General features: G+C 49.3%; 2 protein-coding genes across 12 annotated transcripts in view; one reads left to right on the plus strand and one right to left on the minus strand.

Moving 5' to 3' along the window:
• Positions 1-8,479, minus strand: part of DLL1 (delta like canonical Notch ligand 1) — a 9,747-nt gene extending 1,268 nt beyond the window's left edge. Inside the window, exons 1-10 of one of the 2 annotated variants that reach the window (XM_086318810.1) lie at positions 8,277-8,479; positions 7,266-7,676; positions 6,783-7,079; positions 6,057-6,117; positions 5,570-5,827; positions 3,827-3,887; positions 2,919-3,049; positions 2,658-2,827; positions 2,327-2,543; positions 451-1,246 (exon numbers count right to left, since the gene is read on the minus strand). In XM_086318810.1, coding sequence (XP_086174936.1) covers positions 451-1,246; positions 2,327-2,543; positions 2,658-2,827; positions 2,919-3,049; positions 3,827-3,887; positions 5,570-5,827; positions 6,057-6,117; positions 6,783-7,079; positions 7,266-7,319 — 2,045 coding nt within the window. In that variant the 5' untranslated portion in view covers positions 7,320-7,676; positions 8,277-8,479. Of the gene's footprint in view, positions 1-450; positions 1,247-2,326; positions 2,544-2,657; positions 2,828-2,918; positions 3,050-3,826; positions 3,888-5,569; positions 5,828-6,056; positions 6,118-6,782; positions 7,080-7,265; positions 8,208-8,276 lie in introns of those variants that run through there. The other variant, XM_086318809.1, reaches the window with a different exon arrangement.
• A 13,059-nt stretch (positions 8,480-21,538) lies between these two features.
• Positions 21,539-117,261, plus strand: FAM120B (family with sequence similarity 120 member B). 10 transcript variants are annotated; one of them, XM_086318800.1, is made up of 11 exons: positions 21,539-21,598; positions 37,202-38,419; positions 44,312-44,492; positions 58,084-58,185; positions 61,248-61,420; positions 66,899-66,991; positions 76,288-76,494; positions 77,820-77,928; positions 80,372-80,464; positions 87,063-87,114; positions 87,281-91,649. In XM_086318800.1, exons 2-10 carry the CDS (start codon positions 37,223-37,225, stop codon positions 87,101-87,103), a joined length of 2,196 nt encoding a protein of 731 aa, XP_086174926.1. In that variant the 5' UTR covers positions 21,539-21,598; positions 37,202-37,222; the 3' UTR covers positions 87,104-87,114; positions 87,281-91,649. The 10 variants fall into 10 exon arrangements, 9 of the variants coding, with proteins under 9 accessions (XP_086174926.1, XP_086174928.1, XP_086174930.1 ...); XM_086318801.1 differs by lacking the exon at positions 21,539-21,598 and adding an exon at positions 31,867-31,997; XM_086318802.1 differs by lacking the exon at positions 80,372-80,464.
• The last annotated feature ends 25,129 nt before the right edge of the window (positions 117,262-142,390 follow it).

Raw genomic sequence — 142,390 nt, forward strand, 5'->3', positions numbered from 1 at the left:
CCTGCCCATCCCTCGGGTGTCAGGGTGTCCTCCCTGGGATGGCCCCCCCTGTCCAGCCTGTCCTGCCCATCCCTCAGGTGTTGGGGTGCCCTCTTGAGCTGGCACCCCTGCCCAGCCTGTCCTGCCCATCCCTTGGGTGTCAGGGCATCCTCCCCGGGATGGCCCCCCTGCCCAGCCTGTCCTGCCCATCGCTCGGGTGTCGGGGCGCCCTCTCGAGCTGGCCCCCCTGCCCAGCATGTCCTGCCCATCCCTCAGGTGTTGGGGAGCCCTCTTGAGCTGGCCCCCCTGCCCAGCCTGTCCTGCACACCCCTCGGGTGTTGGGGAGCCTTCTTGAGCTGGCCCCCCTGCCCAGCCTGTCCTGCACACCCCTCGGGTGATAGGGCGCCCTCTCCAGCAGGGCCCCTGACGAGCTGGCCTCCCCACGTGCCCCCTCCAGGCCGAAGCACTCACCCTCTGAGTGTCGGGGTGCCCTTCTCCTCCCCTGCAGAGCCTTGGGGCTGGCCCTTGGCATCGCGCACGCTGTGGGGCCCCGCCGTGGCTGCGGCGCCCTTAAGGCCCTGCAGCAGGTTGCAGCCCACGGCAGAGTCTCGGGCCGCGAGGCCGTTTTTCTCCGCTCCGGGCTCCACGTGGAAGTCTGCCTTTTTGTTGGTGTTCTTGATCTGCGTGGCCCCGATGACGCTGACAGAGATGTCCTTCTCCCGCTGGCGGTTGGCCAGGTTGTTCATGGTTTCTGTCTCCCCCCGGCAGGGGTCTGCAGGGGGCCGGCGCTTCTGCAGCCTCAGCCGCACGCAGACCACCGTGGCGGCGCAGCCCAGCAGCAGCGTGAGGACCAGCAGCACGCCCGCCCCGACGGCCACCCAGGGGAACGGGCCGGCCTGGCCCTCCACGTACTTCTCTGTGAGGTCCACCACCACGGGGCCCGGGGGCGGCTCGGGGAGCAGGAACTGGCAGTTGGGGCCCCCGTAGCCCCGGGCGCACTCACACAGGTAGCGGAAGGCCCGCTCATGGCAGGTGGCCCCGTTGTGGCAGGGCGCGTGCTCGCACCTGCTGACGGGGGCACTGCAGTTCCTGCCCGTGTACCCGGGGGGGCAGGTGCAGGAGTACTCGTTCACGCCGTCCCGGCAGGTGCCCCCGTGGGCACATGGGGAGGAGGCACAGTCGTCCACGTTGTTGTCACAGTGCCTCCCAGAGAAGCCGGCCTGGCAGCGGCAGGCGTAAGCGTCGCCGAGGTCCACGCATTGAGCACCTGGGGCACAGACAGGGCGGCAGCTCGTCACCCGGGGACATCCTGGAGCACTTGCTGCCCCTGCCACCAGGCCGCACACCAGAGCAGAGACACAGGGCGGACCAGACAGAGGCCAACACTAAGGCAGCACGCGGCTCATGCCAGCCCACGGCAGGGGTGGGCAGGGGGCGGGGTTCTGGTCAAAACCCGCAAATTACATAAAAAATACAGGCTGACACCTCCTGACATGCACCGAGCAAAGAGCTTCGCCTGCACCACTGAATTCATCCTCACAGCAAGCCAGCAGAAGACCCAGTTCACGGACGAGGAAACCAAGGCTTAAAGGGGATGGTGCCCTTGGCGTGGTTTCAGTTAGTGAAGAGCAAGAATCGAAACAGAAAGAAAGAGAAAAGAAGAAAGGCAGGGAGAGGGCTAGGGATGGGTTTTTGTCCTCCAGAGCCAAGTCTGCTAGCCCTCCCTGTTTTTCCTCCCTAAAGATGAAGCATTCAGTGCCCTATTGGTTCAATGGCTGGAAACAAACCGGAGAGCGCTTGACCCCAGGACTGCCTGTGGAGCACACGGAGAGCAAAGCAAGGTGATTCCTCTCTTGTCCACAGTCACATCCAGTGCAGAAGTGCCCAAGATGGTCTGGACTGTCGGCCCAGCTTCCCCGCCCGTGAGTTTCCGTGGGGCATCCCGCCCACTCGTGGAGACCACGCAGCCTCACCAGCCAGCTCTGCTTGGAGACTGAGCGGAGTTGGGCTGGCCCCCAAACATGCAGTGGCTGGGCCGTTGTGAGGGCGGACCCACAGACACTGGGGTCTCGAGCACCTGAGGAGCTGCAGGACCGCAAGCGAGTCCCTGCATCTCCGCCTGAGCTGGTCCTGCAGGGAAGGGACACCCCTGCCTGCCTTTCTAGCTCCCTGGGTGTTTCCAGACTCAAGGGTAAGACTTCTGTGCAGTTTCTCATTGTTCAGACAAAAGGGCTTCTGAGACTCAAGGCAGCTCACAGTGATGAACTCAGCTTGAAACTAAAGCCACACACTTCTCATTAATGTGGACCCCGGACAAAGTCTCAGGTGGCTCAGGTGGCCCTCTTACCATTGGAACAAGGCGAGGAACTGCAGGAATCCATCTTCTTCTCACAGTTAAAGCCGGAGAAGCCCCCAGGGCAGCGGCAGGTGTACCCGCCCTCGGGGTTGTCGGAGCACCGGCCCCCGTTGAAGCAGGGGCCGTCGGCACACACCATGGCACTCAGCTCGCAGATCCTGCCGTAGAAGCCGGGTGGGCAGGTGCAGGAGTAGCTGTTCTCAAGGTCCTGAGTAACGGAGAAGACGAAGAAAGCTTTCCTAGTCGCTCCCGTGACCCACACAGTCTGCCTCAGACCAGGGCTCCCGGCCCCGGTGGGAGAGCCTGCGGCAGCTGGACTCACCGTGCAGCTCCCTCCGTTCCTGCAGGGCCCCGCGCTGCACTCGTCCACCTCCGTCTCACAGTTGGCCCCCGTGTACCCAGGCCGGCACGAGCATGTGTAGCTCCCTTGGCCCGTGTTGGTGCAGGTGGCCCCGTTCCTGCAGGGCTTATGGTGCGTGCAGTAGTTGAGGTCTGCGAGGGTGGAGACAGGAGAGGAGGAGAGATGCGGGAGACGTCCTCGCCTGTGACCGAGCCCAGGGAGGCCGCGGGGGCGGAAGCTTACCCTGGTTGCAGAAAAGGCCCCCCCAGCCCTCCTGGCAGTTGCATTGCCAGGGCTGCCGGCAGGTGCCGTGGAGACAGCCTGGGTACCGAATGCACTGGTCGCAGTACCGGCCCTGCCAGCCCACTCTGCACCTTAGGAGAGAGGAAGGTCAGTGGACGCTGCTGCTGGGTTCACACAACCCCTTTCCCAAGCACAAGACGTCACCTCCGACAGCATCAGCGCTGCTGGCCCTCGCGAGGCTTGGCGGCCCTCGGGATCTCTAAACCCCAAGGACAGCTAAATCCTCCTCAAAGGGTCTGGCTCTGGGCATGAGGGTCAACCAGGGCAGCATGTCTAGGTGATTCTAACCTACTAAACACTCTCCTTTTCTCTGCCAATTCTTTTAAAATCTCATCTGTAAGTTCCACAGCCACTGAGTAGCTTAGGTGAATGACTGCTGCTGCTGCTGCTAAGTCGCTTCAGTCGTGTCCGACTCTGTGCGACCCCATAGACAGCAGCCCACCAGGCTCCCCCGTCCCTGGGATTCTCCAGGCAAGAACACTGGAGTGGGTTGCCATTTCCTTCTCCAATGCACGAAAGTGAAAAGTGAAAGTGAAGTCGCTCAGTCGTGTCCGACTCTTCGCGACCCCATGGACTGCAGCCCACCAGGCTCCTCCGTCCATGGGATTTTCCAGGCAAGAGTGCTGGAGTGGGGTGCCATCGCCTTCTCCATAGGCGAATGACTACCTTGATCCAAAAACTGTCCAGGTATGCATTAAGTAGAAGCACCAGGAAAGCAGCTCCCCACACCGCCAACAGCTAGTCTTACCTGAGTTTTTCAAAGGATCATCTAGAGACACTTCGCTAATACACTGGGTGTAAAAGGACAACAAGAAAAGGAAAGAAAAATGCACCTTTTGCAAACTTACTTGCATTCCCCTGGCTTGTCACAAAATCCGTGCTGCTCATCGCACCCTGGCAAACAGATGGCTGCAAGAGGAAAAGCCACAGGGTCAAGCCCGCCAGAGTGCTTCCAGCATGAGGGGGCTACGAGCTGTGCCCAGCGAGCCAGCGAGCCCGCCGGCCCTGGCATCGGACTTGTTGGACTTTACTCAGCGAGAGGAGCATTCTTCTTAACACAGCAGCTCAAGGACAAAAGAGCTCGGAAGCCCCCACCCCCACAGGCCCCTTTTCTTCTAAGAGAGGGTCAGAAGTCCTTCCCCCTCCTCCTCCCCCACTTCCCAATTCTATGCACAAAGCTCCACCTCTTAATACCCAGAAAGTGTGTGTGTAGATAAGGGTGGACAGCTGGTATGCAGAGTACCAGGGCAAGACAGCTGCTCTATTGTCTGTTCTCTCCCAGCAGCTGCCCCAGTGCAACAATACCAGCCTCCCCCTCACACCCCATGCCCCCACCCCTCACACACACCCCTAGCATGTACACACACACACACACACACACACACACGCACGTGCACCCTTTCCGCCAATGGGAGCAGGCGTGCGTCCCAGCCGCCTATCCCCGGAGAGATCTAATCGATGGCACGCGCGAGCTGGGGGCAGGGAGAGACTCCAGTGTTTGAATAAGAAGAAAAAAGTTTAAGTTTATGGCTACCCCACGGCGAAGGAGAGGGCGGGTAGCCAGGAGGGAGGCAGCAGGCAAGCCTGAGGTCCCGGAGAGGGGGGAGCCTGGAGGCTGAGGCTCCGGGCTGGTTTCCTTCTCCTGGCGTGGAGACTCATTAACGAGCCGTCCCACAAGTTTTCAGGACAACAGAGCCAGCTCGGGCCAAGGCGAGCTCAAAGGAGCCAAAAGCTGAGCGGGCTGAGCAACCATGACACTGGAGGCCGGACCAAATCAGAACTGAGAAAGTGCACCTCCCAGGAAGAGGTTCTACCCTACAGGACTCTGGGCAGGAGGAAGACGCCCTGGGGTTTCTGGGGGTCTCCCCTCCCGGCTCTGGGGAGACCTGGAGTGGGGGGGCAGTGAGGCACCTGGGGTCCAGCTGAACTAGGCCCAGGAGTCCCGCAGCCCTCCCACAGCCTGCACCTGTGAGGATACAGAGCTGTGGGCAGGCAGGGCCGGAGTCACTCGTGTGAAGGCATTTCCTTCCCGGGCAGTGCTCTGTGAGCACCCCACAACAGGGCAAGTGGGCCCCTCCCCAGGCAGAGCTGGCAGACTCACGTCCTCCACAAGTGAAACTGTCACAAACAGTGGGATGTTTTTAAATACACTGGCTCTGCAGAGAGGCCGAGCACACTAACTCCGGAGAGAATGAAGCACTCTTCAATGAGACGCTGTCTCGCAAAGAGAACTCCTTTGGTAGAAGCATGCCCTGCACACAGCCTCCTCTCTGTTCCTCCCTTCCTTCCTCCCTCCCTTCCCTTTGGCTTACTTCCTGACCCCTGGCCCTGTGTCCAAAATCCTCCCTGATTAAGAAAGGCAGCTTCCCATTGCGGAAGTTACAACGTCTGAGTCGACCCCAACCCGCCTCTGGCTGACTGTGAAGTATCAGCTAATCTCTCTGGCTCCCTGGCCCAGTTTCCCCTTCCCAGAACGTCTCCCTGGGGCTAAAATCGCAGGATCCCAGCAGCCCAGAGAATATGCCCCCCTGCTCAGGAGTGCAGGCCTGGGGAGCAAGCTGAGGGCGGTGGCCTCCCTGCCCCGGACTCACGTTCTGTGCAGTACTGGCCCTTCCAGCCGGGGTTGCAGACTTTCTCCCCTCTCTCCCCGCAGGTGAAGTGTCCAAAGGCGTCATCTCGGGGGCGGCAGAAGACGGAGCAGCCTTCCCCGAAGTAGTGCTCATCACACACAAAGCGGTAGGAGTACTTGAGGTCTGTGCGGCCGCTGCTGTGCAGGTCCTGGGACCACTCCTCCCCAACCGCCAGGTGCCTCTGTGTGGCCAGGCGGCTGATAAGTCTTTCTGGGTTCTCTGCAGAAAGAGGACGCCCAGTTGGTTCTGGCCGAGAACCCCGAGGCTTGGGGAACTGGGGAGAAGGAAAGGATGCCAGGCAGGGAAGCTTAACCCTTCTCCTGGACCTCCCAGGGGAACGACAGAATGAAAGGTGTAGACACTTGTTTCCAGGAAGGTTTGAAGTCAAGTACATACTGACTAGGGAAGCAGTTCACGTAGTTTAGGAGTTTGGGGGGATTGTTTTTACCTGTTGCAAGGTCATCAGGAGAATCTGTGTGGAGAGCTTCAATGATCAGAGAGAAGGTTCCCTGGAGGAAGAACGGAAAGACAGAAGACAAACCAGAACTGTTTACAAAAGAATCAAAGGATTTCAGGCAACTCAGTGGCTGCAGATGCGTGCGCAGCGTGTCCTGGGGAGGGTCTGTGTACCTCGCTTGCCTGATTTCACTTTCCTTAAGCATATGGAACAACTTTCAAGAGTGGTTTCCTGATACGTTTTTTCAGTCTGTTAATACAGGATATCGCGTTTGAAAGAAAAAAAGAAGACCGCGGAGCAGGCGGGGCTGGAGGGGCTTGTGTGCAGTCTTCTGGGGAAGGAGCCAGGGAGAGGCGCTGGGGGCTGCCAGGCTGCGAGGGCGACTGACAACCGACCGGTCCAGGAGCTGCGGAACTGGGACTCTCCCACGTGAAGGGGTCCTTTCAGCTCCGCGGCTCGGCGCGCAGACCGGACACGGAAATGTCCCGGGTCCTCGGCCTCTCCGCCTCACTCTACCCTGGCTGTCACCCCGCGCACCACCCCCTCGCCGCTGCCACCGGCTGTAAGTCACCCGGGCGTGGAGGCTGCGCCCCAGGGCCCCGCAGAGCGTGGCGCCCACCGGCCCGGGTCCCCCCGCGCCCCCCGCCCTGCGCCCCCGCCGCGCCGGGGCCTCGCGGCCCTTCCCGCCCGCCCCGCGCCCGCAGGTGCGGCGCTCACCGGCCAGGTGAAGCCAAAGGGGAAGCGGATGGGGTTGCTGAAGGCGGGGTCCGCGCCCGCGCCGTCCGGGAGGCTGAAGGAGTCGATGCCCAGCACCGGGGTGACGGCGCTGCCGTAGGTGCAGGGCGGCTCGGGGGACACGCTGGCCTGGTAGTGCTTGAGGCACACGCGGAAGAAGGTCCTGCAGGCGCACGGCGGCGGCCCCGCGCCCCCGCGGCAGCAGTTGCGATTCCCCAGCAGCCCCTTCTTGTTGACGAACTCCTGCAGCTTCAGCTCGAACACCCCGGAGCTCCAGACCTGCGGGCGAGCCGAGGGTGTGGGGCGCCTGGCGCGGGGAGCCCGCCCGGCCGCATCCTGCCCTGGGCACTGCCCCCCGCGCGGCCAGCTCCCCGGGGTCCGCCCCCCGACGCCACAGGCCGCCGGGGCGCCCGGCTGACAGCTTACTCGACTGCGCGGCCCCGGGGGCCCCGCGTGGCACCTTACCTGGCACAGCAGGGCCGAGAGTACGGCGACGGTCAGGGCGCACCGCCCGCCCATGGTGCACCGCCCGCGGCGCTGGCTTTCCTCGCGTCCCCCCGCCTTGTCTTCCGAAGTCGTCAGGGGACGCTGGAGGAGGAAGGTGTCCCCGGGAGCTCGGGCAGGAAAGCACTGCCGCTCTGCCTCGGGCCGAGATAATCCGGACTTCTCTCCTGAAGGGTCCGGCTCCGGCTCTTTCGGAGGCCGAGGTTCCTTAGGTCCGCCTTGCGGAGGCGACAGCGACCCCGGGGATGCGCGAGAGAAAAGGGGGGGAGGGTCTCCGGAAAGCAGCTCCTGGCGCGGCAACTTTCGGTTTTCCCCTCTTTCTTCCAAAGCCCAAGTAGGTAGGGGTCGTCTGCTTCCTGGTTTTGTCTCAAGCTTGTTGGCAGGGAAAAAAAAAAAAGAAAGAAAGAAAGAGGGGAGAGAAAGCGTCCAGATATTCAGCCCGATTCCCAACGAGCTGCAGGGCTCCTCGCGAGTCCGTTTATCGAGCTGCGGTCTGGAAATCCCACGCGCGAGGCGGTAATCCTGGGCCGTGGAGCAGGAGCGGCCCGGCCGGCTCACTCGGGGGCGGCGGTCCCGGGAGCGCCCTGGACCCGAGTCTTTCCCGGGGACCCAGCCAATGCCATCCAGGTCAACGCCCGGGGTCCCGGACCGGGTCGAGGCGGAAGCTGCGCGCCGGGCTGTGAGTCCAGTGCGGCGCCGGCCGGGGTTCCGCGGGCGCGAAGGAGCTCGGGCTCTCCCGGCGCCGCCGCCTTATATCCCGCTGGCCGCCCGCATAGCTAATGAGATGCAAATGAGCAGCCCCCCAATCTGGCGAGAGCTGTCACAAAGGAGCCACTTTTCCAAACCCTCCTCTCAATGGATCGCCAAATGGTCAGTGAGCTGTAAAATGTGCAACCCTCCTCCCCGCCCCCACCCTCCCCTCCCCTGGTCCTCCCCTGCCCCCGCCCCCAGCCCCAGCCTCCCGAAACGCACTCATTTACATTCCTGCAAAACGTTCACCGCAAGAATCCCCTCTGCGCCCGAGGCGGGTGCCGCCGCCCGGGCTCCTCGGCGCTGCCCTCCGGCCGCAGGCCCGCAGAGGCCCGGGACGAGCGGGGGCGGCGCTGCGCCCCGGCCGGGCCGAGAGCCGCCCGGCGGGTGAGGCCGCGTCCGGCCTTGGGAGCCCTCCGGTCACCGCGGCGCCCGCCTCCGTCCCCTCTCCGGCCGCGGCCGGGTCCTGCGGGGGGGCGGAGGGGGGAGTGGAAGTCGGAAGCCCAGTCCCTGGCGGGCCGCCCCTCCGCCCGGGCAGTCTCTCCCTAAGGAGGAGTCTCCGGGGCGGGGGACCCGGGCGCAGGGAGGGGAGGGTGTGAGCGGTGGGCAGAGGGTGGCCAAAGGGCAGCGGCAGTTTCGGGAAGTTTGGGAAGCTCTGACACCCAGACGCCTCCCAGACAGCGACTCTGCGTCTGGAAACGCAGAGGTGAGCGCGGCGCCCTCGGGGACCCCGTTTCCTCGAGCTCCGGGTGTCCTCGCACGGGTCGGCCGCCGCTGGGGGCGGGGTCCGGGTAGCGCCGGGGATCCTGACGTCTCCAACCGCCGCCCCCCCTCCGCCCCCAACACACACACACACACACACACACACACACACACCCTTCTGGGCGCGATTCGCGGCCTCCGCCACCTTTCCTGGGTCTCCGGCCCCTCTCTCCTGGGTATTCCCCCCTCGGTCTCCCTCTGCCTGGTAAAAAGTGAGTTTGGTGTGTGTCGTTCGCGTGGCTGTCATTAAGGCAGTCTGTTATTGTGCGCGGCTGAATCAGTGGCTCTTTGTGCGCTCAGCTGTATGGTAATGCAGACCGCACCTGCTCCCCGCACAATGCAGAGAGAAAGAGCTCCCCTCCGCGCGCGCGGCGGCCTCTGCAACAATGTCCGGCACATGTTCTAAAGCCTCTCCAGCCTGGCCCCCCCAGCCCGCCACCTTCGCACAACCATCACCTTATTAGGTTTTTACACGTCCATCAGACACTAGAACTTTTGTCTTCATTTTTTTAAAAGGGAAATGAGTTTATTGGGAGGGCCGAGAACGCACGTTATCTCACAATGCGCTATCTAAGTTGCTTTCAAGCTTGCGGGCACAGTGCAGAATTAAGGTGGGGCAGGGACTCCCACTCTGGCATCCAGCCTCGCGCAGGGCTCACGTTGAGGTCTCTATCGCACCCCTATCTGCTCCTCCTTCCATCTCCCCCATCCCCAACACTCGGGGCACCGTGATCCAGGGTGAAAGGTGTGAGCGTGGAGTAAAGGTCACGTTGATGAGCAGTACAGCGCAGGGCAGTCACTGCGGCCTCGCTATAGGTGAGCTGCGGCCGGCTTATTGGTAGGGACTGCACTGTCCTGGCAAAATGTGACTTTCATTGAGGCAGATGTTGAGATCACAGTGACCACATAACGCCCAGGGAGAGGGAAAATCCTTAAAGACCAAGTAATCAGCTGAAGTCCTCCATGGTCATCCCTCCAGCTATTAGGCAACAGGCTCCCAAATACCTGTCAAGTTTCAGGACAGATTTTAGGTTTTCCACTGTTGCCAGAGAAGCAAAGAATTAATCAAAAGTAATGTAATTCAAGGCTGAGGTGAGAAAGGCAGGCTTGTACCCCGCCAGAACCACCTACAGTTTGGCTCAGAACAAATGGAGACTTCAAACCTTCTTGTGGCCCCACAACGGTGGCAACCCCAGTGTGGCTGCCCGATGGGGACTTTCTGAGGACTCACTGCATCACCACCGTGCTGGGCCAGCGCGAATCCTAATTTAATCTTGCCACCTAGTGTCAGCATCCTTTTTTCACTACATCCATGTTTCCTCTGAAAGCTAATTTCTCAGAACTCTGGTCCCTACTGCATGGAAGCTGGTGTGTATACAGTGAAGGGGAGGGGGTGTGGGGAGAGAGAGAGAGAGGAGAGGGAGAGAGGTGGGTGGGGAGAGCTGAGAGGGTTCTGGGAGCAGGAGGGGGCCAAAGAAAGGAACATGAGATCTAAGTCCTCTGTGCTTCCAGACTGAGAGTAGATTTCAGTAAGAAATGAAATATCAGGAACCTTTTAATTAGAAAATGGAAGTGAGAAACAGGCTCATTTGAATGACTGTTTAGAAAACTGGAAATAAAAAGTTCCACGCGCAAGGGCTTAAACCTTGGGGTGGGGGGAAGACTTGCCCCAAATCTTTAACAAACCCCCCTCAGTATCAAGTGTTTGTTAAATTGACATGGCACAGATTTCTCGATTACAGCGGCAAAGCGGAACTGAAAGGCATCGTAAAATCCATCAGAATCCTGCCCAAAGCGTTCATTCTTTTCCAGCTTAATTTATGCCACGCGATTCTGTATTGGGGAAATCAAGCAGAAAGCCCTTTTCTTGTCCTTTCTCTTCCTCTTGCTCTTCTTTCCTCCACTTTCTTCCTCCCGTTCTCTCTCCATCTTCTTCTCCTTCTCTGCGCCACCCCCCCCCACGTTGGTCACTCTCCCCCTCTTCCTTTCAAAGCGGAGCTAACGGGAGACTGTTTAACTTCAGTGTTTCTATAGGAGTCTGTTGTAGTTTAACTCCTGCACACCAGTAGCTGAGATGAACAAAAGAGAGACTCGAGGTCCAACTATTCACCCTTTCTTTGCTCTTTAATTTTCATTGATTGGGAAGACAAGGGGAGCCCTTAGGGATTCAGGCTGAAGGGGGATGACACGCCTTTAGACGCCATCAGCCCCCTAGCCAGCCATCTGCTCCGAACCAAATGGCGTTTTTTCACTCCCTAACTGCATGTCTGTATACTCCCGCAACTAAGCGCTCTGAACCCCCTAAATGCAGGAGGGAGCTTAAGCTTGACTATGTTAAATAGACTTGCCCCGTGTTGGCTGTAGCAGCCAGATTCCCTCCTCCCCCACACTCCATAAATCCTCACCTAGCTCATTAGGAAAAAGCAGAAAACTTTCTTTTAAATACTTTTTGATGTCTCAGCAAATTTACTGTACAAAGTGAGGCTCATTAGGGCTTAGAAGGCACCCAATATATCAGACACAGGAGTGGAGAGAGGGATTTGCCCCCTGGTGTTGGTGTTTTCTTTTTGCCAGGCAGGCATAGCTTGTAGCCTGAATGACCCCAGTGACCAGGGTAGGCTCAGTTGTATAATCAGAACCATGGCTACAACAACTGCAACTGAGATCTCTATTTGTTGGAGACCCTGATTATTTTACCCACCGCTTTACTAGGCCTCATGGGAATGAAAGCTTATGACCATCATTTTATCAAATTAAATATGCCACTGTCAGCAGTGTGTGAGCTGACACTGTGGTCACCCAATCCTGTTTCCATCCCCTTTGCCCAAAGAAAGGTTCTGTTCCTGTAGAACACGTGTGGTGGAGGTTGAGGCTGGGGGAGGAGGGTCTGGGCAGATTGCGGTGAACAATGCCCAGAATAGGCTCCAGACTCCAAGCCAGCCCCAGGTTCAGTTTTCTGTGTAAACAAGTCTGGAGACTCGAGGGGGTTTGTGTTTTCTTAGGCCAACTGAATACTGTATACCCAACAGACAAGTTCTCTTATTCCTAAGAAGAATTAGGGTCCTTGTTCAGAACAAGAAAATGAAAAACTTCCAGGCAGCAAATCTGGTGTTGACCAAACATGCCAGCTTACTTGAAAAAGAAGAAGATGATGAAGGGAACCTAAAGCAAGTTTATTAATTGGTATTAGTATCACATCTCCACCAACACGCCCTGTGCCCAGTCTCCATCAGTCACAGGTTTGGAATCGTCCAGCCCTTGGGGAACAGAGGACTGGCCTGCTTGCTGGGCGTCCAGGGAGCTCTTACAGATATCTGTGTGTAAAACCTCACTCGTGCCGGGTAGCCGTTAGGGATATTTCCATACTTCTTAAGGACTGAACCCCAGAGGCGCTAGGACATTTACAAGACACACTGACTCGAATGTAGCACGGAGTTCGCACCTGATCACTCCGTTGCGTCTGGATCACTCTACAGAAGATACACGGTAACCCGAGCCGTCCACTGGTCCACGGTGGGAAAGAGGGTCCGATCTAGTTTATACTTAGGCTTCCAGGCTTCCCTCTCGCTGAGGATAAAAATGTGCGCGGCACACCCGGGAGGCCCCGCAGCTCGGCCTCCCCTGCCCTCGCAGGAGCATTTCCCCGGAGGAGGGGCGGCCCGCAGACACCCAGGACCACGACCTGCGGTCCAGCAGGTTGGCGCGGGACAGAGGCCACGAGGACCGGAGGACAGAGCCCTGGGAAAACCCAGTGGACGTGAGGCCTCCCCTCCGCCCTCCCTTCCACCCGCGGCGAGTGTGGAAGGACGGCCTGGCCACGTGGTCCGGAGCGGGGACCCCCATGCCCAGGGGCGCAGCGCGGGCTGGGGTTGCGGAGGCATGCGCTGGTTTGCATGAGAAAGGCGGTCGCGTGGCTCAGCTGGCGGCGCGGAGGCCGCTCCTCCGACCCCGGGATCATCTGCCCGGCGGTCCGCGCTCATCTCCATGACAAAGCGCTGTTTACCTGGCGCGGCTCCGGGCGCCTTTGTCCGGATCAGATGACCGCGCAGCTGCTCCGAGCTCCCGCCCGAACGGCCCCCGACTGAACGCGCGGGGCCAGGCGCTCCGGAGGGCTGCCTGGAGGGGGAGCGGCGCCGGTGGGCGCTCCAGAGGGCGGCTTGGAGTGGGTGGCGGCGGCGGGCACCCGCCGCAGGGGCACGCGCGCGGGCTGGGAGGGCGAGGTCGACGGGCCAGCCCTGGTCGCCGGGCGCGCGGCACGGGGGCGCACGCGGTCACCTGCACCGAGGCGCGGCCCCACCTGGGAGTCGCCGGCCCGAGGCCGCGTCAGACAATGCGGGTGGGAAAGGAAGGGCGGCGAGAACGACCCGGGCCCGCCCGGGGTCTCGCTCCGGGACACACCCCGCCCGGAGGTCGCGGGCACCTGTCGCCGGTCCCGGGGCCCGTCAATCACCGGCCCGCGGGGCGGGGCGCAGGCTGGGCCGGAACCGCCCGGACTCCACCCCGCCCGCTTGTCCCCGCCGGACCCGAGCGGCTCCGCGCGGCTGCGCCGTCCTGCCCGGCCTCCCACCTCCTCTCTGCGAGCATCTGCCCGCAGAGGAACAGATGTGGGCACCTGCGGTGACAGGCCGCATATGTTCCATCCTATTCACAGGCATTCAGACGTGGCCACAATGAGCGGCCTTTGTGCGCACAGTCACTAAATATATTAATCTGCACTCCCCAGAGCACCGGGCTGTTTAATTTTTCACTAGCAATAACATCTGATCTAATCCTTAAATCGGCTCCCAAAAGCCTGCTCTCCCGCCCTCCTTTTTTTCCTCCTTCTCCCCACCCCCTCCCGAAAAACGTGTGAAGCTATTCAACCTTCCACCTGTTGCCTGCTGAACTGGGCGTGGGTTCCTGCAATGTCTGAGGTCGGTCTGGGCTGGGGGTGGCGGTGGGGGGTGGGAGCTGGCGGGAGCGACTGTGCGGGAGACGCTGCTGGGCCACATGGGCACTGCCAGGGCACGAGTATTAGAAGGAAAATAAACACAGCGTGCGAGGGTGGCTCACGAATGTTGTGCAAACAAAGACCAATGACTGTTAAACGGCCTTCAGCGTATTCATCCTTTCTGTGGAAGCAACTTAAAAATGTACAAGTTCCCGTTTACCTTTTTGTTTATTAAACTAATGGTTATTATAAACACCGGCCAGTAGGCAACATAGCCAAAAGCGAACATAAATCTCAGATGTATGACTTAGATTCCTTTTAGCAATATTGTTGTATGACTCTTTTATTTTAGCATCTCGTGTTCTGTTTTGGTTTGTTTTCGGTCACAATGATTCCCTTAGTGCCATTGTGGGTGTCACAATGCAGAGGGACATCAGGCTGTGAATGAAGACAGAGGCAGTTTAAACAAACGGAGCTCTTTCTTTCCTTTCCCGTCCATTGTGCTGTGAATGGGCCTTCTGCACTCTGCTGCTAGGAAACGGCTTTGCAAAGCCCTACTCCAGTAAATGGTCTGGAGAGAAAGGGACCCCAATAAACAGCCTAAGTATTGGAGAAAAAAGGGGGACAAATTTAGGCAAATGTTCTTTCACCTTCACATCAGCACATTTCCTAATCTCCAAATGTAAGACATACTTTCGAGCTTTTCAACAGTTTCCTTCCTTCTTGTCATTTTAATTTTTGATCCCTCCCCTCCCCCACCTCATAGGAAACGTGGAGTGGGGACAGCACTGGCTCACCATCGAGATCTGTTTTCAAAATTCTATTTTGTCGTAGGAAAATAGAATGGGGCCCAGGGCTGTTTCTCAATAATCATCACTAATGATTGTAAACTGCTCTCAAAAGGGATACATGGAGGTGTTGCCAGGTACGTAGGGGCATGGTTGGTGAGTCTCAATACTTAAGGAACAATCATAAACCATCAATTGTTCTTGCGGTAGTTGGAACTGTTCTTATTAACATAGGTAGGTTAATTGAAGCAAGAAATGTAGCTGTTTTCAGGTCAAATAACAGCTTGAGTACGTTAGGGAATGATCCACCACCACCACCACCTGCATTTCTCATGGGCTTAGACAAAGTCATAGGTCACCACTGAGCCAAAGACTGTCAAGGCACACGGGAAACCACGACTGGCTTATCTCAATCAGAGTTCACAGCTGGGGCTACTCTCAGACCCAAAGCACACGGCAATGAGAAGGCCAATTCAGTCATTTATTCATTCCCCCACTCACCGCTCAAGGGGCTGGAAGTCCAGAGTGAAATCAGACCTGCTTTCTGCCAATAGATAAACGGTACAAGGAGAGAAATGTTCCCTGGTCTTTAATTTTCAGAAAGTTTGTGTAGGATTAATGTCTTCAATGTTTGAATAGAATTCACCAGTTGAGACCACCAGGGTCTGGAATTTTTTTGTTGGAATATTTTTACTTATAAATTCAACTTAATATAGGATTTAAGAGATATAAAGTTACCCAGATTTTCTATTTCTTCTTTTGTCAGATTTGGTAATTCATTTGGTTCAAGGAATTTCTTTATCTGCTGCTGCTGCTGCTAAGTCACTTCAGTCGTGTCCGACTCTGTGCAACCCCATAGATGGCAGCCCACCAGGCTCCCCCATCCCTGGGATTCTCCAGGCAAGAATACTGGAGTGGGTTGCCATTTCCTTCTCCAATGCATGAAAGTGAAAAGTGAACGTGAAGTTGCTCAGTCATGTCCGACTCTTAGCGACCCCATGGACTGCAGCCCACTAGGCTCCTCCATCCATGGGATTTTCCAGGCAAGAGTACTAGAGTGGGGTGCCATTGCCTTCTCCATCATCTCATCTAAAGGTGTTCAAATAGCCTCCTTTTAACCTCTTCAATGTTAGTAAATCTGTGATACCATTTCTTCCATCCTTAATATGGGTAACCCAAGTCTCTTCTCTATCATGATCAATTTAGCTAAAGGTTTATCAGTTTAATTGATCTTATCAAAGATCAGTCTTCAAGAATCTTCATTCTTCACTTCCTATTGCCTAATGTCCGAAAATATTAATTTCATATATTTTTATCTAGTTTTCTAGTTGTTTAGAGTGGAAGGAACAGTTCTGTAGTAATTATTCCTTCATGGACAGAAGCTGGAACAGTTACAGTACTTTGGGCTGCAGGTAACAGAAAACTCTAATATTCTTAACTGTAAGGAAAAGACTTCATCTCACAGGGTAAGGAGGTAGAGTGGTCTGAGTTAATGTTTGGCTCAACCACATCTCAAGGCAGAGTACCCCCATCTGTCTGCCCCACCTTCCCTGTCTTGTTGGCGTCCAGCCTGGATGAGCTCTCTCTAGTGGCTGCATGAAGCCTTTAGGGATCCAAGCAGTCATAAACAGACATGAGGGTAGCGTGTAGAGGAAGGGGCGCTCTTTCAGGGCTGAAGCAATTCTATATTTCACCTCAATCACCCATGTAGAGTTGTTTTCATGGTTGTGGTCTTTTTTCTTGCCAAAAATTTTGGAAACATTTTACTCTCCCTTAACTTCTCCCTACTTTCTACCTGCAGTTTTCTTCCTTTTTCCCGTTTTCTGTTTTATGTAAATCCTTCATCCTCTGTTTTTAGATTCTCCCCAAACTGAAAAATCTGATGTGTACAATAGGGCACAGGAAAGTGTTTATAGATGATATGATGCAGAGGCAGGGAAAAGGATGAGAATAGTCACATGCAAATGTTTGTGCTCCTTTTACACTTATTTCTATGTACAATTTTTCTTTTAATGTCCCAGGAAAGAGACCTGGAAATAATCTTTGGCTTCTCTCCCCTTCACTGTAATGTATTGTAGTCATAAAATTTTTTAAGAAACTTAGAATTTAGACAGAGTTGAGTTTGAGTAATAATTGTGCAACTCAGCAGTGGCCACAGGACTGGAAAAGGTCAGTTTTCATTCCAATCCCAAAGAAAGGCAATGCCAAAGAATGCTCAAACTACCGCACAATTGCACTCATCTCACACGCTAGTAAAGTAATGCTCAAAATTCTCCAAGCAAGGCTTCAGCAATATGTGAACCGTGAACTTCCTGATGTTCAAGCTGGTTTTAGAAAAGGCAGAGGAACCAGAGATCAAACTGCCAACATCTGCTGGATCATGGAAAAAGCAAGAGAGTTCCAGAAAAACATCTATTTCTGCTTTATTGAATATGCCAAAGCCTTTGACTGTGTGGATCACAACAAACTGTGGAAAATTCTGAAAGAGATGGGAATACCAGACCACCTGACCTGCCTCTTGAGAAATGTGTATGCAGGTCAGGAAGCAACAGTTAGAACAACAGACTGGTTCCAAATAGGAAAAGGAGTACGTCCAGGCTGTATATCATCACCCTGCTTATTTAACTTATATGTAGAGTACATCATGAGAAACGCTGGACTGGAAGAAACACAAGCTGGAATCAAGATTGCCGGGAGAAATATCAATAACCTCAGATATGCAGATGACACCACCCTTATGACAGAAAGTGAAGAGGAACTAAAAAGCCTCTGGATGAAAGTGAAAGTGGAGAGTGAAAAAGTTGGCTTAAAGCTCAACATTCAGAAAATGAAGATCATGGCATCCGGTCCCATCACTTCATGGGAAATAGATGGGGAAACAGTAGAAACAGTGTCAGACTTTATTTTTGGGGGCTCCGAAATCACTGCAGATGGTGACTGCAGCCATGAAATTAAAAGAGGCTTACTCCTTGGAAGGAAAGTTATGTTCAACCTAGATAGCACATTCAAAAGCAGAGACATTACTTTGCCAACAAAGGTCCATCTAGTCAAGGCTATGGTTTTTCCTGTGGTCATGTATGGATGTGAGAGTTGGACTGTGAAGAAGGCTGAGCGCCGAAGAATTGATGCTTTTAAACTGTGGTGTTGGAGAAGACTCTTGAGAGTCCCTTGGTCTGCAAGGAGATCCAACCAGTCCATTCTGAAGGAGATCAGCCCTGGGATTTCTTTGGAAGGAATGATGCTGAAGCTGAAACTCCAGTACTTTGGCCACCTCATGCGAAGAGTTGACTCATTGGAAAAGACTCTGATGCTGGGAGGGATTGGGGGCAGGAGGAGAAGGGGACGACAGAGGATGAGATGGCTGGATGGCATCACCAACTCGATGGAGGTGAGTCTGAGTGAACTCCGGGAGTTGGTGATGGACAGGGAGGCCTGGTGTGCTGCGATTCATGGGGTTGCAAAGACTCGGACACGACTGAGCGACTGAACTGAACTGAACTATCACTGTACGTGCAACTTACTTTTTAAAATTTAATATATTTTCCTTTTATCAATGTAATATGCCTACAGATTTTAAAATTCAAATAGTACTTCTAGGTTTACAACAAAAACGTAGATATTTCCCACACCATGCGTTCCCAATTTTTTCCTTTCTGTTTACCTCATAGCTATTTTGTTTGAAACTGACTCATATTTCTTTAAAAGAAACTTTCTAATGCTGTATCTTTTCCAGTTGTGCACATTGTCTATAAACTTCCAACTCTAGAAACTCAAGGTTTAACACTTCCACAGGATTTCCTAGATACACACAGGTATGAATCCATAGACGATCACCTCTCATTTTTTGAAAAAGTTACAGCACCCTTTTCATTAGGTTACCATTACTTACCTCATTAAAATTATGGAATCATTATTCACAGCTGAAGCATATGCCATGATTACATTTTCTTCTTTGTACAATTTGTCTTTACTGGATTCAACAACTGCCTAATTTGCTTATTTACTTTTCTATGTATCTATTACATGTTGTCACCAAACTCTGTAGATCTCCTCTTAAAATACTCAAACACCCCAGGCATTCTATGGACTGACTTTTCCTGGAGATGTGTGTCTAGATTTTGTCCTGAGGTTTCCCACCTCTCTTCACTTGGATTCCCTACTGTCTGGATCCTAAATATTCCTTTTTCTTGGCCTCTTAAATTTTGGAGAGTATCCTCCAGCAGGTATCTGAGATAAAGTATTTGGTAGATAATATTTTTGAACTGTATATCTGAAAAAAATCTTTACTCCCAGACTTATAACTAATATTTTGATTTTGAGTAGAATTCCATGTTTCATTTTCTTCAGAATTTTGAAACTTAGTGCTCCACTGAATTTCAGTTTCCTGGCATTCTGTTGAGACTTTCCATGCCATCCTGGTTTCCAATCCCTAAATGTATCCTGTTTTTCCTTATGGAAACTCTTTAAGGCCCTTTATCCCTGGTGTCCTGACATTTTGTGATACTGTGCCATCCTGTGAATCTTCATAGGTTTGTTGTGCTGGGCATTGCTGGGTCTCTTCCTTATGTTTTCCTCTTTATCTCTTTTTCTTCTATTATCCAAGAGTCATCATCAAATTTATCTTCTCTTGAATCAATTTTTAACATTAAAATTGCTTTTTAAAAAAATTCTCAAGAGCTCTTATTTTCTGAATGCTCTTTGATATACCTTTTTTCTTTCACTGATATATTATCTCCAAAAGCTGCAGATAATAAACTTTTTAATATTTTTTCCTCTTCTAAGTTTGTTTTTTCCTCTTCATCCTTCCCATCTTTCTCAAATGTCTGTTGACCCTTGATCATCTGTATTAGGAGGGAGGCAGAGGTGTTTATTTGAAGTTCTGTGGGGTAGAACCAAGTGCTGCTAAGTGGTAAGGACTGACACAGGGCAACGAGAGGGAGCTTTGGTCAGCTTGCTGCCTCGGCCTCCGTAATCTGGCCCTGTGTCTGCACTGTGTGTGTTTCCTGCTCCTAAAGTCTGGGGTGCCTGCTGCTCCCTCACAACACCTGAATCCCCACCTCCATCTCTTTCCTAGCTTTGCTCTTTCTGCCTATAAGTCCTTCCTCTTCTAATCCAGCCTCAGATCCTACCCTCCCTTCCAGGTTCAACTCTCACATTGTCTCCTTGCTGCCTTCTTCATCTGCATGCTTTAAGCCCACGCTTTTGCTTGTTCCCTGATATTTGAAGTGTTCCTCTCCCCAGCTACACATGCACTCATGACTAGAAACCATTGCACATACTGTTTGTCTGACCCTATGGCACCCAACCAGTATTAGGTGCTGTTTGATTTTAGAAAAAATATCAACAAGAAATGAAAGTCTTGTAGACGGAATGGAGAGAGCCCTTCCTAAATTAATACATACCTATGGTGAATTACTTCAATTTGGTAATTTTTTTTTTTTTTTTTTGGCCATGCCACAGCATTTGGGATCTTAGTTCCCCCCTGACCAAGGATCCAACCTCTGTCCCCTGCAGTAGAAGCAGAGGAAGAACCACTGGATCACGAGGGAAGTCCCATCAATTTGTTAATGTTTTTTGACTGCTTGATCTGCAAGAGACTCAGCAGGAACAATATCTGACCATCTTACTTCCCAGATGGAAAGTAAGCTCTCTGGGGCTTGCAGCAGCCCTCCTGTGCAAAGACAGGGTTTGAGATACATCTTAAGTAACTTGATATTATTAATTGAAGTTTGCCAAGTATTTAAAAATAAATTAGATTGGTTTCAAAGTTATTCTGTCATCACACTTGGCGACCAAAATGTTCTCCTGGCTTTAAATAAAAGACTGGCGTTGTGACTAGAGAAATGGGAATGGTGTATAATCGAAAGACTGCCTATCTCCCAGCCCAGGGGAGCATGTCCTTAACATGAACCTTACTGGCCTCAAAGCAGCTGCCAAAACAAGGTCGAGATGGCAGCTTCCTTCCAATGAATATTCAGGGTTGATTTCCTTTAGGACTGACTGGTTGACTTTCATGCAGTCCAAAGGGCTCTCAAGAGTCTTTTCCAGCACCGCAATTCAAAAGCATCAGTTCTTCAACACTCAGCCTTCTTTACGGACTGATGCTGAAGCTGAAGCTCTAATACTCTGGCCACTGGCTCCGGAAGAGCCATCTCATTGGAAACGACCCTGATGCTGGAAGAGACTGCGGGCAAGAGAAAGGGGAGACAGAGGGTGAAATGGTTGGATGGGATCACTGACTCAATGGCCATGAGTTTGAGCAAACTCCCAGGACACGGTGAAGAACACGGAAGCCGGGCCTGCTGCAGTTCATGGGGTCACAAAGAGGCGGACTAAACAACAACATGGCTTCCAGAGTCCAAATTCCTTAACGTGAGACGCATCCTCGCTTCCTCCCCTGCCCTGGCGGCCGCCCTGGGCTCTCGCCCCATTCCAGACCGCAGGTCTGCCTACGAAGATCCGTAGGCTCCAGAATAGTTCGGGGGGCCGTCGCCGTCACAGTCATGTTAGCGTGGCTCCTCTCTACCTAGGGCTTGCTGTGCTCCACTGTGTCCTTGCTCAGCCCCAGCTGGGAAGCGCCGGCCTCCTCCCAATCGGACAGATGGTAAGGTGGACAGAGCGCCAAGCCTGAAAGTCCACCCGTTCAGGACCCCCCGCCGCCTGCTCCTCCAGGCCCGGGGCTCAGGTCCAGCCTCCCGTCTCGCTGCAGCTCACCCCATCATCTCAGCGCTCTCATGCCAAACTGCGCCATACTACCCCGACCTAGCGTACAACCGCTGCGCCGCCCACAGCACCAACGGGTACGCATGCGGAAGCCGAGCGAGTCGTGACCCCGACCTCGGAAGCACAGCGCGGTTTCCGAGGCAACGGGCGCTGAGCCGGAGCCGGCGCCGCCACGCGCTCTCAGGCGCCTGCGCGTGGCGCTCCCGGCGCATCCCTGCCGGCCGCGCAGGCCCCGCCCTCTCCTGGGCGGGGCGGTCTCGCGACGGGAAGCGGAAGTGCGCACCGCTGCTGAGGGCCGAGGGCGGCGTGGGCGCGTCTCCGGTGTCCTGGCGCGTCTCTAGGTAGGGCTGGGCCTGCGGGGCTATCGCCTCGGTGCTGAGGATGCACTCGCGATTCGGCGCCGTCGCGGTCCCTGAGCCGCGTCTCCCTGACCGCTCGACCCCACAGCTGTGCGCCCTGCCTGTTCCCCCTGGCGCCACCCTGGCCCGACCCCTCTCTGGAAAGAGGCGTGTGGTTTCGGGTCCCCGGTGACCCTGTCTGTTGTCTCTCGGGGAGGCGTCCTCTGACCTCTGCACGTGCGTCTCCGAACTTGAGCGCCTTCCCCCAGTCACCCATCAGTCCTGAGCTGGGGCTCCAGTACCCGGCAAGCACCATGCCCTTGGGGGAAGAATGGCGGGTGGGATGATGCGTAGGTGGCTGAGAACATGGTTTGTCCTAGACGGCCAAGGAGGGGACAGAAACCTCTGTACTGGAGGGGGGATTCTAGCTGAGTTTCGAATAAGTACAAATTGAGAGGTGCTGTGGGCAAGAGGCCATTCATTATTGCAGCAGGAACGGTGCTTACCACATGTAGGTTTGAGACAGTTGGACATATTCTGGAAAATATAGGTTGATTAGAGTTGGGGTTGGCAGGAAGCTTGAGAGAATTGTGCTCACTCAGTCCTGTCTGACTGTGATTTTATGGACTATAGCCTGCCAGGTTCCTCTGTCCATGGGATATTCCCGGCAGCCAGGCTCCTCTATCCGTGGGATTTTTTCCGCAAGAAGACTGGAGTGGGTTGCTATTTTCTCCTCCAGGGGATCAAACCCATGTCTCTTGAGTCTCCTGAATTGCAGGAGGATTGTTTATCACTAAGCCACCAGGGAAGCCCCTTTGGGAGAACTAGGAACAACGAGATGTGATCAAATAAGTGATCAGATCTTAGTATTAAAAGAGTCATCTGACAGGTGTACTGGTGGTGGTCCGGGATGACTATGTGTGATAAGATGGCATTTGCAGTCATTTAGGGAAGAGAAGTTTTAGGACTGAAAATTTGGAAATGGTAGTGGGGAGAACTTGGAAGTGAGTTTGATGTGGGGAAAAGTGAGGTGGTATTTCAAGTGACTTCCACATTTTTGACTTGAGCACTTGAGACAATTCAGAGAATGGGAGGCAGGTCTGCAGCGTCAGGCTCCTCACCTCTCACCTCCCAAATGTATTATGCTCTGTGAGTCCTCGGTGTCTAGTGTGACCCTTGTGCTTTGTGCTCTGTTGCTGTTGTTTCTGAACCATGGCCTCCCAGCATCATGTGCTGTCTGACCTGCGCATGTTTGGACCTTGCTGTTGGGAGCTACCCCCTGCCCCACCACAGCTTCACACATTCTTTGTGTATTGATTTCCCCAGCATCTGCCATCTCTCAGGTCACTGGAGTGGCTTTCTCCCAACCTGGCCATTCCTCACTCTCAGAAATCTAGCAGTGCCTTCCTTAGTATGTTGTGTTCATGTAAAGCAGTGAGACCTCCTTGGTTGTGTCACACTGCTCATTGCCACACGTACTGCTTTCTGACTACCTTACCTCCCAGTTTCTTTGTGTAACTCCTAACTACTCAGCCTTCCAGACACAGAGATATCTAATCACTTCTGGCCGATGGATTTCTCACCTGAGAAATGAGAAGACCGAAGTAGGTGATGGCTGCGGTCACCTTCAGTTGTTACTATTCTGAGGTTCTGTCTACTCCCCGAGCCTGAATCAGTGGCATTCATGGGGCAGATTTTACTGTAAAGCTAATAAAGTTCAGACTTCAGAGTCCTCACTTTCATGGGCCCCTTCCAAGGCACTAGGAAGGGCCTCAGTGGTTTTTAGTTTATAATTGTGTGTGTGTTTTAAAGAAGGGCCTCAAATTATTAAGTTTCAGCCCCCCACAGTGCTTGGATCCCTTTAGTTACCTCCTATTGTCTTGGTTTTATGTTCCTTTACTTTCCCTTCCCCACCTCCCATTCCTCCTTGTGTGTGCTTCTTACTGAGGCTTGGAGAGAAGCCACTAGTCATAGCAAACACCCTTTTCCAGCAACACAAGAGACGTGGTGATGTCCACACATGGACGATTACAAAATTGGATTATATTCTTTGCACCCAAAGATGGAGAAGCTCTATACAGTCAGCAAAAACAAGGCTGGGAGCTGACTGTGGCTCAGATCATAAGTTTCTTATTGCAAAGTTCAGGCTTAAATTGAAGAAAGTAGGGAAAACTACTAGGCCATTCAGGTATGACCTAAATCAAATCCCTTACGATTATACAGTGGAAGTAACAAGTAGATTCAAGGGATTAGACCTGATGGATAAGAATGCCTGAAGAACAATGTACGGAGTTTTGTAACATTGTACACAAGGCGGTGATCACACCATCCTCAAGAAAAAGAAATGGAAAAAGGCAAATGGTTGTCTGAGGAGGCCTTACACGTAGCTGAGAAAAGAAAAGAAGTGAAAGGCAAAGGAGAAAAGGAAAGATATATTAATCCGAATGCAGAGTTCCAAAGACTAGGGAGCACAGATAAAGTGTTCCTAAGTGATCAATGCAAAGAAATAGATGAAAACAATAGAATGGAAAAGACTAGAGATCTCTTCAAGAAACCTAGAGATATCAAGGGAGCATTTCATGCAAAGATGGTCACAATAAAGGACAGAAACGGACCAAACAAAAGCAAAAGATATTAAGAAAAGGTGGCAAGAATCCACAGAAGAACTATACAAAAAAGATCTTAATGACCCAGATAACCACAATGGTGTGATCACTCATCTAGAGCCAGACATCCTGGAGTGTGAAGTCAAGTGGGCCTTAGGAAACATCACTACAAACAAATGTAATGGAGGTGATGGAATTCCAGCTGAACTATTTCACATCCTAAAAGATGATGCTGTGAAAGGGCTGCACTCAATATGCCAGCAAATTTGGAAAACTCAGCAGTGGTCACAGGACTGAAAAAGGTCAGTTTTCATTCCAGTCCCAAAGAAGTGAATGAAAGTCACTCAATCGTGTCCAACTGTTTGTGACCCCATAGACTATACAGTCCATGGAATTCTCCAGGCCAGAATACTGGAGTGGGTAACCTTTCCCTTCTCCAGTGTATCTTCCCAACCCAGGAATTGAAACCAAGTCTCCTGCATTGCAGGTGGATTCTTTACCAGCTGAGCTTAAAGGGAAGCCCCAAAGAAAGGCAGTGTGAAAGAATATTCAGACTCCTGCACAATTGCACTCATCTCTCATGCTAGCAAAGTAATGATCAAAATTCTCCAAGCTAGGCTTCATCAGTACATGAACCAAGAACTTCCAGATGTTCAAGCTGGATTTAGAAAAGGCAGAGGAACCAGAGATCTAATCGCCAACATTTGTTGGATCATAGAAAAAGCAAGAGAATTCCAGAAAAAACATCTGCTTCATTGACTATGCTAAAACATTTGATGGTGTGGATCACAAAAAAACTGTTGAAAATTCTTAGATGGGAATACCAGACCACCTTACCTGCCTCCTAGGAAACCTGTATGCAGGTCAAGAAGCAACAGTTAGAACTGGACATGGAACAGCAGACTGGTTCCAAATTGGGCAAGGAGTATGTCAAGGCTGTAATTGTCAGCCTGCTTATTTAACTTATATGCAGAGTACATTATGGAAAATGCCAGGCTGGATGAAGCACAAGCTGGAATCAAGATTGCTGGGAGAAATACTAATAACCTCAGATATGTAGGTGACACCACCCTTATGGCAGAAAGCTAGAGGAATTAAAGAGCCTCTTGATGCAAGTGAAACAGGAGAGTGAAAAAGCTGGTTTAAAACTCAACACTCAAAAAACTAAGATCATGGCATCTGGTCCCTTCATGTCCTGGCAAATAGATAGGGAAACAATGGAAACAGTGGTAGATTTTATTTTCTTGGGCTCCCAAATCACTGCAGATGGTGACTGCAACCATGAAATTAAAAAATGCTTGCTCCTTTGAAGGAAAAGTATTACAAGCCTAGACGGTGTATTAAAAAGTGAAGACATTGCCAAAGAAATCTGTATAGTCAAAGCTATGGTTTTTCCAGAAGTCATGTATGGATATGAAAGTTGGACTGTAAAGAAAGCTGAACACCACCTTTGAAGAATTGATATTTTCAAACTGTGGTGTTTGGCAAGACTCTTGAGAGGCCTTTGGATTACATGGAGATCAAACCATTCAACCCTGAAGGAAATCAGTTCTGAATATTTATTGGAAGGACTGAAGCTGAAACTCCAGTACTTTGGCTGCTGCTGCTAAGTTGCTTCAGTTGCGTCCGACTCTGCGTGATCCCATAGATGGCAGCCCACCAGCCTCCCGTCCCTGGGATTCTCCAGGCAAGAACACCAGAGTGGGTTGCCGTTTCCTTCTCCAATGTGTGAAAGTGAAAAGTGAAAGTGAAGTCACTTAGTTGTGTCTGACTCTTCGAGACCCCATGGACTGCAGCCTACCAGGCTCTCCTATGGGACCCTCCAGGCAAGAGTACTGGAGTGGGGTGCCATTGCCTTCTCCGATACTTCGGCTACCTGATGTAAAGAGCAAACTCATTTAGAAAAGATCCTGATGCTGGGAAAGATTTAAAGCAATAAAAGGGAGAGGCAGAGGGTGAGATGAATTGATAGCATCACTGACTCAATGAACATGAATTTGAGCAAACTCCCGTAAATAGTGAAGGACAGCATGCTATAGTCCATGGGGTGGCAAAGAGTCAGACATGACTTAGCAACTGAATAATGCCAAAAAGAAAATGTGAATGAGTGGGGCTGATCACATTCCTGTTGTAACATGGCTTTAGTTTGCTCTTGCACTATCTCACATGCTAGTAAAGTAATGCTCAAAATTCTCCAAGCCAGGCTTCAGCAATACATGAACTGTGAACTTCCTGATGTTCAAGCTGGTTTTAGAAAAGGCAGAGGAACCAGAGATCAAACTGCCAACATCCGCTGGATCATGGAAAAAGCAAGAGAGTTCCAGAAAAACATCTATTTCTGCTTTATTGAATATGCCAAAGCCTTTGACTGTGTGGATCACAATAAACTGTGGAAAATTCTGAAAGAGATGGGAATACCAGACCACCTGACCTGCCTCTTGAGAAATGTGTATGCAGGTCAGGAAGCAACAGTTAGAACTGGACATGGAACAACAGACTGGTTCCAAATAGGAAAAGGAGAACGCCAAGGCTGTATATTGTCACCCTGCTTATTTAACTTATATGAAGAGTACATCATGAGAAACGCTGGACTGGAAGAAACACAAGCTGGAATCAAGATTGCCAGGAGAAATATCAATAACCTCAGATATGCAGATGACACCACCCTTATGACAGAAAGTGAAGAGGAACTAAAAAGCCTCTGGATGAAAGTGAAAGTGGAGAGTGAAAAAGTTGGCTTAAAGCTCAGCATTCAGAAGACGAAGATCATGGCATCCGGTCCCATCGCTTCACGGGAAATAGATGGGGAAACAGTGTCAGACTTTATTTTTTGGGGCTCCGAAATCACTGCAGATGGTGACTGCAGCCATGAAATTAAAAGACTCTTGCTCCTTGGAAGGAAAGTTATGACCAACCTAGATAGCATATTCAAAAGCAGAGACATTACTTTGCCAACAAAGGTCCATCTAGTCAAGGCTGTGGTTTTTTCCTGTGGTCATGTATGGATGTGAGAGTTGAACAGTGAAGAAGGCTGAGCACCGTAGAATTGATGCTTTTGAACTGTGGTGTTGGAGAAGACTCTTGAGAGTCCCTTGGACTGCAGGGTGATCCAGCCAGTCCATTCTGAAGGAGATCAGGTTCCTAGGATTTCTTTGGAAGGAATGATGCTAAAGCTGAAACTCCAATACTTTGGCCACCTCATGCGAAGAGTTGACTCATTGGAAAAGACTGATGCTGGGGGGGATTGGGGGCAGGAGGAGAAGGGGACGACAGAGGATGAGATGGCTGGATGGCATCACCGACTCGATGGACGTGACTCTGGGTGAACTCCGGGAGTTGGTGATGGACAGGGAGGCCTGGCGTGCTGCGATACATGGGGTTGTGAAGAGTCGGACATGACTGAGCAACTGAACTGAACTGAACTGACGAAGAACCGAGGTCAGAGATTGACAGCTGAGCTCAGGAGGCAGAACATTTGCAACAATATGTGTATTTGATTTGCTTCATTGCTGCTGCCTTGCCACCTCCTTCAAGAAAAGGTTGAAAGTAAGGGAAGTCCACTTCAATTCAGTTCAGTTCAGTCGCTCAGTCATGTCCGACTCTGCGACCCCATGAGTCACAGCACGCCAGGCCTCCCTGTCCATCACCAACTCCCGGAGTTCACCCAGACTCACGTCCAATGAGTCGGTGATGCCATCCAGCCATCTCATCCTCTGTCGTCCCCTTCTCCTCCTGCCCCCAATCTCTCCAAGCATCAGAGTCTTTTCCAATGAGTTAACTCTTCGCATGAGGTGGCCAAAGTATTGGAGTTTCAGCTTTAGCATCATTCCTTCCAAATAACATCCAGGGCTGATCTCCTTTAGAATGGACTGGCTGGATCTCCTTGCAGTCCAAGGGACTCTCAAGAGTCTTCTCCAACACCATAGTTCAAAAGCATCAATTCTTCGGCGCTCAGCTTTCTTTACAGTCCAACTCTCACATCCGTACATGACCACAGGAAAAACCATAGCCTTGACTAGATGGACCTTTGTTGGCAAAGTAATGTCTCTGCTTTTGAATATGCTATCTAGGTTGGTCATAACTTTCCTTCCAAGGAGTAAACCTCTTTTAATTTCATGGCTGCAGTCACCATCTGCAGTGAAGTCCACTTAATGAAGATCATAAAAGGAGCTCTTACCTCCACTGAAATTAGGATCACACACTGGGAATTCACTCAGAGAAATTAATTTCATCTTAATTAGTTTGAAAGTGAGGCATCCTTATACTATCAGTTACTTTTATAGAGGAACAAGTGGGAATAACTTTTACATTTTCATTTGTTTTTATAAGTAAATTTCTATTTCTTTGTAAGGTGTTCTGTTGGAAAAGTTTTCAGAGAATTAAAACATGTTACTTAAGGTTTAAATTATGTGGATCAGATCAGATCAGATCAGTCAGTCGTGTCCGACTCTTTGAGACCCCATGAATCACAGCACGCCAGGCCTCCCTGTCCATCACCAACTCCTGGAGTTCACTCAGACTCATGTCCATCGAGTCGGTGATGCCATCCAGCCATCTCATCCTCTGTCGTCCCCTTCTCCTCCTGCCCCCAATCCCTCCCAGCATCAGAGTCTTTTCCAATGAGTCAACTCTTCGCATGAGGTGGCCAAAGTACTGGAGCTTCAGCTTTAGCATCATTCCTTCCAAAGAAATCCCAGGGCTGATCTCCTTGCAGTCCAAGGGACTCTCAAGAGTCTCCTCCAGCACCACAGTTCAAAAGCATCAATTCTTCGGCGCTCAGCCTTCTTCACTGTTCAACTCTCACATCCATACATGACCACAGGAAAAACCATAACCTTGACTAGATGAACCTTTGTTGGCAAAGTGATGTCTCTGCTTTTGAATATGCTATCTAGGTTGGTCATAACTTTCCTTCCAAGGAGTAAGCGTCTTTTAATTTCATGGCTGCAGTCACCATCTACTAAAGGATTTTATAGTACTAGTTTAAAATCCGCCAAACTGAGAGGTAAACCGTCGTCTTACTTGAGCAAATGAAGTCAGTGGTGTACAAAGAGTGATTTCTTTTCAGTCAGCCAGTAAGTCAGGGCCATTACTAGCTGAAAAGCCCAGTCCTCCACACCCTTTTCCTTATAAACAAGTTTTAGCCAAGGAGTCCGTTGATGTCAGCTCTTATTGTGGAATACCTGCTCTTAAACACACACCTGCCCAGCTGCACGCCCACGTGCACACTGGGCTCTGGAAGGTACACAGCAGTGATGGATGCTCTCCATGTCAGTACTTTAGCTCGGATAATTAGCCCAGTACAGATTCATGTAAGTTACTTTAAGTCATGAGTGGTAAAGTGGTTGGCCGTCAGGACAAGGGGATACTAGCTTGAACAGCAGAGTTTTCTGGATAATTTAATTTTGGATTTTTTCTCATTAGGGAGAAAAATCTCACATTTAGAATGGAAGTCTGTCTAAAATAAAGGATTTGTCTGCTTTCTTAAAAAAATTTTTTTTTGCCACACTATGTTCTGAAGGAGATCAGTCCTGGGATTTCTTTGGAAGGAATGATGCTAAAGCTGAAACTCCAGTACTTTGGCCACCTCATGCGAAGAGTTGACTCATTGGAAAAGACTCTGATGCTGGGAGGGATTGGGGGCAGGAGGAGAAGGGGACGACAGAGGATGAGATGGCTGGATGGCATCACCGACTCGTTGGACGTGAGTCTGAGTGAACTCCGGGAGTTGGTGATGGACAGGGAGGCCTGGCGTGCTGCGATTCATGGAGTCGCAAAGAGTTGGACACGACTGAGCGACTGATCTGATCTGATCTGATGTAGCTTATGAGATTTTAGTTCCCGAAACAGTGACTGAACCTGGGTCCCCTGCATTGGAATTGCAGTCTTCACCACTGAGCCATCATTCCCTGCTTTCTTAATAGAAGGTGCTAACTGTGATAGGAATTTTCCCTAATCCCTGTGATATGACCTCAAGTAAACATTGTAAACACACCGTGTTAATGATGAGAATAGTGTTCGGGCTTGTTAAGGCGCATGCGCCGGTTTTCCCTGCTGTGTATGTGGCGTTTTTCTGTCCCCTGGGTTTCCTGGGTCCACTGTCAGAGGTTCTGACCCTTGTCAGCATGGGCACGCCTGTCTCGTGCCCTTTCCATTACTGTGGACTTTGAGCTAATTGTTAGAATTATGCAGAAGAGTGATTCACAGATGATAATTCAGAGCCCGAGAAGTCTCTTATGAATAAATTACTTCAGTTTTACTTATGAATTTTGAAACTTACATTGGAGTCTTATTCTGAATTCTGGATCAATGAGGCATAAGTTTTTATAGGTGGCAGGCATTTCCCTTTTCTGCGTTTATTGACCTGTAAGGCGCTTTGTAAAGCTGCAGTCAGGTAGCCTCTTGGTGTCCCTACAGTCCCACTGGTCCGTTAGGCCCCCTGGGGCTGGGAGCACCTCCAGAAAGGAGCGCTGTAGCTATGCGCACCCCAGGGCTGGCTCTGCCAGTGGTGGTCTTCCCTGCGGGCCCAGCCGCCACCAGATCTCTGAAGTGTGCTGTTCGGGGTGGGCAGCCCCTCGTGAGAGGAGCTGGCTGTGCTGTTACTGTCTATGACCTCAGCAGGTTACTCAGTGCACACTGCTGACTGCCCCTGGCCGCCAGCTCTTCCTGCCTTCTTTGCTGGCATGCAGGCCTCGCTGTGGAGCCTGAACAAAACCACACAGTGCACCAGTGGGGCTGGAGGGGGCGTCCACTGTGGGCACCGGTTCAGTGTACGGCCTGGTGCGTTCGGACATGTCTGCACACACCCAGGTCTGCTTCTTTCCTGACAGACCCTGAGCCTTTGCTCCTTTCAAGGTGCACGTCTTACAAGTCTGTCTTGTTCGTTGCTGTGTCCGCAGCTGCGGGACCTCATGCCTTCGGTGTACTGGGGGGAAGGGGCTACAGAGGCTCTCTTTAGCCTCTTTGTCTTGCAATACGACACAGGGCTTTGCATCCCTCCAGAGCTGGAGTTCTTCCCGGCAAGAGAGGGCTTTGGATGTCTCGCCTGCCTCCATCCCTCTTCCACAGCACAGGCAAGGCAGTGCTTCCAAAATACACTTGCTGAAGAGCTTTACACGACACCTGCTTCCCCTCAGAACCCAGTGTGCATGCGTGTGTGGGTGTGGAAGCCGCTGTCACAGCAGCCTCCTACCACATCTGTCCATACTCTTCCCTCCAGCAGAGGCTCTGCCAGGCCCAGGGGTTTGGGTTTTTTTTGTCCCCCATTTTCTGTGTTGAAGAATACATTTATAATATGCTACATAAAGTTGCAGGTTAAAGTACGTAATAGAACAGATATTTTAAGCACCTTAGAAACATGGATTTAATATAAAAAGACACCCTAGGATCTAAATAAAGGCATCCCTGTCACTCCTGCCTCGTGCCTCCCGCCCGCCTGCCCTCACGCTCCCTCTGGCTGTGCCGCCCGCCCCGTCTGCCTTTGTCAGGACCCTTGGCACGCCCTTCGTCAGGTGGACGCCCTTCCTCAGGTGCATCCCCTTTCCTCAGGTGCATCCCCTTCCTTAGTGGCATCCCTTTCCTCAGGTGGCATCCTGTTCGTCAGGTGTATCCCCTTCCTCAGGTGCATCCCCTTCCCCAGGTGCATCCCTTCCCCAGGTGCATCCCTTCCTCAGGTGGCCCTTGCGGATCCCAGGATGGGTTGTGTCTTCCTGCTGAGCATCTCACGCTGTCTGCTTTTGTCTGTCTGGAAGTGATGCCCCGTGACGACCGCTTGCTGGGGCTTTTCCTGCCAGCGTGTAAGCTGCCGAAGGCAGGGCCCTGTCTGTCTTGGTTGGCTCACGTCTGCTGGAGTGGCGATAAGGGTGCTGGCTTGGCCCATGGTTCTGCGTCCTGTGTGGGGCCTCTGCCGCGGAGACCCGCCTGGGAGCCGCCGCCCAGGGCTGCCCTGAGGCTGCGCTCGTGAATTCTGGTGAACCCTGAGCAGCTGCCGTGTCTTGTCTGGCCTGGGACACATTTTCATCTCTGAAATTTCAGTCCTTTTTCTTAAACCCTGCTGTGTAGTAAGGGTCCCTGTAAGTTCCTCTTTTTAGCTGGGGCTCTCGGGGAGAAGAGGAGAGAGTGGACCTCAGACCCTCCACTTCAAGCTCTGGGGGCCTCATGAGGGGGCGCGGGCTCAGGCGGCAGGCTCCCGCTGAGAGCAGTTACCCAAGACTCAGACATGAAGCTAGGGCAAAGGAGGACTGTGCATTCTTCCCCGAATCCTAGGCCATTTCCAAGAGTTACATCTTAGATAATTCAGTTTTCTAAGAGAATGTCCATCTCTCTTTTAATTTGCTGTCTACTCTTGATGCAGCCCAAATATGATGATACATGTTAATTTGTAGATTTTTGTCTTGTAGAGACTCTATTTTTGTCTGATACAGATCTATCAAGAGGTTATGGTTTTATTTTATTTATTTTTTGGTGGTCAAAATAAATTTTAATGTAAAAACTGACATAAAATATAGAAATATGTATGTAGAGGAGAAAACAAAATCCAGTTATATTCTATTTTTAAGGGACGTGTGACAATGAAAACACTACTATACATAAAATAGGCAACTAATGAGAACCTACTGTATAGCATAGGGAACTCTACTTAATACTCAATGCTCCTTAGCTTTGTAATTGTTTGGTATATCTATTCCAATCCCTTGGGTTTGAATCCCATTGAGAGGTTATGGTTTTATATCTGTAGAATATTAATCTAATCTGTCTCCAGCTTTAAAAAGCTCAACTTAGCCAGCCGGCTCTTCAGATATGTTCGTGACCAGCTTCCTGTCTTACAGTCTCCCTCACCGATTGGCCTTTGCACAGGTGTTGTCTCTTCACCTTTGACTGTTATGCCTTGAACCTCTGGGTGTACCTCACGCAGCCACAACTGCTGGTACTGGTTGTCCTGCAAACACTGTTCTGTGGGGTGTTTGCCCTGGGCTGTCGTGGGTCTGTGGGGGGTGTGCTGTGGGCTGTCAGTGCTCCATGGGGGTGTGCCCGGGGCTGTCCATGGTCCATGGGTGTGTGCCCGGGGCTGTCATGGGTCCATGAGGAGTGTGCCGGGGCTGTCATGAATCCATGGGGAGTGTGCCGGGGCTGTCGTGGGTCCATGGAGGTGTGCCTGGGGCTGTATGTGGTCCTTGGGTATGTGCCCAGAGCTGTCATGGGTCCGTGGGAAGTGTGCCAGGGCTGTCATGGGTCGATGGGGTGTGTGCCCGGGGCTGTAGTGGATCTGTGGGGAGTGTGCCCGGGGCTGTCTGTGGTCCATGGGATGTGTGCCCGGGGCTGTCGTGGGTCCGTGGGGTGTGTGCCCGGGGCTGTCGTGGGGCCGTGGGGTGTGTGCCTGGGGCTGTCGTGGGTCCGTGGGGAGTGTGCCCGGGGCTGTTGTGGGTCTGTGGGGAGTGTGCCCGGGGCTGTCGTGGGGCCGCGGGGTGTGTGCCTGGGGCTGTTCATGGTCCATGGGGGCGTGCCCAGGGCTGTCGTGGGCCCACTGTCCTGTGTTCTGAGTGACCTCCGTGCATCACTTTTGATCGCTCAGTGGCAGGTAGGGGTGTGTGTGTTTTTTGCTGAGGCCTGCCTCTCCATTTCTCTGTGTTGTCAGTAGAAAGATGGTAAATAAAGGAGTTTCTGGGTTTCTCGCATCTTCTCTCCAGGCCTCAGTTACTCGTCACCCCAGACTTCGGGACTGAGCTGGATGTGACCGAGGAGGCTTCCCCGTGGTCCGCCTTTGCAGCCCCTGCCCCGCCCCGCCTGTGCACCTGTGAGGCTCCTTCCTAAACTCTCCTGCCCTGACGCCTTCTCTCCAAGTCAGACTCTGGCTTGTAGTCTTGCTTTGCCTACAGCTGAGTCTGTAAACTTGTTGGTTCCTGGTTTCTCTTTATATCCCTGCCCTGTGATGCCTTCATCTGTCTACTCCCTCACAGATGCTTGCCAGGCCTCACGTACCTGACTCTGCTGGGTGTTAGGGATCTGATGGGGTGACACCTGCCCCGAGGCCCACAGTGATGGGCGGGATCCCCAGATTCTCCTTTGGGAAGTAAGACTCCTCCCTGATGAGAATAACTTTTGTTTTATTTCCAAACAGTAGTTATCTAGGTAATGGCAGTTTCCTGTATAATTTGCAGGTAGAATAAGTAAAACTTTATATATGTGTATGTGTGTGTATATATGTAATTTTACAATGTGTGTTTTATATATTTATATATATTTGCAGTCATCTCAAAAACTACCTTTAAAGAATGTAAATCCTTAGTATATGCTTTTAGAAATAAAAAAAACAGAAGAAAGTTATTGAACAGGTAATATTGACATATTCTCTTTTTAAGCATTTCTTTTCACACCACACACTGCATTGATGGCAGGTTAACCCTGCATTCATGCTTTGGGGACCTGAAATGCCAGAAGGCATCCTCTAATGTCCCAAGTTCCCAAATCTTTACCGATCCAAAATTTTCTTTGTAAATACCATGTAAATTTCTTTGTAAATTTACCATTCTTTGTAAATTCCTGAGGTAATTTGTGATTCAAACTGTGAGAAATTGGCAGTGTAAAATACAGGAAAAACCAGTACCTGTTTAAAAAAATAGTGAGCTTTTTACTACTGAAGTAAGCAAGGAAGAAAATCATTTGAATGAAATCCAAGCAGAGGCAGAACCCAACTTCTTGCAAAATAAAGAGGAGAGTGTTTCAAGAAACTCCGTGTTGTCACTTGCAGTTTTAGTAGAAAAATGCTTGAAACAAAAATGTCTTTTTACTAGTCAGGGAAAGCAGCCAAGGCAAACGAGGCAGGGCTGCCGGACAAATGGCCGAGTCTGTGGGTGGGAGAGGCGGCCGCCTGGAGCCTGCCCACCTGCGCGCCTCCTTGCGGGCTTGGCGGCCGGGTCCTCAGGCCCCACATGGCCGAGGAAGAAGCCGGTCTCCTTTCACAGCAGAGAAAGAGTCAGACTCCCGCTGGGTGAGCTCTGCCTTGGGTCCTCTCATCATCTACAAACCTTTCCTTTTTTTTAAAAAAAATTCCATTTTGGTTTTGTCCAGTCTGACAGCCCTTCTTTGTGTTCTGAAACATACCGCCTTCCCGCCAGGCCCAGCGGCCTGCCTGGGAGTGACCTTGTGGTTGAGGGGGTTGCTCTGTGAAGTCCGTCTTCTGCATCAGAAACATGCATAGCTGCCCAGGCCAGTCCAGTGCCCCAGGAGGCTGCAGTGCTTGGGCGTGTGGGCCCATCATGTCTGAGCTTCTGGGACGGCCTCACTCAGTCTCAGCTCCAGTGTGCTGTTTGTGTCCACTCGGCTTTTAGGTATTCTTTATTATGGTTTTGTAGTCACTAAGTCGTGTCCGACTCTTTGTGACCCCGTGGACTATAGTCTGCCAGTCTCCTCTGTCCATGGTATTCTCCAGACAAGAATACTGGAGTGGGTTGCCATTTCCATCTCTAGGGTGTCTTCCTGATCCAGGGATCGAACCCATGTCTCCTGCATTGGCAGGCAGATTCTTTACTGCTGAGCCACCAGTGAAAAGTTCAGTCATGGCCGACTCTTTGCGACGCTGTGGACTGTAGCCCACCATGCTGCTCTGTCCATGGATTTCTCCAGGCAAGGCAAGAATACTGGAGTGGTTAGCCATTCCCCTCTCCAGAGGATCTTCCCAACCCGAGGCTTGAACCCATGTCTTCTATATTGCAGGTGGATTCTTTACTGTCTGAGGCACCAGGGAAGCCCTATGTTTATTATTAGTAGCAATTAAGTAGATAGTTTTAAATTCTGTTAGAGGCCACTGTCCGTTAACAGGTGTACATTCTTAGAAGGGAATCCACAAGGGGGCCTTTTCCCAGCCTAGTAATTTGCTTATCATTCCTTCATTTGTGAAATAGGGCTTATAATTTTTATCTACCAGGGTGGTTTTGAAGAGTGGAGACGTGTGTTTTGAGTGCCCAGTGCTGTCTGGCAGGCGGTGGGCAGGAGCTGGTTCTGCTCTGTGGGGGCAGCTGGGGTGGCTGCCCTCAGCCCCTGGCCTGAGAGAGGGCCATTTCCTCTCTGCTGTTGTTTGCATGATAAGGATTCTTTTGTTTTGTTTTATCAGAGGACATGAAGCCTTGATGAGAAGAATAGGCTGTTGAGATAAAAGATGTCTGACCACAGATGGGTGTCTTTTACGATGTGCAGGGACATCATACTCATATAAAGGACTGTGCTTAAATATTTTTTTTTCCAGATTGTGAATTCTAACTCTTCGAACTATTTTGTGTATTTTTACGTTTTAGAACAGATGGTTTTTCATCTAAAGTCAATCAGTGATCATCTCAAATGTTGAGGATACTTGGCCTAGAGAATTTTCACATAGTCTTTTTAACACCTTTATTGAGATATATTGATGTGCGGGAATCTTCGAGCCTGTGTTCACCTGTGAAATTGCCCCACAGCCAAGGTAGTGAACATGTCTGTCACTTTGCCTCTGCAGCGTCAGCACCCCCTCCTGCCCCACCACAGACGACCCCAGGGCTCTGGGCCCTGCAGCAGCTCAGGCGGCTAGGCGTTGACAGCGGCATGCATGCCTTGGTCCAGCTTCTTTCACTCAGCAAAATTATTTTGAGAAACATCAGTGTTGAATGTATCAGTTTTACATTTTAAGTTTTCAAAATTAACTTCTATTTGCACTCCTAGATGGGAAGCATTACTTCTTTGAAACTATTAACCTGTTGTCAAACTTTGTTGAGAGATCTCTTGAATAACAGTCATAGTGAAAATCTTGAGAGAGCCCTGCCCTGCACTGTCCTGGTCAAAGCCCGACTCAGCACCTCACTCGGGCCCAGCCCCGTGGGTGTGTGCGAGAAGGGCACTCGGGCTCCTGAGGGCATGGCATGCCCTTTGTTATGATGGGGACAGAGGGAATGTGAAACTTGGACTGTTTGCTTGGAGAGGCGCCATGTGTCTGATGGTGACACCATATTTACTCATTTCTTTTCCTTTTTAGATCCTTCCCAGGAGTTCCATTATGGGTGTGAGAGGTTTGCATGGGTTTGTGGCAAGTAGCTGCCCACATGTATGTACGGTAGTAAACTTCAAGGAGCTGGCAGAGCGCCACCGGAGCCAGCACCCCGGAGGGACGCCCACCATTGTGGTCGACGCCATGTGCTGCCTCAGGTACTGGTACACACCGGAGTCCTGGGTCTGCGGCGGACAGTGGCGGGAATACTACTCTTCTTTGCGAGAATTCGTGAGGACTTTCACCGCTGTCGGCATCAAGCTGATCTTCTTCTTCGACGGCATGGTGGAGCAGTCCAAGAGAGGCGAGTGGGTGAAGCGCAGACTCAAGAATAACAGGGAGATAGCCAAGATCTTCCACTACATCAAGTCCCGCAGGGAGCAGCCGGGCAGGAACATGTTCTTCACCCCCTCGGGGCTGGCCATATTTACGCGGTTTGCTTTGAAGGCCCTGGGTCAGGAAACTCTGTGCTCGTTACAGGAGGCCGACTATGAGGTGGCCTCCTATGGCTTCCAGAACAACTGTCTTGGGATTCTTGGAGAAGACACTGACTACTTAATCTATGACACCTGTCCCTATTTTTCCATCAGCGAGCTCTCCCTGGACAGTCTGGACACCGTCATGCTCTGCCGGGAGAAGCTCTGTCAGAGCCTCGGGCTCCACCTGGCCGACCTGCCTCTGCTGGCCTGCCTGCTTGGCAATGACGTCATCCCAGAAGGCATGTTCGAGAGCTTTCGGTACAAATGCTTGACTTCCTATGCCTCTGTGAGAGAGAGCTGTGACAGAAAAGGTAACGTTATCTTAGCTGTAGCAGACCACATATCTAAAGTTCTTCGGTTGCATCAAGGTGAGAAAAAGCTGGAAGAGATGCTACCTTTGGGACCAAACAAAGCTCTTTTTTATAAAGGAGTAGCGTCGTATCTTTTGCCAGGACAGAAATCTCCATGGTTTATCCAAAAACCTGAAGATGTAGTAACTTTGGACAAGCAGGTACTATCCATGAGTTCAGATCCTGAATCTAAGCAAGAGTTTCCCATGTGTATGGACTCTGAATCCAAGCAGAAATTACCTGTGGGTACAGACCCTGAATTTAACCTAGAAGCACCCATGTGTACAAACACTGAAGTTAAACAAGAAGACCCTGTAAATGTGGGGCCTGAAGCCAAGCATCAAGTAACTGTGGTTTTGGATCCTGAAATCTTAAAGGTAGGTGGACATGCCCACCCGAATGTAATATGTCATGATTGAAAATGTACCCAGTGAATATCTATTGACTGCCTGCAGTGGTTAAGACACAGTGGGGGCCACAGAGCTGAACCCTTGAGTTTAGCTAGGAGCTTCACAATACATGTGAAAACCTGCGTTGTGAGCTCTGTCTCGTGTTGTTCCATGGCTGTTACAGAGTGCTAGGGATTTGAAAGAGAGTCATCACTGTGGGTTAAGGACAGAGAGAAGTCCCCAGAGGAGTAGTTACAACTGGAGCCAGGCCTTCCTGGGCCCGAGGTTGCTGTGAACAGGCAAAGATGGGACCTGTGCTCTCAGCAGAGCCCTGGGACAAGTAGCTGAGGCCTGGGGTGTGAAGGGCTAAGTAAGGAGAAGATAATTGGGAAGGACAGACGCAGCCAGATGGTGGATATTCCTGCATGCCACCCTAGGGATTTGAATGTAGTCCGTAAAATGATACAGAGCCTTGATAGTTTTGAAGGAGGGCCACTGTTCATGAACTGCCTGTTCCGTGTAGGTTAGTTGCAGTGTAGCTATTATCTCATTGAAACCTCTCGTTATCCTTGGGTTACAGAGGAGTTGCGTGTGGACACTAATGCCCTGAGGCATCTCAGCAAGCACAGAGCTAATTAGGACTTTACTCACAGCTTTTCATTGTTCTTGCATTGAGTCACCATCTTTCCAAGTTAAAAACCTGGGAACATCTCTCCCATATTTCATCAACAGTCTCTCTTAAGTCTTGTTACTTTGATCTGTTCAGTGGCTCTTACCACCCTGGGCTCTCACCACCCTGTGTGGATGACTGTAGATGTCTGAGAACTCTTCCTAAACAGACTTTGGCCCCTTGCAGCCCCTTTGTCATGCTGCACGCAGAAATAAAGCCCTGATTTGCATTTGCTAGCTCTTCGGAGGGAAGCGGTGACCTGCACAGAGAGGGCCGCTGTCCCGGCTGCTGCCTGCTGCTCCAGCCGTACCTGCCCCTCCTGCCTGCCCCTCTCCCGGATGGCCCTCCGGCCCCTCCGCTGGTCGGTGCCTGCTGGGTTTCCCCATCACACCCAGAGAGGCCGCCCACCCTGTGTGAGAGACCGATGTTTGCCGCAGGTGCCTCCGGAATGTCCTCTCTGGTTCAGTCTTTCCTTCCAGACCAGGTGATCCTGTGAGGGCCTGGCCGTGTTGGTTCTTGTCCTGCCCTGCCGCGGTCTCAGGGAGCGTCCTCTACCTCTTCTGTCTCTACGCTCTCTGTCAGTGACTTCTCCCCTCCGTCCTGCACAGCTGCAAGGAGTCTTCCCTCTCTCTGTCACATGCCTTGTAGCAGAGGGGGTAGCTTCTTATTGTAGGAAATTATAGTGAGAGGTAGAATATGGTACATGTTTCAAGAGAGTTATAGGTGAAAAAGTATTAAGAAATTTATTCTACCTGGAAACATTCTTAACTGCTTTTTAGAGGGAAAAGAATGTGAGTGGACATTGGAGGAGGGTTGGAGGCGGACCTGCACGTGGAGGTCCCGACGAGCAGTGGGAGGTGGGTGGAACGTGTCAGCTTGGAGACAGGCGGGCCTCAGCGCAGCCCGAGGAGAAAGGTGAGCAGAGGCAGGACAGGGAGCCCAGTCTGCGCTTGGCTTCCATGCTCAGTGTGGTTGCGTCGCTGGCTCTTCAGTGACACGCCTCTGCGTAGTTGTTCCTGGTTCTCGGCCGTTCCTCACTGTCTCCACTAACAGCTCTTGCTGGCCGCCCTGGTCTCCCGCTCACGTGAGGCCGTGGGTGTGCAAAGGCTAAAGGACATGTCTGCAGTGGTCACACAGCTAGTTCTTGTAGACCCCGAGTTTGAGCCCAAGCCTTCCATGCTTCACAAGATCGCACCCACCTTCCCTGGGTGGGGGAAGTCTGAAAGTCCATTGGCACTGGGAGAGGGACGCGCTGTGGTCAGAAGTTGGGAAGCGGGGGAACAGAAGAGTCTGAAAGGGAGCCGCCCTGCTCGGAGTCTCATTAGAGAGTTGGGCGGTATCTGCGTTTTGTCCAGCCCAGGACTCAGAGAAGTCCCCTGCCACACCTCCAGCACCATTCCAGGCCCTCTCTGCTTGCTTCTGTTTCGCTCTGGTTCCTGCTGGTCCCCAGCTCTCACTTCCGTCTGTGTGCCTCGCACCTGTCAGTCTGGGCTCCTCCTCATGCACCCTGGCTGTGTTCGCTGTGCCTGACCCATACCCACTGGGTGTGGTGGCCTGGCATCTCACCCCGTTTATTCCAAGGGGAGTCCAGGAAAGTTAGGTCCAGCCACAGAGGGCAAGCATGTGTGTGCTGAGAGAGTTAAGGACTTAGTTCTTAGCCTCTTTTAGGAGGCATGGGATAGCAAGCGGGGGTGTGGTGAGATCAGATACTTGTTTTCTGAAACACAGCAGGGAATGGACCGGTGTGTCTATGAGCTGGAATTAGGGAAATGGAACTTGAGTACAAGAAGCAACTCAGGCAATGTTTCAGAAGAGAATCCTGCTGTGCAGGTGAAGCTCCTGTGCTCAGGCTGGTGGGATGGGGTTGGCCTGAGCCAAACAGAAGGTAGGCTTCACGGGGACCATCTGATGCTTAAAATGTGTGTTCTACATGTAGTGGAGACCCTCGAGGTAGAAGCAGTGATGCCCTGAGGGGTGAAGGGCATCCGAGGGGGAGGAGGGGGAGGTAAGAGTAAGCTGACAAGGGCCCGGGAGGCAGGTTCAAGGGTAAGAAGGAAGGCGGGTCTGCCCGATGCCGCAGCGGCCATGGATGGGGCTCGGAGGTTGTCAGGATTGGCATGTGGGAGGATAGGGGGGCCTACAGAGCTGTGGTCACCCATGGGCTTGGTGGGGGTCAGATGACAGAAATTTGGTGGCAGTTTGGAAGCAAAAAAGGCAGAAGCTGGGGATGGGGTTGCTTTTTGTGGAAGTCTGGTAGAAGGAGCCCAGCAGAGTCTCCTGGGCCTGTGGGGCGGTGGGGGTGGGGGGAGGACAGAGTGTGTCCTGAGTCAGTGGCACTTGGACTTCTTGAGCTTAGAGGCCGCTTTGAAAATAATTTGGAAGTTTCTTAAATTCCCCTTAAAAAGTATTTTTCAGTATCATCTTCCAGCACTGACAATAGATAACCAGAATTCAAACGTGCATTTTGGTGACATGTAGTCACCCTAGAAGTCCTTTGGTGCCAAGTAGCTGAATGTAGCAATTGCCTGGGTGCATGCACACAACCATTGCTGTTTCCTCCAGCAATTGGATAAACTGAATTCTTGCTTTAGAATTTTCAGATTAGGTGAATATGTTAAAGTTTTTCCAAGTGTGGAATACTATATCTGCAGTAAGGGCAGAGATAAAAGATGCTGAGGTGGTGAGCTAGTTAATGAATTAATATTATAATTGTAGAAAACTTCTCTGAAAACCCTGTGTACACCCAGAAAAGAATGTTACATCTCAACTCTGTACAGTTGCCAAAATTGGAGGTTTTCTGATAGAATGAATATATAATTTGTTATAACTTTATAGATAAATTTGTCAAAATTCTAACTCTTGAAATAAAAAAAGAGGAAGAAATGTAAGAAGGTATAGGAAAATACATTAGAGGGTTCAGTTCAGTTCAGTTCAGTTGCTCAGTTGTGTCTGACTCTTTGCGACCCCATGAATTACAGGCCTCCCTGTCCATCACCAACTCCCGGAGTTCACTCAGACTCATGTCCATTGAGTCAGTGATGCCATCCAGCCATCTCATCCTCTGTTGTCCCCTTCTCCTTCTGTCCCCAATCCTTCCCAGCATCAGAGTCTTTTCCAATGAGTGTATTGTACCTTAAAAGAATCATAAAATATCTAACCATATTGTTTCTGATAGATTCTGTATCAAAAGGGGCATTATAGAGAAATATGTTACTTCTAATGATCTTTCATTGGTTAGAGCATCAAGTAATAACTCTTTTGGGATCCTTGCTGACTTTAAAGCTGCTAGCTTGTCTGCCATCCCGATTTAAAGAAGCATTTAGCCATGAAATAGACCCTGGAGTATGTCCAGCCAGAGAGCAGTCGTGGCCGCCTGTTGGCCATGCACTATTTGCCAGCCTCTGTATTAGCTCATTTAATCCTCATGGATAGTTCTCTGAGGACAGCACCTTTGTTAAACCTATTCTACATGTGAAGGAAGCAGGCACTGAAGGTATTAAGACTCAAGTCACTGGAGTGAATGGGCCTGAGCGAGCGCGTCACATGCGTCAGTAGCAGGACACTGATGCACAGAGGTTCTGATGCTCCAGGCTGTAGTCAGAGCGCATTTTACATGCCATCGGGGGTCAGTTCAGTTCAGTTGAGTCAGGCCTCCCTGTCCATCACCATCTCCCGGGGTTCACCCAGACTCACGTCCATTGAGTCAGTGATGCCATCCAGCCATCTCATCCTCTGTCGTCCCCTTCTCCTCCTGCCCCCAGTCCCTCCCAGCATCAGAGTCTTTTCCAATGAGTCAACTCTTTGCATGAGGTGGCCAAAGTACTGGAGTTTCAGCTTTAGCATCATTCCTTCCAAAGAAATCCCAGGGCTGATCTCCTTCAGAATGGACTGGTTGGATCTCCTTGCAGTCCAAGGGACTCTCAAGAGTCTTCTCCAACACCACAGTTCAAGAGCATCAATTCTTTGGCATTCAGCCTTCTTCACGGTCCAACTCTCACATCCATACATGACCACAGGAAAAACCATAGCCTTGACTAGATGGACCTTTGTTGGCAAAGTAATGTCTCTGCTTTTGAATATGCTGTCTAGGTTGGTCATAACTTTCCTTCCAAGGAGTAAGCATCTTTTAATTTCATGGCTGCAGTCACCATTTCATGTTTCCACAAAGAACACTCTCACCACTGCAGGATTACTCTTCACATTAAAGCCACCCTACCACTGATGGCATGTAAAATGCGCTGTAACAACCTGCAGGATTACTCTTCACAGTGCATTTTACATGCCATCAGGGGTAGGGTGGCTTTAAATTGTGAAGAGTAATCCTGCAGTGGTGAGAGTGTTCTTTGTGGAAACATGAAACCTGTATGTTGGTTATTACAGGCCATCTGATCTCAACTCCTCATTGAGTGGGAGCGTGGCATCTGTTTACATCATCCATCTCATCACTTCCCAATGGTGACACTGCACTGCATTCAGAGCAGAAGGAAGCACGTCCTCAGGCAGTTTCTGCTCAGTAAAACAGTACTGAACAGGTGAATGAGAGTGATGCAGTTTCTAATCCCAAAGAATTTATGGTTTAATAGGAGAGATGAGGCAAGGTAACAAGTGGACGGTAAATGCGAGTTGAGCCCCTCACGTCGGGGAGGTGAGTTCTTATTCACAGAGGATGGCAGGGTTCTGGAGAGATGACAGAACCCTGAGGTTCTAGGGAGGTTCGGGGGAACCTCACGGGGCAGAGACAGAAGTGGCTTTTGGGAAGGGCTGAAAGAGGTCAGTTTCTATCATGGAAGTTGGGCTCCAGAGTGTCCACAAGGGGTGCACAGGAGGAGATGGAGGTCTTCAGGGCCTCTTCAACTCAGGCTGAAGAGTCTGGTAGTCGGCCTGAGTGCAGTGATTGGGCCTCTGTTTCTAGGAAGACAGTGTCACTGGGGTGAAGAGTGGGTTGGAGAGCCTGGAGAGGGGCGGCTGGACCCCTGGGCAGCCCCTGTCCCTGTCGGGTGGACAGGATGTTGAGTGACGGCAGAGGTAAGTCCCAAGTCTGGTTGGTGGGTGGAAATTGGAGGAGGAGCTGGAAGCACAGAGGCCAGCTTGACGTCCTGAGTTTGAGTGACATTTACTCTACCTCTGAGCCCTAGAAGGCCTTGGATTTCCTGCTGAAGGTCATGGTATTGTTTTCAAGGAGAAACAAGTTGCATTTAATTGTTGGGCAGGTCGCCAGAGCACAGCATGTCCAGGCAGAGAGCTACCTGGTGTACAGCGTGATGAGCAGCGGCGAGGTGGAGTGCAGCAACAGCTTGGAGGACGCCACGGACCAGGCCCTGCCCAGCCAGGCCTTCGTCTACCGCCCCGTGCGGCAGCGCGTCTACTCCCTTCTGCTGGGGGGCGGCGGCGGTGAGTTGTGGTCTCCAGGGGCCATGCACCTGGAGCTGGTTCTGAGAACTGGCCGGATGGAATGAGTGCATGCTTTCAGGACTCAGGATTTGCTTCTCTGTAAAGTCTGGAATGGAAAATGCCACTCGCATCTGCACAGGATTAAGGGTAAATGCATGGGATGTCTGTTTATCTGATTAGCAAGCAGTTGACCAGAGTTCATTGAAAGAGAAGTGCATTGTTTCTGTTGTAAAGCAGTTGTATTTTTATTCCTTAGAAGGATTTAAGAAATTTAAAAAATTTGGAAACTCTTTCCTCCTATAGAAGTGTAGTGTAGGGTGTGTCTGTTATTAGAAGACAGTTTTGTGTGATTATGGTATGTCTTCTTTCTATTCTTTTACTTTTAAACTATTCTTAATAGTTGGAGCATTTCTCTTTTAAGCAGCATGTCAGTCTTGCAGTCTCTGTCTTTTAGCTGGATTGTCTGGGCTGTTTACGTTCGCTGTGCCGCTGGCTGGCGTGGCCAGGCTCGCTGTGCCGCTGGCTGGCGTGGCCGGGCTCGCTGTGCCGCTGGCTGGCGTGGCCGGGCTCGCTGTGCCGGCTGGTGTGGCCGGGCTCGCTGTGCCGGCTGGTGTGGCCGGGCTCACTGTGCCGCTGGCTGGCGTGGCTGGGCTCGCTGTGCCAGCTGGCGTGGCCGGGCTCGCTGTGCCAGCTGGTGTGGCCGGGCTCGCTGTGCCGCTGGCTGGCGTGGCCGGGTTTATGTCTTCATTGTGCTCTTTGCTCTGTCCTCTTTTCCCTATTTTCCCCTTTTCTGACTTCTTTTGGAGTAGTTGAATAATTATTAGTATTTTGCTTTATATTGGTTTACTGTTGGACTTGAATTATTAGATTTACTTGTTTTTATGTGTTTGTTTTTTTAGCAGTTGCTCTAGGGTTTATAATGTATGTCTTTAACTTGTCGGAATTTGACTTCAGTATTATACCATGTAAGGCATACTGTAAAAACCTTACAACAGTGTACTTCATTTCCCCCTTCATTTTTGCTATTCAGTATATTTTAAAGATTTTATTTTGAAATAATTAAATACTCAAGGGAGTTGCAAAAAATAGCATATAGGATTTCATGTACCCTTTATAAAATGACATTGTATATAATAAAGTATAATATCAAAGCCAGGAACTTGACATTAATACAATAATACTATGAAGCAGACTATAGATGTTACTCACTTCTCAGCATTTTTTACCCCCATTTGTTTGTGTATGTGTATAATTCTGTGCAGTATTGTCCATACAAGATACAGGCGTGGATATGCTGATATCCATATACAGATACGGATGTATTCTCCATACAGGATACAGGCGTGGATATGCTGATATCCATATACAGATGTGCATGTGTTATCCATACAAGATACAGGCGTGTTCCATGGCCACAGGGGCTCTCCATCTGCTGCCTCTTCATAGCCACCTTCTGTCCCTGTCCCCTGGTGAACAGCGGTCAGTCCTCCAACTCAACCCTCTGGTCATTTGAGAATGTCACGTAAGTGGAAACATGGTGGTAGTAGCCTTTTGAGATCATGCACATGTTTTAAGCGTAAACACATGATTCTTATTTTTACTTTAAGCTGTTGGCAGACATTTTTGTGAAGGACCAGGTGATAAACATTTTAGGCTTTGAGGGCTCCACAGTCAGTAACAGCTAATGAGCTTTGTTGAGGCAGGTGCCCTAGACACAAATCCAGAAGGGCATGTTGTGCCATTGAAGCTTTGTCTAGTTTTCCCATGTCACACAGTTTGAATTGTATGTCATTGGTCTGTGTCACAGAATATTCTTCTTTCAATAATTTTCTAATCATTTAAAGCAGTATGAAAAGCATTATTAGCTTTCAGACTGAATAAAGGCAAGCCAGCCAGATTTGGCCTGTGAGCTGTGCTTTTGGTTGTTTTGGAAAGGAGTTAATTGGTGAGTCGATGTCTGCCGTGTGTGCCATTTCTGGTGCTCTTTACTGCAGAAATATAATTCTTCTGGAGGTAGAAGTTTAGATACTTCTTGTCTGGCCCTTTGAGGGTGTCATTCTCTTGTCTCTAGCTTGTGTTTCTCCTGAGATGACCGTGGTCCTTCTGACTGTTGGGTCCGCAGGTTGTGAGTGTTTCTCTGGCTGTTGAGGGTTTTCTGCTGATTGCTGGTTTTCAGCCCCTGTTTAAGCTGAACTTTGGAGTCATTTCCTCCATGTGTATTCTGCTTGCAGCTCTTGAGCTCCTTGGGTCTGTGAGTTTCTGTTCCCTGCTGACTTTGAGAGCGCCGTTTCATTGAACACTGTCTTCTGTGTCTCTCTGTCACTCTAGGCCCCTATCACATGCCTGGTTCACACCTCACAGTGCCCCTCAGGCACCAAGGCTCGATTGTTAAGCCTCTTCTCTCTGTGCTTCAACTTGGATCCCTCTTGTTGCTCTGATTTCACATTTACAGAGCCTTTCTTCGGTAGTGTCTAGTCTGCTACTAGCCCATCCAGTGAAATTGTCATTCCAGATGTTGTATTTTCAGCATTTTTAAAAATCCTCCATTTCTTTCTTCCCTGTCTTCATGTTTTCCTTTAAATCCTTAAACTTGTTTGCACTACCTGTTCTCAAGTCCTTATCTACTAATTCCATCACCCCTGTCATTGCTGGGCCTGTCTGTTTATTGACTTTTCTCCTTCTGGTGGGTCCACATGTTTCTGCTTATTCTCGTGTGCAGTATTTTACTGTACTCTAGAAGGTTTTGGATCTGTGAAGGGTCTTGCCTTTTGTCCTGTAAGGGGTCATTTACCTGATCCTTGCAGGGTTTGCCTGAAGCCTTGTTAGGTGGTCTGGGGAACCTCAGGAGATAGAGGGGCCCTGTTTCTGAGGCCGGGGCTTCCTGGGCTGTCACCGAGTGCCGATGTCTGACGTGGCCGCTGCACACGGTGGCCCCGTGCGGCCCCAGGGTCACATGGCTCGTGGCCATCTGCCTGGCCTCGTTGAGCCTTGCCCTGGGCGTAACACGCTCTGTTCCTCGGGACCTCGGGGTGCTCCTCTGCATGGCGCCGGCTCTGATTCTGCTCATAGCCCTGCTGTCGGGACAGCCTGTCCTCTCCGAGCCCTGCTTTGCTCTGCTTTGCTCTCCTCTCTTGCTCTTCTGGGCTCTCACTGCCTCAGCTGCCATCTGCATGGTGCCCTGGGTAGACTCTCCGCTTGAGGGTGCCAGGGCTTCTCGGGTCCTCAGTACGGGAAGGATCTTGGCTGTAGCCCTGCAGTCCCTGTCTTGGCCACACCTACCCTCCTCTCCTGCTGTAGGTGCCGACGGAGGTGAGTGCTGGTATGGTGCTTGTATCTTTTTTGTGGCTTTTCTCTGCCCTTGGAGAGTTCGGTTCTGCATGCTGGTACATTTTTCTCCCACCCATATGTCTATTGTCCATTACTGGAGCTGCTCAGAGATGATGCTGGACCTCCTGGACTGATGTTTTGTTTCTTCATCCTTCCTTCCGGTTTGTTTTTCCTGCATTTGGGGAACATTTCACCACTTCGTTCTCAGCTCTTTGAGAGGTTTCCCTCTCTCCTTCCTGTCTCATTCTCTCCGTTGAGACCTCGCTTGTCTTACTGACACTTCTCCTAGAAGTGGAATTCCTGCTGGAAGCCTTGAGCCTCACTGGTGGGGGCTGGAAGAAGTGGGTTTGCCCCCTCTTTACCCAGGCGCTTTCTTTCACTTGCATTGCTTTAAGAATCAAATCCATGTCGATGGATACAAAATGCATTTCCCAACCCAAGCCATCCTTCTGATCAGTTCTCTTTATCCCTCAGGCCCTTAAACACTAACTTCCCCAGATTCCTCCCTTCTTCCCTCATCAAAAGTGATTTCCCATCACTCACTGGGACCATCTTGCATGTGGGAGAGGGATGGTTGGGTGGGGAGGTTGGGGAGGAAGGAGGTGCCCCAGAGGGCCACTGACCCAGTGTCTCCTCTCCCTCCCTGGAAAAGAAGTAATTTCCTCTCTGAGGGCACCGTGTGCTCTTCGTTCTTCAGCAGATTATGGTTTGTACTTGCCCGTGTGCATTGTCCATGGCTGCCTCCCCACCAGGCTGAGCAGGGCCTGGTCAGGGGCATTCTGTTGCACCTGGCAGATGTCTCAGCATGAATTAGTGACCGATATATGTGTTTAAAATACTACCTCTTCAGAAGTGCTTGCATTTAGCAAGGCATTCCTTGGAAAAGGATTACTCTGATGGTTGAATTTCAGACACAGAGGGAGAGCGATGGTCCCTCAAATGCCACTACACGAGCAGCTGTCTCTAAGCCCTGTCTGATGGGCAGGCGGGAGCACTTGTTTGGAGTGAGGTTTAGAATCAAAGGTGCCTTTAGCTCCACAGTCATTGACTCTCCACACCAGAGCTCCTGCAGGTGTGCAGCTGTGGACACTGGAGGTCTGAGCCAAAGCATGACACCAGATTGATGACTTCATCCCTCAAAGTTCCTCATTATGGGCAAGGTTTGGATAACAGATCTGTTGGATGCTCCCGTTCATCTGGAATGTTGGAGGGTGCCTCTTTAGGGAGTGCTTGGTCACTGTCACTCCTCCCTGTATTTATATAGTTGAGCATATGGTGTTTAGACAGCTCAGTGGCGTCATGGCCAAAACAGGGGAGAAACCCTGAAGTTACTCAGTCCTCAGCCTGTCCTTGGCTTCATGCCTGTTCTTACCACTGATTTTAACACTGTCTGTTTTTTAGTCTCCCTAGTGATAACGTTAGATAAAATCATCGGGAAGCTTGATGCATTTTAAGAAATAAAAGAAACTCAAAAAGGTGCAAGAAGGCAGACTCTGTCTGCTTTCTCCCTCCCATCTCACTGGTTCGCAGCTCAGAATGGCCCACGCCTGTGGCCCTCTTTAACAGTTAATATTAACTGTCCTTTTTCCTTGTCACTTTCCCCTCATTTTCACCATGCAGACATTCCAGGAATCCAGTGGGAATTGCAGGAGGCTGATAGACTTGTGATGGACACCTTTGCAAAGCACCTGCAGGGCATCAGCTCCTCTGAGTCCTAGAGGTTGACCTAAAAAGTAATCCTTTTTTCCAAAAGATATATACAAAAAAGAAAGTTTGGGGGAATTTTCTGTTTTTTAAGGACTAAAGCCACACATAATTATAGATTAATCCAGCAATATAAAAAATGTAGGATCATAAAGACAAATATAAACTTTTTAAAGCCTGGAGAGTTGTTATCAAACTTGAAAATCCCTGTGATTGAGAGGTTATAGTTGACATTGCTTCTGTTCATTCTCTTCCCCTCCCAGTGCTCACAGACCTGCCAGATTGTGTGAGAGGAGTGGGCACTTTTGAGAGTTTGTGTGTTGGAATAATCAAGAGTTTTTAACGGGAGAAAGGTTGGACATGTAGACAGACCCACATTTTTGCTCCCAGGGGAACATTTTTTAGTTATATACAGAAGCTTTTATAAATGGTATGATGTGTCTGTCCTTTGGAAATAGCAGGAGAACAACTTTGGTTGTTATTTTTTTGTTTTCCATATAAAATATTATAGTGTGAATAGAGAGTAAAACTAGCAAAGAACTTTCACTTGAGTTTTACTTTGCTCTTTGAACTCGGAAACCAGCAAATCGAAAGTTCAAATGAGAAAATCAAGCTTTCCTTTTAGGAATTATCAAACTCAATCTCCTCTTCTCTTTTTCTTCATATGTAGGCGTTTAAGAAGATTATTTTATTTTAATTCAGACAAACTAGATTATTGCAAACATTTCTGCTATTTCAAAATACATACCAGATTAAATCTTTGAAAATATGTGGTACCTCAGAGAAAACTCAGCAGTGGGTACAGGACTAGAAAAGCTCAATTTTCATTTCATTTCCAAAGAAGGGCATTGCCAAGGAATGTTCCAGCTACTGTACAGTTGCAGTCATTTCACATGCTAGCAAGTATCATGCTCAAAATCCTTCAAGTTAGGCTTCAGCAGTACATGAACTGAGAACTTCCAGATGTACAAGCTGGGTTTAGAAAAGGCAGAGGAACCAGAGATCAAATTGCGAATATTTGATGGGTCATGGAGAAAGCAAGGGAGGACTGGAAAAACATCTACTTCTGCCTCATTGTCTTTTCATACTGTTCATAGGATCCTCAAGGTAAGAATGCTGAAGTGGTTTGCCATTCCCTTCTCCGGTGGACTCTGGGAGATAGTGAGGACAGGGAACCCTGGCATGCTGTAGTCCATGAGGTCACAAAATTTAACGACTGAGTGACTGAAAAACAGCAACTGCTTCATTGACTACACTAAAGCCCTTGACTGTGTAGATCACTACAAACTGGAAAATCCATCGTTCAAAGAGAAGGGAGTGCCAGACCTCCTGACCTACCTCCTGAGAAACCTGTATGCAGGTCAAGAAGCCACAGTCAGAACCGGACATGGAACAACTGACTGGTCAAAATGGGGAAAGGAGTACAAAGTGACAAGGCTGTATACGTCTCCCTACTTGTTTAACTTCTCTGCAGAATACTTCATGCTAAATACCGGGCTGGATGAATCATAAGCTGGAATCAAAATTGCTGGAAGAAATAGCAACCACCTCAGATATGTAGATAATACCACTCTAATGGCAGAAAATGAAGAGGAACTAAAGAGCCTTTTGATGAGGGTGAAAGAGGAGAGTGAAAAAGCTAGCTTGAAACTCTACATTCAGAAAACTAAGATCATGGCATCTGGTCCCATCCCTTCATGGCAAGTAGAAGGGGAATAAGTGGAAGCAGTGACAGGTTTTCTTTTTTGGGGCTCCCCCCGAAAATGACTGCAGCCATGAAATTAAAAGACACTTGCTCCTTGGAAAGAAAGGTATGACCAACCAAGACACCATATTAAAAAGCAGAGACATCACTTTGCTGGCAAAGGTCCAAGTCAAAGCTGTGGTTTCTCCAGCAGTCATGTACGGATGTGAGGGCTGGACCATAAAGAAAGACGAGTGCCAGAGAATTGATGCTTTTGAATTGTGGTGCTGGAGAGGACTCTCGAGAGTCCCTTGGACTGCAAGATCAAACCAGTCAGTCCTAAAGGAAATCAACTTTGAATATTCATTGGAAAGACTGATACAAAAGCTGAAACTCCAGTACTTTGGCCACTTGATCTGAAGAGCCGACTCACTGAACCCTGATGCTGGGAACATTTGAAGGCAGAAGGAGAAGGCGGCAGCAGAGGGTGAGATGGTTAGATAGCATCACCGACTCAATGGAAATGAACTTGAGCAAACTCCTGGAGATAGTGAAGGACAGAGGCGCTTGGTGTGCTGCAGTCCAAGGGGTTGCAAGAGTCAGACTTGACTTAGTGACTGAACAACAACAACCAGAGAATGGACTAATTTTCCAGCCAAAATGCATTTATTTTAAGAAGCTTTCAGGTAACACTTTGCATCTAGCTGTGGCTTTTGGAAGAAGCAGGGAGCTGTAACTGTGTCTGTGGTAGGGATAATCTGAATTAACAGAGAAAATGCTTCCAAATGAATGTCTCGGTTTGGACAGAGACCTCATTCAGACTAAAGACTTATTCTTTGCACGTTGATAGGCTGTTCTGGCCACTCTGCACTGCCTCTTCTGGCAGAAGGAGGAAACAGGCATACTGAGTGTCCCTGTCACATTCCTGCTCACCAGGGGAGTGGCAGGATGCAGAAGAGCCTGCAGACACCTGGCCTCCACTTCAGAGAAGACGCTCATTTGTGTCTCTTTTCCTGTATCCTTCCCCACCATTTCTGATAAAATTTTGTTTAGGGAATGAAAATTAAGGTTAGTGGTTCCAATTGAACTTTCATCTTCTGGCTAGCTAATTTTATTTGAAAGATAAGAGTTTCCTATTCAAGGCTCTGTAAGTAAATAGCTGTAAGTGCTACAGTGTATGCAGCAACTCATCAGGTGTTCAGTTAATCATTTTAAAAAGCAAAAGCTTTTCTTAGTTTGTTAATTAAGAAATACTTTGGAATTAATATGCACCTAACTGCCAGTTCAGTTCAGTCGCTCAGTTGTATTTGACTCTTTTCGACCCCATGGACTGCAGCACGCTAGGCCTCCCTGGCCATCACCAGCTCCCAGAGCTTTCTCAAACTCATGTCCATCAAGTTGGTGATGCCATCCAACCATTTCATCCTCTGTCATTCCTTTCTCTTCCTGCCTTCAGTCTTTCCCAGAATCAAGATCTTTTCTAATAAGTCAGCTCATCAGTGGCCAGAGTATTGGAGCTTCAGCTTCAGCATCAGTCCTTCCAAAGAATATTCAGGACTGATCTCCTTTAGGATGGACTGGTTGGATCTCCTTGCAGTCCAAGGGACTCTCAAGAGTCTTTTTCAACACCACGGTTCAAAGCATCAGTTCTTCCGTACTCAACTTCCTTTATGGTCCAACTCTCACACCCATGCATGACTACTGGAAAAACCATAGCTTTGACTAGACAGACCTTTGTTGGCAAAATAATGTCTCTGCTTTTTAATATGCTGTCTAGGTTGGTCATAACTTTCCTTCCAAGGAGCAAGTGTCTTTTAATTTTAATGGCTACAGTCACCATCTGCAGTGATTTTGGAGTCCAAGAAAATAAACCCTCTGTTGTCCAAGTTATGGAGAAAAGAGGGAATTTGGCATCAGTGCTGGTCTGCATAATGAGGAAAGAGGGGGTTGGGTTGATGTGCTGGTCTAAATTTTGAGAGAGGAGCTCCTGGTGTTGGTGCTGGTCTTAAGCCTGTTTTCTCTTAGGCCTGCTGCTCCTGTTGGACTCATCTCCATGGGCAGTGCCATCCTCCTGGATTGTAGCTGGGCAGATAATGCTAAGGTGCCTTGCCTAACTCAGTGGAACTATGAGCCATGCCATGTAGGGCCACCCAAGATGGACAGGTCATAGTGGAGAGTTCTGACTAAATGTAGTCCACTGGAGAAGGGAATGGCAAACCACTTCAGTATTCTTGCCTTGAGAACCCCATGAAAAGGCAAAAAGATTTGACACTGAAAGATGAACTCCCCTGGTTAGTAGGTGCCCAAAATGCAACTGGGGAAGAGTGGAGAAATAGATCCAGAAAGAATGAAGAGGCTGAGCCAAAGCAAAAACAATGCCCAGTTGTAGATGTGACTGGTGATAGAAGTACCAGCTCCTAAACTGTAGAGAACAATACTTCATAGGAACCTGGAATGTTAGGTCCATAAATCAAGGTAAATTGAAAGTGGTCAAACAGGAGATGGCCAGAGTGAACATCAACATTTTAGGAATTGGTGAACTAAAATGGACCAGAATGGGTGAATTTCATTCAGATGACCATTATATCTACTACTGTGGGCAAGAATCCTTTAGAAGAAATGGAATAGCCCTCATAGTCAACAAGAGTCCCAAACACAGTACTTAGGGGCAGTCTCAAAAATGACAGAATGATCTCTGTTCGTTTCCAAGGCAAAGCATTCAGTAGCACAGTAATCCAAGTCTATGCCGCAACCACTAATGTCAAAGAAGCCAAAGTTGAATGGTTCTGTGAAGACCTACAAAACCTTCTAGCTGCTAAGTCACTTCAGTCATGTCCAATTCTGTGTGACCCCATAGATGGCAGTCCACCAGGCTCCGCCACCCCTGGGATTCTCCAGGCAAGAACACTGGAGTGAGTTGCCATTTCCTTCTCCAATGCATGAAAGTGAAAAGTGAAAGTGAAGTCGCTCAGTCGTGTCCGACCCTCAGTGACCCCATGGACTGCAGCCTTCCAGGCTCCTCCATCCATGGGATTTTCCAGGCAAGAGTCCTGGAGTGGGTTGCCATTGCTTTCTCTGACAAAACCTTCTAGAACTAACACCAAAAAAGAGATGTCCTTTTCATCATAGGGGACTGGAATGCAAAAGTAGGGAGTCAAGAGATACCTGGAGTAATAGGCAAGTTTGGCCTTGGAGTACAAAATGAAGCAGGGCAAAGGCTAACAGAGTTTTGCCAAGAGAACGCACTGGTCAGAGCAAACACCCTCTTCCAACAACACAGGATACAACTCTGCACATGGACATCACAAGATGGTCAATACAGAAATCTGATTGTTTATATTCTTTGCAACCGAAGATGGAGAAGCTCGATACAGTCAGCAAAAACAAGAACGGGAACTGACTGTGGCTCAGATTATGAGCTCCTTATAGTAAAATTCAGGCTTTAATTGAAGAAAGTAGGGAAAACCACTAGACCATTCAAGTATGACCTAAATTAAATCCCTTATGATTATACAGAGGAAGTAGCAAATAGATTTAAGGTATTAGGTTTGATAGATAGAGTGTCTGAAGAACTATGGACAGAGGTTTGTAACATTGTACAGGAGGTGGTGATCAAAACCATCCCCAAGAAGAAAAAATGAAAAAAGGCAAAATGGTTGTCTGTGGAGGCCTTACGGATAGCTAAGAAAAGAGAAGTGAAAGGCAAAGGAGAAAAAGGAAAGATACATCCATCTGAATGCTGAGTTCCAAAGAATAGCAAGGAGAGATAAGAAAGGCTTCCTAAGTGGTCAATGCAAAGAAATAGAGAAAAACAATAGAATGGGAAAGACTAGAGATCTCATCAGAAAATTAGAGATACCAAGGGAACACTTCATGCAAAGATGGGCACAATAAAGGACAAAAATGGCACGGACCTAACAGAAGCAGAAGATATTAAGAATAGGAGGCAAGAATACATAGAAGAACTATACAAAAACGGATCTTCATGACCCAGATAACCATGATGGTGTGGTCACTCACCTCGAGCCAGACATCCTGGAGTGTGAAGTCAAGTGGGCCTTAGGAAACATCACTACAAACCAAGGTAGTGGAGATGATGGAATTCCAACTGACCTATTTCAAATCCTACAAGATGATGCTGTGAAAGGGCTGCAGTCAATATGCCAGCAAATTTGGAAAACTCAGCAGTGGCCACAGGACTGGAAAAGGTCAGTTTTCATTCTTATCCCAAAGAAAGGCAATGCCAAAGAATGTTCAAACTACCACACAATTGCACTCATTTCACATGTTAGCAAAGTAATGGTCAAAATTCTCCAAACGAGGCTTCAATATTACGTTAACCAAGAACTTCCAAATGTTCAAGCTGGATTTAGAAATGGCAGAGGAACCAGGGATCAAATTGCCAGCATCCATTGGACCATAGAAAAAGCAAGAGAATTCCAGAAAAACATCTACCTCTCCTTCATTGACTATGTTAAAACCTTTAGCTGTTTTGGGTCATAGCAATCTGTGCAAAATTCTTAGAGAGATGGGAATATCATACCGCTTTACCTGCCTCCTGAGAAATCTGTATTCAGGTCAAGAAGCAACTGTTAGAACTGGGCATGGAACAAAGGACTGATTCAAAATTGGAAAAGGAATACGTCATGGTTGTATATTGTCACCTTGCTTATGTAACTTATATGCAGAGTACATCATGAGAAATGCTGGACTGGATGAAGCACAGTTGGAATCAAATTGCTGGGAGAAATATCAATAACCACAGATATACAGATGACACCACCCTTGTCACAGAAAGCAAAGAGGAACTAAAGAGCCTCTTGATGAAAGTTAAAGAGGAGAGTGAAAAAGTTGGCTTAAAACTCAGCATTCAAAAAAACAAAGATCATGGCATCCAGTCCCATCACTTTCTCGCAAATAGATGGGGGAACAATAGAGACAGTGACAGACTTTATTTTCTTTTGCTCTAAAATCACTGCAGATGCTGACTGCAGCCATGAAATTAAAAATGCTTTCTCCTTGGAAGAAAAGCTATGACCAACCTAGACAGCATAATAAAAAGCAGAGACATTACTTAGCTGACAAAGGTCTGTCTAGTCAAAACTATGGTTTTTCTAGTAGTCATGTATTGATGTGAGAGTTGGACCATAAAGGCAGCTGAGCGCTGAAGAATTGATGCTTTTGAACTGTGGTGTTGGAAAAGATTCTTGAGGGTTCCTTGGACTGCAAGGAGATCAAACCAGTTAACCCTAAAGGAAATCAGTCCTGAATATTCATTGGGAGGACTGATGCTAAAGCTGAAGCTCCAATACTTTGGCCACCTGATGTGAAGAACTGACTCATTAGAAAAGACCCTGATGCTGGGAAAGATTGAAGGCAGGAGGAGAAGGGGACGACACAGGATGAGATGGTTGGATGGCATCACAGACTCAATGGACATGAGTTTGAGCAAGCTTCTGGAGTTGGTGATGGACAGGGAGGCCTGTGGTGCTGTAGTCCATGAGGTCTCAAGGCATCAGACACGACTGATCGACTGAACTGAGATGATGCTGTGTGTCTCTTGGAATGTTGGTCCAAAGACTGCTTCCCTTGGTCCTAACAGAGGGGAGCTAGGAGGACTGTCGGGTGTGTTTAGACAAGGGCACCAGTGCCCACCGTGAACCTCTCTCTCTGTCTTTTGTGTGTCACTTAAAGCTCTGAGACATTGGCTCTGAACCTCTGTGCTGTGAACAATCTTAGATAAAAGGTGGTCATTTCCATGCGGTGTCAAATGTGGTTTTGTGAATGTTTTAGTGATTCCCAAGGAGTCATTTGGCAGGATAGGTCCCTTAATAGCAGTGGTTGAGTGGGAGTACAGAACCTAGTAAGGTTTGTCTCTTGGCATGAGCAGGGCAGCATTCACTCAGTTGGCTATTTTTTAATGTAATGAAAACCTTGGCCAAGAGGATTACATAGAAATTGGGTTGTTTTATTTTTAACAACATTAAGAATACTCAGATCTTCTTTTTTAAAATTTTTTCTGTGTGTATGAAATTTAGACTAAGATGAACTTGCTCCTAAACCTGCAGTTAATGAGCATTTGCTCTGGGCCTTGTGTTTTATGGAGAATGGTTTTTGCTCTAGGGAGCTCAGTTTTCCGGGACTCCAGCCAGAGTGCTGCCTGAGTGGGGCGCAGTGGTTGGGGAGCGTGGGAGGCTCAGCTGAGAGGGAGGGAAGGGGGGCTCGCCAAGTGTGGGCACAGGAGGTGGCATCTGCGGTGGGCTGGGGGAGTGGTGGAGGGGAGTGGGGGCAGAGCAGAGCGTGGCCCAAACGCAGAGGTGAGAAAGGGCGAGGTGAGCTGCGGCTGAGTGGGGCACGGCAGCTGACTGGGCCACCTGAGCTTCCGTAGCAGTTAGTAATCTAGCAACAGACAGAAGTGCCTTTATTCTAGATTATTCCTACCAGCTTTCTGATTCGTCTGACATAACACTAGACTTAATAGTTGCGTAAAGTAGTGAATTTAAGAGCAGAAAGGACTGTCATATTTCTGCTCCCTGAATGTTCTCTGGGACGGTAGGAGGGTGATGGGGAAGGAAAGCAGGATGCTGCAGGAGCCGTCTCGGTGGTGACTGAGAGGTCACCTCTGCCCTCAGTGATCACCTATCCAGGTTGTCCTGCCACCCACCACCCAAGGTCATCATTCTGGTGGGACTGGATGGACGACCATCCGATCAGAGGGTAGGAGATCCACTGCTGGATGCCCGAGGCCCCTTGGTGACCTTGGATGTGAGAACTCACTGTGCTCACCGGCGTGGAATTGGTCCTGCCGAGGTGGCTCTCGTGCAGTGTGGTGATGGACTGGTACGCACGTCCACTGATGCAGCTGTCTTTACTCAGGTGGTTCCAGCACCGGCCCCGCTGTCAAGGAGTGGTTTGTGTACTCCGGGAACCCACTGAGGCAGCCAGACCTCGTCAGGCCGCTGCAGATGAACATTCCAGGTACAGACTGCTGCTAAATCGCTTCAGTCGTGTCCGACTCTGTGCGACCCCAGAGATGGCAGCCGACCAGGCTCCTCCGTCCCTGGGATTCTCCAGGCAAGAGCACTGGAGTGGGCTGCCGTTTCCTTCTCCAATACATGAAAGTGAAAAGTGAAAGTGAAGTCGCTCAGTCGTGTCCGACTCCTAGCGACCCCATGGACAGCAGCCCACCAGGCTCCTCCATCCATGGGATTTTCCAGGCAAGAGAACTAGAATGGGTTGCCATTGCCTTCTCCACCAGGTACAGACAGCCTTGATTAAATGTCAGAGTTGTTTACCACATGATGCAATAATGATCTCTGTGGAAACATACTTTTCCAGAACTGCACACACACTGATTTTCATTTCTACCGTGGGTCCAGGAGTGGTGTCCCTAATGAAGTTCTAATACAACAGAGGAAAGGGCATTATACAGACCTCTCCAGGCCCAGTCTTCTGAACCACCCTGCCTCACTCCCCTGCCTGCTGCCCAAGGTCCACGCCAGGGGGAGAAGGAAACCAGGACCCCCTTAGTAAGCAGCTGTGAGTTAGCACGGTTGCATTCTTGCTGCTCTGCTTGGGGCGATTCTTGTCTTGCTTCCACGATTGAAAGTGGGCTTGATGAATTGGGAAGAGGAGGTGAAGGAAGGTGTTCAACGAGGTGAAGGAAGGTGTTCAACTGTAAAAGTAAGTTTTTTTCAAGGGCCAGTAGGAGGGGAGGAGAAAACAGAGTTCTCCTAAAAATTAGTCGAAGTAAATTCCTCCTGTGGGTTCTTAGTATCTGGAGAAAGCCAAGCGTGTTCGACTGTAGGAGACAGGGTTCTACATACAGACCCTTGAAGAGAGGACAGAGTTTTGGGCTTATTTTAGTGGCCTTTCTTATTGTTTCACAAAACAAATACTTTCCAAAATTTTTATATTCCATTTTTATATGCTTTAAATTCTTTCAAGTCACTATTGTGTTCTGTCACTCAAGCCTATAATTTACCAAATAAGAAACATTGTGAAACATATTTCTTATAAGTGGAATTGTACAAGGAGAGAAGTTGAGGGAATATTTCCTAATTCTCTCAGTTGATAAGTGATATACTCAAACCTAAATATTAGTATTTTAGTATTTCAAACCTAAAGGTACTTATCACAAAAACAATTTAAGAATGACACATTTTACAGCAAGAAGTACTTTCAAAGAATACCCAAAATCATTTCCCAGAAATGTTTTAATATATATATATGTAATTTTCATTTTATAGTATCGTTCCAGAAATAATGTAGAATGGGAATATTTGGCCTTTCATTATTATATTACGAGTTAACTTTAGAGGCCCTCAATATAAGGTTTTAATAAACTCTAAAGTTTGCTTAGTTGTTGGAGAGACTGTTTCTGAGGCTTGTGGGCACGTGCTCCTTGGCACTGCTGAGCTGCAGGTGTGTGCGTGTTGCACACTGGGACTGCACACGGGGCCTGTGCTTCCAGAAGGAGCGGGAGCCCCGCCCACCCTCGGAGGGCGGGCGTGCGTCTGCCGTCTCTAGAACCCTGGAAGTGGGGCCTTGAACTCGTGTTGCAGGTGATTCAGATGAATGACTGTTCACATTTATGTTAATAACAATACAAAATGATAGGATTTTTATATATAAGTCTTCTGTATATCCATGAGGAAAAATGCCAGATGGTTTTTATTTTAGACTCATTTGGAAGCTGGATCATCCAGGTGCCTATCTCATGGTTTTCCAGCACCCTGACAACGTGTATGTTAAGAGCAGTGGACTCCTGCTGCTTGATCCTCACCTTCTGCAGGCCCTCAGAAGGGTGTACCTGGAAATTTGGCTTTCTTTCCCCCGACCTGCCCCTCACAGGGTCCCTGCGTCTGTGCATCATCCTCAGCCGCCTCCCTTACTGACACGCTGCATTTTGTGCAGCAAGTCTTGACCACACAGCAGGCAAGCATCTGACATAGCTTTTTATCTCCCAAACTGGATATTCTTCTTTAGGCAACATGTAGGTGATTTTTTCTGTCTTCACAGAGCCTCGTTTTGGTCATTTTAAGCATATCCTTATTTTATAAACCTCGGAAAGCTGATTGCACACATCTAATTGGTAGTTTGTCCATCTGGAATGATTTTTAAAGCATTCAAGAATCTGAGAGTAAGCTTAGTATTTCTTGGCTGTATAAAGACGTGACTCCCCAGCACCTTGCAGATCTTCTTTTATAAAATGAAACAAGTTGTCATTCACAGAAATTTCCTCCTTCCCAGTCCCTCTGGGCAGCACTCTTGGGACTTGCTCATTTCTGAGAAGCTCTTGAGACTTTCCTGTCCGTGAATTCACACAGAAGCCTTTGCCAAGTGAAGACATAATTTGACTTTTGAAGCTGATACGTTTCAGGAGCAATGCAAATAGGACCTATAGACAAAATCTCAGCTGCCCATGGAACTCTGGGTGAAGTGTGGGGGCCACCCTTGATCCTTTCTGGCAGAGTCACACAATTTTCTCATACTGTGAAATGTTTTCATTTTGCTGTTTTTGACTATTTAAAAATGTGAAAATCATTCATTCATTCATAATTTCTGCATATAAAACCAAGGAAAATGTATCTTGCACAATTTTGGCAGCTGTTTCTTTTGCACAGTGTACTTTGAAAACCACTAGTCCAGGAAAATAAGAGAGCCGACTACCAGAGTAGACCAGTGGTGTTCTTGCCAAGCACCCCGTCACAGTCTCGTCTGTCTCACTCCCTCGGACAGCATAGCTGAGCACAGGAAGAGAAAGCCCCCCCTTTCCTGCACAGTATAGCTGTTTAAAGAAAGAGGAATGTTTTCAATGAAATACATATATGCTGACCTTTTAGGATTTCTGCTTGTTTAAACCAGGAAGTTCTGTTAATGTTTACTTTCCAGTTGCTTTAAGTGTAAAAGCCCAAGGAAGTCAGCAAGGAAAGAGGTCAGTGCCCTTTACTTCTTTACTTTGTTTCTGAGAAGCGTCTTATAACTTGCTAGTACAAAGAATAATGGTAAATGGACTTTTTTTTTTTTTTTTAAACTAGGGGGAACGCCTAGTTTGAGACAGCTGTGGCTGAGCCAAGAGCCAGGAATCCAGGCCCAGCGCTTGGACACACTGCTGGCCTGCTTTGACCTGTCATCCTCACGAGAAGAACTGCAGGCAGTAGAGCGCCCCTTTCAGGCGCTGTGCTGCCTCCTGGTCTACCTGTTCGTGCAGGTAACCTCCCTCCTGGCCGTGGCTGCTGCAGTCACCCCTCGCTTCTGGCCCTTGACTTTTGTGGGGTATGGTGGTCTGGGGTGTTGCTGAGGGCTGGTCCCCTGCCCCGTCTCTGCCCAGTGTCTGTTTCATAAAAAGTGAGGTCTCTGTGTGGCCGTACATTTGAGGAGCCCTGTTGGCTGCCGGCATAGAAGTGGGCTCTGCACCTCCCTGTGATAGAAGCTTGAGGTGTCTGCCAGGTCCAGGCCGTGGTGCACTTTGCTCACGATGGCCTAGCTTTGTGGAGCGTGGGCTGTCCTGTGTCCCTGTTTGGATGGTGGTTGCCACAAACACGGGGCAGGTAAGCCACCCTCAGTGAGGTTTAATTTACTGCCTCTTCACTGGTTTCACACACACCAGGACGAACTTTCATTTTGAGTAGAACTTTCCTTTATTTGCACCAGACTCAGCAAAGTATAAATCAGTAAATGATCACAGGATTATTTAATGTTTAAATGAAAAATACATTTCTTTTGCTACTTTTACTAAATGTGCATGCATGTATTATCAGTTAATGCTTTCTTTCCCTTGTTTATGAATCTGCAGGTGGCTAAGGCGGACACAGTGGGGGTTGGGAGCTGGTCGATGACCAGTGGCTGAGTTTTCTCCTCCAGGAGAATAAGCGGTTTCTTCTCAGGACTGTGTGTGAATATATGGATAGTGATATTTGGATATGGATATATCCTTGGATAGCCTTGTGTTAGCACTCTTAGGACTACATTTTGCATTTCTTTTTCCAGCAGGAGAGAGAGGTCCTTGAGCCCATTCGTAGTCAGTTGACACAGCTCTGCTTTCTTGTCAGCTGTGCAAGTGACTGTTGGCTATGAAAATCCACTTCCAGAAGGAAAATATCCCAAATCACAGAATAGTCACTTTACATCCCACGTATTTATATACACCTGAGGCTAGACAAGTATCAGAAGGAAAATTTCCACTTTTACCTTCTTAGTACTAGTAATTACCTTTAAATGAAATCTTTTTAGTATAAGTCAGCATGAGATAGACTCATTGTTGGTTGACTTTAAAGGATACATTCAAATTAGAACTTTTAAAATAGAAAACAAATCAATGCATCAGTGTTATCCCTTAGATTAAAAGGTACTATACTGTGTTGCCGGAGAAGGCATTGGCAACCCACTCTAGTACTCTTGCCTGGAAAATCCCGTGGACGGAGGAGCCTGGTAGGCTGCAGTCCATGGGGTCTCTAAGAGTCAGATACGACTTAGCGACTTCACTTTGACTTTTCACTTTCATGCATTGGAGAAGGAAATGGCAACCCACTCCAGTGTTCTTGCCTGGAGAATCCCAGGGACAGGGGAGCCTCATGGGCTGCCGTCTATGGGGTCGCACAGAGTCGGACACGACTGAAGCACTTAGCAGCATACTGTGTTGTTATCCATAAGGATAACTATTCTCTCTTTAGATTAATAACTATAATCTCTTTAGATTAATAAGGCTAAAATGGTATACTTTTGTATGCTGCTGCTAAGTCACTTCAGTCATGTCCGACTCTGGGTGACCCCATAGACGGCAGCCCACCAGGCTCCACCGTCCCTCAGATTCTCCAGGCAAGAACACTGGAGTGGGGTGCCATTTCCTCCTAGTTAAGCTTAAATTAGGTGCCACACAGGATGAATGCATACTGTTTAGTGCACACAGCGTACAAAGAAACAAAGCCCTGGTTTGCTGACTGTTGGGCCCTAACTTGGTTAGCTCATTGTCACTTGGAGTCCAGCCTCCAAGTTAACATGTTATTAGAGGCTAATTTGAGAAACTTTTCCGGAAGGGTAATTTTGCATCATAGAAAGTTTGCATATTTTTTATAATCATGGTAGAGCAAATACTTTATCATAATAATCTCTACTATGTGAAGTTTTAAAAAAATTGGTATTACTAAGAATCTTGTCTCCTCTGATATGTTATCAGTTGAGTTCAGTTCAGTTGTTCAGTTGTGTCCGACTCTTTGTGACCCCCTGGACTGCAGCACACCAGGCCTCCCTGTCCATCACCAACTTCTGGAGTTCACCCAAACCCATGTCCATTGAGTCAGTGATGCCATCCAACCATCTTATTCCTCTGTTGCCCCCTTCTCCTCCTGCCCTCAATCTTTCCCAGCATCAGGGTCTTTTTAAATGAGCCAGCTCTTCACGTCAGGTGGCCAAAGTATTGGAGTTTCAGCTTCAACATCAGTCCTTCCAGTGAACACTCAGGACTGATCTCCTTTAGGATGGACTGGTTGGATCTCCTTGCAGTCCAAGGAACTCTCAAGAGTCTTCTCTAACACCACAGTTCCAAAGCATCAGTCCTTTGGCACTCAGCTTTCTTTATAGTCCAACTCTCACATCCATACATCACTACTGGAAAAACCATAGCTTTGACTAGATGGACCTTTGTTAGCAAAGTAATGTCTGCTTTTTAATAAGCTGTCTAGGTTGGTCATAACTCTCCTGCCAAGGAGTAAGCGTAGATTTGCTAATCACAAAGATGGTGGCAGAGTATGAAATCGATAAACTGAAAAAGTATGGTTTTTTTTTTTGCTACATTGTTGGCATGCGGGATCTTAGCTCCCCAACCAGGGATCAAAGCCATGTCCCCTGCAGGGGTAGCACAGAGTCTTAACCACTGGATCACCAGGGAAGTCCAAGAGTGATTCTTTTTTTGTAGGCTGGTTTTTTAAAATCAGCTTTCTGCAAAAGATGCTAATGGCAAGAAGTAGAACTAACTATATGCCAACAAACCTGTCTAAGATAGAGGTGAGGGCTTATGAGTTTAAAACAACATATTCTCTGCTTGGTCTTGCTTTTGTAGGTTGAGATCTTTTTTCTTGGTCATGAGTGCTATGCATTTGTAGATTTCTTGCTTTTTCTGCAACATAATTATAGCTTCATTTATACAAAGGCAACTTTGTATAAAGCTGGAGTAAAGGTAGAGATGGATGGTGACATTTGGTGGCTGAGCCGCTGACCCTGTGAGGAGGGTGTGGAGGTGCTGCTGTGGCCGGGCCCCACCCATCTGTGTGCTCCGCCCCCTCATTCCCAGGCTCTGTCTCTCCTGTCTCTGTCTCTCCTTGCTTCTCACTCACACTTTGGTTGGACTTTTTGATTTCACAAAGGATGGGAGGAGTTGCACATTTGGGGAATCCTGGTTTCTAATACGGAGAAGGCAGTGGCACCCCACTCCAGTAGTCTTGCCTGGAAAATCCCATGGACGGAGGAGCCTGGTGGGCTGCAGTCCATGGGGTCACTAAGAGTCAGACATGACTGAGCGACTTCACTTTCACTTTTCACTTTCATGCATTGGAGAAGGAAATGGCAATCCGCTCCAGTGTTCTTGCCTGGAGAATCCCAGGGATGGGGGAGCCTGGTGGGCTGCCGTCTATGGGGTCGCACAGAGTCAGACATGACTGAAGCGACTTAGCAGCAGCAGCAGCAGCAGGTTTCTTATAAATGGGGATCCAAAGACACAGTTGACATCTGGGGCTCGCAAGCGTGGGTGTTTGTCCCAGCTCTGATCACCCTAGCTCAGGCTAGCTGTGGGTGCCTTCTGTCTGCAAACCCCACAGTTGTCAGCTCTGGAAATTTGTGTTAACCCTTGATGACCTACATGGCTCCAAGGCTCAGATTTGGCCATAGCTCAGGCTTCCCATCGGAGAAGGCAATGGCACCCCATTCCAGTACTCTTGCCTAGAAAATCCCGTGGACAGAGGAGCCTGGTAGGTTGCAGTCCATGGTGTCGCTAAGAGTCGGACACTACCGAACGACTTCACTTTCACTTTTCACTTTCATGCATTGGAGAGGGAAATGGCAACCCACTCCAGTGTTCTTGCCTGGAGAATCCCAGGGACGGGGGGAGCCTGGTGGGCTGCCGTCTATGGGGTCGCACAGAGTCAGACACGACTGAAGTGACTTAGCAGCAGCAGGCTTCCCACAGGCGTTCTGGAGTGTTCTGCCTTGCTCATGAGTACCAGGCTCTGCTGCCCAGCCTGGCTCTGGTTGACATGGAGATTTATACACCAGGGACTGTGGATAGGGGGAGAAAAGACCCCGCCCACCTCCAGGGATGTCTCTTCTGCCCTTGGTGTGAGTGTGTGTATATGAGAATGTGTGTGCTCTGCTGCCCCAGACGTGTGTGTGTGTGCTCTGTTGTCCTGGGTGTGTGCATGTGTGTATATGCTCATGCGTGTGCTCTGCTTCCCTAGGCGTGTGTGTGTATGCTCTGCTGTCCTGGGTGTGTGCATGTGTGTATATGCTCATGTGTGTGCTCTGCTGTCCTGGGGGTGTGTGTGTGTGTGTGTATGAGAGTGTGTGTGCTCTGCTGCCCTAGGTGTGTGTGTGTGTATGCTCTACCATTCTGGGTGTGTACATGTGTGTGTATGGTCATGTGTATGTTCTGCTGCCCCAGGCATGTGTGTGTGCACGCACATATGTGCACATGCACTCTGCTGTGCCTGTGTGTGTGTTTTGCTGCCCCGAGCGTGTTGCCTCCCGCATTGTGTGTGTGTGTGTGTGCACATGCGTGCTTGGCTATTCATGTAAGAGTGTGGGTGCCTTGCTGCCCCAGGGAGGTATGTTTGCTTTGCTGCTCTGAGCATGCACGCATGTATGTGTATGCACACATGTGCTGTCCAGAGCCTGTGTGTGTGCTTTGCATGTTTGTGTGTGTGTACTTGGGCACATGCTATCCTGTGTGTGTATATGTGTGCACTTTGCTGCCCTGAGCATGTGCACATGTGCATGTATCTGTGTATGTATATATACGTGTACATGTGCTGTCCTGTGTAGGTGTGTATTTTGCTGCCATGACCGTGTGCACACGTGTGTGTGTACATGTGCATGTGCTGTCATCTGTGTGTGCACTTGCTGCCCTGAGCATGTATGCATGTGTGTGTATTGTGTGTGTGTGTACATGTGCATGCACCACACGTGTGTGTATTGTGTGTGAGTACATGTGCATGCACTGCCCTCTGTTGCCCTGAGTATGCACACGTGGTGTGGGTGCACATGCACGTGTGCGTGTTTGTATGTGTGCATGTGTGTGCGCGCAGTACATGCACACATGCTGTCCCATGTGTGCGTGCACTTTGCATGCATGCATGTATGTGTGTGTGTACATGTGTGTGTGTTTGTGTGTGTGCACATTGTCCTCTGCACATTGCTACCCTGAGTGTGCATGCATGTATGTGTTTGTGTGTATGTGCATGCACTTTTGCTGCCCTGGGCACACATGCGTGTGTGAGTGTATATGTGCACACATTTGTGTGTGTGCTTTGCTGCTCTGAGCGTGTATGCACGTGTGTGTGTGTGCATTTGTACATGCGCACATGCAGCCCTGTGTGTGTGTGCCCTTTGCTGCTGGGTGTGTGTGCACATGTGTGTATGTGCATGTGCTGTCCTGTGCCTGTGTTCTCCCAGGGCTGATGCTGGCTCTCTTTCCATGCAGGTGGACACTCTCTGTCTGGAGGATTTGCACGCCTTCATTGCGCAGGCCCTGTGCCTCCAAGGAAAGCCCACCATGGAGCTTGCGGACTTGCAGGTACTGATTGTCACCACCCTGAGGATGGCGCACCTGGCCACAGGGGTGACACACTTGCCGGCATTCTGTAAACTTGGTTGGTGTTTCACAGGAAAGGCTCCATGACTCCCTCACTCTGTGACTCTGTAACCCACCTGGCCACAGGGGTGACACTCTTGCCGGCATTCTGTAAACTTGGTTGGTGTTTCACAGGGAAGGCTCCATGGCTCCCTCTGTAGCTGGGAAGTTTGCCTTCTGGTCCCCTTGGCCCTTTCGGCCCTCCTCCTCCCTCCCTCTGGCAACTCTGTTCTTTGTGTCTGTGAGTTTGTGTTTTTTTGGTTTTGTTTCCAAATTCTACATAGAAGTGAAAGCGTGTCATTTGTCTTTCTCTGACTTATTTCCCATAGCATCATGCCCTCAATTCATGTAGTCACAAGTAACAAGGTTTTATTCTTTTTTTATGTTCCATCGTGTGTGTGTGTGTGTGTGCGTGCACAGTGTGTGCACGCACACACACTCATTGATGGACACTTAGGTTGGCCTGCTTGTCCTGGCTGTTGTAAATAGTGCTGCAGTGAACACGGGAGTGCATATCTCCTCAAGGTAGTATTTTCATTTTTTGCAGATAAATCCCAGGAGTGGAATTGCTGGATCATATAGTATTTCTGCTTTTAATTTTTAAGAGCCTCCATACTGTTTTCCACAATGACCTCACCAATTTATATTCCCACCAACAGTGCATAAGGCTCCCCTTTTCTTCATATCCTCTCCAGCATTTGTTATTTCTTATCATTTTGATAATGGCCATTCTGACAGATCTGAGGTGATAGCTCACTGTGGTTTTGATCTGCATTTCTCTGATGATTAGCAGTGTTGAACATCTTTTCATTTGCTTGTTGGCCATCTACATATTTTCTTTGGAACAAGGTCTATTCGGATCTTCTGCTGAATTTAAATCAGATTGTTCTGTTTTTTGGTTGTTGAGTTGTATGAGGTATTTATGTATTTTGAATATTTACCCCTTATCAGACAAATGTTTTGCAAATAATTTCTCCCATTCAGTGTGTTTTCTTCTCATTTTGTTGCTGGTTAACTTTGCTGTGCAGAAGCCCTTCTTTCCTTTTCTCCTTTTCATTTTTATGAGGTATAGTTGATGTACAATATTATATAAGTTACAGGTATACACCACAGTGATTCACAGTTTTAAAGGTTATACTCCATTTATAGTTTTTACAGTTACTGTAAAATATTGGCTTTATTTCCTGTGTTGTACAATATATCCTTGTCGCCTATTTATTTTTGTATGTAGTAGTTCGTATCTTTTTTTTTTTTTTTATCTTTTAATCTGCAGAAGTATTTTAGCTTGAGGTATCTTCACTTGTTTCTTTTACAAACCCCATCCGATAGGTTGTGGTGTGTGTCCTGGGTTGGGCGGCTGGGCATCCCAAGACACCATGCCCCACTCGCTCTCCTTGGGGGAGCCTGTTCCCCAGCCCCTGCCCTGTGGAATGCTCGCTCCCAGGCCGGCTGGGCAGCAAAGCCCACACAGCCCGTGCAGAGCCTCTTCCCAGCTCCAGGGCTGGAGGCAGAGCTCGCTGGCTGCCTGGTCCTGCTGCTCTGAGCTCAGAGCTCCATGTGCTCCTGCCCCTTCCTTCTGCTCAGAGTCGTCACACTTGGGGCAGATCTGAGGCATCTCAGGCTCTCCCAGGGGTGGGGCCTTTGAAACTCAGAGGCCAGAACTCAACAGGTTTGCCTTTCCCTGCCCCGTGTGCTTGTTGATGGCGCCAAGTCTTAGGTGACTAAAGAGAGGGGAGGAGCGTGGGATTACAGTTAGTGCTTCAGGTTTGATCTTCCTACGTCTCTTGTAAAGATTTGCCTTTTGCCATCCTTTGAGTCCTGGGTCCTTTCTGCAACTCTGTATTTATAAACTTAATGGTAGATCTCATGGTGGTCTTGGCCCTGGATCACCCTTCCTTCTGACTGGGGCACGAGTGGCTGGAAGAGCTGCCTGGGATGAGGTGATGGAGGAGGTGAGTTCCGCTCTGAAGCCCTAGGACGCTGTGTATGTTCAGGTGACTGAGTCAGAGCCGGGCTGAGGAGGTGGTCAGGACAGCGGGCTTCACGCCCCAGGATGTGCGTGGGCTCTGCTGCTCCCAGAGTCATTTCCTCTTTCATGTAATTTTTCATGAGGAAGATGCTCGGCTTCAGGCCAAGCTGCACGCTCTCTTTCCTGTGTTCCTGGGTTCTTTCTGTAAGCTGGCAGACACTCCAGTAGAAGTTGTTTTTTCTGTTTATTATCCGGGGTCCTCCATTCTGAACCTCAGACATGGGTCAGGACTAAGTTGGAAGTCGTGTGTGTTCAGAGGCTGCCTCCTCAGTGTCCTGGCTCCATGAGGCTGCAGATAAGACAGTTACGGTTGGGAGGCCTGTCAGTCCTAATAGAGCCAGCTCGCCTGAGACAGCCACTGACTTTGGCTGGGGGGAGATTTTGTTGCTGCGCATGGTGAGTTCAGAAAACTTGCAGTTGTTTCCGCTGGGACTGTGGTATTTTAGTGATCTTTTAGGGTGCAGCAGCCAGCCCAATCCTATGACAGGCAAACCTTGCCAGTGTGTCTCTTACTTCATTTTACCCTCTCCTCTTGTTCCTCATAAGTATCCATTTAAATTCTAGGAGTGTATTTCAACACAGTTTGCATTTCCCTGGCTTAAAGGTGAAGCATAAAAGTGACCTTGGATGGGAACAGACCGCGCAGAGGAGAGCTGCTTTTTGTTTTGCTCGCTGGGGGCAGGAGCCGCGTAACAAGTGCTTGCCCGCCCAGGCCTCGGAGTTCTCACCACAGCGTCGGCCCTTCATGGAGGCGCCGTGCTCGCCAGGCCCAGCCCTGCCCCGGCGCCTTGTGAGGAGGAAGAGACTTCTGGATGTGCTCCTGCTGGGCTCCTTGTTAAACCAAACCTCGATCTGATTTCTTTTTTCCTCTGAGACAGATCAGAAGATGGTAGATTTCCCCACACAGCCTTCACATGTCAATTATTTACATGTGAACCCAACAGCTATTTTTAAAGTACCCACTGTGGGGCACTCCTGCAGTGAGCTGGCTGGCACGTTTGCCCTGCCGTGTTCTCACAGGCTCGTGTGTCAGACAGACGTGGGCGAGTTACTCTCTACTCACAGTCACGTGGCTCGGTGCCCACCACGTCATGTCCAGGCCCTCGGCACAGACGCGGGCTCTGCTCCCCTGGCTCCCGTCTTCCTCCCCTACACGCTCGTCACGTGTCACACAGATGAGCCTGTCTCCTGCATGTTCACACACCTACCTGTTGGACCACAACTCTCCCTGTCCTGAGGACGCGTGCTAGGCCATGGCTGTGTGACTGGAGTTCAGATGCCTGCCACTGGCCCCACCGCTTCAGGCCGCCTCCTCCTGCTGTGGACGCCGCTTTCTTACCATGTCACATCCTGTTTCATGGCAGGGGGTGGCACCAGACAGGGATGGGAAGTTTGGAAGTCTAAGCTGGGGAGTTGCTGGGCTCCAGGAGAATACCAGTGTTTGATTCGAGCCAGCAGTATTTTCTAGCCCATGTGTCCCCTGTTGAGGACAGAGCATCTGAGGGTCTGAGTGTGACTCACACAGACAGGTGGGCATGTGCCAGACAGTGTCCTTCAGCAAATAAAAGCTTTCTTTGGAGAGTGAAAAGTATAAGGAGAAGGGACAGGTACAACATGAGAAACCTCTCGGGGAGGAGCTTGGAGGCTGGGTGGCCTCTGCCCTCGGAAGCTGTGGGACCCTGTCCAGTCCAGAGGGCTGGGAGCAGCCGCTGCTCCTCATGTGCCTGCCGGTGAGGTTCAGGCCTCCTTGGGCTTGTGTGGGATGGTCGTGCCCAGCCACAGCCACAGAGAACTTCGGTGTAGAGCCTCTAAAGTCTAGCTGGCCTTTCAGACCAGGGAATGCAAGAGCGTGCCCTTATTTTGTTTTCTGGTGGTGGTGACATGTCTGCAGTACTCTCCTCGCCCTGCCTGGGTTTCCACCTGCTTTTAAGACAGTTGCTCTGCTGAAGCAGTGCCTAAAGGGGCTGACTTACTTGCTTCAGCTTCAGTGTACGCGTAACTGCTAGTGAGCCCCAGGTGTGATAAACACCACACAGTGGCGTGTTTACTGCTCAGTATTTACCCTGAGGCTTTGCAGCAGTTCAGTTCAGTCGCTCAGTCGTGTCCGACTCTCTGCGACCCCATGAATCGCAGCATGCCAGGCCTCCCTTCCATCACCAACTCCCGGAGTTCACTCAGACTCACGTCCATTGAGTCAGTGATGCCATCCAACCATCTCATCCTCTGTCAGTAGAACTGGTTTTTCTGGTTTCTGTGGCCGTCACCTCAGCAGGAAGTGCTCAGGAATCAGCTCCTCCCTGTCTTCATTCCAAAGCATGAAGACATGCTAACTCCTATTTCCGAAACATGGGTCACATCCTCTTATCATTTTATTGCTGAAGCCTTTCCTTAGCCACATGAAATTAGCCCATGCTCACCAGTGACTCTGACTCTGGATTCAGGGCCAGCCTTCCACCACACTGACCGTCCCCACATCCTGGTTCTTTCGGGAAGAAGAGTTGCTGTGTGACTCTCCCAGTTGCCAGAAAAGGCCGTCAAGCCTCATATTTTCATTCTGCTCTTTTGACACAAACAAGTATTTATTTTTTGAATACACGCTTAGTTTAACATTTGAAAACCATTGTGATTGCCTTCATTAGCACCATGCATGTTGTACAGAAAGTATTGGTTGAATTCAGTTATTGTTTGTGGTGAACAGTCTCAGCAGACTAGGACTAGAAGAGAGTTTTCTTAATCTAAGAAAGAGTGTCTAAAACAGAAATCAGACTTTGTAGTTAAATAGTGCAAGTTTTTCCACTGTGCTGTGCGCGAGTCAGGGGTGCCTTCTTTCACCAACTTACCTTACACTGAAAGAATAGAATAAAACTATCATTATTGACAGGTGGTATGATTGTGTTTACCGGAATCCAAGTCTACAGAGCAACAATTAGACTCACTACACAAATTATCAGGGGCTAGTACAGAGTTGACACGCATAATTCAAGTATATTCTACAAAAACAAGCAAGTAAAGATGACCACCACATTTACTGTGTTTACCTTAACATCAAAGGAAAAAAGCCAAACATTTAGGAGAAGCAGCAGTTGGATAGAATCCCACTCTGAGAGCTGTAAAGCTGTGCTGACAGAATGCACTTCTGGGTGAGAACAGGCTGCTTGTTGAAAGGTGCCACTGTCTCCAGAGTGATTACATGCTAAGAGTGCCCCAGCCAGCGCTGCATGCAGCGGCATAGAACAGCGCCCAGGGTGAGCAGTGTAGAAACCCCAGCACTGCACACAATGGTGTATAACAGCCCGGAGGGTGAGCAGTGTAGAAACCCCAGCACTGCACACAATGGTGTATAACAGCCCGGAGGGTGAGCAGTGTAGAAACCCCAGCACTGCACACAATGGTGTATAACAGCCTGGAGGGTGAGCAGTGTAGAAACCCCAGCACTGCACACTTGGTGTGTAACAGCGCAGAGGGTGAACAGTGTAGAAACCCCAGCACTGCACACAATGGTGTATAACAGCCCGGAGGGTGAACAGTGTAGAAACCCCAGCACTGCACACTTGGTGTGTAACAGCGCGGAGGGTGAACAACCAGAGACGCCCCAGCTTCAGCCCCGAGAAGCCCGAGCCTGCTGTGTAGTTCGTCTGTCACTTGCTGGCGAGCGGGCCTGTCCACACCTGAGTCGTCGGGTAGCACCACCCTCGGGCCGCGGGGTGACTGGCAGCTTCCGTGGCGCTAATGCCACTTGCTTTGTGGTCCAGGTGCTTGTCGCCTGGTTTGTTTGAAAATTCAGATGGTCTGCAGAGGATCTCTGCTTTGGGAGGTGGTTTACTTCTATTAAATTTTACTTTAAAAGCAAAAGAGAAGTGTATAAGAAATGAAGAAATTGATTCTCTTACAGGAAAACCTACTTCATGAGAGAATTGGCCCCAGCCTGCCGGGGTCCAGCCCCGGCTGATCCAGGGTATTCGAAGGGGAGACGGCTTCAGCGACTATTTAAATATTCATCAAAGATATAAAGAGTAATAGAATGAGGATAGCTCAGTAGGAAAATTCAGTGGAGAAAAGAGGCTGAGTAGCTTGGTTTACGCGGGAGACCAATAAAACTTCAAGACAGGAAGCTTGCACCACTTACGTAGGCCGCAGGCGTCCTTCCGTTCTCCCGAAGAAGAGGAGGCACTGAGGCCTCCCCGGTCGGATCTTAGAAGCCCAGGCATAATTAGTAAGCATGGCGGGTTCCGTGCTCCAGATGGAGACTCAGCCAGAGTGAGAGAGAGAGCGACATGGGGAGACCAGTATTTCGAGGAACTGATCCCAATTCTTTATTTTCCAGAGTCTGTTTTTATACACTGAGATGTTATACAAAAGTCACGTGGGGACAGCAGTCCTGACTTTTATTAAAGTCAGGTGCTTCATACAAATGTATACAGAGGTCTTAGGGGTGTTACATCATCTTCTGGCCAGGGGGGCCTGCTGACAATTTATGACCCTCTCCTTGTGACAGTGGTCAGTCAACCAGAACACTTTTTTCTCCAAGGGTGATTATTCTTAAAACAGACGCCACCCAAATAAAGTTACATTCCTATAGGGTGAGGGTGTAGTAGGTTTTAGTTAAGGAAAGAATTTACTTAGCTTAAGGTCTAACATGATTAATATCAAAAGTTAATACTTATTTCTTCTATATATTCATTAATGTGTGTAAGGGCAGGGGATGTGGAGACTTAGCAACAAACATTGGCTCAACAAATGAAAAACCCTTCACCAATGCAATTTCTAATCAGCCCATTATACTAATAGTTTTCTAACTTTTCTAAGGAACCTGTTTTTAGAAGGTTTAAAGCATCTCGTGCCTCTCACGGTTGGGAGGCTGTGAGCAATCACATGTGGCTGGACAAGCCTGTCAGGCAGGCTAGAGAACCTTCAGAGGAGTTCGTAGGTTGAAACACTCTTGTCACGCCCAGGAATTATTATTAACTGGAGCTCTAAGTTAACTCCTTCTCCGAAAGAGGTGGTGGGAAACAGCCCCCCGTAAAGTCAGAGGTGTAGGGGAGAGCACAAAGTAGTAAAGTAGGCAGGCCTTGGTTATGGAGGTAGATGCTCGAGAATTTCCAGGGGGACTCCTGAGGCTCGATCCCGCCTTTGCGTATGTTAAGCCTCCTTCCTCATGACCTTTGCCGTGGGCGGAGTGCCTCACGCCGGCCCCCAACACCAGCCCTCAGTAAGTACGTAACATCTGCATTGGTTCAGCGGACCTTGAGCAGCCTTGGGTGTGCTCACCTGGGGCTGAGCTGCCCCCTTCACACGGCCCACAGTGCTGCCTCGGGGCCGGGCACTGCAGGGGGTGAAGGAGGTGGAGAGTAGGGCCCGAGATCATAGCCGTCCCACAGGGTCAGGCAGGCTTCTGAACACTTGAAGTGGCTGGGGCATCTGAGAAACAGAGCAATTAACCTTACTGCACTTAAATTCAAGTCCCACCTGGGGCCCCGCCGCTGGCCTGGGCAGTGCCTTTTGATACGGACAGTACCGTGTGTGGGCACACAGGGCAGGGCCCCATGGCTGGAAATAGGCAGTGGGGGCAAAATGCTGATGGCAGCGAGAGCTCAGTAGCCTGGTGAGACCCCGATCCACTGAGGGGTCGCGACCACGTTTCTTTCAGCAGGGAAATGAAACACGACTTAGAAAAGGGATGAAACTGCGGTCCTTTTCCTGGTTTATTTCAGTTTTGTGAACTATGTCAGGTGCGTAAGGATGTTGAAAATCGCTACTGTTAACTTTGAGCAATACAGATCCACCTGATGCTGACAGACTGAGTGGAACTTCCCTTAATAAAACCCTGTGGACACTTGCTTGTGGTCAGTTCACTGTTTATGGCCAGCACAGGCCACAAATGCCAAAAACGAGCGACTGAGGCAAACGATATCTCTGCCTGTTCCTACCATATGGAGCCCCCACAGTGTCCAAGGACAGGAAGGAGGTTTGACGACAAAATAAAAATTTTGTATGGGTGTGATGTTAATTTGTAAGAACTATCAGCCCATCTTTGCCAACAAAGGTCGGTCTAGTCAAAGCTTTGGTTTTTCCAGTAGTCATGTATGGATGTGAGAGTTGGATTGTAAAGAAAGCTGAGTGCGGAAGAATTGATGCTTTTGAACTGTGATGTTGGAGAAGACTCTTGAGAGTCCCTTGGCCTACAAGGAGATCCAACCAGTCCATCCTAAAGGACATCAGTCCTGAATATTCATTGGAAGGACTGATGCTGAAGCTGAAACTCCAATACTTTGGGCCACCTGATGCGAAAAACTGACTCACTAGAAAAGACCCTGATGCTGGGAAAGATGGAAGGCAGAAGGGGATGACACAGGATGAGATGGTTGGATGTCTTCACTGACTCAATGGACATGAGTTTGAGTAAACTCCGGGAGTTGGTGATGGACAGGGAGGCCTGGCGTGCTGCAGTCCATGGGGCTGCAAAGTTGGACACCACTGAGCAAGTGAACTGAACCAGCCCATCAACCCTGTGCAATAATAAGCCATTTTGTTCTTAAATGACAGACATTTATGTGGAATTTTATAGTAATGCTCATGGTTAGAACTCAGTGACTCATCAGTGTCCAGAATGACCCTGTCTTGGCCTCTCCGCCTTTCCTTTTTATTTTCTTTTTTCCCTTGCAAAGTTAGTTTTCTTTTTGTGTTTATTTTTGGCAGTGTTGGGTCTTCATTGCTATGCACAGGTCTCCTTCATTCGTGGTGAGGGGCTGCTCTTTGTTGCGTGTGTGGGCTCTTAACAGTGGTGGCTTTTCCTACTGCGGAACCTGGGCTATAGAGTGTGGGCTCAGTTTTCTGCAGTATGTGGACTCTCCCTGACCAGGAATCGAACCCGTGTTCCTGGCATTGGCAGGCAGACTCTGTACCACCAGGGAAGTTCCTGCCTTTGCTTTTAAAGAAATTTTCCTGGTGGGCCCAAGGCTGCGATCCATTCACCTTCCTGGCAGAACGGAGCTTTGCTGCCCCGAGGGCGTCTGTGTGGAGAGCTGGTCCTGGCCTTGTGGGCGCGGGGCCTGAGCCACCAGTCGTGTTGGGGGAGCTCTGGTTCCCCGTGTGAGCCACCAGCCATGTTGGGGAGCTCTGGTCCCCGTGTGAGCCGCCAGCCATGTTGGGGGAGCTCTGGTCCCCGTGTGAGGGCTGCCTCCTCACCTTCTCCCCACATTTGCCTCTGCAGCTCGACCACATCGACCCCAGAGCTGTGCAGCTGGCCACCCTCCTGGTGCGTGGTCTCACCACCCTGGTGCTGGTCAATGGTGCCTGCGGCTCCCCCTGGGAGATGGCTGACTTCATGCCCTGGCACCTGTTCGACGGGAAGCTGTTTCATCAGAAGTACCTGCAGTCTGAGAAAGGGTACACTGCAGAGGTGCTCGTGGAGCAGAACGTGAGTCCACAGTCCTCTTCACATTAGAGAAGGTAGTAGGTTTGAAGTCAGTCGTTCAAATGCATCGTGAAAATTTAGGGTCCTTGGCTGGAGGTCACGGGTCAGCAGCACTGTCCTCACAGTCACTCCTTCAGGGGTGACCCTGAAGGAGACCCCAGAAACCCACACTGAGGAGTTCTGAAACTCACCCAGAAATCAGCAAGGTTGCTGGCGGCTGCCCTGGACAGCCTGTGCCCCTGGCCTGAGGATCACATCGCGAGCTTCCCCGAGATTGTGTGGAGGCGGGTGAGCGGCATCCCACCGTCTTACACATTTTATATTTCCGAGCACCTTTTCTCCTTTTCCCCATTTGAAGAGTGTGCACTCCCTGCAGACCTCCCTGTGCAGGTGTCAGGGCGATTCAGTCGGCGTGGTGGTGATGTGTTCCTTTAAGGCCAGCAGTTTAGTGGGGCTGCTCGCCACCACCCTAGCTCTGTAAGTACAGTTGCTGCGTGGTTCCTGGAAGATTTCCAAGTCAAGCTATAGCCCGGCTCGTTTGAAACAAGTGTCAGTACCCACGGGACCCTGTGGTGGGTGAGAGCTACTGTGATGGGCGAGAGCTACTGTGATGGGCGAGAGCTGACCGGTCAGTGACGGGGTGGCATTCCACGCCTTATGCATCAGACAGAAAATGTTGATGTGTTGGCATCACTGTTTCACGCAGAGACAATTCAGGGTGTCACAGGACTGTAAGTGTTCAGAATTTACAAGCAGCCAAAATCAGGTACATCCAGCAAAAGCAGAGTACTGGCAAAAATGTCCCATGACTGCGGCTTTAGTACCGAATCAGTGAAAGTAACAGTAGGCCAGGCTCATGCCACTGCCCGCACATCACCCCCGCAGACCCATCTCACATCTGGAGCCAGTGCAGACGGTCAAGGGCTACACTTTCTGCTCCATGAAAGCTGCCTACAGACGGGTGAGCACGCAGCCGCCCAGAGGCGGCTGGGAAGGTTGCCCATCCCTGCACTGTCAGCGGAATCGCTCTGTCTGCCCGCTGTCTTGGACCCAGTGGGGACTGAAGTGATGACGTCGCCAGCAGGGGGGTCCTCAGTGCAGTCGGTGGTAGGGTGTAGACACCCCCGCAGGCCTGAGGCCCTTCTGCAGACACTTGTCTCACTGCAGACATAGGTGTGCTGCTGCTCCTAGCAGGTCGCGCGGGTGAGGACCAGCTTCTGGGACTCCTGCCGGCTGTAGCATGGCGGGCAGGCGCTGCCCTCCCCGTTGCTGTGTCTCCCGAGCGCCTGCTGTGTCTGACACTGCTCTGCCGACTCATCTGTTTGCAGAGGTCCCACGTCACCAGATTCCACACCCTGAAGTCGGTCGTGTGCAAGGCCTGTGGGAAGGAGAGCAGACCAATCGTCAGCAGGCGGCACTGGCGTCCACACCACGCAGGTGGGTCCTGGCCCCTTGGCCCTGCGTGCAGCTCAGGCTGGCGCAGTGGGACGAAGCTCACGTGCTGCTGAGTGGTTAGGTTCTGGCCCCGCAGGAGAGAGTCTGCAGAGGCCGCGTGTGCAGAGGGCTGAGGGCCCTGCCCTGGGGCTTCGCCTGCTCTCCAGGAGGCCCTAGAGTGCGCGCCACTGGGTTGATGGGTCTTTATTTGACAAAGGTTTGGGTTTATTTTTTCTCATGATATGAGAAGAACTCAGAATATAAAGAACATAACTAAAAAGGGTTGTTTTAATTACACTGAAACCGAAACAACCTTTATATCTGCCCCTGAAGATAACAGATGTTTGCTGTTGACAGTGTCTTTGTGTTTGTCTCACTGTGAGTGTGCTCGGTGTGTGGCCTCTCCTCCTGGGCACTCGCCTTCCAGCACAGTCACGGTGCTCAGGCTCCCCTCAACAGAATCCCCACCTCTGCATGTGTGGCGTTTGCCTGATAGCTTCCCTGCCTCAAGCATCCGGTTTTCTTTTTACGCATGATGGTTTTGTGTGTGTGTGTGTTTCCTTAGGGTAGAGTTCCTTGTTCACAGAATTACAGATCCAGACATCATCAGATTTTAGATTAACGTTGCCAACTTGTTTTCTAAAAGCACATGGTCCCTGCACACCTTCACCAGCAGGATTAAGAGTTTCCGTTGAGTGCATCCTTGACATCGCTTACATTTGCTTTTCTCAGTAATTTGATAGGTGAAAAAGCCTATCTCCTTCACTGGGTGCTTCTTTATCAGTGAAGTTGGGCATCTTGTTCAGTACCTTGTTGTGTTAATGAGTTCAGTTTAATCATGTTCCCATGTCCTCATTTGGGTAGGATCTGTAACTGTCACTGTAGCAGTCCTGGTGCTATGGTGACAGAATAAGAGAATTACCCCAAATCCCTACCCCAAGACTGTCCTGGTTCTCACACCAGCCTTGCACGTTTCGCTCCGAGAGACGTTGTGCCCTGAGGTCAGTAAGGCCCCGGGGTGGTGTCCAGCTCCTGCCCGTCAGCGCCGTGTGCAGTGGCTTCAGCCCCTCCTGGCTCCTGTGGGACAGACCCCCCTGGCCTCACCCTCTCGCCGTCCCTGACCTTTCTCCTGCTGCCTGGAGCAAAGCAGAAGTTGATTCCTTGCAAAGTAAATAGGCAACGTTCTCTCTGCATCACCTGTTCCCTGCATCTCTTGGCCGCGTCACTCAGACCATGTGTCCCGCGAGCTCTGGCCCAGGATTCCCGTCAGTGGTGCAGTTGTCCGCAGAGCAGGGGCGGGCTGGCTACAGACATGCAGACGGCAGGATGCAGCCTGCTTCAGCCACGGTGGTTGCTGGGAGGCGAACTCCTGAACCTCTTGCTGCACGTCAGAGTTGGGTGCTCGGGCCCAGGAGGCCCATGTGTGGGACAGGTTTTGTTTAAGGCCTGTGGTCGCCCACATGTCAGGTGTGTGCTTAAAGCTGCCGTCCAGTGGCTCCTAGTAGGGACAGGAAACTGTGACTGCTCTCTGGTGAAGTGTCCGTACAGATGGCAGCCTGGGGCGGGCCTGTCGTGTTATCCCAGGTTATGGAGGAAACTGTTAACAGCCTGAGGTTCTTCGGTTCAGTCCTCTGTGCCCCAGTGACCCACCAACACCACGCAGGTTCTTGGCGGCAGAACTCGGCCCCTTGAACCCAGCCCCGCATCCTCGGTTACCTGTACCAAACGCTGCCTCCTCCTGGACAGGGCTGTGCCAGGGACACTTGTCCTGGTACCTTCCAGGCAGCACCCAGGTCAGAGTGCGTTTGGAGGGCAGTGGTCACGGTGCTGGGCCAGCGAGGAGTCGCCCGCCTGTGTCCACCGAGCACTGGTTCACCTTGAGGCCAGTACTGGGCAGGCTCAGCCTCCTTTCTTTATAGAGCAGCAGGAAGTACCAAGATACTATTTAAAATCACATTTAAATTTGTACTTAGAGTTGCTAGTGCTGTGTTCCAGTAGAGACAAGCAGAGGGCAGCAGGTTTTAGGGCTTTAGGAGAGGAATTGAGGATGGGTGGCTTACGTGCTGATGAAGCTCATGAAGAGCTGGGAGAGGGCAGCCTGCTCAGGCCTGCTGTGTCCCAGAGCCCACGGGCTGGTGGCCAGCATTGCGGGCCTGGGCTTCTAGCTCCGGGCACAGCAGCGTCTGGTCCACTGCCCAGGGCAGCTGATGGAGGAAGCCCTGCCTGGAGGCACCTAACAGAGCACCCTGCTCATCACCAGCACAGACTCTCCTGGGCACCCAGGCCGGCCCCAGAGCCTGCATCTTTCATGGGCTTTCCCTCTGACGGAAGGTACGCCAGGAGTTTGAAAGCTACCAGCCCAGGGCCACCTTGCTCACTCCTAAGAACAACTGCCACGGGGGTTAGGCGCGTGTAGCTGCTGACATGCCGTCGCGTGTCCCCACAGGGCGGTGGGGCCGACAGGGATCCAGCTCCCACGGGACAAGCTCCGGGTACAGCCGGTCTGGCCACGGACAGCACTGGAGGGACCAGGGGCCAGGTAAGAGGCCCACGGGCGTTCTAGGCCTGCCTCGTGGCTGCTTGGGAGTAGGTTGTATGTTTGCAAGCGAGTGAGCAGGAAAATACACAGGCCTGGGAGCCCCGCCTGCTCAAGTGCAGAGGCAGTCGCCATGCTGGGCGCCAGCCTGCTGCCTGATTCATCTTCTGTTAATTCGTTCAGCTGCCCAAGACCCAGTTTCGTAATTTACTCGAAAGCTCCTGTGAAGGTTACATACGCACGTGCGTGCGTGCTAAATCACTCAGTTGTGTCTGACTCTCTGTGACCCCGTGGACTGTAGTCCCCCAGGCTCCTCTGTCCATGGGGCTCTCCAGCAGGAATACTGGAATGAGCTGCCGTGTCCTCCTCCTGGGGATCTTCCCGACCCAGGGATGGAACCTGAGCCTCCTGCATCGGCAGATGGGTTCTCTACCACTAGCACTACCCGGGAAGCCCCTATATACACGTACATCCTTCTAATGAAATAACGCAGAAAGTAGCATTCTGCCAGTATCAGCATTTCCTTACATCTTGTGAGGAACCCAGGAGCCTCAGAATGTGGCCTGGGAAGCAGGGTGAGTCTTTTCCTGCATGTGTGATGCAGACGCCTGGTTTAAAACAGGAGGATAAATTTCGTATATAGTAATTTACACTTTAAATACACTGAAAAACTCATATCAGTATTTAAATTCAGATTCTCTGCAGTTTTGAGAGCCAAACTGTAATAGACTTTTGAATTACCTAAGATTTCTAGTTTTACCTTTCCAAATGCAAACACCTGTAATTTTCCTGTTACTTTTGCGACCTTTGAGATGTGTGCCGTGCACCGGCCTCTCGTTGTTGTGTGTGACTGCTGCCAGTCATCACGGCAGCACGACCCTGGTCCCACGGGTGGCCTGTGAGGGCTGCGTTCCTCCTGCTGGTTCTTGAAGGATCTGCACGCTTAGCGGATATTTGGGGTCCACAGTAGGGTTCCATGAGGCCCCACCCCTGGAGGAGAGAGAAGCCCCCACAGTTAGTCACAGGTGCTGCAGCTGTTCCTTTGACCCTGCTTCCCCTTCAGCCTCTGCTCCCCAATCATGCCTCCCAGTGCCCCCTGAGGCCTCCAGGCAGGCTGGCTGAGCAGTCAGTGGTGCCCACCCCTTAGGAGCCGCCGTCCGGGGCAAGCTCAGGTTCCCTCCCCCGGTGCCAGCCAAGTAGTCTGGACAGTTACGTAGCGCAGTGTTACCGAGAGTAGGGAAATACCAGCTTTTCCACGGTTCCAAGTGTGTCTGAGAGGATTTCCAGTTGAGAAGGGGCTAAGGTTGACGACTAGACCACAGGCAGGGCTCCCACATGTAGGCAGGTCTGTGTCAACCCTGGAGTCAGAGGGGCACCCCAGTGCTGTGGACTCACAGTTGAGGGCAAGTCCCTCTGACACGGGGGTGGGGGCGGAAGGGGGTCCCCGTCTGTCCTCACACCCGGACGGTGTGTAGGGACACGGCCCCCAGTTGGGCAGTGGTGCGTGGAGAATCTCTGCTGGTAACTTTAAGAACGACGGCCCTCCTCAGAGAAGCCAGGGCAAGGTGGTTTTGGTTTTGAATTTTATTGATCTATTTTTGGCTTCATTAGGTCACCATCACTGAGCGGGGGCTTTCTCTAGTTGCGGCTCACGGGCTCAGCTGCCCTGCAGCTCGTAGGGTCTTCCCACACTAGGGGTCGAACCCACGTCCCTGGATTGGTGGGCAGATTCTTAACTGCTGGACCAGCAGGGAAGTCCGGGGAAGGGGTTTCTGAGGGAAAGAGGGACCTGGAGACGTGTAGGCCCAGAAGGAGAAAGGCAGGGCTCACCCCGGCCTCCGGCACCTTACGCAGCTCTGAGGAGAGGGTCTGTGAGGAGGAGAGGGTCTGTGAGGAGGAGAGGGGCTCTGAGGAGGAGAGGGGCTCTGAAGAGAGGGGCTGTGAGGAGAGGAACTCTGAGGAGAGGGACTCTGAGGAGAGGGCCTGTGAGGAGGAGAGGGGCTCTGAGGAGGAGAGGGGCTCTGAAGAGAGGGGCTGTGAGGAGAGGAACTCTGAGGAGATGGGCTCTGAGGAGGAGAGGGGCTCTGAGGAGGAGAGGGGCTCTGAGGAGGAGAGGGGGTCTGATGAGGAGAGGGGGTCTGACGAGGAGAGGGACTCTGAGGAGAGGGGCTGGGGCAGGGCCACGGCCTGGAGCAGGAGCCGCAGCAGCTGCTCCCACTGTGGTGCCCAGGCAAATGCGGGAGAGGCGCCGGTCAGTCATGCCTGGAGCCCGCGGCACAGCGCGGGGAGGCGATGCGGTCCTCACTGGACCTGGCCTCTGTGCTGGCCCGGGGGCCTCGGGGTGTGCCGTGGGCTGGGAGCAGTGGCGGTGCCGAGCCCCATCCCTGTACCAGTGAGATGCTGATGCCCAGAGCCAGGCCCAGCGGAGCGTGGAGGGGCCGCAGTCGTTCCGCTGCCCGACCCGACCCGGCCAGCTTGGCCCTCCTCCAGAGCCCGCGCCCCAGCTTCGCATGCGGAGGGAAAGCCACCCAGAGCGCCTGCCTGGCCATCTCCTGGTCGAGCTCCCATCGAGTAGGTGAGAACAGCCGCCTTCCTCGCTCCTTGGCTCGGGCTTCGGGAGAGCCCCGTGGGGAGGCGGCAGGCCGAGCCGGGCACAGGTGGGCAAGGCCATGACCGCAGGGGGCACACACCCTGGGACCAGCAGTGCCTGGGGGCGCATGTGGCCGACCCCAGCAGCCCACTGACAGGCCTCCCCTCAGCCCACTCCTGCGCCTCCCTGGGCCTCCTCACGGGCGTCAGCCTGGTGCCCTGGGGCCCTTCTGCTCCAAGCCCCAAGGTCTCTGCTGCTGCTGTTTTGCGGCGGGACAGCAAGCCTGCGGGGTGAGTGCAGGGGACGGGCCATGTCCTGGGGACACGCCGTCAGGAGCAGGCCTTGCACTGCCTGCGCCGGGGGACTTGGACCTGGTGGGCCTTGAATTTGAAGTCTGTAGAACAGTACACACTACAGCCTTTCTTTTCTTACTTCACTCGGGTCCAGACAAGTAGAGGCTGCCTGGAGTTCTACAAAGGCAGCACCCCCAGGGCTCTCCCTGACCTCTGACCTGGAGGGAAGAGACTGATATCCTGGGCCTCCATGGGTCACAATGGTCTCTTCTTGATCTTGCTCTTCTCCTGCATTGAATCTACAGTTTCTCTTAATGTTTTTACATTGACCTGTCCTATTAGAGTTTTTTCCTGTTAAAAAGCAAAGTCTATCATACCTCAGTTAAAGCTTTTCGCTTTTCACTTTCATGCATTGGAGAGGGAAATGGCAACCCACTCCGGTGTTCTTGCCTGGAGAGTCCCAGGGACAGGGGAGCCTGGTGGGCTGCTGTCTATGGGGTCGCACAGAGTCAGACATGACTGAAGCAACTTAGCAGCAGCAGCAGCAAAGCTGTTTTTTAATCATAAAGTAAAGCAAGGAAACAAAGCACGCTGACTGCAGGTTTGGCCTGTGTGGTTTCAGCCATCATTGAGCGTGTGCCCAGAAGCCATCGCTTAAACACCAAGCCCTTCCCAGGCCCTTGCCCTCGGCCTGGTCAGTATTTCCTCTGGTCACCGGCCAGGGAAGCAAAGGTGTGAATATTGGCTTCCTCCTTACTTCCCTGTGATGGCAGAGCTGTCAGGGGCATGTTAACATCGAAGGAGGAACTGTTTTCCTTGGACCTACAGTAAACAGGTCTTCAGATTCTGTTGGCAGGCGGTGGTGTCTAGGAATCTCTCCTCATGCAAATTAGGGAGCAGAGACTTCCTTAGGGTGGGAGAGCAGACGCTCACTCACGGCAGCCCTGGCTCCCTGGGCGGGGCTTCTCCAGAGCCCTCGCGACTGGACGGCAGGGGCCTTCTCCAGGAGCCCCCGCGACTGGACGGCAGGGGCCTTCTCCAGGAGCCCTCGCGACTGGACGGCAGGGGCCTTCTCCAGAGCCCTCGTAACTAGACCACCCGGGTCTTCTGTTGGAGCCCTCGTAACTAGACGGTAGGGGCCTTCTCCTGAGAGCCTTCGTAACTGGACGGCAGCGGTCTTCTCTAGGAGCCCTCGCAACTAGACCACCCGGGTCTTCTCTTGGAGCCCTCGTAACTAGACGGTAGGGGTCTTCTCCTGAGAGCCCTCGTAACTAGGTGGCAGGGGTCTTCTCCAGGAGCCCTCGTAACTGGACGGCAGCGGTCTTCTCTAGGAGCCCTCGTAACTGAACGGCAGGGGTCTTCTCTCGGTGCCCTCGTAACTGGACCGTAGGGGTCTTCTCCAGGAGCCCTCGTAACTGGACGGCAGGGGTCTTCTCTAGGAGCCCTCGTAACTGGACGGCAGCGGTCTTCTCTCGGTGCCCTCGTAACTGGACCGCAGGGGTCTTCTCTCGGTGCCCTCGTTAACTGGACGGCAGGCTCTTTGGAGAGCAGCTCCAGGGGCTGCCCATGTACCATGTCCTGCTTGTATGGACGGGGCCCCGTGGAGGCTGAGGTCAGACTGAGTGCTGTTGATGATGCAAGTCAGAGAGTGAGCAGATCGTGCTGAGGGCCTTGTGTCCCCCTGGGCCTGGACTAGAGGACAGGCAGGCAGCTGGTGCCTGGCATTCTCCCCATCGGTCTGGCAGGGTCTGAGGTTCTGGGAAAGGGTAGGTCTGGGAGGCCAGGGAAGGAGGTGTCACCTGCCAGAGCACAAGGCCAGGGCCGCCACCACTTCGGGCTGACGAGAGGGTTCGAGGACGCATGCCAGCAAGGCCTGTGTGTCTGGTGAGTTGTCCAGCCTGCTCGCGGGCATCAAGCACATTGGTAGAGCAGAGGCCCTGGGGGGAATGTGCTGTCTCCCCAGTCCTTCTGCTCCGCTGGTGACCTGAGCTCTGGGCCCCGTGGGTCCCACTGCCGAACCTCCTGTAGATCGCAGGATCCAGGTCGACTTGTGGACCTAAGGGACCATCAGCTCTGCAAGCGAGGCCGGAGGTCAGGTGCCAGTGGTTCCCGCGCTGGCCTGCCACCCTGGGGTGCTTTCCCTTTAGGCTCAGGGCAGACAGTTGCCAGGTGGCCTCTGAGGAAACCCCTGCTCTGTGGGGGCTGCAGGAGTCCCACCAAAGTCCAGGGGTGCCAGTGCCAGAGGGTTTGGGGCTGAAACACTCCTCTGGGGGCCTCAGGGTGGAGGCAGAGGGAGGTGGTGAGTGCTGCTTTGGTATCAGACTTGGGAATTCAGGAGTTGGGATGGGGGAGAAACTGGAAGGTCTGACAAGACACATGCAAGCAAGCAGAGCATGTGTCCTTGCGTGTTGCCCGATATGGAAGGTGCTCAGAAAATGTTTGCAGTGCACGTATGTTTCCACACACAACATGTTTTATACACACACGCTTGTGTACATTAAGTCTTTTATTAGAACAGGAACATGTTTTTTCAGGTCAGGTAATCCATTTTTTCTCCTTCTTAATGTGGTTGAATGATGTCGTCTTCACTTAGCCAGCACATTTTTTGCTGTGTTCTATCTACTTTTCAGCCCCTTTTATAGTATTTTTTGGAGATACTCAAGCAGTCCAAGCAGAAAGTTGTCACTATTTTCAGGACAGAGTTAACAAGCAGGTTTCCCATGGCTGCTCCTAGGCCCCCTGACCTGATGAGAGGTGAGCCGCTCCATTTGGGCCGGGCAGAGAGGTGAGAACTGAGGGCTGGGAGCCTTTCTGGGCTGGGAGCCAATGAGACAAGGGTGGGGACCTGGGACCAGCAGAGGTGTGAACCTCTATTCACCAAGGGGTGAACATCAAAGCTTTCGGAACTTTTAAAATGCTGGCCAGGAGCTAAAGTGAGAACGTTTAACCTCTTCATGCAGTTGGTGAGAAATGATGTGTTAAATTCCACAGCTGGTAGCTACAAATTTGCCTGTGATTTCTTCAGATTTTCACTTCTCAGTGGTGATTCCTAGGAGGCCTGAGCTGTTGTAAAGCTGCCTCTGATCATCTGTGATAACAAGGACGCTGCCTGGAAACCTCATTCTGGCCACTGCTGTGACCCCTTCTTGTCACCCTCCTGGGGGTGCAGGTGACGAGGCTGCCCATCACTTTTGCTGGAAAAGTGTTACGTTTTAAATGTGGAAAGCCATCACCTGTTTTACTTGTAGAATGGTTCTTTTCTGACCCTAGGGATGCCAGAAAGTGGGCAGCAGCCTCGAGGGCAGGGATGGGGAAGCCTTGGGCTCTGCTGCAGAGGGAGCCACCCTGGCACTTTCCTGCTCTTGGCAGAACATCCCAGGCGCCATCTGCACGGGAAGGGCCATTTGCAAACATCCCTGGCAGCAGTGGCCATGTAGACGCCGTGCAGACGGTGGCCCTGGAGTTGAGGGGAGCAATTCTGACAGTGCTTCCTTCCACCAACAGGACTGCCTCTTAATTAATTGCTTCCTACTTTAATGAATAATTATGGAACAAAGTTTTAATGACAGGTGGCCACAGCTAAAAAGAGAATAAAGTTCTGGCCCAAATACAACTCAGATGTTGTTTTTGTACATATTTAGAAATGTGTCATTTTTTTCTGTTTGATTTTTAGAGAAATTTAATTCTTATTTTTTGTTTTGTTATCTGTTTGGTACAGGAAGTAGACAGTATGAGCCTGACCAGTGGAGAAGATATTAATCATCTTCTGGGTAAGTCCACCACTTAACATCTTCAGAATAAATCAGTTCTATCAAAGATTGGAGTAAAACATCTGTCTTTATACCATAAATCTTTCATAGCAAGTACCAAACTTTTAAAAGAATTCAGATGTTAAAACCTCCCAACTTGGTTTCAAGGTAAGTTTGCTTTCTCTAGAAAAAGTGTGCACAGAAGAAGCCGCAGAGTCTGGCTATCAAACCAGAGTGAAGCCTCTGGACCTCTGGACCCTCCTTCAGAGTGAAGTCATCTGAGGAGAGGCTCGCCGGGGGTTCCAGACCCAGAGTCACTTCAAGAGGAAAAGCATCTATTTCAGCCTTCTTCCTCATTCGACTTTAAAACGCCTTTGTGGGCTTACCTGTAGACGTCGTCCTGACTCCACGTCCCCAAACAGCTATGGTTAACGTCTTCATGCCGGTCTGCATCTGTTGATTCTTTTAATGAATTGAAATCTTATTATATCCCACTTTTTTTTAACTTTAATACTAGACTGTGAGGATATTTCCCAGATGATCTTATCTTTTAAGACATGATGTCTAATAAGCTGTATCATTTTCCAGAAATTATTTACTAATCATAAATTGTAACCAGAAGTAAAGTTTCCAACTGTACCTTCACAGAAAGATGTACCAGCTTCCTTCTCACCTTTTTGGTGGGAGAGGTGACTGCATGGTCTTGACACTGCCTGTGACGCATGGGTCTGTTTCAGTTGTTGTACCCTTTCATTTAGAATTTGCTCCAGCCCAGAGCCTGTGCCTGTGAAGACACCTGGATTCAGCACACATTAGGCATCAGACAGGAAGCCTGCAAACCATGTAGAGAGAAGCAGTAGTTGAGTGTCAGGAAGCCTAATTTATGATACTGCTAATAAGTAGGACATCTGTTGCTCTTTATCTGTGAGCCCTGAGGGCTCTTGTTGTTAAAAAATATTCTAAATGAATCCAAGTTCAGAGACATTCTGTTCATGAAAGAATTTTCACATAATGTAATAATTGAAATTTTAAGCCCCAAATTGTCCTGGCCCCTGGGTATTTTGATAATTGAAAATAATCTAGATTAGGGATTAGGTTAGCAGCTGTCTCCCTTTGGCCTGGAGCTGCTGTGACTGCCAATCCACCTTCCAGGCTGCACCCGCACCCAGGAGAGCCTCTGAGTCTGTGCTTGCCGGCACTCACAAGACATGTTCTTCAGCTGATGTCATTAAAACAAAATAAACCCTAAGCAAATCACAGTGCAGTTTGTATCTTTGCACTTGATGCTTTAGCCTGACTGACAGATCTGTGTGCAGGCTCCTTGCTTTGCTTTAGAATTTCATTTGCTATTATGTACCAAAAAGACGTATGGTCTCCCATTCACTTCCTACAGGTCCTTCCTCAGGACATCTGCATGTCTAGTCACTTCTCATGCAGTCATTTGGAACCTATAGCCTTATTTCCCAGTCTTAGAAATAGAATTTTTTTATATGTAGGTTTCCTGTCTAAATTTTTAACATTCTATTCATTTTGTTTTTGCTAATTTGATACCACTACTGCTTCTAGAAATTTCATTTCTTTGTTGCTTATTTGTATAACTTTGAAGTAAATCTCTCATTCCTTAGACTAGAAGAGTAGACTTCCATGAATATCATTTCCCCCCTTCATAAGTAAATTCTAACTTGTCAGTAAAATATTTTATGTTCATTTAGCATGCTTAAGTAAAGCCATTGAGTTGATAAAATCTTTACTACATTTGGAAAACCAGTGCAGTTATTTTTTTTTCTAATTTTGGTGGTGGTATATTATCTCTGCAGTTAAGTCTTCTGATGAAGGTTCCATATATCAGTTTTAAAATGAAAATAAAAGTATTATTATTCATAATGAAATGTAATTTCACTTTTTAAAAGTTATTTAGAAGACATTTTACAATCCAACATATTGGGATCTTTGTGAAGAAAAAGGATGTTAAATTTTGTCAGATGCCTTTTCTGCATCTATTGAGATAATCATATAATTTTTCATTTTCATTTTGTTATTGTGGTATATCACATTGATTGATTTGGGAATGTTGAACCATCCTTGCATTCCTGAGATAAGTTCCAGGTGCTCAAGGTGTACAGTCTTTTTAATATACTATTGAATTCAGTTTGCTCATATTAAGTTGATGGAAAAGTTTTGGACCGTGAATTTTAAATCATTATAACTAGGCTCAAACACATCTTTATTAATCAAAATAGGAGCCATTGCAATCAATACATTTCTACCAGTGAGAAATAAGCTTATTTCTGTAGCATAAAAATCCATGCTTTGGGATTTGACGAATTCTTGGAAAGCATTTTCTGCCTCCTCCTGGCTGTGGAAGTGTTTCCCCTGCAAGGCGTGGTTGAGATGTGTGAGGAAGTGGTTGTTGGCTGGCACTCGCCTGCTGTGACCATGGTGCACCCGTAAAGCTTCATAACCTGGTCCTTCCAACTTTGAAGCGGTGGTTGTGCAATGTGCAGCCGGGTGTTGTCGTGGAGAATTGGGCCCTTGTGTTGACCAGTGTGGGCTGCAGGCGTTGCAGTTTTTGGTGCATCTCATCTATTTGCTGAGTGTGCTTCTCAGATATAATGGTTTTAGCGGGATTCAGAAAACTGTAGTGGATCAGCCCAGCAGCAGACCACCATGGTGAATGGGGACCACAGTTACCATGACCTTGTTTTGGTGCAAGTTTGGCTTTGGGAAGCACATCACCAGTTGTATAAAATCTACTCTTCGTTGCATGTCACAATCCAACCAAGAAATAGTTCGTTGTTGTGCAGAATAAGAGAAGATGACACTTCAAAGTGGTGATTTTTTTATCTTTGGTCAGCTCACGAGGCACCCATTTATCGTGTTTTTCACCATCCCAATTTGCTTAATGCCAAATGACTGTAGAATGGTCGATGTTGAGTTCTTCAGCAACTGCTTATGTAGTTGTAAGAAGGTCGTAAGAAGGTCACCTTCAGTGGTGGCTTTCAGCTGATCATGGTCAACTCCCAATGGCCGGCCCTTGCGCTCCTCATCTTCAGGGCTCCCGTCTCCTTTGCACAACTTCTTGCACCACCACTGCACTGTCCAGTCCATAGAGTTGCAAAGAGTTGGACACGATCGTGCGACTGAGCACACACACATGCTTTGTTGAGGATTTTTGCATCAGTAGTCATTAGGGATATTGGCCTGTGATTTTCTTTTCTTCTGGTATCCTTGGCTGTTTTCAGTATCAGGGTGATGCTATCCTTGTAAAATGAGATTGGAAGTATTCCTTTCCCTTCAGTTTTTTGAAAGAGTCTAAGAAGGATTAGCATTAATTCTTTCTTAAATGTTTAATAGAATTCACCAGTGAAGCCATTTGGTCCTGAGCTTTTGTTGGAATGCTTTTAGTTCCTGGCTCATTGGTCTGTTCTGATGTCTGTCTCATTGTAATTCAGTCTTGGTAAGTTCAGGCTTCCCAGGTGGTGCTAATGTTAAAGAGCCGGCCTGCCAGTGCAGGAGACATAAGAGACATGGGTTTGATCCCTGGGTCCGGAAGATCCCCTGGAGGAGGGCATGGCAACCCACTCTGGTATTGTCCTAGAGAACCCCATGGACAGAGGAGCCTGGCGGGCTAGTCCATGGGGTTGCACAGAGTCAGACAAGACTGAAACAATGCACACACACACTCTCTGCCGTGTTTGGACTTAGTATGTTCTTTTCCTAGTTCTTTCAAGTGCAACGTTACGTGGTTTGAGATCTTTCTTTTTTAATATACGGCTTTATTGCTATAAACTTCACTCTTAGAACTGCTTTTATTGCATTAAGTTTTTTTATGTTGTGTTTCCATTTTTGCTTGCCTGAAGATACATTTTGATTTTCCTTTTGATTTCTTCCTTGACTTATTGCTTGGTCAAGAATGTGTTAATTTCCACAGATTTGTGAATTTCCCAGTTTTCCTCCTCTTATTGATTTCTAGTTTCATAGCATTGTTACCCTTGGGCAAATTCCAGGAAATGGTGAGGGATAGGGAAGCCTGGTGTGCTGCAATCCATGGAATTACAAAGAGTCGGACATGACTTAGTGACTGAGCAATAACAACAGTTGTTATTGGAAAATACACTTGATGTAACATTAGCCTTAAATTTTTAAGATTTGTTTTGTGGACTAACGTATCAGTCCTAGAGAATATTATGTTGTTTTTACCTAAGAAGACTGTATATTCTGCTATTGGTTGGAAATGTTCTACATACGTCTGTTAAGCCCACTTGATATAAACCAGTTCAAGTTCAGTGTTTATTGATTCTCTTTTAGGATGATTCTACTACCCATTGTTAAAAGCAATTATTGTCAGTACTAATATTATGATATTATTACATTGCTATCTGTCTCTCTCTTTAGTTTTATTTTAGTTTTAATATTTTCCTTATATATTTACATTTGTACGTTTACATTTATTTATATATGTCCATTTTAACATCCTTTCATGATAAAAACTTTCAACAAATTAAGTATAAAAAGAATGTACCTCAACATAATAAAGGCCGTATATGACAAATCCACAGCTGACATCATACATGATGGCGAACGGTTGAAGGCTTTTCCTCTAAGACCAGCAGTGTGACAAGGGTGCCCACTGTCACTATTTCTATGCAACATAATACTTTCTAGCCAGAGTAGTTAGGCAAGAAAAAGAAATAAAAGACATCTACATTGGAAAGGAAGAAGTAAAACCTGTTTGCAGATGTCATGATCTCATATATAGAAAACCTTAAAGACTCCACCAGAGAAGTGTTAGAATAAGTAAATGATTGTAGGATATAAAGTCAGCATACAAAAAAGCAGCTGGATTTCTGTACACTGACAACAGAGTTGGACCATAAAGAACGTTGAGTGCCAGGTAGTTGATGCTTTCAAATTGTGGTGCTGGAGAAGACTCGAAAGAGTCTTTTGGACTGCATGGAGATCAAACCAGTCAATCCTAAAGGAAACCAGTCAATCCTAAAGGAAATCAGCCCTGAATATTCATTGGAAGGACTAATGCTGGAGCTGAAGCTCCAATACTTTGGCCACCTGATGTGAAGAACTGACTCATTGGAAAAGACCCTCACGATTGGAAAGATTGAAGACAAAAGGAGAAGGGGGCAGCAGAGAATGAAATGGTTGATGACATCAGTGACTCAATGGGCAAATTTGCCCAAACCCTGGGAGATAGTGGAGGAGGACAGAGGAGCCTGGTGTGCTGCAGTCCATGGGGTTGCAAAGAGTTGGACACAACTTATCAACTGAACAACAACAGCAGAGTATTAAAAAAAGAAGAGAACAATTCTATTTATAAGAGCATCAAAAAGAATGAAGTACTTAGAAGTAAGTTTAACTAAGAGGTAGCAGATCTGCTTACTGAAACTTACAAAACAGTGATGAAAGAAATTGAAGAGGACACAAACAAATGGAAAGATACCCCGTGTTCATGGGTTAGAAGAATTAATGTTGTTAAAATGTCCATTCTTCCCTGAGTGATTTACAGACTCAATACAGTCTGTACCAAAATTCCAATGGCATTTTACAGAAGTAGAACAAACAATCCTAAAATTTGCATGGAACCACAAAATACCCCACATAGCCAAAGCAATATTGAGAAATGAGAAAAGAGCTTGGAGGGTCACATTTCCTGATTTCAAACTATATTACACAGTAAAGTAACCAAAACTACAGTTTTGGTATAAAAGCTGACATATACATCAGTAGAACAGAATAAAAAGCCCCCAAATAAACCCTTATACATTAATCAACTAGTCTTTCACAAGGTCTCTAAGAAGTCTCATCAATAAATGATGTTGGGAAAACTGGATAGTCACATAACAATGAAGTGGAACCTTTACAGCATACACAAAAATCAATTCGAAATGTGTTAAAGACTTAAATAACCTCAATTTTTGAAATTCTTAGAAGAAAATGTAGGTAATAACCTTGACATTCATCTTGGTAGTATCTTTTTTCCTTTTGGATGTGACACCGAAAAGCACAGGCAGCAAAAGTAAAGGTAAACAAGGGGAAGCACGTCCAACAAGAGCAGGAGGAGTAATGAAGGGAATGAGCAGCCGGCCTGCAGGACGGTTAGAGTGTCTGCCAACCGTACCTAAGGAGGAGGTGATATCCAAAATATATAAGGAACTCCTATAACTCAGCAAGAAAGCAGATAATTGGAAAAATGGACAAAGGAATAGACTATTATCAAAAGAAGACATACAAATGGACAGCAGGTATATGAAAAGATGTTCAGTATTATTGATATCAGGAAAATGCAGATCAAATCCACAAGGAGATATCACCTTACAACTGTCAGAATGGCTCTCATCAAGACGAGACAACAAATGTCAGTGAAGATGTAGAGAGAAAGGAATCCTTGTACACTGTTGTGAATGTAAAATAGTACAGCTACTATAGAAAACAGTATAGATGTTTCCTCAAAAAATTAAAAATAGCACTACCGAATGATCCAGCGATCCCAATTCTGCTGGATATATCCAAAGGAAAGCAAATCAGTATCGCAGAGACACCTGCATTCCAGTGTCATTTCCACACTGTTCACAAGAGCCAAGCTATATAAATAACCTAATCATCCTTTATTCACTCATTTGATGAATGAATAAAGAAATTACGGTGTATATATATGAAAGGAATATCCAGTTTTTTGAAAAAAAAAATTTGTTATTTGTGGCAGTGTTGATAAACTTGTAGGTCATTATGCTAAGTGAAGTAAGCCAAACACAAAAAGACAAGTACTACATGATACCACTTACATGTAGAATCTAAAAAAGTTGAACTTGTAAAGAGAATAGAATAGTGTTTGCCAGGGGCTGGAAGGTTGGAGAAATGGGAAAATATGTGTCAAAATGAACAACCTTTCAGTTATGAGATGAATGAGTTCCTGGGATTTGATGTGTAGCACGGCAGCCGTGTTGGTAATAATATAATATATACTTGAAATTTGCTAATAGAATGTTCTCACTCCCCCTACACACACACACAAATGATAACTGTGTGAAGTGATGGTTCAGCACATGCACAGACACGTGCAGCACACAGACACATGCACAGCACACATGCAGATACATAGAGCACACGCAGACACATGCACAGCACACGTGCAGACACGCAGACGCATGCACAGCACACGTGCAGACACGCAGACGCATGCACAGCACACGTGCAGACACGCAGACGCATGCACGGCACACGTGCAGACACGCAGACGCATGCACGGCACACGTGCAGACACGCAGACGCATGCACGGCACACGTGCAGACACGCAGACGCATGCACGGCACACGTGCAGACACGCAGACGCATGCACGGCACACGTGCAGACACGCAGACGCATGCACGGCACACGTGCAGACACGCAGACGCATGCACGGCACACGTGCAGACACGCAGACGCATGCACGGCACACATGAAGACACGCAGACGCATGCACGGCACACATGCAGACACGCAGACGCATGCACGGCACACATGCAGACACAGATGCATGCACAGCACACATGCAGACACGCAGACACATGCACAGCACACATGCAGACACAGATGCATGCACGGCACACATGCAGACACGCAGACGCATGCACAACACACATGAAGACACAGATGCATGCACAGCACACATGCAGACACGCAGACACATGCACAGCACACACGAAGACATGCAGACACATGCACAGCACACATGAAGACATGCAGATGCATGCACAGCACACATGAAGACATGCAGACGCATGCACAGCACACGTACAGACACGCAGACACATGCACAGCACACGTGCAGACATGCAGACACATGCACAGCACACGTGCAGATAAATAGAGCACACGCAGACACATGCACAAGCAGGGGCTTTTTTGGGCTTCTTCCCATCATGGCAACTGGATACCAAGGTAAGTGCCCCTCAAGCTAAAGAACCAGGCAGAAGCCATGTCACCTTTTATAACCTAGTAAGTCATGCTCTTCTGCCATATTCTGTCATAAGGTAGCCAGAAAGGCGTCTAGCTTCAGGTGGAGATGAAATAGACTTTCCTCTCAGTGGGAAAGGAGTGGGGTTCTGGAAGAGCACAGGAGACAGTATTGCTGTGACCATTTGTGGAAATGCTCTCCTGAATGGAGCATTCCGCCCCGCCCCCCGTAAAAACCATGAACTTCAGCTCTTGTGTCATCTACCCCACCACCATGCTTTCTGCTGCCCTTCAGATTCTCCAGATGTGGGCTCCTGGCTCAGTCTTCCCAGCATGACTCTTGGGATGATTTGAACAGCCTTGACTCAATAGTCCCTCCAGCAGCCTGATGTTGGTCCCTCGTGCTCCCTTTCTGTAGCCTTCGCCAGCCCTGCTGTGCACTCAGTGCTCACCGGCCTCAAGGAATTTGGCCCCAGGCCCCACCAGCCGCATGGTCTCCCAGGCCTCTCTGCTTAGCTTCCCATGCTTCCTGATCCCAGGCACAGGTGACAGCTCTGCTTGCTGTACATTCTGTACACACACTCCCTCTTCGAAGGGCAAGTACATTTTTATTGAGGAAATAAAATGACTTTTAGAAATGATGAAAGTACTACATTCCACAATTCACAGGAGGAGAGTGATGTCAGGGAAGATGTGGAGTAGGAGGGTGTGGGCATGCGTCTGTCCACCTGAACACAGACACGTGCCCAGCACATGCACAGACATGTGCAGTACACACACATGCAGCACACATGGAGACGTGCACGGCACATGCATACATGCAGCACACACACAGATACACGCACGGCACACAGTGACATGTGCAGCACATGCAGACACATGCACAACACATGCACAGACACGTGAAGCACACACGCAGCACGTGCAGACACGTGCAGCAGACATGCGGCTCGCACCTTCAGGTGTGATGCTCCCCCAGGAGGAGCTGCAGCTTACTCGCTCCTGTCCTGCCCACCCCCTGCACGCCCAGGCCCTCCCACTTAGGAAGCCATCAGGTACTGGCAGGAAGGACCAGCAGCCCCAGAAGATGCAGGTGCCAGGGAGGCTCGCTTGGGACCCAGGCGGTCCAGTCAGCGCCTGCCTCTTCTGTCCCTGTTGGCGAGAATCGTAAGTCACGTGTTCTTCCTTAAGTGGGAAAGGTGATTTCCTGTGCCAGTTGATTGCTCTAACGGCATTTGAATACTTGCAGACGCACATTAGACTCCTTAAGCTCAGCAGCTCTTCCTTCATACAGCTTTCCGTCTAAGGCGTCCTGTGTGTGGAAGGAAACTACAAAGCAGACAGTGTCACAACCTCAGCAGCTCCCTGTGGCCGTGCTCAGAGGAGGGCTTTGATGGGGTGGCGTGGTCAGCCCCATACAGGGGCAGCACTGGGGCATCAGGGCCTTGCAGGGAGCAAGGCTTGGCCATGGTGCCCGGACGGGGGCTGGGCTGACCCTGCCCAGAGGCTGCGCACCCTGCGGCTGGGGTGCGGGGCTGTCCTCACTTCGTCCCCTCACCACCCGGGCTGCGGCCTCGCCACTGCTTCCTTGAACTGGAGCGCTTGGGGCCTGGGTTTCAGAAGGGCTCCTGCCGGAGCCGTGCAGCAAAAGCCTCTGTGGCAGGTGCATGTGGAACCTGAGGGGCGGGGAGGCTGTGTCTGTCTCAGTTCAAGTGGGTATTTCTAAAGCACTCATCGTGGTGGCGTCCCTCAGTCGTGTCTATTCTTCGTGACCCTGTGTAGCCCGCTAGGCTTCCCTGTCCATGGGATTCTCCAGGCAAGAAGACTGGAGCGGGTTGCCACTTCCTCTTCCAGGGGATCTTCCTGACCCCAGAATCCAACCACATCTCTTTACCTCCTGCATTGCAGGTGGATTCTTTCACTGCTGAGCCACCAGAGAAACCCAAAGTACTCATTATTTGGGTTTAATACATCTGATTTCAGGTTTCAGAACCCAACTTGGTTATGTTCATTTTTTTCCCCATTCTTTGAATTTCTTGTTTAAAGCTCTTCCAGGCCTCTGTTGCTACTTAAGAAGAAAAATAAGTAGGAACCAATATTTCCTGGTTCACAAAAAGAAAAAAAAAGAAAACTGCAAAAGGAAAACAAAGCACATGTGAGGTGAGTCTGTGTTTTGTCTGTGATGCCGAAGCTTCAGCAGGCAACACGCAGGTGGCCAGACATCCTCACCAGGTCTTCAGTGTCAGTGTGGCTTGGTGCCCGGTGGATTCCTCACCCGACCCATCCCGCTGGCTTGGGGATGAGCAGGCTCAAGGCCGTGCAGACTGTGATGTCAGACGAGGAACTGCATCCCTGGGAAAGCTGCAGCTCCATGTGGGCAGAGGGGACCCGGCCTGCCTGCCAGGTGTGTTCAGGGGCCCGGCAGTAACCTCCTCCTGTTTGAGGCCAGCATGACCCACAGCTGAGCTGGCTGCCTCCCTGTTACTCTGGCAAAAGCTGACTCATGTTTTTTCTTCCATGGCTTCGTCTCCCAAGCGTTCCAGGAGCCCTTTGGGAAGCATTAAGGGCTGGAGGCTGGCTCTGCAAAGTTGGTCCCATCACACGAAGGTGGCGTAGCCTGCAGTTGGCACACGTTCCCTCACATGAGCCACCTGCACAGGAGGTCCTGTTAGAAAAGTGACTCTCAATCTGGTGACACTCCAGATGGTGAGTTGTGCCTTGTCCGCAGGACCCTCACTGTCCCCAGGGCCCAGGCCAGGCCAAGCAGCCTCCCCCTAAGCCTGCCTCCTGTGGAAACAGTCCTGGTCTGCAGGACATGTATAGTTCTCAGTGAGAAAGCAGATAGCGAAGACCAGCTTGATTAGAGGTTAGATGAAAAAGTTACCTTGAGCCTTCTCTGTTGGGCAAGTCATCTATTCTAAAAAGAAAGACAAGCAGCCACCTCTGCAAACCAGATTAGGCTCCATGTCCATGGTTCCTGGAAAGCTTCTCTCCTGGAGATCTAGGTCACAGGCCCACCAGACACAGGGTGGTCACGAGGGGTCCACGTGCCGGTGCTGACTACCAACCTCCGCGGACAGCAGCTCAGAGCCCACCTCTGCCTAGAGATGGGAGCTGGAGGCAAGGGGGCGTGAGGGGAAGGGGTGGGCCCCAGGCTGCAGCCTCACACGCAGGCCCTGGTCTCCACTAGATCCACTGAATTTAGTAAAACTCCCACTCCAGTGTTCTTGCCTGGAGAATCCCAGGGACAGAGAAGCCTAGTGGACTGCTGTCTGTGGGGTCGCACAGAGTTGGACACGACTGAAGCGACAGCAGCAGCAGCATAGTCCAGCAAGGTTTGATGGGCTATAGGCTTTCTCACTGGCTGTTGCTACAGTCTTGTCTTCTCAGCCTGTGTCCTTTGAGGCACATCCAGCACTGAGAGTGAAACACTGTCCAAGACCTGTTTCTTGGTTTGATTCATCCTGTCAGCCCTCTGTGTTCGCAGCTGACTCAAGTGTGTAAGATGGCATGAGATACACTCTCCTACTCTGACCTGTGTAGTTGTTAAAATACAGGACGAGCAGATAATTCGATTAATTTAGGCCGCCAATCTGTCCATTGAGTCAAGCCACAGCCCTTAGCTTCAGACCCGAATGAAGATAAAAGCCTTTCCATTGTGAAGAGACACTGAGACAGTCTGAGCCACTGACCTGCGTCTGGTGTGACCCCAACCTTCCTGTCCCCAGAGCAGCGTGGTGACAGGTCACGTGTGCTCAGGCGAGGGGAGTGCACATTTGCCTCCCAAGAAGGGAATTCTTTAGAAGCTTTGGCGTTAGCCCCGAAACAAGCTGCCTCTGAGAAGACAGTGCTGAAGTGCTGAAGGGGCTGTGACTCGGCAGTATTTTTTACGTCCTAGAGGACAATCGCCAACTTAAGGTTACAGAATTTTATTTCATTCTGAAAAGTCTTCCCCAAAGAGTCATACCCTTTTTTCCCCCTCAGAAATCCTTTTCTTCTTTGCTCTTTTCTGATATTCTAGGTTTCAGCATACTTCCTTCTGAAAATTGGACCTTTCCAAATCTTAAGGCTGATTTAGAGTTGTTTTTATCCAGGCTGGTGTGTAGTGAGGTTCAGTCTTTGACTCTCATGAACGTGCTCATAGCACATTATAAAGAGCTGGCTGTCAGAATTTCTGAGCTTGTGTGGACAGGTGTCAGGAGAGTGGCCTTATGTTCGGATACTGAGAGCTTCCTCATTCACGGAGTAGCAGCTGTTGTCGTGGTGGGCTCCCAGGTTTGCTGGACTCCAGCAAGTGCATGGAGATCATGGAAAACATGCCTCTCATCCCCTTAGGGACATTTCTTCTTGCTGGTCTTAGGCCCCTTTACATCTGGGAACTGTGGAGGACTCTCAGTTACTGTATTAGAAATTTAAAATGATAAAAAGTTTAAATGCGTATTTATTAATTCATTTAAAAGTAAAAATACACCAACTACACGAGGACATTTTTTATTCCCAGTGGAACCCCTGCATTGCCCCCAGAGTTAGAAGAGCAGCAGTTGCTCTTTTGCAGACGCACTCAGTGTCCGGGTTTAGGAAAGACAGCCACCTGTCTGCAGGAGTGCGCTGCTCTCTGAGGGGTGGGCCAGCCACAGGCTTGTGGTTCAAGGGCAGGTGGCCCTCGTGGCCTCTTCAGAGATGTGTGGACAGTCTTCCTGGAAACGACCCCAAACTCTGCAGGCGGGAGTTCTCTGAAGGCAGCTGCCGTGGAACCCAAACCCCCTCAGTGACCTCGGTGAGTGCGTGTGATAGCCGCCCGTCTGCCCTGCCCTCTGGGTGCGCAGGTGTGTGACCTGCTTGGTCATGTGGGAAACACGGCTCGCTGAGGCCTGCGGCTCTGAGCACCAGCGCACTCCCTCACGAGAGACAGCGGCCACGTTGTCGGCAGCCCCATCAGAGGTCTCTTCTGTGTAGACAACCTCCGGCAGCTGTGGCTCTTACAAGGACTCTGAATTCTGATTTTTGCTTGAAGTCTCAAATTTCATCATTGGCAACAAAACTGTTTTTGTATTGCTTTCCTGAAATGACAACTTTAGCACCTCTAGAGATGAAATGTGGGAAGAGTTGTAGGGTATAAATTGTAACAAAAGGGCCAAAAGCTCACGCAGGGAAGCCTGGAGGAGGCTGGATGGAGGGGTCAGAGCCCCAGGGTGCAGGACCACGGGGTGGGGGGCGGGTGCCACGTGCGTGGTGCAGCCGTTCTGTGGGCAGACACGCTGACATGACACTTGTGTGGGAGACTCTGTCCCCTGGGTCCAGGTAAGACTTGACTCTCCTCCTGTCTGTGCAAAGCTGCTGCTTAGCCAGGTAGCCCAAGGGAAGGGAGTGTCCGACTTGGGGCTCAGGACATGTTCAGAGTAACTGGAACAGAGGAACGTGTGGTGTGTTCTGCTTCCAGGGCACCTTTGGGAAGGGTGGCTGCTGACACCTGCCCTTGGAGCCCTGACACTTGAGACCTGGGCTCCCCAGCTGTCTAGAGTTTCTCAGGAGAGCTGAATCTTAGAAACACTGTCTGAGAAGCAAAGGTGTCGGAGCCCCTTGAGGTGGGGCTGCTGGGGTCAGGTTTTATCTCCACTTGCCCTGCAGGTGCTGGGGCCACCAGGAGTTTCCAGGGGACTTGCCTCTGAGCCTGGCCTGGGCCGTGCATCCCCTCTGCACTCAGGGCTCGTCAGCCGCAGGGCAGACTTGTCAGGGCCTGTAGGAGTCGATGACTCTGCCAGGGGCCATGTCCCCAGAGGCCATGTGCTGTCACGGGGCCGCTGTGTGGGGTTGGCTCTTTCCCTTCGGCCCTGACATGCCCACACTGCGTGAGTCCATTCTGTGGCCTGTGGTCAGACCCCCACGGCCTGACTTCTGTGGACAGAAAGCATCAGAACTGAGGGCAAGGGAGGAGCAAGCAGTTCACTGCGGAGGAGACAGAAGGCATCCTGAAACCTTGCCAGCAGCGACCTCAACCACAGGAGCCAAGGAAGGATGTGGGACGTGAACTCTGGTCTGTTCTCAGAAGGTGACTGTCCTGTGCCTCGGTTTCCTCTGTCTCATGGTCACGTCACGTTGGAGCAAATGCAGCCCAAGCTCAGGGACCTTTGATGGGCTGTGAAATGGGTCAGGTTACATGAGAGATCCAGGGCAACTGATTCAGAACCACCTCTGACTTCAGACTTTTATGCAGGTAAGTTTGTTGCTAAAAAAGCAGATCAACCATGACTGCCAGCCCTTAGATCCGTCTGGTTTTGCTGCCCTGCATGGGCCTCGCTTCTGCTTGGAGAGCTCACCCTCGGGCAGGCATTCTGTCTGGTTGTGGAGGGCCCTGCACCCCTCCACACGGGCCCCTCCCGCCCCAGTGTGGCCACACCAAGACTGCTTCCTCCCACATGCTGCTGAGTTCAAAGCATTTTATTTGCATCATTTTTACTAGGGATGAATATTAGTAAACTTGTGTGGGTTCTTTTTATTTTTTTGCAAAGCCTAATAACTATTTCGGAGCAGGCAATGGCACCCCACTCCAGTACTCTTGCCTGGAAAATCCCATGGAGGGAGGAGCCTGGTAGGCTGCAGTCCATGGGGTTGCGAAGAGTCGGACACGACTGAGCAACTTTCACTTTTCACTTTCATGCGTTGGAGAAGGAAATGGCAACCCACTCCAGTGTTCTTGCCTGGAGAATCCCAGGGACGGGGGAGCCTGGTGGGCTGCCGTCTATGGGGTTGCACAGAGTTGGACACGACTGAAGTGACTTAGCAGCAGCAGCAGCAATAACTATTTAAAACAAACCAGTAAGAAAGCAACACATGCTTTTTTTTTTTTTTTTTAATTTAAGTGTAGTTGATGTTTACAATGTTGTTAGTTTCTGGTGTACAGCAGAGTGACTTACATGTTTATATGCATTTGTTTTCACATTCTCCATTATGCTTTACCACAGGATATTGAATATAGTTCACTGTTCTATACAGTAGGGTCTTGCTGTTTATCATCCAGTATGTAGTAGCGTATAGCACGCTTCTAAAGTCAAGCTTTAGTGGATGTGGTGGAGTTTGCTGAAATCACTGACACTGGCGTACTACAAGCACGTGTTGATGGGCTCTCCCTGACTGCCTGGTGGATGTTCAGCTCCCTCCTGCCTCCTGTCTCTTGTCTCTCTGTTTGAGTCTCCCTCTCCGCGGGGACCACACAAGCCTCCTCTTTACCTGGAATAAATGTTATCGTTTATTTTTCTAGCCGGTGGCGCTCAGGCCTTCTGATGGCTGCTCTTCCCCTGCCTCTGGCCCACGCAGGGTTCCAGTCCCGGTGGGTTCACCGTGGTGGCCAGGATGCCTGAGTTATGTCTGCTTTCCAAAACTTTTACTTCAGTCACAGAATGTCTCTCAGTGATGGTCGTTTCCAATTCAGTATCATCTGCACAAATTTTACCTGAAGCTTAGCTCTAGGAACCCTGAGAGTGGTCACTTGTTCATTGACTCACAATGCCTGCCACTGTAGGAGATGTGGGTTTGATCCCTGGAGAAGGAAATGGCAGCCCGCTCCAGTGTTCTTGCTGGGAGAATCCCATGGACAAGGGACCTGACAGGCTGCAGTCCGTGGGGTCACAGGGTCAGACTTAAACAGCAACAGATGAGCAACTACTGTGTGCCCTGTGCAGGGGCTGCTGGAGACGCGACCCAGGGCAGGTGACGTGTGACGCTGCCGGGCTTGGTGACAATGTGACTGCTACCCGGCTTGGTGGAGAGGGGCCCCCGGGGGCTGTCCGGGAGGACGTGCCCCATAACCCTAGACGCGACCCAGGCCAGGTGACAGTGTGACCGCTGCCGGGCCAGGTGACGTGTGACTGCTGCCGGGCCAGGTGACAGTGTGACCACTGCCGGGCCAGGTGACGTGTGACCGCTGCCCGGCTTGGTGACAGTGTGACCGTTGCCAGGCCAGGTGCCAGTGTGACCGCTGCCCGGCTTGGTGGAGGAGGCCCCGGGGGCTGTCCCGGAGGACGTGCCCCATAACCCTAAGCCCTGGGGCCCACATGGCCATCCCAGCTTCACCTCTGCCTCAGGTGGCCCACGGCATCTCCAGAGTCTGGGTGTGGCCAGTGCACCCTGAAGGAAGGGCAATTGCTGTAACACTGTTGGCCGTCAGCAGCCATTCTGAGGCCCCTTCTCCCCGGCACAGGGGTATTCTATAGGCCAGGGTGGAGGCTGATACTTAAACCTCCCAGAAAGGAAGTTTAATGACCAAATGCGGTGAATGTTTACAAACAGCAGGAGACACAGAATCTCAGGGTCACACACTAGCTAGTGGCCAAGTGGCTGACCACGTGCTTCCCAACCTTGAGTTTAAAACGTCCCCACAAGGACCTGTCTCTGCCCCATCACTGCCCTGGAAATGCTTCAAAAGGTGTTTAATCCATCCCCCCCACCCCATCCCGAAGGGAAGTGCGTTGCTCCTGTAAAGGTCGCAGGAACCAGCCTGGGAGGGGCAGGACTATTAACGAGGCTCTGGGCCCTGGCCGTCCTGCGGCGGGCTCTGCTAACTGAGGCCCAACTGCACACACGGCGCTAATCCCCGTGACGGGGAGCAGAGTAGGAAACGTCCGGTTACCGAGGGGCGCCCCCCCAGCCTCCATCTGTGCCGTGGCCGGGCTTGCGGAGCATATGTTGCCTGTTGCTCACTGACCATCTGCTCGAGCTGCCGAAGTGTCCCTGTTACCATGACGACAGAGGCCTTGATTGGCGGTGGCAACACAAACACTCCCGGCTCAGGTTTCACTTTTATCTGTGCTCTGGAATGGGGCTGGGAGGGGTCAGGCTGCCTCCTGGCCTTCGGCCCCCTCCCTCAGTGCTCCCCCCGCCTCTGGCCTGCCCCACCCCCCACCCCCTATCCCCTGCGGAGCAGCTACGGTTGGGAGTTAACGAACCTGAGAGCTGGATGGCGGCGAGTTTCTGTTCCCCTGGCACCTGGCAGGTGACTCCAGGGTGGACGTTCCCCAGATTTCAGGCCGTTGTCTGAGGGTGCGTCTCTGCCCGCAGGGAGAGCGCCAGCTGCCGGGACACTGCCCCTCGGCCAGGGAATGTCTGCCACCCGTGCAGTTGGGGGAGCTGGTTTAATGGAACAAATGAGTGGGCTTTGTCAGCCATTAGCAGGACCACTTCATAGACCCTGTTGTGGGGGCCACGTCCTGCCAGGGGAGGTTCCCTGGGGGCACAGCTGCGGTGCTTCCGAGAGAGTTGGTGCTTTCAGGTGGGACTGAGACCCTGCTGAAGGGAGTGCGGGGGTCCCAGCCCCCACAGGAGGCTCGGCCCTCCTCTACCCAGGTGTCAGTGCTGGGACGAGAGCCCCCAGTGGGAAGGAGGGGTCTGAGGCAAAACCAGAGCTCTGTTAAGTCCCCCAAACTGGGTTCCTTTCCTGGTGAGCGTTGTGCCAGAAGAGAAGGAAGGATTTCTTACTTGCAACAACTCAGGAGAACACCAGGGACCCTTCCCAAAGCAGCAGAATCGGGGAGCTTTAAGCTAAGTGCCCATGCACCTTTGTGATGCGGCTGGAGCAGAGGAGAGTCCAGCACAGCACTGGGACGAAGGTGGACAGAGGCCGGGCTTCAGCCGACTGGAGTCGGGAGGGTCAGCATCATCCCTCAGTGCTCCAGGCTGGGGCCTCAGTCTCTGCAGAGCAGTTCAAAGCCTGCATCAGGTTGTCCCTTACATCTCGAGGGAGGAATGGACTGTTTTATCGCTGGACTGTTGCTTCTTGGCTGCTTTCCCTTCATTCCTACGTTCCCCACCGTCATGAAGATCATTAAATACTGAGACCTGTTTGAAGGCAGGCACTGTGTCCAGGCTCAGATCACAAAAGATTTGGGCCAAAAATGGCTTCTTATCTGAGAAAGCCATGCCTGGTTCTTTCTCCTGGGATCCCTGCCTTATCTGCTTGTGCGTGCATGTGTGCGTGCTAAGTCACTTCAGTCATGTCTGACTTTTAGTGACCCCATGGACTGTAGCCCACCAGGCTCCTCTGCTTCTCCAGGCAAGAATACGGAGTGGATTGCCATTTACTTCTCCAGGGAATCCTCCTGACCCATGGATTGAACCCGCATCTCCCATCTGCCTGCATTAGCAAGAGGGTTCTTTACCAGCAGTGCCACCTGGGAAGCCCCCCCGTCTGCCTACAGTTACTTTAATTTTTGAGCCCTTAGAACTGAGGAACACCGAGTCAATTGTTTTTCCCCCTGGCTGTCTTCAGGGACCAGCTCTGGCCTCCAGCTGCTCGTGTCCTCAGGGCGAGCATGTATGGCCAAGGTGTTGCCACCAGCCCTGCCCAGACCTGCACGTGGAGCCCACCCCCCAGGCTTATCAGAAAAGGGCAGAGCGTGGCAGCCCCTCCCTCATATTCTCTGTGTTGGTGGAACCACTCAGAGCCAGGACCAGGCAGAAGGGCCACACAAGGTCCACGCTGGGATTTCTGGGGCCCTTCCGTGCTTTGTGTGGCCGGATCTGGTGTGGGCAGGAGTGGATGCCCAGGCAAGACCTGGGGCGTCTCGTGAGTCACTGGGAAGTCAGGGCCCCCGAGAGAGTCCACACGGGCTAAGGAGAAGCCGCCTGTGGGATGAGTGGTCTCATGGCTGGCCTCATCCCCGAGCCCCTCCCGAGGCGCCTGCCCAGCACTGAGCCCTGGGCTGCCTTGTGTGCACCGGTAGCTGGGGGCAGGGCCCCAGAGTTGCACAGAATCTGCTGTAAAGGTTCACTTGTGGCTCTAGGACGTGGCATCCTCTGAGACCCAGGGGCTTGGTGTCACTGCGAGGTCTCAGTACCCGGTCGCTTCATCAGCCTGGCCTCCCCATCACACTGCCCAGGGCTCACTGGCCATGCTCTGACCCGGCCCCCAGCTGCCTCCCTTCAGCCTCCGGTCACCCGACTTCCCCGAAGCCTGCAGCAACTACCCAGTGTGTGACAGCAGGCAAGTCCTGCCGCTTTCTGGACACAGGAAAGCAGGTGCTTGGCTGCTTATAAATTACGTTTTCTTGGCCATTCACCATTGCAGCTTGAGAGCATAGTGTTATTTAAAAAAAAATTAAAATCTGGCCTTCAGCTTCCAAATTAACTAACAAGTATTACTAGATACCAAATGGCCTTATGAGCAAGTCAAACGTGGTATTTTACCAAAAGCAAAACTGCTATTTAGACTTTATTATCTCACCTGCTTTTAAAAATAGAAGTTTCTTTGTCATAGCTTGTATACCTTCTAATGTCTAAAAGCTGCACGTAGAAGACCCACTTCCAGATCACTTGGGTACAGGGTGGGAAAGGCTAACTCCCACCGTGCCGCTTGCCCGTCGGTTCCAACTGTTTAAGCCGTCGCAGACATAGGAAGAAAGCAGACAGCATTGACACCAAGAGATCGACAAAAGGAAGGCTGTCAACTAATCTAACGTATAAGTAGCAGTGTGAAAATCCTAAATAAATAATCAGAGAACAGAATCCAGCAGTGTGTTAAGAGGATCATATACTAGTGAGTACTAAGCATTTTTTCCCAATGAAGTAGGAATGGGTCAATACTAGGCCTGTAGATATAAATCGCCATTTAGTGGAGCAAAAGATAAAAATAATGTCTCTGTAGATGCTGACAAACGAATGAAATTCACATACACTCTGCTTTTAAAATGCTCCTAATAAAATAGAGGTTGATGAGTATGCCTTTAGTGTCATCAATGCTGTCTCAGCCTGAAAGCTCGCACCCTGGGGACCCTGGAAACAGCACCCCCCCCCCAATATCAGAAAGAAGATATTGTTTCTGATATCACACTGTTCTGGTGGCTCCAGCTCGTGCAGTTTAGTCAAAAGACAGAAACAAAGTACCACAATGGGAAAGGATGAGATAAAGTGATTTCTTATATATTATTTCATTGTATATTTGGAAAACCATAGAGAAGCAGCTGGGGAAAAAATGTACAAAATAAAAGAGAATTTGACAAAGTAATTAGTCAGCAGCCTTCCTGTTTGGAAACCACTAGGAGCTATGATAGGAAAAAAAAAAAAAAAAAGGTTGCTTTTATCACAGCATCAAAAAAAAAAAAAAAAAAAGATAAACTATCTGATGCTGTGGTTAGGAAGAGATGAGAAGCAGGGACAGAGGGAGCAGCGCCTGTGCGCGAGGGCGAGAGCACATGTCGTGGAGAGGCCAGTTGCTGCAAGTTAATCTGTACACGTTGTGCACTCCCAACTGAAGTGTTGACTCTTTTTAACTAGACAGGTTAAATATAAATTTGTATGAAAAAATAGAAGTAGGCAAGACCTAAAATAAAATAATGATGGGATTAGTCCCATCCGATGTTAAAACACATTACGAAGTTACATCTTAAACTTCTGTTACTGGCAAATGGATAATTAGGAAGTCCAGAAAACAGATCCAAATACATGTAATTTATGATAAAAGTGTTTGAATCATTGGGCAACATGATTTTCCTGTACTGATGTCATGTGGGCAAACATCATGGAAGACTAAAAAGTTAGGTCTGTACCTCATCAAAGTAAATTCCAGAAAGATCAACAGTCTAAATGCAAAAGAGAAACAGACATGTACAGAAAGAAACCACAGGAGGATTTTTTTCTGTTGACATATGGAAGGCCTCCCCTTCATGGATCACAGCCTTGTGGCAAAGGGGCTTATCTAACTCAATGAAACTCTGAGCCTGCCTTGCAGGGCCACTCAAGACAGATAGGTCCTAGTGAAGAGTTCTGACAAAACGTGATCCACTGGAGGAGGAAATGGCAGCGCACTCCAGGGTTCTTGCCTTGAGAACCCTGTGCACAATATGAAAAGGCAAAAAGGCATGAGACTGGGAGATGAGCCCCCTGGGTTGGGAAGGGTCCAGTATGCTACTGGGGAAGAGCAGAGGGCGCTTATTAACAGCTCCAGAAAGAATGAAGTGGCTGGACCAAAACGGAAGGAATGCTTAGTTCTGGATGTGTCTGGTGGTGAAAGGAAAGTCCGTTTCTGTAAAGAACAATATTGAATAGGAACCTGGAATGTTAGGTGCATGAATCAAGGTAAATTGGATGTGATGAAGCAGAAGATGGCAGAGAAGGAAATGGCAAACCACTCCAGTATTCTTGCCTAGAGAATCCCATGGACAGAGGAGCCTGGCGGACTGCTGTCCGTAGGGTCGCACAGAGTCGGACACGACTGAAGCAACTTAGCATGCATGCATGCATTGGAGAAGGAAATGGCAACCCACTCCAGTATTCTTGCCTGAAGAATCCCAGGGACAGAGGAGCCTGGTGGGCTGCTGTCTATGGGGTTGCACAGAGTTGGACACGACTGAAGTGACTTAGCAGCAGCAAGCAGAAGATGGCCAGACTGAACATTGACATTTTAGGAATCAGTGAACTAAATGGACGGGAATGGGCAGATTTAATTCAGATACCATTATATCTACTACTGTGGATAAGAATTCCTTAGAAGAAATGGAGTAGACCTCATAGTCAACAAAAGAGTCTGAAATGCAGTACTCAGGTGCAATCTCAAAAACAACAGAATGGTCCTCTCAGACAATTTCCAGGGCAAACCATTCAACATCACAGTAATCCAAGTCTATGCCCCAATTGCTGATGCTAAAGAATGTGAAGTTGAATGGTTCTATGAAGACCTATAACACCTAGAATTGACGCACACACAAAGATGCCCCTTTCATCATAAGGGATTGAAATACAAAAATAGGAAGTTAGGAGATACCCCCCAAAACAGGCAAGTTTGACCTTGGCGTGCAAAATAAAGCAAGGCAAAGGCTAACAGAGTTTTGTCAAGAGAACATGCTAGTCATAGCAAACACCCTTTTCCAAACTCAAGAGACAACTCTACACATGATGTCACTAGATGGTCAACACTGAGATCAGATTTATTATGTTCTTTGCAGCTGAAGATGGAGAAGCTCTATACAATTAGCAAAAACAAGACTGGGAGCTGACTGTGGTTCAGATCATGAGCTCCTTATTGCAAAATTCAGGCTTAAATTGAAGAACATAGGGAAAATCACTAGACCATTCAGATATGATTAAATCAAATCCCTAGTGATTATACCAGGGCTTCCCTGGTGGCTCAGATAGTAAAGCATCTGCCTGCAATGCAGGAGACCTGGATTCGATCCCTGGGTCAGGAAGATCCCCTGGAGAAGGAAATGGCAATCCACTCTAGTACTCTTGCCTGGAAAATTCCATGGATGGAGGAGCCTGGTAGGCTACAGCCCATGGGGTTGCAAAGAGTCAGACATGACTGATCAACTTTCCTTTCCTTTCTAATGATTATACAGTGGAGGTGATTAATCAATTTAAGGGATTAGATCTGGAAGACAGAGTGCCTGAAGAACTATGGGTGGAGGTTGATAACACTGTATAGGAGGTGGTGACCAAAACCATCCCAAAGAAAAGAAATGCCAGAAGACAAAGTGGTTGTCTGAGGAAGCTTTACAAATAGCTGAGAAAAGAAGAGAAGTGAAAGGCAAGGGAGAAAGGGAAAGATATGCTCAACTGAATGCAGAGTTCCAAAAACAGGAAGGAAAGATAAGAAAGCCTTCTTAAGGGTACAATGAAAAGAAATAGAGGAAAACAATAGAATGGGAAAGACTAGAGATCTGTTCAAGAAAATTGGAGATATCAAGGGAGCATTTCATGCAAAGATGGGCATGATAAAGGACAGAAATGGTATGGACCTAACAGAAACAGAAGATATTAAGAAGAGGTGGCAAGAATATACAGAACTATACAAAAAAGGTCTTACTGACATGATGACCATGATGGTGTGATCACTCACCTAGAGTCAGACATCCTGGAGTGTGAAGTCAAGTGGGCCTTAGGAAACATCACTGTGAACAAAGCTAGTGGAGGTAATAGAATTCCAGCTGAGCTACTTCAAATCCTAAAAGATGATGCTGTTAAAGTGGTGCACTCAGTATGTCATCAAATTTAGAAAACTCAGCAGTAGCCATAGGACTGGAAAAAGTCAGTTTTCATTCCAATCCCAAAGAAGGGCAATGCCAAGGAATGCTCCAGCTACTATACAATTGTACTCATTCCACATGCTAGCAAGGTTATGCTCAAAACCCTTCAAGCTAGGTTTCAGCAGTACATGAACTGAGAACTTCCAGATGTACAAACTGGACTTTGAAGAGGCAGAGGAAACCAGAGATTGAATTGCCAACATCAGTTGGATCATAGAAAAGCAAGGGAATTTCAGGAAAATGTTTATTTCTTCACTGACTACACTAAAGCCTTTGACAGTGTGAGCACAACAAACTGGAAAATTCTTAAAGAGATGGGAATACCAGACCACCTTACCTGCCTCCTGAGAAACCTGTATGCAGGTCAAGAAGCAACAGTTAGAACTGGCCATGGAACAATGGACTGGTTCATATTTGGGAAAGGAGTACGACAAGGCTGTACTTGTCACTCTGTTCATCACCCTGCTTATTTAACTTCTATGCAGAGTACATCATATGAAATCCCAGGCTGGATGAATCCCAAACTCAAGACTGCCAGGAGAAATATCAGCAACCTCTTATATGCAAATGATAACACCCTAATGTCAGAGAGTGAAGAGGAAATCAAGACCCTCTTGATGAGGGTGAAAGAGGAGAGTGAAAAAACTGACTTGAAACTCAATATTCAAAAAGCTAAGATTGTGGCATCAGGTCCCCTCACTTCACGGCAAAGAGAAGGGGGATAGTAGAAGCAGTAATATATTTTCTTTTCTTGGGCTCCGAAATCACTGCAGATGATGACTGCAACCATGAAATGAAAAAGACACTTGCTCCTTGGAAGAAAAGCTTTGACAAGCCTAGACAGAATATTAAAAAGCAGAGACGTCACTTTGCCAACAAAGATCTATATAGTCAAAGCTATGGTTTTTCCAGTAGTCAAATATGGATGTGGGATTTGGACCATAAAGAAGGCTGAGCACCAAAGAATTGATGCTTTTGAACTGTGGTGTTGGACAAGACTCTTGAGAATCCCTTGGACTGCAAGATTAAACCAGTCAGTCCTAAAGAAAATCAATCCTGAATATTCATTGGAAGGACTGAAGCTGAAGTGCCAATACTTTGGCCATGTGACGTGAAGAGCTGACTCATTGGAACAGACCCTGATGCTGGGAAAGATTGAAGGCAAATGCAACAGAGGATGAGATGGTTGGATAGCATCACCTACTCAATAGACATGAATTTGAGCAAACTCTGGGAAATAGTGGAGGACAGAGGAGCCTGGCATGCTGCAGTCCATGTAGTCGCAAAGAATTGGACACCACTTAGCAACTGAACAACAGTGGGAGGCCTAAATATAACACAAAACCCAAAAGCCATAATGTTAGGGGAAAAAATACTACGTAAGGGTAAAAAAGATGCTGCATTAATCAAAATCATCACCATAAGCCAAGCAGAAGATAATGGTAAGCTGTAAAAGTAGGTCAATAAGGAAAAGGAGGCAAAGAGGTCACCTGAGGTGGAGATGTGTGTTGCCCTTAAACACATGAGAAAATGCCCAGCTTTTCTCATAAAACTTCCTGAGTGACCATATTCCCCTTGGTCATGCTAAGGGCAGGGGGCTCGCCTGTACCTTTGGTACCAATGCAAAATCCATCCCTTCTGATGGAAGAAAATTTGGTCGTGTCCTTCAGAATCCTACTTCTGTGGGTGTGTCCACAGGTTCAGCCACACAGAGTGGCTGCTTTGGCTGTGCTGCCCATGGGGCCACCCTCACTCACAGATACGTGTGCGGTCACCTGCCCACCAAACAGTCCTGCCGAGTGGATCACGGAGCCCAGCGTCGTGGCCACCAGAGTCTGCACCTGAGACTCAGATCCGTGGATACAGGTGTGAGGGGCTGGCTTGGGGCGGCTGTGACCCCAGAATGCTCAGTGGTTCTGTGAGCCCCCGTCATGGGCCCAGAGCCTCTGGTCATAGGCCATCCGGGAGGGCCTTTCCCTCCAGAGACCCTGCGCCTCACATCGGCCCCCTCACTGTCCTGGAGACCTGACCTGGGCCCGGGGCAGTCTGGGCTCAGGGGGCCCCATCCACAGGGGCTGAGCCAGCTGGGTGGTCACTGAGAACGGTCACGGGTGTGTCCACGTCTCCTCCTCATTTATGTCGTAGGCAGCCCGGTGGCTGGCTGGCTGTGTGTGTATGCTCCCACGGCCCTGGCACAGAGCAGTACCTGCAGCAGCCCCTGAGAAATGCTGCATTATTTTCTAAGAAAAACCACACACAATATGACATGCAAAATGTCACCACCAGTAACGGAATCTCCTCTCTCTCTACTGCTATACTGTCCCCTGGCTGCCTGCAGCTGGGAGCTGTTGGAGTCGACCTTGGGGCCTGACATAGGAGGTGGGGGTATCCTGCCCATAAACAGAGGTGGTCCCCAAGCCAGTTGGCCAGGGCCTCTTAAGAGAAGGGCTGAAGAGGAAAGGTGTGGGAGAAAGAGACCAGCCCCTAGAAATGTCACTTGGGTTCACAGTGGCTTCCCTGGCCCCATGGGGACAATATTGCAGTGCCTGTGCCCACGAGTCCCCTCAATGTGCCCTGAAGAGGGGCAGACGCTGGTGTCGTAGCCGGACTCGGAGGAGGACTCAGGGATAAGGAGCTGGGGTAGTTACCTCCCCCGTGCCCCACATTCTTACAGAAATGGAGTCAGGAATCAGCCTGGGAGCTACTATCAAAACAGCAAGAGATAGCGAGTGTTGGAGAGGGTGTGGAGAGAAGGGAGCCTCCTGCACTGTTGGTGAGAATGTGAATTGGCACAACTACTGTGGAAAACAGTATGAAAGTTCCTCAGGAAACTAAGAACAGAGCTACCATATATTCTAGAAATTCTGGTCCTGGGCATTTGTCTGAAGAAAACAGAAACAGTAATTAAAAAATTTATATGTACCCCTGTGTTCATCACAGCTCTATTTTGGTAGAGCTCTATTTCTGTCTTTATAGACAAGACATGGAAGCAACCTAAGTGTCCATCAATAGATGACTGGATAAAGATGGCGTGGCATGCACATAAGGTGGAATAATATCACGCAGCCATAAACAGAAAGAAACTTGCCATTTGTGACTTGGATGGACGGTGAAATATTATGCTAAGTGAGACAAGTCGGAGGGGAAAGACCTATTGTGTAATTTCACTGCTGTGGAATCTGAAAAGTAAACAAAACAAAAACAAGCTCATAGGTTCTCATCTGTATCATGACGGTACTTGAGATGGTGAGCACGCCGTAGTGTGTACAGATGTCAAATTATATTGCTCTGTAGGCGAAACTTGTATTAAAAGCAAAACCAAGATCAGCCAGGGGGCTGCCTTTGCAGGCAACGTGCTCACAGAGGGAGCTGAGGGTAGACAGCGGTGTCCGTGCTGCAGAGGACCCTCAGCAGGCCTCTGGGGACAAGGCTGCAGGGCAGGAGGGAAGGGGCCCTCGCCACTGTGCATGCTTTCTGTTTAAACCTGCGAGAGGCGAGCAGATGTTCTCTGGTGGCTTTGCTTATAGGCCCAAAGTTGTCACCAGGGCCCAAAGCCTGTGCGTGTTTGTCACCAGCACAGGTCTGCACAGAGGGGCCAGCAGGAGCCTAAAGCCGCCACCCCACCCAGCACAGCAGGGCTGGCCACCAAGCGGGGCTGGCCCTCCACAGCCTGTCCCCGATGCTCCCACGTGTGGTCCCTCCTGAAGCAGAGGGCTGGATCGAACGAGCTTTTGAGGTTCCTTCCCTCACAAGCCCCTAAAGTCTGTGCCCTGGAGCCAGAGAAAGGTTCAAAACAGGAGGCAGCTCTGGGGATGAAGGTGTCAAACGGAAGCTTCAGCCTTCTCCCCCCTCCCGCTGTGAGGGCCAACACCGGGGCTGGGCTGCTCTCGGCTTCTGGGGCTGCTCCGCCGCACCTCTGAGAACTAAGCCATCAACAGCAGGCTGAGAAGTGAGGCGGCCCCATCTCAGTGCACAAATGACCCTAAAGAGGGTCAGATCAGAGGAGCCACCTCCAGACGGGAATTCACAGCTGCCTGGGGCTGGCCCCGTGGCAGGGAGGCAGCACCGAAAAGGTGCATGAGTTCGAGCGTTCAAAAGTGGCCTCCAGGAGCCGCTCCAGGACGAGATGAAAGGGGCCTTCCTGCACAGAAGGTTTTTGTGGGGTCTGCCCTGCAGCGGGCCTGCCTCACAGGTGCTCGGCTTGAGGCTTCTAATCCTTTTCACACACTGTGCCCCCTGGCCACCCTCCCCAGCCAGGCAAGAGGGCTGACTGATGAGACTGCCAGAAGGAGCCAGGACTTGAAGGATAAAGAGAGAGAGGAGGACACATTGGGAGGGAGAGCTGTGGATGCCCCGGCTGCATGGATGTGTGAAAACTTAATCTAGTAGCTGGAGTGGATGCACCTGGACTTGTTTATGTGGCCAGGCTTCCTGAATGTTTCCCATTCAGTTGGGAAACCAAGAACTGGCCAAGGAGTGTGTCGCTGCAGCCCTGGAGACATGAACATAGTCACTCAAAACCGCCTCTCAGTGCCCAGAGCGTGGGGCTGGGGGTGCCTCTTCCTGTAGGGCAACTGCCCTCTTAGGATCGCTTGCACACACTCAGTGCTCAATAAATGTTCTTTGAATGCACGATTTGATGCTTGACCTTCCTGGGGATTAGCCTCTGTCATGGAATAGTAATTTACCAGAAACTCCCCAAATGATGTGTGTTAGTTTTTTCTGCTCATTTCCATCACTCTTTTGCAGTGTCACCTGAGTAGCTGGGTTCTTTGCCCCCACAGATGTTCGAGCAGTTTTCCCAGAACCAGCAAACAGCAACTGTAGTTCACCTGAGCCTGTGGCCCAAATCCTGCAAAAATACTGCTTCAGAAAGAACTTGATTTCTGTCTATGAGAAGCGCCTCAACATGGCTGCTGCACACCACGAACTGGTGAGATAGCTGTCAACAAAAAACCCTCCTAGAACAGACAATTTTCTATTCAAAATTTGCCAACCTGAAAAATACCTACACAAGATTACTTGTTTCTGACACTTTTTCTAAAGCCTGACTCACAGCTACACCGTTTACACTTGATCTTTGTTTGTCAAAGGCGGTCTTAGTGATTTGAAGGCCAAGTGGACAGACTTCCAAACGAGCCCTCCTTTAGCCGTGGACAGAGCGACTGTGCATCTGTGCCGTTCCCCCAGGGCCCCCGCCTGCATCCCGGGCCGGGTCCCCCTCCAGACAGGCCACAGGCCGCACGCTCTCACCTCTGCTCCGGGGAGGCAGCTTTGCTCTGGCCGGTGCTCACTAGCTGTTCCTCTGACTCAGGAACAGAACTGACGCACGTGGGCTGGCAGCCTGCACCCCAGCCCTCGGCTGCTTCTCAGCAGAGGTACCAGCCAACAGTGGGCACCAGACACTGCTGCCCCTCCACCCCAAGTGAGACCACCCCTCAGCAAGCAGCTGTCGGTGTTGGCTGGCCAGATTCCAACAGGTGTTCTGTACAGGTTCAAAGCTCCCTGTCCTGTTACTGGTTCCCAGTGCTACCTGATTCCCTCTTCCTTCTTCTGTGAGAACCTGGTTATGAGTAGAAACTTGGATCTGAAGGTGCGTCTTCTGTCCTTCCCTCCCATCCAGGAGGACCGCAGACTGCGTGAGTGGACCGGAGCCCGTGGGGCCAAGGCCCCCTCCTGCCAGTGGAGGTTAGTCCGAGCTGCCCAACTGGACACCAGGGTTCCTTGGTGATTCAGGCCAAGATTGGGCAGGGGCTCAGGGATTCCCTTCACGGCCCACCAGGCAGGAGAAAGGACTGAGACAAGGGGTCGGGTGACCCCAGAGGCCCTCGTCCCTGATGTTCTACCACCTTCTTGGGCTCGTGATCCCACTCGCACTCCGGCCCTTCCTGGGGCAGGGGCAAGGGGAGGGCAGAGGAGTGCACCAGGCTTGGCGTGAGCTGGCGCTGGCTGTGTGCTCTTGGACAAACTCCTTAGCCTTTCTGCCCCTTGGAGCCCTCTTCCAACACGGGGACATGGCTCCTCTCTCAGGGAGCCCCTGCCAGTGCCACGGCTGACACCCCAGCTCTCACCCTGGGGTTCACCTCGCACCCGCACCCCCAGCCACGTCCCCACCTCTCTTCACTGTCTGCACCGTATTTCTGTAAGGGTTCATGGGCTCCACAGATGTGCTGAAGTTCTTTAAAGAGACCCTGATAAACTATGAATCCCCTCAGTTTCCTCATTTTAAAAAGCTGAATGGTACATTCAGCAACCTTTGCTACAAACATTACCATGGAATCAAATGGAAAGGTATGTGAAAGTCCTTGAACGGATTAAACAGGACATAGACTTTAGTAATGGTAATGACACACTCACCATGGTGACTCGCTCAGTGTGGCACTTCCTGTATTAAGTAATTTGCCACAAGTGCTCATAACTCAGAGAACTCTTTGTCTTGGTTTTTCAAAACGTGGTAGGGGAATGACCTTTATTTGACAACCTGAGGGAAAGAAAAGTAGATAATTGACTCTGGTGTTTTTCTTTTACCTTTTAATTGTTTTAGGTTATTCATTTTGTCTTGTTTTGTTTTTCTTTTCTTCTCTCAAGTGACCATGGCTGAATATGCACTGTGATCTTCAGTAATGGGAGCTGCAGGCAAGTTTCAGGGATGTCAATGCCTCTCTCGTCTCCCCAGCCAGCCAGGCCCGCCCGGGGTGCAGCTGTCCTGCTGGTCAGTGACCAGTTGCTGGGGCAGCAGAAAAGGAAGAGGACCCTTTGCTCTGGCCTCTCATCCCACTCAGAAGCGTCAGAGGAGGCTGCGCGGTGACCCGGCAAGGTGAGGCATTCCAGGCGACCCCAGAGAGTGAGGAAGGGAAGTCGGGACTCGCAGACTCACCCCCACCCACCCTGCTGGCAGGTGAGGCCTCACTGCTCGGCCCTGAACTTCAGCTGAAGTTTGAAACACAGTCAGTGCTGCATCGGAAGAAAGGCTGAATGAGAGCTTGCCTTGGCCACCTGGCGGGGTGTGTCCCAGGGATGCGCTTGGAAGAGATGACCCCGGCACTCAGGAAACCATGGGGAGGGAGGTCTCCCTCCCCATGAGTCTGCTTGACAGACTCAGCAAAGCGTGGGGCGTCTACACCCCCTTGGTGTGGTACTGTAGTCAGTTCCTCCCCAGTGAAAGGTCCTCCCAAGTCCCACTGGAAAAGTCAGTGAGTCCTACACAAGTCACGCCCGTTTGGCCTTTGAGTTTATTTACCATGTCCTTTGCGTTCACAGGAGCCCTGTGGCAGAGCCCTGGATCTGTGAGCCCAAGCATGGTTCTCCACAAGATGTGGTTTGTCTTTTCACAGAGGGTGGCACTGGTGTGGCTGGAGCTGTACACAGCCCATGATGGCCCAGGACCCAGGGGGGTGTTGCATCCTGGTTGAACCAGATGCAGAAGAGGGCTCCTCATCAGGGGCCTTCTGGAGACCCCAACAGCATCTCCCAGTCCCTGGGAAATTCCAAGACTCCTGTTCAGGGGGCCTGGTGCCATGGTGAACTGGCAGACACTGCTTCCCAAGTGAGTAGACTGAGATCTGAGAAGCTGGCCCTTTGACGAAAATGACACGGCTAACAAGTGGTGGGTTACAGTTCCAAGCCATCATCCAAACCCAGGTCTGTGTTCAAGTGTGCACACACCACGCATGTGCTCATGGCTGAGGGCAGCTCAAAAGGCTGCCCAGGCACGAAGACCTTCACGTAGGCACAGTGACCACAGAGCGAGTGTCCAGGGTCAGATTTGGGATTTCTGGTCCCATCGTGCAGACTCTGCTGCTATCACTTAGCAGAGGAGCCCTGAGTCCCAGAGTCACTCTTCTTTGTTTAAAGAACAGGGAGGGTGGGGCCTGGAGAGCCCTGGAGGCAGGCCTTGTCCAGAAGCCCAGAACTACCAGCGCCCTCTCCTGAGGTCTGTGTGCCCGCTGTCATGTGATGCTCCTGGATTCTAACCCTGAAGCCGGGCATGGCTGGGCCACTGCTGGAAGCAGAAGCACCAGCTGTCTCACCAGGCCCGTCCTGAAGCGGGAGGTAGGGGCTGTTCTGGAAACGCAGCTTGGAGCCTGCTCTCTGCTTGTGTCTACTATTCTGGAAGTACCATCCCCTGAGTTAAGTCTTCTTCTTAAGCTGGTTCAAATAGATCCAGGTATCTGTAGCTGAACTCCGGCACAAAAATTCCCAAACTCCCTCGGTTGGGAAAAAGAAATGCAAAAAGGCAAAGGGGTTGTCTGAGAAAAGAAGAGAATCTAAAGGCAAAGGAGAAAAGGAAATATATACCTATTTAAATGCAGAGTTCCAAAGAGTAGCAAGGAGAGATGTGAAAGCCTTCCTCAGTGATCAATGCAAAAAAATAGAGGAAAACAATATAATGGGAAAGACCAGAGATCTCATCAAGAAAATTAGAGATACCAAGGGAACATTTCATGCAAAGATGGGCACAATAAAGGACAGAAATGGTATGTATCTAACAGAAGATATTAATAAGAAGTGGCAAGAATACACAGAAGAACTATACAAAAAGATCTGTATGACCCAGATAACCACGATGATGTGATCACTCATCTACAGCCAGACATCCTGGAATGTGAAGTCAAGTGGGCCTTAGGAAGCATCACTACAAACAAAGCTAGTGGAGGTGGTGGAATTCCAGTTGAGCTATTTCAGGTCCTAAAAGATGATGCTGTTAAAGTGCTGTGCTTAAAATGCCAGCGAATTTGGAAAACTCAGCAGTGGCCACAGGACTGGAAAAGGTCAGTTTCCATTCCAATCCCAAAGAAAGGCAATGCCAAAGAGTGTTCAAACTATCGCACAAATGCACTCATCTCACATGCTAGCAAAGTAATGCTTAAAATTCCTTAAAATTCTCCAAACCAGGCTTCAATAGTACGTAAATTGTGAATATCCAGATGTTCAAGCTGGGTTTAGAAAAGGCAGAAGAACCAGAGATCAAATTGCCAATATCCATTGGATCATATAAACAGCAAGAGAGTTCCAGAAAAACATCTACTTCTGCTTTATTGAGTACACCAAAAGCCTTTGACTGTGTGGAACACAACAAACTGTGGAAAATTCTTCAAGAGATGAGAATACCAGACCACCTGACCTGACTCCTGAGAAATCTGTGTGCAGGTCAAGAAGCAACAGTTAGAACTGAATGTGGAACAACAGACTGGTTCCAAATAGGAAAAGGAGGACATCAAGGCTGTATATTGTCACCCTGCATATTTAACTTATATTCAGAGTTCTTCATGCAAAATGCTGGGCTGATGAAACACAAGCTGGAATCAAGATTGCCTGGAGAAATATCCATAACCTCAGATTTGTAGATGACACCATCTTTATGGCACAAAGTGAAGAACTAAAGAGCCTCTTGATGAAGTGAAAGAGGAGAGTGAAAAAGTTGTCTTAAAACTCAACATTCAGAAAACTAGAATCATGGCATTTGGTCCCATCACTTCATGACAAATAGATGGGGATACAATGGAAACAGTGACAGACTTTATTTTTTGGTGCTCCCAAATCACTGCAAATGGTGATTGCAGACATGAAATTAAAAGATGCCTACTCCTTGGAAGAAAAGCTATGACCAACCTAGACAGCATATTAAAAAGCAGAGACATTGCTTTGCCAAGAAAGGTCCGTCTAGTCAAAGCTATGGTCTTTCCTATGGTCATGTATGGATGTGAGAGTTGGACTATAAAGAAAGCTAAGCACCAAAGAATTGATGCTTTTGAACTGTGGTGTTGGAGAAGACTCTTGAGAGTCCCTTGGACTGCAAGGAGATCAAACCAGTCCATCCTAAAGGAAACCAGTCCTGAATATTTATTGGAAGGATTGATGCTGAAGCTGAAACTCCAATCCTTTGGCCACCTGATGTGAAGAACTGACTCATTGGAAAAGACCCTGATGCTGGAAAAGATTGAAGGCAGGAATAAAAGGGGACGACAGAGGATGAGATGGTTGGATGGCCTCACCGACTCAATGGACATGAGTTTGAGCAAGCTCTGGGAGTTGGTGAAGGACAGGGAGGCCTGGTGTGCTGCAGTCCATGGTGTCACAAGGAGTCAGACACGACTGAGCAACTGAACTGACTGACTGGGCTATTGGTCCAATCTCGCTGAAGGTGAAGGTGAACAAGTCCACCCTTGGGCCTTGTTTTGTCTTAGCTATGAAACAAGCTGGTCAACTGAGTCATTGCTCAGCAAGTCCTCACCCCCAACAGTGTGGACCTGGCACCCTGGACCTGGCCTTGAGAGCTCCCCAGGGAGACTGCAGCCTTCTTCCCGCAGCCCAGAGCAGGGCTGCCTTTGCAGCCTGCACACTCTGTGTGAAGAAGGGCACTTACTGTCCAAGCCAGCCGGTGCTGAGTGATGGTGCACAGTGTTGTCATGGCAGGAGCTGCTTACTACATCTAAGGCTGGTTTTGAGAACAGAACAAGAGATCAGACACTTTCGCTGTTGCCTGGCCGTCTCCTCCCCACCCCGCCCCCCGTCTTCTGGGCTGTTTGCTGGGAGCTCCCTCCTGTGGGTTCCTCTCTGCCCTCCACCTGTCTCAGACCTGTCTCGGTGTTGTGCTCCTTGGTCGATTCCCTAGCATTGCTCCCTGCCCTCTGGTGGGGTGGGGTACCCCCAGGATGTGGCCCCGGATTGAAGGGGATCCCAGAGCCCCAGGAAGCCTTCCTGGGCCACCGTCTGCGCCCTTCTCCGCAGCTGCACCTCGGCGGGCCCTGTGTGTCTGCTCAGCTCTGCAGCTGCGTTCCCAGCCAGGCCCCATGAAATGCGCTCGGAATCTCCCATGGTGCCCCTTGCACCAGACCCACGCTGTGGGATTTAATCACACAGACACCACTACCTCCCCGGCCCGGGCCCCCGAGGGCAACTCCCCATCGTGGCCTCATGGGCGCCTCCACTGCTGACTGACCTGGGGACACACAGCCTCTCAGACAGCGGGCGCTTCCCTTCACCTCTGCACACTGCACTCAGGCCCAACACAAACGTAGTAAGCTTGTGCTCGCAATTTCCTACTTTTGAATTTCCTCCATCACTTCCCAGAGAATAAGGAGACTCAGAGGGCTGGGGCCAGACAAGCTGAGCAAATCCAGCTGCCCCTGAATCTCCCTGCACCCCAGTTTCCTCATCATAAACTGGGGGGCATCCCTTCCAGGAGGCTGTGTGGGATCAGAGGGACACCAGCAGGTGCCAACGCCTCTCCTCCCGCCTCCCCCTCTGTGCATCTCTGCCTCTGCGCCCCTCCTGTGTCTGTCTCTCTCTCTGCCTCCCTCTGTCCCTCTGTCTCCCTCTGTGTGTCTGTCTTTCTGTCTGTCTGTCCCTCTTCTCTTTCTCTTGATCTCTGTCTCTGCTCCCCCACAACAGTCACTCTCCGGCTACCTGGCCTCACTGCTTGGTGCTGGCCATCCAGGAGACACAGACTGGAGCCCCAGCAATGCTCACCGCCCTTCCTAAGTCATCCCTAGCTCAAGGACCGTGTTTGAATCTGCCTCTGGCCCGAGGCAGAAGGCGCGTGGGGCTGGAAGGGAACCAAGGGCACGGCCACTTCTCTGCAGGAGCTGGAGATGGACAGACGGCCAGAGGTGAGCAGCTGAGACCAGAACGGAGAAATGGACTGGAGGAGGGGGGCTCGGAGGGGTGCGGGGACCAGGTGAGGGGCCGCAGGTCCCTGCCTGCCCTCCTGAGGAGCCGTGTCCTTGGGGACTGTCCCTCCTCCAAACTCCCAGGGTCTGAAAGCCACCCAGACCCTCATCCGCAGGAGCCCTGGCACCTAGGTGAGTGTCAGGTGAGCCTCTTCCAGGCCTTTGAGGTGCTCAGCTTCAGGCTACCTGCTGAGTCTCCACCCCTCAGCAGCACCCCCCGCCCTGGTCCTTGGCTTTCCTGGGGAGTCCTGGGAAAGGACCCCCTGGTCCTTTTCACTCCTTCAAAGTGGCTGCACAAATTAGCTTGATGAGTTAATCCCCAAACTTGAGAGAAACGAGGTGCTGCTGGAAGTAGTGATGGGTATGACCCTGCTGCTGCCTCGCTCTCCTCCGCCCAGAGGCTGATAAGCAGAGACCCTGGACTGGCACAGGCATCAGGCACTGACCGCTGAGCACCTTGCCCACACTGATTTTTCATCTGGAACAGAGTCTGAGGAGACCCGGGAAAAGCAAGTTTTATCCTGTTGGTATTGATAATAGCATCCGGTCCCACCACTTCATGGGAAATAGATGGGGAAACAGTGGAAACAGTGTCAGGCTTTATTTTTCTGGGCTCCAAAATCACTACAGATGGTGACTGCAGCCATGAAATTAAAAGACACTTATTCCTTGGAAGGAAAGTTATGACCAACCTAGATGGCATATTCAAAAGCAGAGACATTACTTTGCCAACAAAGGTTCGTCTAGTCAAGGCTATGGTTTTTCCTGTGGTCATGTATGGATGTGAGAGTTGGACTGTGAAGAAGGCTGAGTGCCGAAGAATTGATGCTTTTGAACTGTGGTGTTGGAGAAGACTCTTGAGAGTCCCTTGGACTGCAAGGAGATCCAACAGGTCCATTCTGAAGGAGATCAGCCCTGGGATTTCTTTGGAAGGAATGATGCTAAAGCTGAAACTCCAGTACTTTGGCCACCTCATGTGAAGAGTTGACTCGTTGGAAAAGACTCTGATGCTGGGAGGGATTGGGGGCAGGAGGAGAAGGGGACGACAGAGAATGAGATGGCTGGATGGCATCACCGACTCGATGGAGGTGAGTCTCAGTGAACTCCGGGAGTTGGTGATGGACAGGGAGGCCTGGCGTGCTGCAATTCATGGGGTTGCAAAGAGTCAGACACGACTGAGCGACTGATCTGATCTGATTGATAATAGCTCTGTGAATGTGGTAACAGTAGTGCTAGCTGATGCTTCTTGGTCCCTGGTTACATATGAGGTGGTTTTCAGTTTAATTCCCGTGGCCCCATGCACAGATGCTATCACCATCCCCATCATTTCACAGACGTGGAAACTGAGGCACAGACAGGCGTCTGCCCTGCGTCCTCACCCCAGAGTCAGAGCTCCCAAGCACCGTTGTCCTTTGTGGTTTCCAGGAAACCATCTGGCACTAAGAGATCTGTAACCTTTTAGGCTTAGAACTCAGCTCGGACCTCTTTCCATTACCAGCTGCTGTGATTCTGGAGAAGGATTTAAGTCCTCTGAGTCCCAGGCTTCTCTGTGTGACAAAGCACGGGCTGCCTTCAGGATAAATGGAGTGAATCTTCACAGAAGACAGGCCCTCCAATCAGTGCTGAGGCTCCAGGCTAAGAGGAGTTGACGAGGGACTGTGAGGACCCTAACCCTCTGGGGGCCCTTGTCCCCTTGGATGCCACCCTCCTGCCTCCACACCATCCAGGGTCTGGACCCACTCGTTCACCAAAAGTACTTGCTGAGCACCCTGAGTGCCAGGCACCCACCTAAGCAAGCAAGACAGGTGAGGTTTTACCTTTTGGCTGCAGTCAGTAAGGGGACAAGATCATAACCCACAGACACTGCAAAGGCGCTGCAGCAGGAAACAAGGGCAGAGGGCTGGTCCTCTGGAAAGAGACAGGGGACCCTCTTTTGCAAGCCAGCAGCACACATAGGGCATCACAGTTTCCAGCCTGTTTGCAGGAAGCGGGTGCCGCACTCCTTCAGCTTGCCGAGTGTGAAGCCTACCCTGTATTTCTAGCCCAGGCTCTCTGAGTGCCTGCTGTTTACAATAGAGCAGGAAACGGACCGGGCTCCTCCCGGAAGTGGGACAGGGGCCTGGAGCCTGGCAGGTGCTCTGGACAGAACGTTCAGTGGGAAAGATGGTATCTGGAACAATCCTCTAATCTGCAGGCCATAGAGAGTAAGTGTGTCAGTTTCCAGAAGTATCTTCTGAGAGCTTCCCATTGCCCCTGGGGAGACATAGGGGCCCCCAGGAAGGGAGAGGGTAGTAATCCCCCTTATCTTCAAGTTTTTTTGTGCCTTTCGTCACTATCATTGCCACATTTGTGAATATCTAGATTCCAGAAAACATGTCACTGGCTTAGATCTCTCTTAGCTAGGTTCTTAGGCACAATTTTTTTTTTTTTTCCATCTAAAAGAGGTAAGTCTAGGGCTTCTCTGGTGGTCCAATGGATAAGAAGCCACCTTGCAATGCAGGGGACACTGGTTTGAGACCTGGTCTGGGAATATTCCACATGCCTCGGGGAATGGGCCAACTAGGCCCATGTGTGACAACCCCCGAGCTCTGAGTGCTCCAGAGCCTGTGCACCCCAGCAAAGTGTAGTCCCCCTCACCGCAACTAGAGAAAGCCTTGAACAGCAACAAAAACCCAGCACAGCCAAAACTAAACAAATAAAAATAAGACTGTTAAAGAATATAAAAGACAAAAAATTCTGGACACATGACCTGTTGAAGCTAAAAGAAATGAAGGTTTCTTCATGTGGAAAGGCTTTGGGGCTCTCCACCGTGGGAAATCTTAATGACCCACGATGGTGTGATCACTCACCTAGAGCCTGACATCTTGGAGTGCAAAGTCAGGTGGGCCTTAGGAAGCATCACTGCAAAAAAACCTAGTGGAGGTGATGGAATTCTAACTAGGCTATTTCAAACCCTAAAAGATGATGCTGTTAAAGTGCTGCACTCAACATGATAGCAAATTTGGAAAACCCAGCACTGGCCACAGGACTGGAAAAGGTGTTTTCATTCTAATCCCAAAGAAAGGCAATGCCAAAGAATGCTCAAACTACCACACAATTACTCATCTAACACGTTAGCAAAGTAGTGCTCAAAATTCTCCAACCTAGGTTTCAACCGTATGTGAACTGAGAACGTCCAGATGTTCAAGCTGGATTTAGAAAAGGCAGAGGAGCCAGAGGTCAAATTGGCAACATCCATTGGATCATAGAAACAGCAAGAGAGTTCCAGAAAAACATCTGCTTCATTGACTACATTAAAATCTCTGATTGTGTAAACCACAACAAACTGGAAAATTCTTCAGGAGATGGGAATACCAGATCACTTTACCTACCTCCTGAGAAACCTGTGTGCAGGTCAAGAAGCAACAGTTAGAACTGGACATGGAACAACGGACTGATTTAAACTTGGGAAAGGAGTATGTCAAGGCTGTATATTGTCACCCTGCTTAATTATATGCAGAGTACATCATACAAAATGCTGGGCTAGATAAAGTGTAAGCTTGAATCAAGATTGCTGCGAGAAATATCAGTAAACTCAGACATGCAGATGACACCACCCTTATGGCAGAAAGCAAAAAGAAACTAAAGCGCCTCTTGATGAAAGCGAAAGATGAGAATGAAAAAGCTGGCTTAAAACTCAACATTCATAAAACGAAGATGATGGGATCTGGTCCTATCACTTCATGGCAAATAGATGGGGAAACAATGGAAACAGTGACAGTCTTCATTTTATTTGGCTTCAAAATCACTGCAGATGGTGACTGCAGCCATGAAATTAAAAGATATTTGCTCCTTGGAAGAAAAGCTATGACCAACCTAGACAGCATAGTAAAAATTAGAGACATTACTTTGCCAACAAAGACCATCTAGCCAAAGCTATGGTTTTTCCATAGTCATGTATGAATGTGAGAGTTGGACTGAGCATCAAAGAATTGATGCTATTGAACTGTGGTGTTAGAGAAGACTCTTGAGAGTCCCTTGGACTGAAAGGAGATCAAACCAGTCAATCCTAAAGGAAATCAATCCTGTATATTCATTGGAAGGACTGATCCTGAAGTTGAAGCTCCAATACTTTGGCCATCTGATGCAAAGAGCCAACTCATTAGAAAATCCCCTGATGCTGGGAAAGCTTGAAGGCAGGAGGAGAAGGGGACTACAGAGGATGAGATGGTTGGATGGTATCACTGACTCAATGGACATGAGTTTGAGCAAGCTCTGGGAGATGGTGAAGACAGGGAGGCCTGGCGTGCTGCAGTCCACATGGTTGCAGAGTTGGACATGACTGGACGACTGAACAACAACAGCAACCATGGGAATGGAGCACAGCGGTGCTCATGCTCAGACACTTCAGCCGTTGACGGCAGCTGTGCGGGTTTGTTGTGCTGTGCTGTGTTGCTTTTCTCACTTGCCTTTGTCTCTGGGAGGTTGTGCGTCTCCGGTCTTCTCCTCCCTTGGAACTTTTTAGCAAGTGGACAAATTCACAAGTACGAAATCCATGGGTAATGAGTGTACACATATGTACACATACCTGTAGTCTGGGGATGTATGTGTGAGATGGGCATCAAACACAGGCTTCACTGAAGTTGTCAGTGTGTTTTATGCTGCTTCCGTGTGCCCTGTGCACTCCAAGCACTGGGACCGAAACACTGGAAGGCTCACAGTTGCTGCTTCCAGAGGGTTTGTTCTCACAGCAAAGACTGAGTAAGATTGCCCTCTTAGAGAAGTCAATAGATAATCGCAGACTACGCTAGTTACTAGGAACAAATTAGTTTGCTCTGAAAAAGAATAAATACTTAGACAGGGTAGATGACAGAGATGACAGCCAACTCCCAAAGAGCTGAAGGAAGCTCTTCCTAACAGCTTGAAGACATCTGTCTGGGGAGGGGGAAGGCTGGAGGGGCTGGCAGAGCCCCAGGGCTGGGATGTGGTTAGTTATAGAGGAGAATGGGGCTGGTGTGAGTACTCAATGGAATTTTGACTCTTTATGTAATGGTGGATTTTAAATTCAAAGATATATTCATGTAGCATAGTATAATCACAAAAATCTTAAATAAGAAAAGCACATACAACTTTCTTCAAGTGGCTTCCAAGAGCCCTAAGAAACACCCACAGCCAGAACTTGGATAGAGAATGAGAAAGGATCCAGGGATCCAAGAGCCAACAAGCAAGTAATGAAATAGGAGAAAAGGCTGGAGAACTCAGCATCACAAAGCATAGACAGGCAAAAGGAAATGTTCCAAGCAAGGGATCTCTCTTAGATTTGGCCGAAGAGCATTCGTGGTGCCGTGACAGGAGCGCTCTGGCGTGTCAGCGTGCAGGAGGGCGCGTGGAGGGAAGGCTCAAGCAGTATTTACAGAGTGTGTTTGGGGTGAGTTGGCTGCAAAGAGACCCAGGATAATGGAACAGCAGCTGGACAGGAGGAGGAGGAGGCCAGGGAGCTTCTCCCGTTTCTTTACGTGGGGACCCTGCAGCACAGCTGTTCAGCCGTAAGGACAACCAAGTGCAATCAGTAGTTCAGGATGAAAGAGATGTGATGGGAGGAGAGAAGCCTGGACAGTGAGAGGCGATGGTGGAAACGCCTGTGAAATAACTGGCCTTTGTTAGGAGGGAAGACCTTCTCCAGCTCTATCTGGATGCAGTGAAGAGAGAAAGGTCCAGACGGAAGCACAGACCTGGGAAGATGGACAGTCACTTCCATTCCAGTGTGCGTGAAGCCAGCAGGCAGCGCCCACAGGGAAGGTGGGGCTGGAAACAAGCAGGGCCAGTGTCCAGAGACCTCTGTGTCATTCCCTTCAACTGCGTTGAGTCTATGATTACCTCAGAGTAAAAAGCTTAATTATAAAATGAGGCTACTATACTGTGAAAGTGAAAGTGAAAGTGAAGTCGCTCAGTCGTGTCCAACTCTTTGCGACCCCGTGGACTGTAGCCTACCAGGCTCCCGTTCTCCATGGGATTCTCCAGGCAAGAATACTGGAGTGGGTTGCCATTTCCTTCTCCAGGGGATCTTCTAAACCCAGGGATCAAACCTGAGTCTCCCGCATTACAGGCAGATGCTTTAACCCCTGAGCCAGCAGGGAAGCCCTTAAAATACTTATTTGAGCCCCTTTTTTGGGGGGAGAGGGGCAAGAATACTGGAGTGGGTTGCCATTCCCTTCTCCAGGAGATCTTCCTGACCCAGGGATTGAACCCAGGTCTCCCTCATTGTAGGCAGACGCTTTACCGTCTGAGCCACCTGGGAAGTCGCCTCCATTTATATGATATTCTGGGAAAAGCAAAATTGAACCGAAAGCAGATCAGTGATTGCCAAATGCACAGGGGATCTGGGGGGCGGGGAGCTGAAACGCTAGTCTACGCCTTGAGTGTGGTGGTGGCAGTTACCAGCTGTGCACGCTTGTCAAAATACATAGACTTGCGCCTAAAAGATATGATTTTTTTGTTTGTCTTGTTTTGTTCTTGAAGCATAGTTGATTTACAATGTTGTGTTAGTTTCAGGTATATAGCAAAGTGATTGAGTTATACATAAATATATATATGTATGTATGTACTCTTTTTCAGATTCTTTTCCCTTTTAGGTTATTACAATATATTAATTATAGCTCCCTGTGCTACACAGTAGTTCCTAGTTCTTCACCTATTTTATATATAATAGTGTGTATCTGTTAATCCCAAATTTATCTTCTAATTTATATCCCACAAGAGTTACTTTTATTTATTGAATATAAATATTCTTAAAGTGAATAAAAAGCAAAAAGCAATAAATAATTTTAAGGACGGAACTGGCATGGTCAGAACTGCATTATAGGAAGATTACGTCTGTTGTCTGTGGAGGGTGCAAAGGATCAGGAAGGACGTGGGGGCCCAGAGATTGGCGTGGAGACCCCAGGAGTCATCCAGGTTCAAGACAAGCAGGAACTAGGAATTAAGTTTCAATGGATCTAGGGAAGAAAAAGCAGTTTCAATAAGTCTTATGATTATTTTAGGACTGAGAATAGAGAGATAGACGTGGTCTTTCCAAGAAAATAGATTTTTTTCCATAGAAGTGTGTGTGTGTGTGTGGTGTGAATTCTCCCATCCAGCCAATCGGAATATAAAAAGCCATGTGCTTGGGAAAAAATTGATTTTATGAGATGCAGAATAGGATTTTATAATTTAAATACAAGGATATTAAACACCAATGAAAATAATTTTTTCATTAAAATATTTAATTACAAGTTAACTGGTGGGGAACTTGAAATGGGTAAGAAATAATAGAAAGATGTGGAATATGGGAGGGACTCAACCACTAAGATTATTATACTATGCCTTCCAGCCCTCCATCTTTGCGAAAACTTTGCTAGAAATGTTTTATCCACTTTGGAATTGGGTCTAAGAGCCAGGACTTCCCCTGAGCTGTCCTGAAGCCAGAGCCCCCATCTGCAACCTGGAGGAAGGCGCGATGAGTTAGCAGGGCCACACAGCAGCATTGCCCAAGCACCTTCCGAGGAGGGTAGGGCCCTTCACAGAGGCAAGCTCCTTTTCAGGGTGAAAATGCTGCACAGTCTTCACACACAACAAGTCTCGGCTGACTCTCAGGAGGGCCCATGAAGGACTCATGGGAGGACGGGGCCACTCGCTGTCCCAGTGGACTTGGGAATCTGAGCACTCGGGCAAGACCAGCTAGCGCTGTGCATTTTGCACAGAGAACATCACAAGGGCTCTGAGAAAAGACATGGAGAAGAGTCAAGAGGCAAACAACTGAAAAGACACCAGTGCTTTGCAACGTGGCTGCAGGTCCTAGTATCATCCAGAACTTATGCCGCAGACACTGTTTAATAGCATCTATTTGTTTCCCTTAATGTCTTCGCTTACTTATAACTTAGTCCAGATTAGCAGAAAGGAGGGACTTCCCTACTGGTCCAGTGGGTAAGAATCTGCCTCACAACGCAAGCAACACAGGTTCGATCCCTAGTCAGGGAGCTATGATTTTACATGCCAGGGAGCAATTAACCTGTGCTGCTACCACTAAGACTGAACACAGGCCAAATTACTGGCGGGAACAAAGCCCCACCCGTCAACATAAAACTGGATCAAAGACTCACTGAGCATGGCCTTGCCCACCAGAATAAGACCCAGTTTTACCCACAGCTAGTACCTCCCATCAGGAAGTTTGCACAAGACCCTTATCCTCATCCATCAGAGGACAGACAGAATGAAAACCACAGTCACAGAAAACTAACTAAACTGATCATATGGATCACAGCTTTGCCCAACTCAGTGAAACTATGAGTCATGCTGTGTAGGGCCACCCAAGATAGACAGGTCATGCTGGAGAGTGCAGACAAAATGTGCTACACTAGAGAAGGGAATGTTAAACCTCTTCATCATTCTTGCCTTGAGAATCCCATGAACAGTATGAAAAGGCAAAAAGATATGACACTGAAAGATGAACCCTCTCAGGTCAGTAGGTGTCCAAAATGCTACTGGAGAAGAGCAGAGAAATAGCTCCAGAAAGAATGAAGAGGCTGAGCTAAAGTGGAAACAAGACCCAGTTGTGGATGTGTTTGGTTATGAAAGTATAAGTCCAAGGCTGTAAAGAATAATATTGCATAGGAACCTGGAATGTTAGGTCCATGAATCAAGGTAAATTGGAAGTGGTCAAACAGGAGATGGCAAGAATGAACATCAACATTTTAGGAATCAGTGAACTAAAATGGAGAGGAATGGGCAAATTTAATTCAGATGACCATTATATCTACTACTGTGGGCAAGAATCCCTTAGAAGAAATGGAGTAGCCCTCATAGTCAACCAAAGACTCCAAAATGCAGTTCTTGGGTGCATTCTTAAAGACAACTGAATGATCTCTGTTAGTTTCCAAGGCAAACCATTCAATATCACAGTAATCCAAGTCTATGCCCTGACCAGTAATGCCAAAGAAGCTGAAGTTCAATGGTTCTATGAAGACCTACAAGACCTTCTAGAACTAACACCCCCAAAAGATGTCCTTTTCACCATAGGGGCCTGGAATGCAAAAGTAGGAAGTTAAGAGATAACTGGAGTAATGGGCAAGTTTGGTCTTGGAGTACAAAATGAAGCAGGGCAAAGGCTAACAGAGTTTTGCCAAGAGAACATGTTGGTCATAGCAAACGCCCTCTTCCAACCACACAAGAGATGACTCTGCACATGGATGTCACTAGATGGTCAATACTGAGATCAGATTGATTATATTCTTTGTAGCCAAAGATGGAGAAGCTCTATATAGTCAGCAAAAACAAGATTGGGAGCTGACTGTGGCTCAGATCATGAAATTAATATTGCAAAATTTAGACTTAAATTGAAGAATGTATGGAAAACCACTAGACCACTCAGGTATGACCTAACTTGATTCCCTTATGATTATACAGTGACAGTGACAAATAGATTCAAGGGATCAGATGTGATAGACAGATGCCTGAAGAACTATAGATGGAGGCTTGTAACATTGTACAAGAGGTGGTGATCAAAACCTTCCCCAAGAAAAAGAAATGCAAAAAGACAAAATGGTTGTCTGAGGAGTCCTTACAAATAGCTGAGAAAAGAAGAGAAGCAAAAGGCAAAGGAGAAAAGAAAAGATACATCCATCTGAATTCAGAGTTCCAGACAACAGCAAGGTGAGATAAGAAAGCCTTTTGAAGTGAACAATGCAAAGAAAGAGGGGAAAAGAATAGAACAGGAAAGACTAGAGATCTCATCAAGAAAATTAGAGATATCAAGGGAACATTTCATGCAAAGATGGGCACAATAAAGGACAGAAATGGTATGGACCTAACAGAAACAGAAGATATTAAGAAAAGGTGGCAAGAATACACAGGAGAACTATATAGAAAAGATCTTAATGACCTGGATAACCATGATGGTGTGATCACTCACCTAGAGCCTGACATCCTGGTGTATGAAGTCAAATGAGCCTTAGGAAGCATTACTACAAACAAAACTAGTGGAGGTGATGGAATTCCAGCTGAGTTATTCCAAATCTTAAAAGATGATGCTGTTAAAGTGCTGCAATCAATATGCCAACACCTTTGGAAAACTCAGCAGTGGCCACAGGACTGGAAAAGGTCAGTTTTCATTCCGATCCCAAAGAAAAGCAATGCCAAAGAATGTTCAGACTATCGCACAGTTGTACTCATCTCGCACACTAGCAAAGTAATGCTCAAAATTCTCCCAGCAAGGCTTCAACAGTATGTGAACTGAAACTTCCAGATGTTCAAGCTGGATTTAGAAAAGGCAGAGGAACCAGAGGTCAAATTGCCAACATCTGTTGGATCATTGAAAAAGCAAGAGAGTTCCAGAAAAACATCTGCTTCATTGACTATGTTAAAGCCTTTGACTATGTAGACCACAACAAACTGTGGAAAATTCTTCAAGAGATGGGAATACCAGACCACCTGACCTGCCTCCTGATAAACCTGTATTCAGGTCAAGAAGCAACAGTTAGAACCAGACATGGAACAACAGACTGGTTCAAACTTGGGAAAGGAGTACTTAAATTTTATGCAGAGTACATCATGTGAGATGCCAGGCTGGGTGAAGCATAAGCTGGACTCAAAGTTGCCAAGAGAAATATCAATAACCTCAGATATACAGATGATAACAGCCTATTGGCAGAAACTGAAGAGGAGCTAAATAGCCCCTTGGTGAAAGGGAAAGAGGGGAGTGAAAAAGCTGGCTTAAAACTCAACATTCAAAAAACGGAGATCATAGCATCTGGTCCCATCACTTCATGCCAAATAGATGGGGAAACAATGGAAACAGTGACAGACTTTATTTTCTTGGGCTCCCAAATACCTGCAGACGGTAACTGTAGCCATGAAATTAAAAGACTCTTGCTCCTTGCAAAGAAAGCAATGACAAGCCTAGAGAGGGTAGTGAAAAGCAGAGACATTTCTTTGCTGACAAAGGTCCATATAGTCAAAGCTATGGTTTTTCCAGTAGTCATTTACAGATGTGAGTGCTGGGCAATAAAAAAGTCTGAGCGCCAAAGAACTGATGCCTTCAAACTATGGTGCTAGAGAAGACTCTTGAGAATCCCTTGGGCAGCAAGGAGATTAAACCAGTCAATCCTAAAGGAAATCAGTCCTGAATAATCATTGGAAGGACTGATGCTGAAGCTGAAGCTCCAATACTTTGGCCACCTGATGGGAAGAGCTGACTCATTGCAAAAGACACAGATGCTGGGAAAGATTGAAAGCAGGAGGAGAAGGTGATGACAGAGAATGGGATGGTTGGATGGCCTCACCGACTCAATGGACATGAATTTGAGCAGGCTCTGGGAAATGGCGCAGGACAGGGAAGCCTGGCGTGCTACAGTCCATGGGGTCGCAAAGAGTTGGACATGACTAAGCAACAACAATGATACAAATGTAGAACCAATACAGAATATGCAAAATACAGGGCCCACAGATAAAATCAGATCTGTAGATATTCAAGCTTCAGGAACTCCGAGTCACAAATTCACACTATATCCTTTTTTGGGGGGATCTCAGTTCCCTGACCAGTGATTGAATCTGGGAACCTGGGCCCCAGCTGTGAGAGCCCTGAGTCCTAACCACTGGATTGCCAGGGATTCCCACACAAACTCCTATTATAAGTGGGAACTCTTCTGACATGCTGCCTCATAATCACTATTAAATTTTAAACTTGAGGTGAAGATGGCAAGTTTGGTTTGAGTTTTGTAAAAATATAAAACATACAGGCAAACAATATACATACATAAACCTGAAAAGAAGCAAATAAAAATATTGAAAGTTGGTGTTGATAGTGGATTTTTTTCCTTCTTTTTTGCTGCTGTTATTGTTCAGTTGCTCGGTCGTGTCCAGTTCTTTGTGACCCCGTGGACTGTAGCACGCCAGGCTTCCCTGTCCTGCACCATTTCCCAGAGCTTGCTGAAACTCACGTCCATTGAGTCAGTGTTGCTATCTAACCACCCCACCCTCTGTCGCCCCCTTCTCTTCCTGCCTTCCATCCTTCCCACCATCGGGCTGTTTTCCAGTGAGTCAGCTCTTGTCCAGTCCTTCTAGTGAATTGTCAGGGTTGATTTCCGTCAAGATTGACTGGTTTGATCTCCTTGTTCTCCAAGGGACTCTTAAGAGTCTTCTTCAGATAGCCCACATAAATCATTAAATCATAAAATATGATTTAATATTTGTAACTTTATAAGACTTCTTGTATAAAACAGTTCACAAATCTGAAATCAATCTTAGGTTGACAAACTCCGTTTGAGGGTCTGAAAATATAGTTACCATATCATGCCAGGTCATTTATAAAATTTTGCATAGAGTATGAACTACCAAGCAGCAGAAGCGAGAGAAGCTGGTCCCAAATCTGAGGGCCGTTTACAGCAAATTGACCCCAAGGTACCTTGGAGAGTGTCAGGGGACAGCAGGCTAGTCCTCAGGAGGCCAGCAGGGGCACACACCTGGCAGAGAGGACGGGCTCGACAGAAGGCCCTGGTCGGCTGCAAAGCCCTGCACACTAACCTTGCTCGGCAGCTGCTGTCGCCTAAGCTTAGAAACAAGTGCTTAGTTTGGAGTCAAGCTCCCAGTGGGATGGGAGGAGACGCCAGTGCAGCAGCTCCTCAGACTTCCTACCACCAAGAATTCTATTTATCTTTTCCACCCCATCCCCCCATTGACCCCCATCCCCCCAACACCCTATGTTGGGAAGGTTTTTTCTTACAAAATTGCATTTAGTAACAAAGAATTCTTCAAGAATCAAAGACATTTATAGCTTCCAGTGAAAGTTTTATGCAAGAAAGCCCTGAGTCAGTTTAATTAATTATTTTAACAAGTATGTATTCAGCAGTAGTGATAGACATGGATGGAGAGCCAGTGCGAAGAGGTGAGGTCTCTGCCCTCCAGGGCCGCAGCCGGAGGTCACTGCGCAGTGAGTGAGCAGGTACCTTTCACAGAGCAGAGCTGCTGCTGTGCAGGGGGAGATGCAGTGAGATGAGGGGAGCGAGGAGGCTGGAGCAAGGCCGGGTGGCTTCCCAGAGGCACCCTGAGCTGGAATTCGAAGGGTTTGAAGGGGGACACGTAAGAGTTTCTAGGCAGATAGATGGGGTAGGGCTGTGGGCCCTCTGGAGAACGGGACAGCCTGAGGCTTAGTCACAACTGCATTCACTGAGGACTTGCTGTGCAGCAGGCTCTGGGCTAAGTACTTACTAAGTACTTACTTAGCAGGCTAAGTACTTACGTCACCTGCTCCTCCTTGGGAGGAAGCGCTAACATTTCACACATTTCACAGGTAAGGACGTCTGAGCCACATGGCTGAGAAGTGATGGAATGACTCCAGAAGGCAAGACACTTCGTTTCTGCCCAGAAACTGATGTCACTTGGGCAACATGCAATCCCCCAGAGGGCTCCATCCGAGGGTGAGGGTGACAGTGAGCTGGTGTCACTGAGCCTCCCTGAGGCACATTCACAAGTGGGTGTGACATGTCCCCTGCCACCCAACTCCAGAGAGACAAGAGGACACTCTCGAAACTTAAAGATGGTTTTAGTTTAAGGAAAATAAGAGAGAATAATCAGGTAATTCTTTGAATTTAATTGCTCTTCAGAGTGGCACAAACAAATACAAATAGGTTTACAAAGGCTTTACATAGACTGTGGATGACTGACTCATGGCTGGCTATTAAGGGAAGCTCAAGATGACCAGGCTATTTTGAGTCCAAGCTCTGGGAGGCACCCTCTCACTCTCTCAAACCATCCCCTTGGCACTTTCAGAGAGAAGCCGCCTGTGAAGCCCACTGCCTGACTCCTTTTAAGGCCGCGAGGGATCTGAGCCCTGCCGTCAAGGAGCAGGAGCTGGAGCTCAAGGAGTCACCACTGCAAATAGCTGGACTTAAGTTTCTAAAAGGGAACCTTATCACCTGGGCCTCTAGTAAGAGGTACCAGTCACACGGACTCTCTCCCCCCGCGCCCGGAGGAGCCGTCTTCATGGGCCGGAACAGACACTCAGACGGCAGGTTCCCTGAGGCCTGCTCCCCAAACAGCCCAACAGGGACAGTGAAGGTGAAGGCAGAGGGGGCACCATTCTGTCACCCACCGAATAACATGCAGATGAAGCTGGTGACCACAAGCAGGCACAGGAGGCAGAGTGTGGATGCAGGGACTGAACTGTAAGAAGATTCACAAGAGCGAGCAAAGCACCCTCAGTCCAGGGGACTGACTGTCCAGGGAACAGTCTGGGAAGTTCATTCGACAAGCAAGTGATATTTACATTATTAACACAGAGCAGGGGAACATGAGAAAAACCCTGTTTAAAAACAAAAAACCAACAAAAAAAAAACCTTGGACGAAAATGCACTGCCCTGAAGGAGAATTTGAGATATTGTGGTGGTGCTTCCTGTGGCCCAGGGGCCAGGCTCGGTGAGTGAACTCCCATTGCTGGAGCAGTTTGTGCAGAGACCAGGTACCCTCCACCCCAGGGCAGGCGGAAAGAAACATCTGACCTGCACAACAGAAGGCTTTTGAAGCTCTGCCCAGTCTGAGTTTGAGATCTATGATTGAAAGAAGGCTGTGGCTTTAGAAACTGAAATTTATCTTCTAATGGCATAAACAAAAGCAGTCAGTGACACTCAGATATTTCATCACAGTAGATTATTATTTAATAGCAACAGGTCAAATTTGCCAATCTAAGCAACGGTAAGATATATAAACTTATCAATAGATTACTCTGTTGTTGAAAAATTGAACTGAATGTGATCAAGCTTCTAAATCTAACTGCCAATTTATAGGAAAAGACAAAAACACAAACTATAGGAATTCAATCAGCAATCACCAGGAAGTGGGGAACCCTGCAGTACAAATCACCCAGTTTCTGGACAATTGAGTTTCAAGAAACTGAGAAAGAGACTGAAAGAGATCGATACACAGAGAGAGACGTCGTCAAGAGAGGAAGATTGGAGAGACTGGTTCCAGATTTGAAAGAGGTATTTTGAACATAGAACAATTGAGGAAATTTGAACATAGACTGGAAATTTGGTTGAGAAGTTGTACTTAAGAGTCTTCCCAGGTGGAGCACATAAGAATATGTGCTTATTCTTATCCACATAAGAATACACCTGCCAAAGCAGGGGTCCTGGGTTCGATTTCTGATCTGGGAAAATTCCACATGCCACAGAGCAGCTGAGTCTGTGGGCCACAAACACTGAGCCCGCCCTCTAGAGCCCCCGAGCCGCAATTACCAAGTCCACGTGCTGCCTCCTGAAGCCTGAGGGCCTAGAGCCTGTGCTCCAGGGAAAGAGCCGCCACAGCGAGCAGCCCAAGCACCGCAGTGAAGAGCAGCACCAGTTAGTGCGCGCAAGGCAACGAAGACCCAGGACAGCCAAAAATTAAAAAAAAAATGTTTAAAGAAATTATATTTAATCTTTAAAAATGTGATTATGAAACTGTGATTATATTTTAAAATATGATCATTATCTTTTCAGTTCAGTTCAGTTCAGTTCAGTTGCTCCGTCGTGTCCGACTCTTTGTGACCCCATGAACCACAGCACGCCAGGCCTCCCTGTCCATCATCAACTCCCAGAGTCCACCCAAACCAATGTCTATCGAGTCGGTGATGCCATGCAACCATCTCATCCTGTTGTCCCCTTCTTATCCCGCCCTCAATCTTTCCCAGCATCAGGGTCTTTTCCAGTGAGGCAGCTCTTCGCATCAGGTGGCCAAAGTATTGGAGTTTCAGCTTCAACATCAGTCCTTCCAATGAACACACAGGACTGATCTCCTTTAGGATGGACTGGTTGGATCTCCTTGCAGCCCAAGGGACTCGCAAGAGTCTTCTCCAACACCACAGTTCAAAAGCATCAATTCTTTGGTGCTCAGCTTTCTTCACAGTCCAACTCTCATATCCATACATGATCACTGGAAAAACCATAGCCTTGACTAGATGGACCTTTGTTGGCAAAGTAATGTCTCTGCTTTTTAATATGCTGTCTAGATTGGTCATAACTTTCCTACCAAGGAGTAAGCGTCCTTTAATTTCATGGCTGCAATCACTATCTGCAGTGATTTTAGAGCCCAGAAAAATAAACTCAGCCACTGTTTCCACTGTTTCCCCATCTATTTCCCATGAAGTGATGGGACTGGATGCCATGATTCTAGTTTTCTGAATGTAGAGTTTTAAGCCAACTTTTTCACTCTCCTCTTTCACTTTCATCAAGAGGCTCTTTAGTTCTTCACTTTCTGCTATAAGGGTGGTGTCATCTGCATATCTGAGGTTATTGATATTTCTCCAGGCAGTCTTGATTCCAGCTTGTGCTTCCTCCAGCTCAGCATTTCTCATGATGTACTCTGCATATAAGTTAAATAAGCAGGGTGACAATATACAGCCTTGATGTCCTCCTTTTCCTATTTGGAACCATGTCCAGTTCTAACTGTTGCTTCCTGACCTGCATACAGGTTTCTCAAGAGGCAGGTCAGGTGGTTTGGTATTCCCATCTCTTTCAGAATTTTCCACAGTTTATTGTGATCCACTATCTTTTAGAGGGCTGAAAAATTTACAAATGAAGTTATAGGACTTCTGGGATTTGCTTCAAAATACTTTGGGGTGTGTGGGGTTGGGGAGAGGAGGGAATGACATAACGGTGGTCAGGAGTAATTACTGGAGGGAGTGAAGGATGCATAGGGTTTCGTAACACTGGTCTCTCAACTTCTTTTGTATGCATTTGAAATGTCCCATAATAAAATATGTGAATGAATGGGGCATTTGAGTATTTCAAGGAAAAAATAGTTTGTACCTTGTAATAAACCAAAGCATGCTGGCACTTTTGAGGCTAACCCCTCTGGGGAATTACCGAATCCAGGCAGCAGCACCCATCAGATCAGATCAGATCAGTCGCTCAGTCCTGTCTGACTCTTTGCGACCCCATGAACTGCAGCACGCCAGGCCTCCCTGTCCATCACCAACTCCCAGAGTTCATTCAGACTCACGTCCATCGAGTCAGTGATGCCATCCAGCCATCTCATCCTCTGTCGTCCCCTTCTCCTCTTGCCCCCAATCCCTCCTAGCATCAGTCTTTTCCAATGAGTCAACTCTTCACATGAGGTGGCCAAAGTACTGGAGTTTCAGCTTTAGCATCATTCCTTCCAAAGAAATCCCAGGGCTGATCTCCTTCAGAATGGACTGGTTGGATCTCCTTGCAGTCCAAGGGACTCTCAAGAGTCTTCTCCAACACCACAGTTCAAAAGTATCAATTCTTCAGCGCTGAGCTTTCTTCACAGTGCAACTCTCACATCCATACATGACCACAGGAAAAAGCATAGCCTTGACTAGACGGACCTTTGTTGGCAAAGTAATGTCTCTGCTTTTTAATATGCTATCTAGGTTGGTCATAACTTTCCTTCCAAGGAGTAAGCGTCTTTTAATTTCATGGCTGCAGTCACCATCTGCAGTGATTTTGGAGCCCAGAAACATAAAGTCTGACACTGTTTCCACCACTGTTTCCCCATCTATTTCCCATGAAGTGAGGGGACCGGATGCCATGATCTTCGTTTTCTGAATGTTGAGCTTTAAGCAAATTTTTTCACTCTCCTCTTTCACTTTCATCAAGAGACTTTTTAGTTCCTCTTCACTTTCTGCCATAAGGGTGGTGCCATCTGCATATCTGAGGTTATTGATATTTCTCCTGGCACCCATACCCATGTCAAATAGAAGACCCAGAACGGGAGGCACCCGAGTGCCAGGAGGGCTCAGAGTGAAAGTGAAAGTGAAGTTGCTCAGTCATGTCTGACTCTTTTTGACCCCATGGATTGTAGCCTACAACGCTCCTCCGTCCATGGGATTTTCCAGGCAAGAGTACTGGAGTGGGTTGCCATTTCCTTTTCCAGAGGATCTTCCCAACCCAGGGATGAAACCTGGGTCTCCCACATTGTAGGCAGATGCTTTACCATCTGAGCCACCAGGAGGGCTCAAAACCTGCTGTAAATTTTGAGCAAATGAAGAGCTCATATCAAGTTTGTCCAGTATAAAATCAAAAACATATTTTTCTTACAAAATTATGAGGGAAATGGAACAATAATCTTCACCAAACTTCCTGATTAGATTAGTAATTATTTCCTCTGATTTGTGAAAATCATAAAAAAAAAGTTTGTTTCTTGTTTTCGAAGTGTCGATGTTTGACGTTACTGCAAATTCCCAGTGGAATAAAGAAAGGCACTAGTGACTTCCCCTGGAATTTTTCTTTAATTTTTGTGTGGTGGACATGTTGCCCATCAGCATTTATTACCACGTTTTTTGAGTGAAACTCTACACTCTTCAAATATCATTTCCTTTATTAGAATTTTGTAATGTGTGCTCAAGGTTAAAACTCGTTTCACCTTTGTGAAGCTTGAAGGAAGTCAGAATTCTCTGTGATTTTCTCCAGACAACCAGAGACTTTGTACACGTCTTTCCAAAAAGGCTGGGGTTTCAGCTTCATAATTGAACAGATAAGACTAATATCCTGGCCATGCCATCACCTAACTGCCTGAAAATCCTCACACACAGCAGGTATATGCTCTGCAGTTAGCTCCATCCTGGCCCTATCTACCCCTTGCCCCGATATTTATGGCTCTTGAAAACAACAGTCTTTATTAGCTACTAATCAGGGAATGATCAGGTATATCTATTGATGTCAACATGGTTGGCTAAATGTGAGATACTCTGTTAAACAAACTAATTTTTTGCCAGCTCAAACCAAGTTACTGATTAGATTTTTTTCACTAGGTGTGTTATTAGGTAGCATCCAAACTCAAAATATTTTGAGAAGGTTGGCAGAAATGGAAAAGGAATCATTACACATAGAATTCCAGATTTACAAAACTTTGACCTCAAACTTATTTTTAATGATAAATGGTCATTGCTGCTACTGCTGCTAAGTCGCTTCAGTTGTGTCCGACTCTGTGCGACCCCATGGACGGCAGCCCACCAGGCCCCGCAGTCCCTGGGGTTCTCTAGGCAAGAACACTGGAGTGCGTTGCCATTTCCTTCTCCAGTGCATGAAAGTGAAAAGTGAAAGGGAAGTCACTCAGTCGTGCCCGACTCCCAGCGACCCCACGGACTGCAGCCCACCAGGCTCCTCCATCCATGGGATTTTCCAGGCAAGAGTGCTGGAGTGGGGTGCCATTGCCTTCTCCGTAAATGGTCATTATGGAGGTCTAAACGTTCACAAGGAACCCACAAATGGGAAACGCCCTACGGCATTAAAGCCTTTCAGAGCCCCGAGTCCAGGAGCACGATGGCTGGCAGGTCTCCTGGAGGTCTCCACGTCTATAACCTGCTCCAGAGATTTGTACATAGCACTCCTCCCAGGAAGTAGTGATAGCAGAACTGGACTTCAAGATGATCTCCCGAGAAGCTAACCGATGTTTCAGAGTTTATGGGTGAATGCTCTCAGCACCCGAAATGAAGAGGGAAAACAGCACATCATCACAATCCGACCTCTAGGCCAGCTGCATGGTTCTCCACAGTCAGTTCAAAAGTAAATGAGACAATCAGGAAGAAAACGAATCCAGGGGCAGTTTCTGAACTAGTTAAAAGTAAGTTTTTCTTTAGGAAAGAAAAACAAAACTAAATAGATACTCCTATAACTTTTATTACAAGTGCTAATATTTGCAAGACAGCCTTGAACTGAACTATTTGGTCAGACCCTACACTACAGCATGTTTCAACCTTTGGCTTAGAAAATGTGATCATTATAATGGCAGACTTTTCTTTTCCCTTTTTAAACTTTTTTCAGTTAAGGCAGGTCAGCCTCAGGGTTACCAGGTTTCTCTCTGAGCAAAAGAGAAGAAAGGCAAAATTACCTGTGATACTCGAGGAAAACAGAAGTATTCCTTGCCAGTGGCAAAGGAAAGCAGTATAGGCCAACTCTTATTAAACCAAGTCTTTTCTTGCATTTTCTTGGGGGTGTAGTTACTACTTGAAGTAAGCAGCCTACTTGCTGGGATTTAGAACTTCATTAAGGGGAGATTGTGCTCATGACTTTGTGGGTATTTTCTACCATGAGCACCTACACAAACTCTTCAACCAAGGGTCTCAGCAGAATTGGTAGACTCAGGTCCTCGAGAGTGTCATAACATCACAGTCCATTTGAAAGAACAGACTCAAGTACAAGAAATAAAAGAATTTGCAGGTGGCAGAAAACAAAGAAAACCCAGAGGGGGCCCAGGAGAATAAAATGAATGCTGAGTCTTAATTTCAGTTCTGCCACCAGACAGCTGCCTGAGTAAACCCCGGAAGTTCCCATTTCCAAAGAAGCTGTCTTTTGATGTATTCTCCCTCCCACCCATACACCTTGCCCAGGACCTCCACTACAGATCACTACTTAACAACTTTCGATTTATCTCTGCCAGTACAAATTACTACCAACTTTGCTGGTTTATCTCCTGTTTTTCCACTTTGATATGAGGACAAGCCAACCCTCCTTCCAGGTTATGAAAAGGATTTACCATCAGGCCCAGGGCTCTCACAGGAGCTCAGTAGTCTGCACTGGGAGATCTTGGACCAGCAACCACTTCCTTATAGAACACCGGGCCCCCAGCTGTGCGATACCCAGCCGGACAAGACAACACTGCCATCCGGTGGCCTCGCAGAGTGGCCTGCAGATCTGTCGTCCATTGAAGAGTGAGA

This window comes from Bos grunniens, chromosome 9 (genome assembly GCF_055505025.1).
Source record: "Bos grunniens cultivar Pamir isolate PY7600 chromosome 9, Bosgru_T2T1.0, whole genome shotgun sequence".
NCBI classification, from domain to species: Eukaryota; Metazoa; Chordata; class Mammalia; order Artiodactyla; family Bovidae; genus Bos; species Bos grunniens.

Coding starts and splice junctions, on each gene's coding strand:
- FAM120B (XM_086318800.1), top strand. CDS start 37,223: ATGGGTGTGAGAGGTTTGCATGGGTTTGTGGCAAGTAGCTGCCCACAT. Junction 44,493..58,083: donor TCTGCTGGGGGGCGGCGGCG/GTGAGTTGTGGT, acceptor GTCTTTACTCAG/GTGGTTCCAGCACCGGCCCC. Junction 77,929..80,371: donor CTGGCGTCCACACCACGCAG/GTGGGTCCTGGC, acceptor GTGTCCCCACAG/GGCGGTGGGGCCGACAGGGA.